The sequence below is a fragment of the Natrix helvetica genome, assembly GCF_964273705.1.
Source record: "Natrix helvetica genome assembly, chromosome: 1".
NCBI classification, from domain to species: Eukaryota; Metazoa; Chordata; class Lepidosauria; order Squamata; family Natricidae; genus Natrix; species Natrix helvetica.
Window position 1 is genome coordinate 35,395,614 of NC_138548.1, and position 144,179 is coordinate 35,539,792.

At 40.0% G+C, this 144,179-nt stretch overlaps 1 protein-coding gene across 3 annotated transcripts; it reads left to right on the plus strand.

The window, feature by feature from the left end:
- The first annotated feature begins 7,949 nt into the window (after positions 1–7,949).
- JAG2 (jagged canonical Notch ligand 2) lies at positions 7,950–108,822 on the plus strand. 3 transcript variants are annotated; one of them, XM_081969842.1, is made up of 26 exons: positions 7,950–8,268; positions 9,066–9,386; positions 64,546–64,600; positions 66,561–66,815; positions 68,736–68,796; positions 72,134–72,264; positions 72,622–72,741; positions 74,001–74,114; positions 74,939–75,052; positions 76,113–76,226; positions 76,646–76,692; positions 77,505–77,678; positions 79,633–79,783; positions 80,569–80,733; positions 82,509–82,622; positions 83,643–83,756; positions 84,332–84,445; positions 85,663–85,779; positions 87,247–87,274; positions 88,459–88,544; positions 92,556–92,669; positions 94,860–94,975; positions 96,916–97,164; positions 102,490–102,621; positions 105,172–105,331; positions 106,475–108,822. In XM_081969842.1, exons 1-26 carry the CDS (start codon positions 8,188–8,190, stop codon positions 106,954–106,956), a joined length of 3,729 nt encoding a protein of 1,242 aa, XP_081825968.1. In that variant the 5' UTR covers positions 7,950–8,187; the 3' UTR covers positions 106,957–108,822. The 3 variants fall into 3 exon arrangements, with proteins under 3 accessions (XP_081825968.1, XP_081825969.1, XP_081825970.1); XM_081969843.1 differs by lacking the exon at positions 76,113–76,226; XM_081969844.1 differs by lacking the exons at positions 7,950–8,268; positions 9,066–9,386 and adding an exon at positions 10,784–10,847.
- The last annotated feature ends 35,357 nt before the right edge of the window (positions 108,823–144,179 follow it).

The window sequence follows — 144,179 nt, forward strand, 5'->3', positions numbered from 1 at the left end:
GGCCACTTAGTCTGCCCTCGTTTACTTTTAGAAAAGGTGTGCCATCACAGATGGGTTTTTGATTGCAGCAGGATACAAATATGTTTAAATAAATAAATGAAGGGGGAGACCAACATAACTTCATACAATGGCCAAAACAACCGCAGTTGCCTGCCAGAAATTTGTTTTGTTTGTTTTGTTTTATTGGATTTATATGCCATCAAATCATTTTAACTTCTAGTGACCACATAGTCTCTATGACAACCTAGCCCTAAGCTGGTCTGATCTTCCATCACCACTAATCTCTGTAAATGAGTCCACCTTGCTACTAGTCAACCTCTTGTTTTCTTTCTTTTCTTTTCTTTTTTTTAAACAAAATTGTATTGGTTTTTAAGAAAAATAGACAAGGAAAGGGGTAGTGGAATAAGTTACAAATTTTGGCAGTTACAATATGCAGGAGGTGGTCCCTCCCCCCGTACTCATACATTTCATTTATTAATACATTAGATTATTACAAGTCAATGGTATTCTGTCAGCATATAAACTTTTATCTTCAAATAATTTCAATCACTTTACATCAAACAGATTTTCTTGTTCATTTTTGTGATCTGAGTTTTCTCGATGTTGCCCCTTCTCCCCCCGCCAGCAGAGCTCCGGCCCCTCCCGTGTCCTGTGTGTCTGGTGTAGTATCATCAGGTTTATCTAGGAGGGCTTTATTTTTTTCCATAAAGGCCTGAGCCTCTATGGTTGTGTTGATTCTAACTCTTGTGTCCTCCCAGAAAATTAGCATACCTTCAGGCATCAGCCATCTGAACCACACCCCTTTCTGGTATAATTTCTTCGCTAATAACGAATAGTTTTTTCTTCTCTCTCTCACTTTCTTAGGGATCTGTTTCAGAATGGTTACTTCTCTATCCTGGTATTTTAATGCTTGCCCCCTTTGTGCACTCAGAATCTCATCTCTTGTAGTTTTTCTAAAGAATTTAATGTCTACCTCCCTTGGTCTTGCATTTTGTGTCCAAAGGAGGATTTCAGTTTAGCCATTTGTGTCTCAAGTGAAACTCTGGGTTGATTTGTTCAATGATCCATTTGTTTGCTTGCTTGGCTGTCCTAGATATTCTCAGGAATCTTCTCCAAAACCAAAATTCAAAAACACCAGAAATACTTGGCTCTAAATGTATATGTCCTGAATAAGTAGAATTAAAGAGGAACCATCCATTGGCTAATCAGGTAGATGACGAAGGGCTGACTTATCTACACACATTCAGAATCCATTGATAAAAGAAGATAGAAGATGGAAGAAGGGGAGGAAAGGGGAGATAGGGGAGCAAGGAGAAAGAAAGAGAGATAGAAAGTCCTGAAAGGATATTTGCTTACTAGCCTATTCTTTTATAGTTGCTTCTTTACATACATTGGATTTAGGGACAATCTGAACAGAAATATTATGACACAATAATTTGTTTTCATCCTGGATCTATATGTTTGATGACAAAGCTGTCCAATATTTTCAGTAAAGCAGTTATCCATGATTATGCATCTATCTTAAGTTATAGTCAATAACTAATCAAGGAATCATATATGCTTAATTTTTCTCTCTTTATTCTCTCCTGCATTCACCTAGTGATCTAAGGTTGCACTACTCCTTTGAACAATCACTGCAGTAATGATACTGAAAAAAGTATGCAACAAAGACGATGAGAGGTTAAATGCTATGAAGAACAGTTAAACCTAAAGAACACAAGACTAAAAGGAAAATATACGGTAATTGAAATTCTGTCACAGGAGGAAATATGTGGATTTATTCTCAATAATGCCAACAGCAGAGCAAAAAACAATAGATAGAAACTTTATCAAGAGATCCAAACTTGAAATAAGCTATGAAGCTAGCTGTTTCCTGAAACTGTGGATGCTTTAATATTGGAGGTTTTCAAACAAAGGTTGTTCAGACATTTACTCTTGAGAGGTCTGAAGATGGCTGTCTTGGCCAGGGGATGGAACTAGAAGACCTCCAAGGTCCCTTCCAAGCCTATGATTCTATGGTCTCTAATGAAAAAGGCAAGATGCAGAAAGATATATGTCCCATATCTGTTACAAGAAGAAAGAGGGTATTAATGCTAGCAACCCACAGCATACTGTATATTTGCAGTCATGAACATATAGTCATACACATCTTCCAGGAAGCTATTTGTTTTCTGTCAGTTAACTGTGCTGAATGTGTAGATAATGGACCCACATAAACCCAACGAATGAAAAAGGAATAGCATGAATTTCTTGCCACAAAGCTTCTTTTGACATGAGGTTCACCGGACATGGCCAGTGGACTACTCACTGATATATTATTTCTCCATGTGAACTATACTGCAAAGAGAAAACAGTCAACATTAACTGTTATCACCAGTTTTTGTTTTCTTTTTACTCACTCAAATATTTCCCAATGGCCATAGTACAATATCTAATTATAGCCTTCTTCTAGACCACAGGTATAATGCAGCAAGTGGCTGTGAAACAATGACCATTCCATTGTTCAAAGTCTTGCATCAATGTCCATAGCATTTCCAATTACAGGAAATCTCTTCGGTATGTAGAATAAGGGAAATCAAGATTCAGAATGTTTCCCAGGTCCCTAGAGGCATTCAGAGCCTTCTATTTTGATAGGGTGGCAGTGAGGAACTGAACCTGCCAAAGTCAATAGTAAGAAGACCATGATCTCCCACCATAAATGTTAGTTCTGTGTGAGGTTGAGGACTAGAATTCCTTCACCACAATTAGTTACCTGGGATGGTGTCTATCCCCACTCTAGTAGCATGCAGGCCAGCAGGTATGCAGCCCACCTCCAGGCCATTTATTATACATACTACATTTATTGAACTTCTACAATCTGTTCAACTTCTCACTAGCTAGTATTACACAGGAAACTCAACTTGATAAAAACTGTTGCGGTATTCTACACATAACAGCCTCAGTTCTGAATAAAGATTTTGAGCTCTAATAGGCTTTTGAACTGACCCAGAGGTTTATGAAGTATCCAATGGCATCAATGCTTGATATGCTATTTCTGGGCATATGCCAGCTAAAGCTCCTATATGAGTGGTATTTGACCTGTTGGCATCTACAAATGAGATGACAGGTCCTTAGAGAAGAGGGATGACCATGAATGATAACACCTCCAATCCCCCCCCCCACCAGCCATGGATGGCATAGATGCTGGGGAATCCATTCCATCCTGGCACAAGAAGAGGCAACGCAATGGTAGGATAGACAAGTATTGTACACTCCTTAGCTAAGATTTTATTAAAGGGCATAAGGTTGTAGTTGTAGGAACAAATGATACGTGTGTTCAGGAATTTCTGTGACATTCTTTGCTATTTGGGAAGGCTGAAAAGTAAGCTGGGCCTGGAAGATGAGGAATAAGTGTTGTAGGTAGGCAGTATTTGGAAGGCATGAACTCCTGGCTGTCTGGTAGTTGCATGAATGAAGGGATAAAGTAGGTTTTTTTTAAAAAAAAAACACCTTTCTGCTCAATAGTAAAGATGTAGTTAATTAACTAGCAAAGACATTTTCTAAAAACACACCATCATTTCAAAGTATTGACCGCCTCCCAATTAGTCACAGGAGCAGATAATATAGCAATACTGATCATAATACAGCTTGTTATGTTAGAGAAACTAAATCATTGATTTGGTTTACAAGCTACACTACATGCAATATGTGAATGTAGCCATTGTGATTTCTAAACCATTCTAACCCATTGTTTATTGCTGTAAGCCCAGCTATTTTGTCTTGTGATCTGGTTTCTCATACCTCTTTTGCCTTTTACTTAATTAGCAAACCATGGTTTAAAGTATGTCTTTAGTGAACTCAGATTCTAGCTCTCCTCTTGCCTTTCCCCAACCCACTTTGATAGGGAAGGTTCCTAGACTCCAAAGTGAGGATCAGCAACTATGCAAGTAGGCCCATCACAGTTTGAAGATAAAAGACAGGAGACATAAGGAGTAATGGGACAGATGAAGTGCAGCAGAAGCAGCTGAGCTGGGGTGAGCAGCTGGCCAGCTGGCTCCCATTTAGCAGCTGCTCTTGTGTCAGCTGAAGGAGGTACTGTAGCTCAGCTATATGCTGACCATGAATAGCAGAAGAGTGGTGTGCCGGTTGGCAGCTGAGGAATCAGGCTGGATTTCTGAAAAGGGGAGCAGGGGGCTTGCTTTATGAAATGTTTCCAAGCACAGCAGGGTGATTACAGACCATTCATTGACTTCTTGGTTATTTGTTCCCAACAAGCTTCTCTAATAGAGCAGTAGGGTGAAAGGGTTAATGATAAAGGGATATTTTTTTAGGCTTACAGGCTGCTGAATACACCATGTAACTATGTGGATGCCCAAGCAGCTGACATCAATCAACTCCGATACCTTCAGCACTCACAGAACAGCTGGAAAAGAATGGCTGGTTTGCTACAGGTGATTTACAGTTTAAGATTGGGCTGCATTTTTTTAAGGTTGGTTTTTTATTGCATTTATTATTTTTATAAATAACTTAAGCAGTGAACATACCTAATACTCTTTCCTCCCTCTATTTTCCCCACAACAACATCCTTGTGAGGTAAGATGGGCTGAGAGAGAGAGAGAGAGAGAGAGGGAGGGAGGGAGGGAGGGAGAGAGAGAGAGAGAGAGGGGGGGGGGGACTGGCTCAAAGCCACCCAGCTGACTTTCATGGCTAAGGCAGGATGAGAATTCAGTGTCCTGGTTTCTAGCCACTAGACCAAATTGGGGTTGTTGGAAGAAATGTCCTTCTGGGTTCAGTTCCAAGTGGGGAAAAAGACACTGGAAATATGGAGGCTGCTTGGAAAGATGGTTTAATGGTGGACAGGATCACATGACTTGAGCTCCAGAACAGAAAAGGTGAGCAAATGCTTCCAGATGTTGGGTGAAGAACAAAAAGAGATAGAAAGTCCCTGGTTTTATATCCTCTCTGGGCTTGGAACTTGAGCTTGTATTCTGATTGGTTGTCAGACTCCCATGGGGCCATGCAGGAGCAACTCTGTAGGCTGTGTTTTGAGTCCAAGTTTGGTTTAGCATTGCTTCTTCCCAGGTGTCCTGTGGTGAGATGGCTAATACTATCATGCCTTAATTCCATCACCCTGGAGCTGAAGGGGGATCTTTGTTATGTAGAATAGACTGGCTCAGGTATTTTAATGGCCCATTGACAAAGGTGGGGGCTATTAAGAGTGAGTCTGTTTCCTGCTTAAAAACATGTTTCTCCATTTCTGATCCAGGGAAATATAATATTCTGCCTTTTCAATATTTCCCAGGATATTTCATTTTTCTAGGAGAGGGGTGGGTTTTAACTTCCTACAGGGTCATGCAGGTGGTTAGTTTATGGCAACTACATTGGGGTTTACCTAGTAAAGCATGAATTAGTGCAATTTGGGAATCCAGTCAGCCTTGTAACAATATAAATTTCCATACAACAACAAAAAGCTGAAACAAAAAGTATCAAGAATTTATCAACATAGTTTGGGAAGGCTTAAGATTTATAGCAATGCATGTTATCCCCGTCTTTCCTCCAATGTCAAGAGAATTGAGCACCCAATGGTCAGTCAGAGGAACTATTAACATATTAAGGTTAAAGAAAAATGATAGGGAAGGAGGTGGGGAAAGCAGTACAGGGAATAAGGTGACTGAAAATTTACTAGCTCATAGAGCCTTTACAATGATGCCCTCCAGCTGTATTAAACAAACTCTCATAACCCCCAGCCAACACAACTAATGGTATTTTAAAGGATACCATTGTTAGCTGGCTGGCACTCTGAACATTTCTGTTAAGATGAGATAATGTGCTATTTTTGGGTAGATCTCATTTTTCACATCAATTTAACATGGAGCATCTGTTTTATTGGTTGAGTTTATGTACTGCTCCAAGTCAAAACTGAAGAAGTATATTAAGCATTTATGTGAAAAAGTGCCTTAAGCATCAGCCCAAACATTATTCGTTTAGATTTGTAAAAGCTAAATCATAGTCTATCTAGCTAAAACTAGCTAATCAGAAGTCTGGTTCACACAAATCAGTTTATAAACCACTAATCTTGATAGGCTGGGTTTATACAACATACTGGATTAAATTATGATTAAATGGCTTGTAGACAACAGTCATTACCCTAGTAGCAATTTATAACATGTTCTAGAGTCATCCAACCATTATTGTTAAATAATTAAAATAATTTGTAGCAATGAAGACAGGCATATGGTTCAGTGATAGTTGTGTAATACAATGAAGAAACTTTAAGGCCCATAATGGAAATGGCCATTGTGGGACTTGGTTTTGATTTTACTTGTTAAATTGTCTTATTCTGGTGCCTCCCAAATAGGTTCAGATTGGGAAACTGGAATTGGAGTCCAAAAACATATGGAAGATGCTACTTGGACAAGGCTTTTATAGAGTGCATTCAGTAAATGGAATTTCATTTCATCTCCATCTGACAACAGTAACTGAATCATTAGCTGATTTTTTTTATTGCTCCGTTAGCCACAAATTCAACGGGTCCTACATGAAGAGGAACTTGAAAAGCATCCAGAAGCTTCAATTGGTTCAAAATGCAGGCGGCCTTGAACTCATGTCTCATCTTTCCTGAGAGAGCTGCATTGGCTGCCAGTTTGCCAGGTCCAATTCAAGGAGCTGGTTGCCACCTTTAAAGCCCTACGTGGCTTATACTACAACAAAGCAAACCATTTATGGCTCTACATAATTTTTGAACCAATCTTGAGCTCTGCAGAGAAAGAATCAAGGCTAGAACAATAATAATCTTCATGAAATGGTCGGACTGAAATGGTCACATGCTAAGAACCAAAACTTGCAGGTTTAGCAACCTGCTAAAATGTGCTAGGCTAAAATGGTATTGGTTAGTTTCTGGTTGTGTTGTACAAATTCAACCAGTGTGGTTTATGATTTTGTCTATTTCAGAATGGCTTCCATAAATCATAGCCTAGTATGTTGAACAAAAAGTCTCTCATTGGCATTTATTCATTATTCCTCCTGGAAGATAAAACAGATTTAACTCACTCAATCTGGTACCTACTATAGATGAAGGGTTAAAATTCTCAGATGTACCCCCAGCTAACATGGACATTAATGGAGACTTGTAATTTAGGAATACTGCATTCCATTATTTTGGTCCCTGCTCCCACAATTAGCTGAAAACAAACATGCATTCTCCTTATCTATGGAACATTTATCCACAAATGAGCATCCCAAAACTTCTTTTACGGGCCTTTATGTTTCCGTTCCAAGCGCTAGTAGTAAACTGAGCATATCCCCCCTCCCCCCCGATTCCTTTGGATACTATAGGATCGAAGAATGGGGCATGGTTTCCGGGATGAGGGAAATCGTAAAAGCACTCAAAATTAGATTAAATTCAGAGAAATTTATCTTGGGAGTAAACGCGCACAGACAGGTACAACTGTAAACAGCCATCCCAAGGCATACCACGCTTGCTGAGCACAAGAGATACCACTCCTTTACTGGCAGCGAAGCGAAGTCTAGCACACGTTACGGGGCAAGAAGGCACACGTCCCTTCCTACCCCCACAGCGCCGCGCACGTACTGGGCAGGGCCTTGCCCACGCGCAACAGACCGCTTGCGCAACTCCCCGCCGCAGGGCCCTCGCCGGGCGGGAGATAAATGACAGGTTGGAAAAACCTCCGACGGCTGCGCACGCTCCGGCGTTTTTTCATTTCGCTTCTCTCCCCCCACCCGCCCTTGAAGGAGTCGCGTGGCCACACCCGTCCGCTGCTGCTCTGGGCCCTTCCCCCTCATTAATATGAAGGCAGAGGCGCTGCTGACTAATGGGCGATGAAGCTGTCACTCTGGCACCTACTTGTTGGGTGTTCGCACAGCAGAGGCGCACAGAGGAGCGAGCGGAGTTGCGAGGGACGGCCGCTGCTGCTGCATGCAGACCGTTCCCTTTTCTGTAGCGGAGTGCTCTCATCTAGGTGGATCCCGGCTGCCGAGCGCTGGCTTGCGCCTCCGCGGGTCCCAGGCTGTTAGGCTAAGCATCGGGGGAGGGGGCGATTAAGGCTCGGGAGAGCTTTCAGCTTGTACCCGGCGGAGAGCCTTCCTGCCCTTCTTGCCGCCGATGCGCCGAGCAGCGGCTGGTCGATGGCTTGTCGAGTCCTTGCCTGTCTTCCCTGATCCAAAGGCGTTCGGCTCGCAGCAGCAGGCATGCTGGATTGTGGCGGGCGGCACTGGGCTCTTTTTGCTGCGGCGCTCAGGCTGTGGCTGCTCCTAACTTTATGGACGCAGGTAAAAGAACCGCCTGCGTTTTCGGCAGATTTGGCTTGCGGTGGTGGTGGTGATTGTTCCAAAGGGAAGAGCGGGGAAGGGTAGCTTTGGGCGGAAAAAGATCGGGGACGACTTTTGTGCGGTTTGTTTTACCTTGCCACTTAAACCCAGTGATGACATTGGAGTACCTTGAGGCTCCTTCCTTTTGAAAGGGGGGGGGGGAGATATACATTCTGTTTTGTGAAACTAACAAAAAAAGAAACCCGATTTTGTTTCGGGGGAGGTTGAAAATCTTTACGGCTCTCCTGATGTCTATCTTGCAAGCTCCTTTAACAACTCGAGGCTTCCAATGTGTATGTATGTTTGCTTTGGAAGAAACGCGGAGGCAAACTTGCATTGCACGTTTGCGCGGAACAACCCTCGGCGTTGTTTTTAATCCATTTCCCAAACGCGTTGATATAAAAAGCAATAACACGGTTTGCATGGCTTCCAGTTACTTTTAAACGTGGAGAGTTCCTATTCGGCTGGCATCAAAATAATTTCGAAGTGCCTATTTGAGCTGCCAATGGAGCGTTCTGCAGGTCTTTTGCGCGGCTTGCAACCAGCCTTCCTATTCCTGCGATAAGCCGGAATTGCGGCACTGTTTCCTCTCTCCGATGCCCCTTTGAATAGTGCGTATAGTTTTAATAGTTTTTATCAGAAGGCTACTTTGTCGTTGGGAACTCTGGAGTGGCCGCTTGGAAATCTCCATGCACTCCCCCCCCCCCCCCCGACACTACAGTTAATGAGGTTCTCCCTTTTTGCTTCTTTATTTTTAGGTCTCCCAGTCCACGGGCTATTTCGAGCTGCAGATTAACTCGGTAAAGAATGTAAACGGCGAATTGTCGAATGGGGAATGTTGTGATGGCACGAAACCTCCAACGAACGTGGACTGTACTCGGGATGAGTGTGATACTTACGTGAAAGTATGTCTGAAGGAATACCAGGCTAAAATCACGCCTATTGGGACATGCAGCTACGGCTCCGGATCTACTCCTGTTCTTGGTGGAAATACTTTTTATCTGAACAGCCGAAATTTTCATCAGGGTAAAAACCACGACATGGGGAGGATTGTTATCCCTTTTCAGTTTGCTTGGCCGGTAAGTTTCATTTTCCCCCCTCGTTCCTGGTCTGTTTCTCAATAAGCAACCGTGGTTCTGCAGCTGTGTTTTGTAAGTAGCTGCTAAATGGGCCGTCTTGTCGCCGCTTTTGACTCTTTGTGGGTAACAGCAGAATTGTAACTTGAGTTGGGTTTTTCTTACGCCCTTTCTGGTTTGTGGAGGATAGTGTGTCTAACGGGTGCCTTTCTTTTCCTTCCTGCTCTTCCCCAGCACGCGGAAGGGGGGGGGGGAGAGAGAAGGCAACCAAGTTGAGGTTGGAAAAAGAGCAGTATTGCAATCTCCCCTTTCATGATAAAACTGCAAGTTTCCCCTCTAATACCCACGAAACCCAGCCACGCACGCTTTGTATTGCGGATGTGTGGGAACCTCGCGCGAATTTGTGTGGCGCGGGGTATTGAAGCTTTAATTTCCACGAGCCAGTGGATGGGGACAATAAAACTCTACATGTGAAAGAAGGGATTACTTTGAAAAAAATGGAAAACGGCGCACCTAGAGGCATCTTGTAGGGGCGTGTCTACACTTGGTGGGAGCAGCTGCCAGGAGTGGCGGGGGGAGGGGAGAAGTAGAAGCCCGGTGTGTGATAGCGTCTCTTAGCATGTCCAGGTGCGAGTAGTTGACCTCTGCGTCAAACCTGTTTGTTATTGCTTTGGATTCCCCCTCTAGAGGAAGATCTTTACGGCTTGCATATTCTCGGATTCTCCATCTTTTTTCTCCGGCGAAAAGTGCTGCTTGCCCAACCCAATGTTAAAATACATTTGTATTACATACACCTCCAATTTCCTGAACACTTCTTGGATTTGCAAAAAGCGTCTTTCCAGCAGAGGGCGCGTGTAGCTAGTTTTCCGCGTGGCTGCGCCTCCGGGGTTTATTTTATTTTATTTTAATTTATTTTACCTTTTTTTTTAAAAAAAGAAATACTTAACGTGTATCACAGGGCGTGTTGCGCAAAAGAAGGGAATTGTGCCGGCGGGGCGTGGAAGGAGGCGGTGGCTGCCGCCGCTGCAAAGCAAGCAGCTGCTCTTAGCCCCGAGCTACGGGAAAGCGCGGGGCGCGTGCTGCTGCTCGCGAAAGGCGCGAGCGACTTGGCTCCTGGGACTAGACCTGGCGGGTAGGGAGGAGGCGTGGCGAGAATACTCACCCGCCTGGCGCGCGCTTCAACAGCGACCGTTGGATTTAAGAGCGTTTAAGGGCGAAGCGCCTCGCTGCTGTTTCTTTCGTCGTCTCGGGCTTAATGGGGGAGGGAACAGCTGGAAAGCCGCTCCTGGTTTTTCATAGCATTCCTCTTTCTCTTCTTCGTGGTTTTTATTTTATTTTATTCCAACTCTCCTCACTGTTAGGAAATCCGTAATTTCTCCAGACGATTTTTAATTTATACCAGAATTCGATGCGTGGTATAAAGTCTGTTAGGTACATGTGAAGTGGTACATTTACTGCAAAGGGGTAGGTGACCAAGAGCTCAAGAGAGGAAGAATTTATAATTTGTTTAGGAATTCATTTCTCACTTCAAATTCTAGTTTTATAAAAAAAAAGTTTTTCCATCCCCTTTCTTCCTCTTCCATTTTTTTCTCGTTTTCTATTTATTATGACAAATAAGTGACTGGCTTATTCACTTGTTAAGCTGAGTGATGGCTTTAAAATTCACTCCTGACTTTCATTATGATAGGATGGAGTAGTAGTACAAGTTACTCATTCTTAAAACCATGGTTCCAAACCACAGTGGCTGGACTTATTAAAACATACATATTACACTTAACACATATTTAAAAAGATTTATGTTGAGCTGAAGAATGATTTGGGCTTGCAGTGTATGTATAGAAAGCACATACTTCAAACTGATTTTGATATAATCTCAATGGGTAGAATATAAAACTACCAGTGTGGAGTTGTCCTTGTGAGTTTTTACAGCACTTCCAAAGCATGCAGATCAAATGTGCAACAACTGTAGGATCATATTTTCACCCCCAGAGCAGCTGCATGTGATTTCTGCTCATGAGTGCTTGTATGAGAGTAAATAATGTACTTTAATCTTTGGCTGTTTACCACAGTATGTCTAGATATATGATTGTTTGCAAAACAGAATACAGTATTATATGTACCACAGGGAACAAATGGGAAGAGATGGGAGAGCCTTAGAGTGCTTAACAAAAAGAGTCTTCACAAAAGAATTAGGTTGGTTAACAAAAGGTAAACTGATGGAATGGATTTCTCTAAAAGGAAAATATATTTCCTAAATTCAGGTGCTGAATTCTACCAATACAGCCGGTGTATAAGAATATTTGTCAATTGTACTTTTTAAATAGTTTCTATTGGTGTGTAGGAATGGTTATAGTCTTGAAATAATAGATAGCAATAGAAGACAAAACAAAGATTCTATAGAGCGTACCAAATACAATACAATCCACCTGTTTTTAGTTTTAAATGGAGTTTGTTTAGCAAGTTGCAGTGCCTTGTGATGGTCACTTTGATAGCTGACTGTACTTCCATAGCTTGCATTCACTGTTGAATCTATTTTGTTACTATTAGAAGCTAGCAATTCATATTTTCATAGTTGTCTTCTTAAAGGTTACTGTACATGATATAATCAAAACTATTCCATTCTTAAAATATTTCCTTGCAAGATCCTTTTCATTGCATTTATTAGGAAAAGATTATAAATGCAAAATTTGTGGGAGATGTCTTGGTAAGATTTTCTTTATGATGGAAGTTTTTCAGGATTAAATTGGAACAGTAAAACTCTGCTTTGAGTATACTCTGTATGGAATATAGTTGTATAATTGTTGTGAATAATTCTTCATTGATGAGATACCTTACATTCTATCCATACAAATTGTTACGAATTTTAGAAAGCTGTTTCTTGGTCTAAAGGCTGAGCAGTTTTTATTGGCAACTGGTGATTTTTGCTACCTGAAAGTAGTTGCTAATACTAAATATTTTGGTTTTTAATGAATGGGTCTATTTTTAGCTCACTTAGATATTTAAGGTCTAAATATTATACATTATACATGTTTAATTGAGGGAATAGAGACTAGTCAGTCATTGCTCAGTATATTCTTTTGCCTTTATACAGATTTGGATGCCAAAACAGTCCTCCGACTAAATTGGCTTAGTTTTTAGTCACATTTTGAAAAGGTCGTATTTTATCTTTAGCAGTTAATTTTGACTAAAGCACTTCATGTATGCTTTAATGATAATATATGCTGTAATCTTTTTCGCTTCAAGAGCTGACTAAGCATCTTTTCAACCTGTTGACTTTGCATTATTAATGCTTTGTTTAAATCATTGTGCAAGTGTTTGAAGTTGGGAAAAAGTCAACTTTAATAAGCTGAAGTAATGAGACTAGGATCTATAAATGTTTCTCCTGGCTTTATCACATTTCAAAAAGGTTCTTTAAATTAATAGCAAGATGATCTAAAACAATATTTCAGGTTTTCACATGTAATCTTTTTAGTTTTTAAATATTCCCATGTGATAGATTATAAGGGGCTAACAAACAACTATTGAGTTCCTTATTCCTAAATATATATATTTGTAACTGTTCTTAAATAACAGCTAGGAACAGTTATTCAAGAATGAAAATAAAAATATTTCATTCTTAATTGCCATAATATATATCATTACTTACAGAAGAGTGTGGCAAAGAGTCTTTATAGGATTCTTTGAAATTACTCTTCAAAAATAATGGTACAGCAGACCATATCTGATGACTGGGGGTATGCTAGTAATGGTATAAGATGCTTTAATGATATACTTGCCTGAAGGGTAACAGATATGTTTTAACAAAACCATATTACTCAAGCCACACTACCATAGGATAAACAGTCTGCAAATTGTCAAATTAACTTGAGGAAAGGCAGTGGAAATGAAAACGTGAATCTTTCACTGTGCAGAGTAAAATGGGAAAATGCTTCCCATAGTACTGAAGATAAGACTTTTCTATGCAACTACCCACAACTTTTCTTGATAAAATATTACAAATTATTGTCTTTTATGATGATTAACATGTCTAACCTTATATTTGTTTTCCTACACTGATGAGTAATAAAATGTAAATGGGCTATTCATCTTTTGTATGCATAATATTGCAACTAAGAAAATGGGTCAGACACAGCATTGTTATCTTCTTGGGATTATTCAGTTAAGTATTTATCTTCAATTATATCATGTCTGTAGTTTTAATTCTCGCCTTATTTAAGAATGTCTGACTAGACTTAAATTCCTCACTTAAGGCGATGCTGAGTTTTTATCAACTAACAGTATTTTTACATGAGTGAACATTTACATTTGTTAGGATATGCGTAGAATGCAGTAGAGATCTGTCCTGTAATGTAATTTACCATAGTTTTTTTACACTTGTTTAAATTGCTGTAAAACTTTAAATTGCTGTCAAAATCACAATTATTTTGATAGATGGGTGATTATTTATTTATTTATTTATTTATTTATTTATTTATTCTTCGCACTTCTAGACCGCCCCCTCTCCCAAAGAGGACTCGGTTTATATAAATTTGTTAAATAAAATAAATCAAGCATTTTCTTGAAATCTGTAGGACACTGGAGGGAGTTTACTATCACAGCTGTGTATGAAGGAGTTACATTTTTTTGTTTTGGTGTGTCATATCGTGTTTCCCCGAAAATATGACATGTCCTGCTAATAAGCCCAGGCCTGGTTTTTGCCTGGTTTTTGAGGTGCGTGTAAATATATGCCCTCCCCGAAAATAAGCCCTAATGAAAGGGTGCCATGGCAAGTACAGGAGGAAGCCCCTCCCTTCCCTGGTCACCTCAGCGCTTCTTGGCTCAGTTGAGCCGATCCGGCTGCCATTCAAAAGCTTTTGCGGGTGCTGCTCAGGCCATGGCATCCAGCAAGTGCGGCTGCTTTTGCCATCGATTACGGCCACAAAAGCAGCAGGAGGCCAAGTGATGCACCCCATGTGCCTTGCACCGGCTTTCCAAAGGGTACTGTAGCAGCAGTTATCCACAATTTTTTTATCATTATTTCGTCCCGACCCACATGGCCCAGTGAGCCACGTGGATCAGGACAAAATAAGGGTTAAAAAATTGTGGATAGCTGCTGCTACAGTACCCTTTGGAAAGCCGTCTTGAGTCTCCTGCTGCAAAAGTGGCTGCGCCCAAGACTGCTTTTGGGAGAGGAGGCAAAGGGGAAGCAATCAGCTTCATCTCGCCCTTGCTCTCAGCCCCCCCCCTTTCAGCTGAGCTCAAGCAGACAAGTGGCCCGCAGGGTTTCAGGAGCAAATTTGAGGCTGACAGAAGTCAGGGCAGGGGAGAATGCCCAGTGTGGCCCCAGCGCTCTTCTTTCCTTGGAAACGGAATCTTGGGAGTGGGAAACGGCATTCCCAGGAAGGGTGGGTATGTCGGTATGTGTATAAAAAACACAAAGCGAGGGAGCCAGCAGCCGTGGATTAAGGAGCTTTGTGAAACGTTACGCCTACACGCAAAGTTTGGCAAGGAAGGGAGAAGAGATACTTCCCTCTCTTGGCAGTGTTTTGCTTGAAAATATTTGAGAATCAGCCAAAGAGAAGGAAGAATGAGACCTGCGAGGAGATGCTGCCGACACTGCTGCCTGCAGAGACACAAACAGAGCTAAGTTCATTGAAGACTTCTCTGGCCAGCCCATAAGACTATCTGAAGGGGGAGAGGGAAGAGATTTCCTGCACATTGGCAGCGGCATCATCTCACAAGGCTTCTTCTGACATCCCCAGTTGTATGGATTTCCATGCCTTCCTTTACAGGATGTTGCTTCGCACCTGAGACATCGGGAGAAGCCCAGTGAGGAGATGCCACTGCCAATGTGCAGGAAATCTCCCCCCCCCCCCGGTGATCATCCTTTCAAAACGTAGTGGCTGGAGGTGGCGTTTGCATCGGGTTGGGCTTTCTTTGCAAGGCGGACAATCTGGAGAGCAAGCGATTTAGGAAGCCTGAGCTGGCATGGGTCCGTTTCTCCAGTGAAGCATCTGTTTCATTCCCAGGGGTGAAGGTTTCACCCTTCGTCATCTCTGCCCTGGCTTGGAAGCTGCAGAGGAAGCCTGCTATGGCCGGGGAGGGGAGGGAGAAGTGACAGCAAGAGGAGCCACATCTCGCTCCACACCTCTCGCTTCTCCCCCACCCCATCTGCCACCCATCTCGCTAAAAAGATGGTGGGGAAGGGAAACAGCCTGGATTCTGTTAGCATTGGGGCGGGGTGGGAGGAGTTGGGCTGCGAGACATGCGTCCTACCCGAGACTTGCAGCTCTGTCGTGTTCCTTGCTGTTTTGTCCAGGGAAGTTGAACTCGCGAGATTTTTTTTTTACAGGGTTCTTCCCTGGACAAAACAATGAAAAGCACGACGGAGCTGCAAGTCTTGGGAGGACGCGTGTCTCACAGCCCAACTCCTCCCACCCTGCCCCAATGCTAACATAATCCAGGCTGCTTCCCTTCCCCACCGTCTCTTTAGCGAGAGGGATGGCAGGTGGGGTGGAGGAGAAGTGAGAGGTGTGGAGCGAGACGTGACTTCTCTTGTTGTCTCTTCTCCCCCCTTTGCTGGGCATGGCAGGCTTCCTCTGCAGCTTCCAAGCTGGGGCAGAGAGGAGGCAAAACGCTCACGCCTGGGGATGAATCAGACGCTTCACTGGAGAAACTGCCCCACGCCAATCCAGGCTTCCTAACTCTTACACTCCCCAGATTGTTACCCTCGCAAAGAAAGCCCAACCTGACGCAGGGTGGTGACAGGACACATCAGAGCAGTGCCGGCCAGCTGCTCGGCCGGTGCAAATAAGACCCCCACCCCCGATAATAAGACCAAGGCCATATTTCGTGGGTCAAAATAAAATAAGACCCTGTCTTATTTTCGGGGAAACACGGTAATAGACTGTATGTAATGCTTTTAGTAAGGTAGGAATAACAACTAGGATAGAAAGAATTATGATGTTCGATGTTTGAGAAGACAGTTAAGGATAGTATGGACAACCAAAAAAATCAAATGGATTATTGAAGAAATTAATTCAGAATTTTTACTTGAGGCATACATGACCACATTCAAATTTTTCTACTTTGGACACACTATGGAAGGAAAACAGAGAAGAAGACAATCTACAGCAAGATGGATGGACTCAGTTAAAACAATGATGGGTGCATGATTGAAATACATGAATCAGATGATGTACAAATTGGAATGGAGAAAATATGTGGTTAAAAAAGGGTAGCACCAACTTGATAGCACATTTTCAACTTTCTAGACTAATGATAACTTCAGCACTTTTACTCCAACTGTGATAATGTTGCTGTAGTTTTGGAAGAAAGAATATTTTAACCTGTATTTTGCGGATTATTTTTCAGCCATTTTTAGAGAAATAAAATCTGATCAAATTGCTACTCAGTACAAATTATTGACAAATTTGGTTTTGTCCATGGTGGTACAACTGGAATTAGAATTTGGATTTGTACTACTAAACCAATTATATGCAACCAGCTTTGTATATGAAAATGAAAGATTGTTAGTGTTTTCAGAGTGTTCTGTTTTATTAATAAAAAGACTGTAAGAAGAATATTAATGTATTAAACTATTGTATTGGGCCATGATTCAAATGCAATTAAAACAACTTATTATTTACATAGGTTTAATTACTGTACTTGATTGCCTATTTTCAAATGATAATTTTGCTCAGACTTCGCCTTCCCATGTTTTTTTAAAAAGTTTATTTTTTATTATGGCAAATTCAAGTTTCAATTCTGCATAGGGTAAATCTAAAGTAAACTAATAGAATCTATTGGAATAAAATGGGTAAAAAACATATTGGAAAGTGGTCAGGATGGTGAACAATTACAAAGATGAATATATATTTAAGCAACATTTGTAAAACATTGGTCCTATTAAGACATTAATTTGCAATGAAAGATGGGTGTATGTTGTGTGAAGTTTAACTATCTCAAAGCAAAATAGTATTTTTAAAAATATACCAATTAGGTTAACTTCCAGATAAACTAAACATTAATCAGAAGCCATTCCAGAGCATATCGGAATGTGTCTGAAACTACTTCACAACATATGGCAATGAGTTCTGTACATTTGCACTCATAGGAGATAGCTCAACTCAACCTCTCAAAATTGTATCTGTCACTACTCATGATTAAAGAGTATGTTAGATTTGTTTGGTTACATTGAAGGACTCTTATTTTGCTCAAAAACTGGCTCTTAATTAAAATAGTAAATCTAAGGCTGCTGTTCAGGAACTAAACATACCAACCAAAAACCTAAGGAATCATGAAGTCAGGCAAGAGAGAGGATTTGTGAGTCGGGTTAAGATTTGGTTAGTTGTCTAGCTTATAAATGATGTCTTCAAAACAGATTTGCTTTAAAGACTATTATTTCATATGAATTAACAAAATAACCTCTTATAAGGACTGTCTTGTATCCTTGTAAAGTTTTGATAACCAAAAAATTAAGGCCCTTTAGTAAGTGGAAGTGATTACTTGATCCAAATATCAAGTTGCTAAGCCTAACTCTACAGATATTATAGGAATACCTGTAATATATTTTTAAGACTTAAAAAGTATAGAGTATTGTAATCAAACTAATTTGTTAAAATGACTTTTATTTCAAATTGAGTTAATGAAACTTGCAGCAAAATTGAAGCAATACTAATACTATTAATAGTATTTCATTGTATTAATACTATTTTTCCTCTTAGAACTTTTAAGTTACACATTTGATGTAAGAATTCAGCTGATAATATGGAAGTTTTAAGATAGAATTGATAAGTTTGTCTTTTAGTATCAATCTTCAAAAGTAAAGGAACAAACTGTCATGAAATATGCCACAGACTGTCACTTCATATAGCAACGATGAAGGCTCTGGGAAAGATATTCAAATGTCATGTTGTGACTGTACCAACAAAAATCAGAATCGCAGAATCATGGTATTAACTGTGGAACTCTATGGAAGTGACACTTGGACTTTGAAAAAGCAGAATTGGAAGTGTGTTGATGCCTTTGAACTTTGGTGTTGGAGAAACTCCTGAGAATACTATACACAGCCAAGAAAACAAACAGATCGTTAAACAAATCCACCCAGAGCTCTCACTCTGGGGAAAAAATGACCTGGCTCAAATTATCCTACTTTGGACACATGCAAAATGAATAAGGTAGAAGGAAAAAGAAGAGGACAACCATCAAAAACATAGTTCGCTTTAGTTATAGTGGTGAAGAATCTATCATTGGAAGAATTGAAGGATCAGGTTAGGGGAGATTGACATGAAGAAAACTACAGTATGTTGCTACAAGAAGTTGAAAACAATGGCACAGAATAATGGAAAACCTGGTTCTGATTGCCTACTTCACTCTCTGTTTGAAGAAAGGTGTGTTATCCAATAGATGTTTTTGTAAATGAAAGGAAGCTAGAGGTTGGTTATGTACTGATTCCCTTTTCTATTCCCATTCATTCTAGCATGGATTCTGTAAAAGAGTAGGGAAAGTGGCAATGTTCTATTGATATCTACAGAACATTCAATTTAATTAAAAGATATTGTGTTTAAGAAATCAGTATAAATTATAATGGTTGGGATTATTTTTTAAATTATATGTAATCTTGGATTTTGATGTGTTCTACATTATGTTTATGTTCATTCATAGGCTACTTTGCCTAATTTAGGTATGTGCTTGTACACTTACTTCTTTGCCATTATAAGCAAGATCATGTCTTAATGTAGGGGTCCCCAACCCCCGGGCCATAGCCTCTATCGGGTCATGATCTATTTGGAATTAGGCCGCGCAAGTGACTAGCCAGATCTGTGTGCATGTGTTAATATTTTTTAATGTGATACGTTAATACTTTTTTGACATAAAATATTGCTTACATCTCTTGATCACCAGTCATTAGAGCTTTTTTTTCTTCCTAGGTTATATATATATATATATATATATATATATATATATATATATATATATATATATATATATATATATATATATATATATATATATATATATATATATATATATATATATATATATATATATATATATATATATATGGCTGAATTATCGCTACTTTTTAAAGTTTTTTTTTTTTTAGTTTTATATTGAATTTTTCATTCAACAACTCAATTAGGTTTACATAATATTCTCCTCTCCAGCAATAACTCTATGGGGTAGAATGGACTAAGAGAAAGTGACGGGCGCTTAAAGTTACATGATGCTTCAAGTTGCACAATATTGGTTTTTTACATGTAGAGGACTATAAACTGATGTACCTGTTGAGTTGCAGCAATAAAAGGCTACTATACTATTTCTTAGCATTGAATGATCATATATTCATATACATTTACTGTATTTGCATTTACACCCAAACTAACTATTGATAATTCAGTAACATAATACATTTTGGTTCTACTTTGAAATTTTGATAGCTTCTTCATGCAGGACACTGACATTGAAAGCATACTTGTGATACTTAAAATACTACTATAGAAGTAAGTACTGATTGAAACACAAAAAAGGGAATATCTGTAACAATCTAGCATTTGATATATTAGTTTGCAGGATGAGGGAACTTAGCATTTTGAGTCCATAATTCACCATATAAAAAGTTATGTATGTATGAATATGTGTGTCACAGAAGACTGATAAAAATTGCAAATTTAGGTTTGCTTGATTAGGTTGCTAAGAAACTGAAGTCTCTGGAGGAAGTGGATATTGTCTAGCTAGAAACATAAAATTTTGCTCTCCAAATGCTTTTCTTTAGATCAATTTCATGTGTAAGAAAGAGATAATTTTGAACATTCTTAAGTAGTTTTAAATATCAACAGTAAATACAAAATTGTAGTCAAGTTCAGATACTGCATTACTTCATGATTTTTTAAATTATAAACAAACCATAAATGGCTGGGTGATCCAACACAGGAAACCACAAAATATGTTTTATAAACCAAAATACTGGAAGCATACTAAACAAAAACCAAAGAAACCACATCAGTAGTTGTATAGTTTTTGAATCTAATTCTTCCTTTTTACAGGTCCTAAAGCCTTTTGATATTTTGAACCCCCCTCTTATTTATTACAATTACATGCAGTGAATCCACATGAACACACAGCAGTTAAAATAGTAACGTATATCAACCATTCTGTTTACCATAAATTTTAACATATACTGCCCTGTTAATTTCCAATTTGTGTATTAAAATGCTAAAAAAACAGTCATTACTAAAATCCCTATCAAAATACATATAAATACATCAGGATGCCTACTAAAGGCTCTTTGGAATAATTCTGTCTTCATTGCTTTCTTATAGATTTCCCCTGGGGGGGGGGATCTAATGTGTAAAGGAAGACTTTCCACAAATTGGTACCATTATAGAAAGGCATTACCTCCTCACCTCAGCTCTTTAATCTCTGGAAAATGCCAGACATTTAAGAACCTGTCCCTATTTGATTGCAATACATGGGTCTGAAAAAAATGGGTCCTGGAGAGATGTTGATTCCAAGTCACATGGATCTTTTTACATCTTGAAGGCGTATAAATGTAATGCTCATTTATAACTGGAGATCCACAACTGGTGCCCTTGCCAGAGCTGAATGAAAACCCCTTGACCAGTTTCCACCTCCTTTGAACAAGAACCATAAAACCAGTAGGATCCCCAAATTACTGTTGCAGCTTTCTGAAGAATAGTGTCTTCTGCTCAAGAAACAAAATGTGGAATTTAATTCCTCATTGGACTGGAGGTAATCACATCTTTCTTGAGTTTAATTACAGCTTGTTTAATTCTATCTAGATCTTAATAGCCTCTAGGCACTAGGGCAAAATTTCCAATATCACCTGTATGCCCTGAGGTGGTAAGCATGCTGATGATTCTCATTCAAATGAACAGATGAGTTTTTCCAGCAACTTAGTGTTAATCAACAAGGGAGATATATTAAGCCCTATGGCATTCAATAAATTTATAGCCACAAGGTCCTATAACCACTGACTGAAACTGCCCCCTAAGGGCTATTGTAATGCATTTCCTTCATTCATTCTTGTAAGCAGTTAAGAGCAATATCAAGGTTAGTGATATTCAGGGTGGATTTGATTTGAATTGACTTGATTTAAATCATTAGTAAAAAGACTTGATTTAAATCAACTCGATTTAAATCATAATTTTTAAAGAGCAACTGTCATCTCTGTCCCTTAGCGGCTCCTCCTCTGACCCACTGTTGACTCACTGACAGTCCCATTCACTTTAGTAGGATGGCTGATGATGTGGCAGTGACACAACAAGGTGAGGGACATGATGGGTTGCAGGTGAGTGGATGCCTGCTAACAGACACTGACATGATGAATCTGAAATGACAGGTGCTCTTTAAATGCAATAACTCATTCTTGCTGGTAGTTAGAATCGAATAATAATATTTGCAAACAAAACAATCATCTATCTAGCCAATTGGTTAACTACTAGCTTCCAATCAACATTCTATTTCCATTTCACCAATCCAAATCTAATCTATTGGTAACTGAGATGCAACTCTCCTTACTGATTGAAAAGTTGAAAAGTTGCCTGGAAAAATAATAGCAATCAATTCATAAGTTCTTAAACAATTGCCTAATCACAATGTTTGGATCACTTGTAACAGTCAGCTTCTTTGTCATATTCCATTCATATGGAAAGCAAACTTGGAGGAATTCAAGATAAGATCAATACCCCAAGTTTTTCAGAAATGTGGATGATTTCCCCTTCCTGTTGGAAGTTTTCAAATAGGGGATATTAAGGATACTTTGTATTTTTACCTTGAGAAGGGAGATGGATGACTCATAAAGTGCTTCCCAATTCAGTGCTTCTTACTCAATGGATAGCACAAAACACTTGAATTATGCCAAAGCTATGCTGGTTGATTTGAAATACAAAAAAGAATATGGTCAGGCTTTGGAGGTTCCAAAGCATTTGATATCTGTACATAACACATCTTATTTACCACATCTGTAAACAGAAGTGGTACACGGGCAAGTTTAATGGACTGAGTGTCAGATGTAAAAGATCAAGTTCATACTTGAAAGTCCAACTAATGTATTGCTAATCATGCCTATGCATAGAAATCTTCCCAACTAAGAAGATTGGACCTGATCTTTCACACCTGACAGGGATGTGCTTAACCTTATAGGTGGTGATGAATTATTTAATTTGTTTATACAATACTTGTAAGGTTGGAAGTTACTTCTGTCAAGCATGGGAAAATCAGGGAAGTTCAGGCAGTTCAAATGAATACAAAGGTTTACTGCAAGCTTATGCTCTCTACAAGAATCTGAACTACTAGCAGTTAAAGCAAAGAGGCAGTAGATGGAGATCAAGGTGAGTTGGACTTAGATCTCTTGTGGGATCTAAGGGACTTGAGACTGATGACGCATTTGAGCCCTTCCTCATCTCCTACAACTTCTTTATATATTTATTTTCTTTTTCTCTTGCACTTTTTCTTATTTCTTTCCATCTTTGAGTTTAGTTATATTAGTTCTTATTAGTGTAATTAAAATACATTTTGTGGTCCTAAGGTCAAAGGAAAAGGAGTGAGAATTTGTTTTAATAATTCCCACTGAGTTTTCTTCTGCCATACAAAGGCACATTCAAAATGGTTTAAAAGTATTTGGTGTTGCTATCTTTCAACACTCAAAGCAAACATTTTTTTCACTGCTGCCAGATAGCAAAGTCCTTACACTTTAGTGTGCCAAGATCACTCCATTCTCTCAGAAAGTGGAGATGAGATCTGTTGGAAGACTGCTAGCAAGCAGTAACATGAAAGGGATTCAGCTTTTCTTCACCTAGACCAGCGATGGCGAACCTTTTTTGGCTCGCGTGCCACAAGTGGGGGGAGTGCAGGGGGGTCGTGTGCAGGCGTGCCACACCCATAATTCAATGTGAGACCCCCCAGTGCACATGCGCGCACTACAGCCACTCCCCCCCCCCCATTTTTACATGCTTTTTTCGCTCTCTCCAGGCTCCAGAGGCTTTATAGGAGCCTGGGGAGGGCGAAAAGAGCCTACCCCCCCCCCCCGGAGGCCCTCCGGAGTCTTCAGGGATCGTTCGGAGGTTTCCCTGAAGCCTTCGGAATGCTTAAAACGACCCTCCGAGCAAACCGGAAGGTCGTTTTAACCGTTCCGAAGGCTTCAGGGAAGCCTCCGGACGGTCTCTGAAGCCTCCGGAGGGCCTCCGGGGGCGCGGGGAGGCTCTTTTCGCCCTTCCCAGGCTCCTATAAAGCCTCTGGAGCCTGGAGAGGGCAAAAAAATGGCTTTTAAAAATGGTGAACTCAGCTGGCCAGCGCATGCATGCGCGCTGGCTAGCTGACAGGGCAGTGGCTCGTGTGCCCTGACAAATGGCTCCGCGTGCCACCTGTGGCACGCGTGCCATAGGTTCGCCATCACTGACCTAGACCATGGGTGTCCAAACTTTTTGCAAGAGGGGCCAGATTTGATGAGGTGAAAATGTGTGGGGCCAACCATTCAGCCTAACATTCTTTGAACCATTAACATTAATGTGTGGTGAAGGAAAAAAACGTCAGCTGGCGGGGCTGAGTAATAGGCTGAGCCGGTGGGGAGAAGAGGCTGCTGGCTGCTCGAAATTTGAAAATGGGCCGCAATTGGCCCCTGGGCCGGACATTGGACATTCCTGGCTTAGACTTTATCATTCTAAATCAGACGTAATTGGAGTAATATTGCATATAGGACTAATCTATTGCAATTACATTACAGTATTTTTCAGGAGTATAAGATGCTCAGAGTATAAGATGCACCTTAATTTTGGGAGAGGAAAATAGGGGGGGGGGATTCTGCCTCCCAGATATTCATGTGGCTAGCATCCTTACCCTGGTCAGCTTCAGCACATTAGCTCACTAGTTGTGAGCATGCATGTATCAACCTTGTTGGGACTGATATGCAGCTTGAAAAGCACAGCTGATCATCAGAGGGAGCTCCAGTGAGTAAAAGTGGCGAAGTGCTGAAGTGGTAAGACAAGGCAGCAGCTGTTCAATTTTGGGCTCCACCCCTCGTGTTTTCAGCCTCCAAACACTACTTTTGAGACCCATACAAGGCTGCGGGGATCACCAAAGCAGATTGCCCCCAAACGCTGCCTGAAAACGCAACGTGCAGAGGCCAAAAACGGGGTGTGCGGAGGCCTAAAATTGGATGTGCAGAGGCCAAAATCACGATGCAAGGAGTCTGCGATCAGCGGCGATGTGCTCTGGCGATCCCCGCAGCCTTGAACGGATCTCATGGAGCATTCAGAGGCTGAAAATGTGAGACACAGAGGCCAAAAATACAAGCCACAGAGAGGGCGATGGTCTGTGGCAATCCCTGCAGTCTGTAATAGGACTAAAACACGATGGAGGCTGAAGGATGGGGGTGGGTGGGTGGGCAGGGCTACATTCGGAGTATAAGACGCACCCAAATTTTCACCCTCTTTTAGGGGGGAAAATGTGCAACTTCTACTCCAAAAAATACGGTAATTTGAAACTAAATTATTCAAGCTCCAGTAAAGTCAGTGGGTTCCCACATACATATAGGGCAAACATGAATTATATTCAACTAAAGCATGTACTTTGAATTCTCTACAGACTTCCCCATCTCCACAAAAAACACTAATATGCTTAACATGAATTAAACCTAGAGGGACAGGGTGGGAAGAGCAACTGAATCTTTTCACCTACTTCACTTTCCAAGTTGTCACTCTCCCCAAAGCTTAGCAACATACGAAACATTCTACAGAGGCAGTATTGAATGAAGATAAATATTCTTTTTAAAAGGTACAATGTATTATCCATGCAATATTGCCTTGCAGCATATGCATATACCTCTCAATTTGAATCTGTTTCTCTTACAAACTTATTCCCCTTCTTAATTCCTTTTGAACTTCTCAGCAGTATCCCATATCACCAGAGTGGATTAAAATTAATGATTTTAAAAAATATATCAAAAAATTGGATTTTTAAAAATTTAAATCAGATTTTTTAAAATCAAATTTATTTTAATAAAATGCTTTTGAAGTAAAAATCTATCTAAAGATACATCAATAATTTAGTTTATTCATCAGGAAATGGAGCTTAGTTATGTAGCATGAGGCTTTATATTCTACAGTATTTACATTTTTGGTAAACTCATTCAATGACTCCAAGCTCTGCAAGCTAAATAGGAAACCTTCATTTATTGCTTCTTGTCTACCAGTCTGTCTGGGAAATTACTGCTGTTTTTGAAAATCTACTTTGAGGAAGTTAGCATTCATGTGGGTACACCTAATAGATGATATATTTGTATTGTACTATATTCTGCAAACAGATAATGGCAATTGTTGATTTACATTCAGTAAACATAAAGAAGACTAGAACACTGACTTGTCAAGCTTCAGTTTGCATTTACTTTTCACATGTAGTCTGGTGTGAGATTCAAATATGTTTAAAGCATCAAACATTGTTAATTTGAGCTTTTTTCTTTAAAAAAAGGTATGCTTGCATTCTATATATGATTTTGTGATATTTTAAATAATATCTAGGGTGATTATTAAATTAAGTCAGATAATGATAACGATAGGGCATTTAATAGCTATTGTGTTGTTTATAACAACAATAAACGCAGGATATAGATTAAATAAATAGTGGAAGCAAGGACAGTTTGCAGAAATAGAATGGTATAGAGAAGTATGGGAACATACCTATATAAAAGAAAAATATCACTCATGCATCATCACAAAATCTCCAGAACAATAAAGCCTACAAACTTGAAATTTGGCACGTATGTTCTGCTTGGCTTCTAGGTGCTCGCTAAGAAAGGATTTTTCAAAATGACCATCAAATTATTTCTTACATCTTTATTAAAATGCTCTGATGCTAAGAAGTTAGACATTCTACTCCCCCTCCCCACCTGAAAAGAACTCTTTTCCAACTGCCACTTGGGTGTGGCCAGTGAGTGACTCATCTGGCCTGTGGACTGGGAGTTTAGACCAGGGGTGAGTTCCTACCGGTATGGTACGGTTCGGCCGAATAGATGAAAGGGAGAGAAGGGGATAAGATAGGAGAGATTTCTGTGGGGCAAACCTGAGGGAGAGAAGGGGAAAGGAGAGGATCAATGGGGCCAACCTGAGGGAGAGAAAGGGATAAGATAAGAGAGGCCTCTTTGGGGCCAGCCTGAGGGAGAGAAGGGGAGAGGAGAGGCAAATCGTAACTACACATTAATGTTCAAGCTTTAACTGTCAATTCATCAAACCCAATCACATAGTTTCGTAGCAAAGCACGGGTATCCAGCTACTAGTATTGATATAAACTAAGCTTTAGCTTACTCCTTTTCTTGGTTTTTGTAACTTGTCTCCAGTTTCTTTAGCTTACTGTTTCTTCCTTTTGTGCGCCCAAACAACTTCATAAAACCCCCAAAAGGTTAAGATGATGGCACCCATTTTTCTTCCAGCAATCTATTTAGAAACAAAACAGCAAAACCAACAACCTTATTTACAAACAAAACAGGAAAAAGTCAGTCTCCTAATTTCTAGGCCAGCACCTTAATCACTACTACAAACTTTCTGTCTTATAAAATCATTTTATAAAATATAAACATCTTAATGGCTTTTTAAATCAGTCATTACGAGAAATCTCATAGAGAAATATAGGTTAATTTAAGTAAATTTAAAAACAAAAGTCATTCTCTTTGAACATTTCATCATAGCATGTCTTCCATCCTTGAGTTAACAAAAATTCTGGGATAGCTGAAGGTTGGGTCTGCTGAAGTAGGCTTGAGTTGGCTAGATGCAATTTTTATTGGTATTTTATCAATGCAGCTATCTTTAGAAGAGATGAACAATGGGCGTTAAATCAAAACAAATCAGATTTATAATTAGTCCTGCAGTCAAAATTCCTGATGATAGGATGCTTGTTCAGATATAGAAAAATGTAGGTTATCAAGGCCATTATTTAACTGATGGAAAGCTCTTTAATCTTTGTATTATAAGCTCTTTGGCAATTGTAATCAAAAACAGTATTTATTTCCTTTGTCCTTTTGTTGGTTTCTACACTATTGGTATGTAATTAAAATGAACATAAATATTGACAAAAAGAGAATCACTATGGTACATGATCATATGTGTTTGAATGTTTTGTTTCTAAACATATCACAAAAATTTCATCTTGAAAATCAAGGGTATTTGACATACATGAAATAACTTGATTAATTGCAATTTTAAACTGAATTAAAATGTAGACTACACATGCCAAAGTAATTATCCATTGAAGTTATGTACCGCCTTATATGATTGAAAATCTTTTAGCAAAATCTAATAATTTCAACTAATATATAGCTGAAGATTAACAAATATTAAATAGAGAGCATTTTGAAATAATTAAAACTGTAGGACAATGACTAAATGTAAAACTACTTTTAGCTGAAGGTGTTCCATTCTCCTTTTGGCAAATTATACAGTCATGTGAAAAAGTACACTACATGTAAAGTTTGTTTTTTAATATATGTGGAAATGCCAATATTTTATATTCATCCAAACAATATATAAAAGTAAAGGTAATATACATCCTTGGCATTAATATCTAGTATTGCTCCTTTTGACAAAAAGAACCTTAAGTTGATATTTTTTATAGCTGCCTACCAATTTCTGATAGTAACAGGGAGGAATTTTTCCCCACTCCTTTATGTAGATTTTTTTCGGCTGTGCAATGTTTGAGGGGTTTCTTGAATACACAGTCTATCCATTCCTTAGTGGATTTAATGGCATGCAAAGAGACATTGTCATGTAAGGTCTGCTTTTGGGTGAGTTTGTCTTCCGACAGGTGGTCTCACATTATCCTCGAGTACTCCCTGAAATAATGTGCTCTGGATAGATGAGACAAAGATAAGAGTTATCTGGCCACAGCACCAGAAGACATGTATTCAATGTGGATTCTTATGATATTGAGCTTCCCAGGCTCTGATGTAGCAATGCATCCTCAAGCCATTACATTCCACCACCATGCTTTACAGTTGGTATTAGATTCTCCTGGTAATATCGTGTTTCCCCAAATATAAGACAGGGTCTTATTTTCTTTTGACTGTCAAATTAAGTGCTTGGTTTTATTTTTGGGGAAGTCTTATTTTTGAGGTGCAGGAGGTGGTGAGCGTGTTGCAAATATTTGGGGGGAGGGCTTATTTTGGGGGAAGGGCTTATTTTAGTATATGCGCTCAAAAGCCCAATTGGGCTTATCCGGGGAGGTCTTACTTTCAGGGAAACGGTATGTTTTCTTTGTCAAACATGTCTTATGGTACTGTGGCTAGATAACGCTTATCTTTGTCTCATATATCTAGAGCATATTGTTCATTTTTTGCCTAGATATTATAAGCAAACTTTGATCTTTCTTGATGTTCTTTTTGGACAGCTAAGGTTTTCATACCTTCAATTTAGGAGTAATTTGTATAGATTCTTTCTAATGGTAAACTCATACATTTTGACATCAGTAGTGGTGAGATCTATCTATAGATCAGCGATGGCGAACCTTTTTTGACTCGCGTGCCACAAGTGGGGGGAGCGCGGGGGGGTCGTGTGCGGGCATGCCGCACCCATAGTGCAATGCGCCATCCCCCAGTGCGCATGCGCGGACAACACGCACCCCCCCATTTTTACATGCTTTTTTCGCCCTCCCCAGGCTCCAGAGGCTTTATAGGAGCCTGGGGAGGGCGAAAAGAGCCTCCCCGCCCCCCCTGGAGGCCCTCCGGAGGCTTCAGGGACCGTCCGGAGGCTTCCCTGACGCCTTTGGACCACTTAAAACCACCCTCCGAGCAAACCAGAAGTGACTTCCGGGTTGTTTTAAGCGCTCCCAAGGCGTCAGGGAAGCCTCCGGACGGTCCCTGAAGCCTTCGGAGCGGTTAAAACAACCCTCCGAGCAACCTAGAAGTGACTTCCGGTTTGCTCGGAGGGTCGTTTTAACCGCTCCGAAGGCGTCAGGGAAGCCTCCGGACGGTCCCTGAAGCCTTCGGAACGCTTAAAACGACCCTCCGAGTAACCCGGAAGTCACTTCCGGTTTGCTCGGAGGGTGGTTTTAAGCGTTCCGAAGGCTTCAGGGAAGCCTCCGGACGATCCCTGAAGCCTCCGGGGGGGGAGGCTCTTTTCGCCCTCCCCAGGCTCCTATAAAGCCTCTGGAACCTGGGGAAGGTGAAAAATAGCTTTTAAAAAGGTGAACTCAGCTGGCCAGCACACGCATGCGCGCTGGCCAGCTAACAGGGCAGCGCCTTGCGTTCCCTGACAAATGGCTCCGCGTGCCACTTTTGGTACGCGTGCCATAGGTTCGCCATCACTGCTATAGATTATGTGATGAAATTCTGGTTTTCTAGAGACTTCTTCTTCCATCTTTCATTTTGCTCTCTGGTGGAACTTGCAGGAATGTCCAGACCTGTAGAAGTTGTAGTTGTTTGAAATCATGTCTACTTGTAGATGATTTTCCAGAGAATGAAAAGATTTGTGTACAATTGTTGGACATCTGGTACCTTTATTAAGATCTCAGAGAGCTCTTTTGATCTAGGCTTCATGCTGTGACACACTTCAAAAATAAAGTTTAAATCAAGCTATAAATGTGAGAGATTTTCATCTTGCAGCTTTGTAAAATTCTTTCAGGATTTCAAGCAGGCTCTGATTTCAGGGGAATAGGTAGTCCTGGTTTAGCAATCATGTTTGAGATGATGTTGGTTGATTCGCTTAGATAAGAAGGGAAGGGAAATAATATTTGCATTCATTGGAAAAAAAGGATGTGGTGCTGGCAGCTAAACAGGGAGTGTATTCCTCATTGTGTGTCTGCTTACTTTCTTATGATCCTTTCTACTCCAGTCTCTGTGCTCTATGATGGTTGGGTAGGTAGGGTCAGACATAGGAGAGATTGCCTAGAGAGATTGCTTGCTTATGTAAGCAATCTTATAACTATGCAAGGGGGGGAGAGAGACTGTAATGATTGTAATAGCAATTATGACTGCAGAGGTCACACATGAGATTGTGTTGCATTGCTTAGCAACAGAAATTCCAGTCCAAGTTACCATTATGTGACAATCACATGTATATCTGTTACCTGTATATCCCCTTTAAAGTGTAATACCACCTTAATGTGTTTTAAATGGGTTGCAGTCCTATTGATATATACTGTAATCACTAAGAGAAGTGTCCATTTCTGAGCTATCTAAGTTGTGCACTGACAATAAAGAATTGTAATTACTAATAGGGGTAACCCTTGACTTATAACCACAATTATGGCTGGAAAAATTATCATTAAGCAGTATGGTCATTTATTGAGACATCACATAACTATTTACGACCTTCCTTGCCATCTTCTCCATGACTTTGACTACTGGGAGTCAGGTGGGAGGATCACAAATAGGGATTCTGTACTGATGTACATACATCTTGGTTGCCAAGTGCCTGTCACATGTAACCAGCATGCTGGGGCTAGCAAGGACTGTAGGATAAAGCTTGTGTACAGAAAGAGGTTGCTCTTGAGTTTTTCACTATTTAGGGATGATATTCTTATTTAAGTGCATTAGCCTTATGAATGTGAAAATAAGCTTGAAAAGTAATTTAAGCAAATAAAGAGAGGCGATAAGAGAGCAGCATTTTTAAATAAAACACTTTTAATTTGCATATTATTATATAGTTCTTTCATTGACAGGTTTGACAAAGTATTTGAATTGTAACAGATTTTCTCATACAGATTTAATGGGATTTTATGTTCAGTGTAGAATCTGAATATGGTTGACCCCTAAATACTTTAAATATATATATAGGGTGGGAAATACAGATTGGCTTTATGTACATTTCTACTTTTTCTTTTAATCAATCATACAGAGAAATAACAGAGTTTAGATTTTGGGGGAAGAAGAATAAGAAAACAACCCCCATCTTGTAAAATCTGAACTAATTACTTGGGCATGTTGACCCATTTAGTACTTAGCTATTTGTGCTGTATTGTAGCAATCTGGTTTGATTCCTTGATTTTATGTCCATATTTCCTAGGAGGTGCTAAAAGAACAATGGTAATATTTTTGTGCTATGCGTAAAATTTAAGGCTGTTTTTGGCACTCAGTTCATATTACTCGATTTACGATGGGTGATGGGTTTTCCATCACAAAGCGATGCATTTGTTAAGTGAGTTGTACCTGATTTTTGTTACCATCATTAAGCAAATCACATAGTTGTTAAGCTAATACAGCTTTCCCCATTGACTGAAGCCCCCTGAGAAGATTGTTAATTGCATTCATATGGCCACAGGATGCTGCAACCATTATGGGTACATGCCAAGTGACCAAATTTTGGTCATTTGACCACAGGGATGCTATGGCGATCATAAGTGTGAGGAGCAATCATAAATCACCTTTTTCAGTAAATTTGAATGATTGTTAAATGGTGGTAAGTCATCGACTGACTTAGTTGCTATGCTATGTTTCTGAACTTAAACTGATGCTTTTCTATATAGGGCCCATGAAGATTTCAAGAATCATAGATGCCAAACTAGGCCTTCTCATAGATACCACAAGAAAAGGAATCTTCTTATTTTTAAACATCAATGCTATTAATTCAGTTGTTAAAGAATTAAGTACAGTTTGAATACAAATCTGTTAAAAGAGCAATATCAGTTGACTTTTTTCTTGCTATGACATCTCTTTTACATGTAGACTTGAATAATGCTTTCAAGTCTACATGTAGGGTCATATGCAAAATGCCTTCAAATAATTGATGCAAGCATCTCAAAACCATTTTTATTAATACTTGAAATGCATTGAACATCAGATTGACACAAACAAAAGTTGGAGAAAAAAGCATACGTTTTATTTACCCTATAATTTTTACCTATAATTTACCTATAATTTCCCTAAAATCTCCCTAAGGCCTAACTTTTTAAGCTATTTTATCTGCTTTCTTAAAAGAGGGTGTCTTTTAGCAGAAAAATATTAAGAACCTAGCTTAGCTGCAAGAAATGAATTTAGCTATTTTCTTTTTTAGGAAGAATTGTTTGCATTTTTCCTGTGGTCATGATTAGATAATGTATGAAAGGAAAATTCTACTGAAAGTGTGTGTGTGTGTATGTGTGTAAACAGTTACTTTGTTTTGATATTATACATATTTGCTCTTCAACTGATTTTAGTTTGCTTGGTTCCCTGATAATTCTCAGTTTAAAATAATGTGAATTCTTATGGTTACTATATTTGGAACCTTCAAGGATGAAGTTTGAATGAAAATACAAACAAAAGTTTAGATATACCACCCTTTCACTGCTCCTTGGTAAATTTTCTACAGAATTCTGGAATATTCTATATTAGGACCATTCTTTCTTGAATTGCTTAACTTTCATTTAGGACATAAATGATATTTTTATGCTATTAAGAGGATCTCTCCTCCCTTACTGGTTTACATCATAGAAGCTTTGTGCATTCCCTGCTGTAAAATCATTTTTTGTGGCAGCTGATAACTTTCATTGCTAATATATTAATGATTAAATCAACAACATACCAGTCTTACCACCCAGATTTGCTTAATAACATAGACTTTTGTTTTTGTAAAGGAGTGTTGGTCCTACCTGACACACTGCTTCTCATAGGGAAGGGATCCAGGAATGGGTGTTGCTCTGCCCTTCTGCGTGGAGACTGAGCCTGTCATCTTTTTGGCAACTTCTCCTTTGGTGGGAAACCACCCCATTTTCCAGTGGAATCGAGGGAAGGGTTACACATGGGTTTTGTCACATGGAGTGGCAGGTCCATAGAGTGAGGTCCATAGAGTGAGGGAAACTTCTTTAATACTCCTCCTTTCCCATTGGCTCCCAGGTTCCTCTCAGTCTTTTGGTCCAAGCACTGCTCTGGCTCTCAGGTAGGAAATCATTAAAATCTCAATAATTTGACTGTGTAATTTGATTGATTGGATATTCTCTAAATTCTAAATTATATCAGCTGCGGCCCAAGGGACAGTCCTTTCTGCCTCGCGCAGATTGGGAGAGCCCCATGGGGCATTTCCCTCCCTCTCTGCGGGCCAGGAGCCCTGCTCATATCCCCGGACCAGCGGGGGTGACGGGCTTCGAAGCGGAGCTTGCTGAGCCAATTTGAACAAATATTTAAAGTGAGGCGACTCTTTCTGGCGCTGACAACAGAAGCACACGAAGATTCAGCGCTTCGCTGTCCACTTCAATTACAATGCTGCCCATTGCTGCGCCGTCTCAGCTTCAAAGGGACCGCGGCGCTTAAAGACAAACCGCAGTGTTTTTATCTCAAGCCGCAGCCGTTGGGCACTTGAGCGAACGAAAGCGAGCCGCAGCGCTTTAAAACTCAAGCCGCGGACGCCCTAACCATCTCGAAGCACGATCTGAGGCTCCGGTGGCCATTTTGGAGGTGCCACGTGTTGCAGGCCGCAAACAACCGCTGGGTCTCCAGTTGCCTGCATTGCAGACACAGTTCGGGGCCAGCAGGTCATCAACTGAGAAATAAATACAGCTTCCGCAGGCTCGGGGACCAGTGGAACCTACAGAGGCCTTGAATCTGAACACGTGAGTGGGGCGATGGCAAGATCCGACCCTCCTCAGGCCTCCATAGAGGCCTCTATGCAAGGCAGGGATGACCAACCTGATAGGCCCAGAACCAGGGCCACAGCATTGAAGCCCTTGGCGGCCCAACGCCCTTCCAGGGTGGCTACAAGGGACAAATTGAGGAGACAGAAGGCCCTGGAGAAGACCATTGCCATGGCGGAAAGGCAGGCTCAGACCAGTAGGTCCAGATCCCCAATCAGGCCCTCATCCAACCATTCAGGCTCTCCTCCTAGAGGCTTCAGCCCCTCCTCTCCTTCAGTTTCCCCTTCCAGATCACATAGGCATTCCAGGCAGGGAGTGTCACCTTCCCCTCCTCTCTCCCCTGAGCCAGTTAGGGGGGAGGATGCAGCTCCTTTGGAGGGACCCTCTAGGGTTTACCATTCCTCAATGAGATTAGCCCCACAGGATCCAGGCCCCTTACAGGAAGATCTAGAAGACCTAGGTCTTCTGCCTGAAAGCATCAAAAGGCTCATATCTGCAGCCATCTCACGAGGCATTGCCCAGAGAGACAGGGTGCCTCACTCTGGCAGAGCCCCAGGTACTCACAGACTACAGCATCCCAGGGCTACGTCCCCCTCCATGGTCAGTGAAGGTTCCTTCCTGGGGGAAGACAACCACTATGACATGGGTTTCTCAGAGGATGAGGATTCTGTTCCTCCTGATCCTCCCTCCTCTACGTTCTGTTTCCACCAGCAATGTTTAAAACTTTTGCATAAGGCCAGGAAGACCACTAAGATAGGGACTAGAGACCCTACGGTCCCTCAACCTAGGGATCCCGATATGGTTATGTTTTCTAATACCGCAATAAACAAGTAAGAGATTCCTGCTCCCCTCTGTTCTTGGAGGTAGTAAAGAACCAGTGGGCCCATCCTTCCAACTTTTCCAACCCGGGCAGCAGTGATCGCCGCTTCTACAATGTAGAACAGGCTTTTGCTCAGGCCCTGCAATTACCAGCTACTGATACCCCAATAGCAGCGCTGGTGATCTCCTCCCCAGTAGTCTCTGGGGATGTAGCTGATAAAATGAAGCCGGAGGACAAATGGGCGGAACTTGCCTTAGGTAAAAACTTTAATCCCTCCACCTGGGCAGTCAAATCGGTGGCGGCGGCGGCTTCTTACTTTAACCGCACAATAGTTATGTCGCTCGCCAACTCCAGGATCGCATCCCGATCCAGGATGAGTGCCTCCATCAGGACATAACAAAGATCATAGCTACTTCCCAATTTTCAGCTGACGCAACTCTGGACGCGGTAAAATTTGCCTCCAGTGGTCTGGCCACGTTGGTCACCTCCCGTCGCTTACTGTGGCTCCGCAGTTGGCAGATGGACAATAAGGCCAAGTGGAACTTGGTGGCGGCCCCCTACGCAGGCCCCAACCTTTTTGGGGAGGCCCTGGGTCCCATCTTGATTGAAAATAAAAATAAAGTACTCCCATCCAACGCCAAAAAGTCAGATTCCCGTCCTAATCCATGTGGTAGACCCTTGTATAGGGCTCCCAAGCACGACCACCAGCAGAGATGCAACTCCTTTAGATCAGACAGTTTCCATGCTCGTCCTTTCAGGACCGTAACAGGTACCAAGGCCAGTCCAGGCGGCCCTTTTGTGGGGGGAGGGGCAGCCATCCCTTCCGCAGGGGGAAATGACTCGAACCCGAGTCTTCCCATAGGCGGCCGTCTAGCATTCTATGCGGATCAGTGGGACAAGATCACCACAAACACCTGGGTCAGAGCCACCATCCAGCACGGCCTGAGGTTGGAGTTCCTCTCCATCCCCCTGAAGCTCTTCAGATCATTCCCTCCCTCTCGGAATCCGGAGCACCGCTGCCTTATGGATCTCGCTATAAAACACCTTCTCGAGATCTGGGCGGTGGAGGCAGTTCCATCTATGGAACGCAGGGTGGGCCACTACTCCAACCTGTTTGTGGCCCCGAAGAGCTTGGGGGGCTGGAAGGCAATTCTGGACCTCAAGCGCCTGAACCAATTCCTAGTTTACAGGCGCTTCAAAATGTCCTCCCTCAAATCCATCCTCTAGGGCATTCGTCAGGGGGATTATTTGGCCTCGGTAGACCTAACACAGACCTACCTCCACATTCCGATTCTGCCAGCACATCGCAGGTATCTAAGGTTCTTTCACGGAGACCTTCACTATCAGTACCGAGCCCTTCCCTTCGGCCTGGCCTCGGCTCCTCGTACTTTCACAAAGGTCCTGGCGGCATTGGCGGCTCACCTGTGCTTGGTGCCGGTGAGACTCCAATGCTACCTAGACGACGTCTTAGTTCAGGCGGGATCCTTTCCCCAGCATTATCCAAACTTCGACTCACCATTCAGTGCCTTCAGTCCCTGGGGTTCTCCGTCAACTTCTCCAAAAGTCACCTCTCCCCATCCACACGAATCCTACACCTAGGGACAGTCATAGATTCTGTGACAGGGATAGTCCAGCTCTCCCCGGACCGCCTTGCCAGCCTCCATCAACTGGCAACCACAGTTTGCAGAAGTCAGTCAGTTTCCATCCTGACCTTGTCTCACTTGGCAAGATGGTCTGATGCATTGGGATAGTTCCCTGGGCCCGCCTTCATCTACGTGCCCTCCAGTGGACTCTGATTCCCTTCCAGAAAAGGAAGATGAGCAATTCCCTCCGAACCCTCCGCTTCCCAGCAGAAGTCCGGACGTCCCTATAGTGGTGGCTCTCACCGGCCCTGCGGCAGGGCTGCACATTCTGGGAGCCGGACAGAGTGATTGTAACAACAGATGCAAGTCTGTTCGGTTGGGGGGGGGGGCTTGATGGACTCCAAACTGGCACAGGGTCATTGGACTGCCTCAGATCTCCGCCACAACATCAATTGGCTGGAGTTGAAGGCAGCTCGCCTGGCCCTCCGGCATTTCAAGGACCTTGTGAAGGGACGACATGTGCTGCTCCTGACAGACAATGTCGCCATGAAGGCCCACATAAACCGTCGGGGGTATGCACTCCCGAGCCCTCTGGCTAGAGGCCCTGAAAATCGGCTCATGGGCGGAGAGGCACTTGTCATCACTGGTGTTGGAGCACATATCAGGAGAGACCAACCATCAGGTGGACTGACTAAGCTGGGCGACTCTCGACAATGGCGAGTGGCAATTTCTTCCCAAGTTATTCCAGAAGATATGCCTGAGATTCGGCACCCTGCAAGTGGACTTGTTTGCCACTCCAGCCAACTCGCACCTACCAAGGTTCTTCTCCCGATTCCAGAACCGAACCGCGGAGGGCACGGACGCCCTCAGGAGCAAATGGCCTCCGGCACTCCTTTATGCCTTCCCTCCCATTCCCCTCATCCCGGGGACCATCAGGAAGGTAGTGACAGGGCTCACGTCATCTTGCTAGCCCCCTATTGGCCCAGAAGACCATGGTTTGCGGACCTGGTACAGCTTTCAGTTTCCCAGCCATGGAGGATTCCTCAGGAGGAGATCGTCTTGTGCCAGGGGGTCCTGATCCACTCAGAGCCCAGTGGCTCCACTTGACTGCCTGGCACTTGAGCGGCATCTCCTGAGGAAGGCTAACCTATCCTCCAAAGTCATAGAAACCATTGAGGCCTCTAGGTGTCCGTCGACCACCCGGATCTATAATTCCACCTGGTCGGCGTTTGTCAGGTGGTGTACCCCACTAGGTCTCCATCCCACCAGGCCACGGTAGCTAACATCCTAGAGTTCCTGCAGAAGGGATTAGATGGCGGCCTGTCCCATAACACCCTGCGCCGCCAGGTGGCTGCGTTGTCCACCATCCTGGGGAGGGGGGGAGGTTCCCACACCCTCTCCCATTTTCCCCTAATCAAACGATTTCTAAAGGGAGTGGCAAATCTCAGGCTCCCTCCTATTCACAGGTTCCCGACCTGGGATCTTCCCCTGGTCCTCAAGGCCCTAACAAGAGCTCTGTTTGAGCCTCTCCGAATGGTCCACCTTCGCTTACTATCCCTTAAGGTGGCATTCCTAGTGGCAGTCACGTCGGCCAGACGTATTTCGGAGCTGGGCCCCCTCTCGTTCAGGGACGATCTCTGTCTGTTTCATCAAGATAGGGTGGTCCTTCACGTGGATCCCACCTTTCTCCCAAAAGTGAACACCCCGTTACACAGGGTGCAGGAAAGGGAACGTCTCTGGCACCGTTTGGATGTCTGCCACGCTTTGCGCATCTACCTCAGGCAGATGGCGGGTGTGCACAGATCAGAGGCCATCTTCGTTTCCTTTCAACCGGGCTCTCTAGGAGCCAAGGTATCCTCGGCCACTATCGGCAGGTGGCTGCGACAGGCCATAGTGATGGCCTACGAGGCAACTGACCAGGCTCCCCCCGCAGGAATCATGGCCCATTCGACCCGAATCGCCGCTACTACTGCGGCGTGGGCCACTAAGGCCCCATTCAAAGACATTTGTCGGGCGGCCGCTTGGTAGTCTCCGACCCCTTTCATCCGTCACTACCATTTGGATGCGTTTGCCTCTGCGGATGCGTCCTTCGGTCGTAGGGTCCTACAGTGGATGGTAGCTAACTCTCCCCCTAGGCCCTAGTTCCCCTCCCTGGGACTAAGCTTGGGTATGTCCCATGCATAACCCCTCCCTCGATTCCACTGGAAAAATTATTTTGGTCTTACCTGAACGTGTCTTTTCAGTGGAAGAGAGAGAGGGGTTACAACCCGCCCTAGTTAGTATAGGTTAGGGCCAAGGGGAGGGCCGGGAGGTTCCCGGGGCTTCTTGTGTTATCTTACAGGTGCAGTCCTTGACATCGAGGAAACTGGGAGCCAATGGGAAAGGAGGAGTATTAAAGAGGTTTCCTTCAGTCTGTGGACCAATCAGGCTGTGACAAAATCCATGCGTAACCCCACCCTCTCTTCCACTGAAAAGGCACGTTCAGGTAACACCAACGTTCTTTTTCAATGAAGGTGTAACAATGACAAGGCTTGTGACTTGTGAAAATATTAACCTCCTGGACTGTGAACCAGTCGGTCTCTTAAGGTGGGGCTGGATCTTCTTCCCTACGAGAAGCAGCATATCAGGTAGGACCAATATTCCTTCTCCATAGCGGGAAGGGAAGAGGATCCAGGAATAGGACTTATCAAAGCCTTCCAATCTTACGGGTGAACCGCAGTCTGGTCCAAAGTCTCTTGATCCACGTGGACTCTCTGGAGGACTCTCCTGCCAAAGGCCACCTCGGTTGAAGCGAATGTGTCTAATTTGTAATTGCAGATAAAGGGAGATGGAGAGGCCCAAGTTGCTGCTCTGCAGATGATCTCTATAGAAACCTGTGTGGCTCACATTGTCATGGCCACGCTTCTGGTCAAATGGGCCATGATATGTCTAGGCACGGGAAGGTATTGCGCTTCGTAGGCCCTGGCGATCAGCACTCGAGTCCATCATCCCTCCATCATCAGGGTGACCCTGGTACCCAAGGAGGAAGACTGAAAGGAGACAAAAAGTGACTCCGTACTCCAGAAGGAGGCAGTCCACTTAATGTAAATATGGAGAGTCCTCCCAACATCCAAGGTGTGCTACTTCTTTTCCCAGACATGAGTAGGCCCTAGGCAGAAATGTGGCAGAATCAACTCCTGGGCCCTGGAGAACAAGAATTCACCTTGAGGACGAAGGAGGGATCCAAGAGTAATACCACTCTATCCGGATGGAATATGCAGAGGTACTCCCTCACCCAAAGGGCCGCCAACTCCGAGGTCCTTATGGCTTTTGTGATGGCAACCAGGAATGCCACCAAGCAGGAGAGGAAGCATAAGGAGACCGATCTCAGTGGTGCGAAGGGACTCTCAGTGAGTGCATTTAACACCTTTGACAGGTCCCAAGTTGAATACCTGTGAACCACAGGAGGCTTTAAGTTGGTTGTGCCCTTTAGAAATCTGCAGATGGTGGGATGCTGTGAAAATGAGCCCAGGGTTCCATATGACAAAACTGAAGAAAGAGCAGCTACCTGTCTGTGGACTGTATTAGGAGTCAATCCCTTGTCCGGACCATCCTGGAGGAATTCCAGGACTTGACTGATGGCTACTGAGTAGGGGTCAATGTCTGTGCTAGAGCACCAGCGGCAAAGGGCTGTCCAGGTAGCGTTGTATATTGTGTCGATGGAAGGCCTCCAGGAGGCCTGAATTGTCCGTACCACCTTGGAGAAGTTGTCCCAACTCAAGACTCCCCACTCAAACACCTAGCAGTCAACTGGAGCCACTGAGGGTCTGGGTGAACCAGTGCCCCCTGGCTGAGGGAGATCTTGTCCTGAGGGATCCTCCAGGGTCGAACCACCAACAGAGCTATGAAATTGGTGAACCATGGTCTCCTGGGCCAATGAGGGGCAATAAGCCTTCTCCTTCAGTACTTTCCTGATTACCCCAGGGATCAGTGGAAGGGATGGAAAGGTATACAGCAGTCCCTGTGGCCATGGACTTTGAAGGGCGTCGATCATTTCTGCCCCCAATATTGGGAACCTGGAGAAAAATCTGGGAAGCTGCTTGTTGTCTGGGGTGGCAAATAGGTCCAGGACTGGAGGACCGAAGTGTTCTGTCAGTTCCTGGAATATGGCTGGGTGCAGGCGCCACTTTGATTGGTCCACTGTGGCCCTGCTGAGTCAGTCTGCTTTCACGTTGCTCACCCCTGAAATGTGTTCTGCCCTTAGGGACAGAAGATATTTCTCCACCCAGAGGCCTAGTAAATCTGCCTCTTGCTGTCCTGACACAGAGTTCTTGAATTTCTTCAGTGCCAGGTGTTCCGTTCTCAACTCTAGCCAATTGATGTTGTGGCTCAGATCTGCTTGTGTCCACTGATCCTGGGCCATCAACGCCTGGAAGTAAGCTCTCCAGCCGAACAATCTGACATCTGTTGTGATGATCAGACAAACGGGAGTTCGGAATACACATCGCCTGGTGATCGCCAGGGACGTCCCCCATGTTAAGGATTGCAGCACCTTGGGCGACACTTGAACTCTGGCCAGTGAATGGCTCCTGTCTGCTCATTGGTAAGGGAGGAGGAACCATTGGAGTGACCTGAAGTATAAGTGAACACATGGGACAACAGATGTGCAGGACACCATCTTGCCCAAGAGCTGAGAGAGGAGCACCAGAGACATTGAGCGCTCAGTATGATGTGACATGTCATTGTCTTTATACTTAGCTGTCTTTTCGGAGAGAGGAATACCTCGCCTCTTACCATGTCTATGACTGCTCCCAGATGTAGCAGACGGTTGATTGGAGTCAGGTGGCTCTTCTCTATGTTGACCGAGAAGCCGTTTTCCTGAAGAACCTGGATCATGAAGTGTAGATCCTCCTTCTCTTGAGCCTCTGTGGTGGACTGTACCAAGATGTTGTCCAGGTAGCACTGGACCCGAACAGGCAGTGTTTGGAGATGGGCCACCAAGGCCACTAACAGCTTCTTGAAGGTCCTGAGCAGTGACGACAGGCCGAATGGCATGGCCCTGTATTGGTAGTGCCGACCTGCATAGTGAAATCTGAGAAACTGCTGGTGAGCAGGCAAGATTGGTATGTGGAGGTATGCCTTTATCAGGTCTAATGAGGTTAGGAAGTTGCCCTCCCTGATGCACTCCAGGATTGACTGGAGGGAGTGCACCTTGAACAGCTTGTATATAACGTACTGATTGAGGCGCTTCTTGAGATCCAGAATAGACCACCATCCCCCTAAGTTCTTGGGAACCAGAAAAAGGATGGAATAAAACCCTGCCCCCGTTGGTCCTCAGGAACATGTTGAATGGCCTGAATATCCAGAAGGTGCTGGATAGCTGACTACATCAGGCCCCTTTTGGCTGGGTCTCGTGATTTGGGGCAGGAAATAAAGAAACTCGGGGGAATAGATTGAAATTCCAGAGTCTGATTGTGTCTTGAACCCAGGAGTCCGACGTGGTGTTCTCCCTGATGTGCAAAGAATTGGAGGTGACCACCAATGGGTGGGTCGCACGTACAGTCAGGGGGAGCGGCAATAAGGATGGCTTCCTGCCCCTCAAAAGGGCCGTTTGCCCTGAGATGTTGGATGGTTCCTAAAACCAGATCTGTCCGACTGTCTGTCCTGCCTGTTGTTAAAGGGCCTTTGGGACTGATCTGTCTGACTGTCTGTCCTGCCTGTTGTTAAAGGGCCTTTGGGACTGATGGAAGGCAAATCAAGTCTCTTAGGGATGAAAGAACTGCCTCCTAAAATAAAATCTTTTTTATGGCAGTTGATAATTAAAAACTGAATCATATTTGTCAAGTATAGTGATGCTTAAAATTGGTGAAGTCTTTGGAATTTTCAATATTTCTGCATAAATATGGCTTAAAATGTGATCTGTTCTCTACAAAGTTCTAAAGCTTGTGATAAAGAAAACCCAATTAAACATACTATGAGTTAAAAACATACTTGTTCATTCATTTATTGAGCTGGTCCTCAGTTAACAGCTGTAATTGGGAGTAGCATCTTCATTGTTAAGTGTCATGGTCATTAAGTGAAACATCACATGGTTGCACTGGACTCACAACATAGGTTTCGCTTTAATTAATCAAATTATAAGCAGTCATTAAATGCAGCATGACATAATCATGATTTGAGACTTACTGCCAGGTTTTCTATTGACTTTGCTCATAGAAAGCTGACTGTGAAGCTCACAAATGGTGAGCTCAACTTTTTCAATGGCATAGAGCAGTCGCTAAAGCAGGGTATAGTTAACAAAGGACTACCTATATTTGTATGTGGCAAAAAATATGTGAATTTTTGTTTACAGTAACTGGTTGCTGGGCATCGACTGCACCTAAACATTTCTGGTAACTGTTGACTGATAAGTGCTGATTAGCACTACATATTGTCTTCAAGGAATTTCAGCCCATTCCTCTTGACAGAACAGCTTCAGCTCCTTGCATGAGCTGTCCACTTTAGGCCCTTCCACAAGAGTTTTACAGGAATTAAGTAGGAAGGACTGAGTGAACAACTGAACCAATCCACCCAGGGGTGGGTTCCTTAAATGAGGATAAACTTAATATGAATACCCCTGGTTCTAGTTTACCATCTTTAATATCTCCATATTTTAAAATCTGGTAATCAACAATCCATGATCTATACGATAAGTTTGCATATAGAATTATGACTCTTTATTATGCTTGATTCTCTGTTGGTGTTAAGTGGACATTATTATCTTAGGTTTCCAGAAAACGTTTGATAAAGTCTAATCAAAGACTTCTTAGCCAGTTTAACAGCAATGGAATAAAAGGACAAGATCCCCTTCTTGAAAAGAAACTGGCTAAAGAATAGAAAATAAAGTGTAGAAATAAATGAACATTTTTCCAGTAGAGTGGAGGGAGGGGTCACTGAAGGGTTATTACAGCCTGATTGGTCCATTTGACTGAGAGAAAACTTCTTAGCCTTCGGCTTCTCCCGTTGGCTCCCAGTTTCCTCTCAGTCAAGAAGGTCCAAAGACTTAATTTTGGTTCCCAGAGTGATTGTGAGTACAAAATTCGAGAATTATTCGGTCAATTGGATATTCTAAATCTAAACTAAAGTACTAAAATAAAACAGGAGCTGTGCCCAATAGGACAGACTATCGCGGTCCCAAATAGGCAGGGAGAGCAGCGCGGAGCGAAGCTCTTTCCATCATACTCCCTGCGGGCTTTTTTTCCCCCCGACTGATTCCTGGTGACTCGGGCGTGCCGGGGGGCTTACAGCTCACTGATCCTTCCCCAAGACGAACTGCTTGCCTTAAAGCCGCAGCGCCGGCGGCCTTTTGCCGCGCGTGAAGACCGGCAGCCACTAAACGCGACCGCGCCGCCTCTACCGGGTCGGCGGTGCCCGCGGCGGCGGCGCGCAAACGAGACCGGAGCGCCAGCGGCTCTTGCCGGGCGTGAAGACCGGCGGAAATCGTCCACGAGCCGCGATCTCCTGTTTTTTAAAGCGGCAAGCCTAACAAACTGCTGGGGAGGCGAGCGGCAGGCTCGCGCGCCATTTTAAATGGCCGCTTGAGGAGAAGAAACCGGCGGCCATTTTGGACACGTGTCGGGCCTAGCGCTCCAGACTACCGAGCTCCCACCAACATTCAAGGCCCAGGCTGAGCGTTTCCCACCAGCGAGAGGCTTCTGGCTGCGGCTACCCTGCACTCCTATTACATCAAAGCACGTGAGTGGGGCGATGGCAGCGAGATCCGAGGCCGCTCAAACTGCGGCTCCCCAGGCCCAAGAAGATAAATCAGGCCCCACTGCCCCGGCCAGGCCTCGTGTTTCTAGGCCCTCTGCGGAGGATCGGCCCTCTAGAGCCCTACAAAGGGACGAGCTTAGGCGTTCCAAGGCGATTGAAAAGGCCATTGAGAGGGCAGAGAAGAAGAAGGCCAGGGATCCCAGACCTAGATCTAGATCCCCCAGACCTGAGGCTCCTTGTCATTCCCCTTCTGTCAATAGGGGGTTCAGCCCTTCTTCTCCCTCTTCCTCTTCATCCAGATCAGTTAGGGGTGAAGGACGGGGGGGCTTCTCCCTCTCCCCCAACTTCCCCTGGGACAGGGGGTTTGGATGGAAATGACCCATTAGAGGGCCCCTCTACAGGCTCCTCCCGCGGTAGGAGGTCTTACAGGGATTCGATTCCCCATGACTATGATTCTGAGTGGGACGAGGAGGATCTAGAACACCTCCCTGAGAATCTTAAAAGATTAATATCTGCAGCCATTTCCAAGGGAATAGCTCAAAGGGACAGACCCCCCCGCCATAGTAGGATTACTCCTTTCAGCAGGGCCAGGTCTAGAACCTCTTCTCCTTCCCTCATGAGCGAGGTCTCCTCTAGGGAGGAGGCCCGTCGTCAGGACGACTGGGGTTTCTCTGAGGAAGAGGATGCGGCCACTGATCAGCCCACCTCTTCCAACTTATTCATCCAGGCCATGTTTAAGCCCCTACTGAAGAAGGCTAGGAGAACCACCAAGGTGGGCACAGGGGACCCCACAGTGCCCCCGCCCAGGGATCCGGATATGGTGATGTTCTCAAACACGGCCACTAATAAAGAGGAGATCCCTGCTCCTCCACTGTTCTTGGAGGTAGCCACCAGTCAGTGGGCTAGACCTTCAAATTTTTCCCCACCTGGCAGCAATGACAGGCGGGCTTATAACATGGAAAAGGCCTTCCTACAGGCCATTCAACTTCCGGCCATAGATCAACCGATAGCTGCCCTGGTCTCGTCTTCCCCTGTGGTCTCGGGGGATGCCGCAGATAAGCTTAAACCAGAGGATAAAAGGGCGGAGCTAACCTTGCGGAAAAATTACAAGGCTTCCGCATGGGCAATGCGGGCGGCGGCCGCCGCCTCGTATTTTAATCGCACAACCGTTATGTGGCTCCGCCAACTCCAGGATCGTATCCCGATCCAGGATGATCGCATCCATCAGGATTTAACTAAGATTATGGCGGCCTGCCAGTATTCGGCCGACGCAACCCTGGATGCGATGCGATTCGGCTCCAGCGCCTTAGCTACCTCTGTGGCGGCACGCCGGCTTCTTTGGCTTAGAAATTGGCAGATCGATAATAAAGCCAAATGGGATTTAATAGCTGCCCCCTTTGCGGGTCCCAATCTGTTTGGGTCTGCTCTAGACCCGATCTTGGTGGAGAATAAAGACAAGAAAAAGGTGATGCCCACCTCCACCAAGAAGGCCGAAACACGTAGTCATCCGTATCACAGGCCTTCCTTCAGGACTTATGACAGGGACCAGGAGCCCCGTTTCCAGCAGTACAGACAGGACAGACAGTACAACAGGCAGGGTTTTCAGGACCGCCACAGGTACCAGTCCCAATCCAAACGGCCCTTTCGCGGGGGGGCGGCCGCCCCTTCCGCAGAGGGAAATGACTCAAACCCGAGTCATCCCATAGGCGGCCGTCTGACTCTGTATGCGGACAAGTGGGACCAGATCACATCAGACGGGTGGGTCCGAGCGACCATTCGCCACGGCCTCAGACTGGAATTCCTCTCCTACCCTCCGAGACGCTTCAGATCTTTCCCCCCATCCAGGGATCCGGAACGTCGTCGTCTCATGGACCTCGCCGTCTCGCACCTTCTGGAAATCAGAGCGGTGGAGGTCGTTCCGGAACCGGAGAGGGGGCGGGGCTACTATTCAAATCTCTTTGTAGTCCCGAAGACCTCGGGGGGTTGGAGAGCAATCCTAGACCTGAAGCGCCTGAATCAATATCTAGTTTACAGGCGCTTCAAGATGGCCTCCTTAAAGTCAATTCTGCAGGGCATCCGGAAGGGGGATTTCATGGCCTCGGTAGATCTGACGGAGGCCTATTTTCATATCCCCATTCTCCGGGCTCACCGTCAATTCCTGAGATTCTCCCACAAAGGCCAGCATTATCAGTACCGGGCCCTTCCATTCGGCCTGGCCTCGGCCCCTCGGACATTCACCAAGGTCCTGGCGGCCCTGGCTGCATACCTCAGATCCATCCCGGTCAGGCTCCAGTGTTACCTGGACGACGTCCTAGTGCAGGCAGGGTCCCTCCCCAGGGCCAAAGCAGACCTCCAGCTGACCATCCAATGGCTCCAGACACTAGGTTTCTCCGTAAACTTCCCCAAGAGTCATCTATCCCCATCCAGACAGATTCTGCATCTAGGGACAGTAATAGATTCCGAGGCAGGGAGGGTTCGCCTGTCCCCAGACCGCCTGACCAGTCTGACGCAATTGATCGCGTCCATCAGGACAAAAAGGTCCGTTTCCACCCTGACCTTATCCCGACTCCTGGGGAAGATGGTATCCTGTATAGGGATAGTCCCCTGGGCCCATCTACATCTGCGTCCCCTCCAGTGGGCCTTGATACCAGCCCAAAGGAGAATGTTGAGCAACTCTCTACGACCGCTTCGCTTAACGCCAGAAGTGAGATGCTCGTTCAGGTGGTGGATGTCCCCAGCATTGCGACGGGGGGCCTCTATTTGGGAGCCGGAGAGAGTACAAGTCACGACGGACGCGAGCCTTTACGGCTGGGGGGCCGTGATGGGGTCCGACATGGCCCAGGGACGTTGGACTGCCTCGGACCTCAGACACAATATAAATTGGCTCGAACTGAAGGCGGCGAGACTGGCCCTCAGGACTTTCCACCACCAGCTGCAGGGGCGACACGTCCTCCTGCTTACGGACAATGTAGCGACGAAAGCTCATGTCAACCGGCAAGGGGGGACTCACTCCCGAGCCCTGTGGCGGGAGGCGCAGACATTAGGCCTATGGGCGGAGAGACATTTGGCCTCCATTACGGCGGAACACATTTCGGGGGAGTCCAACCACCAGGCAGACTGGTTGAGCCGGGCGACTCTGGACAACGGCGAGTGGCAGCTGGACCCAGAGTTGTTTCGGAAGATTTGCCTCAAATTCGGCAAACCCCTTGTAGACCTGTTTGCCTCCCCCGGCAACGCACAGCTGCCGAGGTTTTTCACCAGATTCAAGACTCCAGCAGCAGAAGGAGCGGATGCTCTCAGAACTCAGTGGCCTCCGGGTCTCCTCTACGCCTTCCCCCCCCTTCCCCTCATTCCCAGAACCATTCGGAAGGTAGTCACAGAGAGGGCTTATGTCATCCTACTAGCCCCGTATTGGCCGAGAAGACCGTGGTTCGCGGACCTGGTCCAGCTCTCGGTCACAGATCCCTGGAGGATTCCACCAGAGGAGGTAGTCCTGTGTCAGGGGGTCTTAGTTCACCCAGAGCCGCAGTGGTTGCATCTGACCGCGTGGCTCTTGAAAGGGGATTACTGAGGGGGAGGAAGTTGTCATCAGGGGTCATAGCTACCTTGGAGGCAGCTAGGAGACCGTCCACAATTAGAATCTATAACGCCACCTGGTCGGCATTCGCGAAGTGGTGTAGCCCCAGGGGGGTGGATCCAGCTAGGGCCACGGTTCCGGACGTTTTAGAGTTTCTCCAAAAAGGATTACAGGACGGGTTGTCCCATAATACACTTAGGAGACAGGTAGCGGCCCTTTCTACTATATTGGGAGGAGAGGGCTCAGCTACCCTCTCTCATTCCCCTCTGGTGAAGAGGTTTCTTAAAGGGGCGGCCAACATCCGCCCACCTCCCGTTCATAGGTTCCCTACCTGGGATCTTACCCTCGTCCTGAAGGCACTGATGGGTTCTCCCTTTGAGCCGCTCAGATCGGTTCACATGCGTCTCCTCTCGTTGAAGGTTGTATTTTTAGTGGCCATTACATCGGCCAGGCGTATTTCTGAATTGGGGGCCCTTTCGGTACGAAGTGACCTTTGTACGATTCACCAGGACAGGGTGGTTTTGCGCCTGGATCCTTCGTTCATCCCGAAGGTTAACACCCTGTTTCATAGGGCCCAGGAAATTGTCCTCCCGAATTTCTGTCCCAATCCAACAAGGGAGAGAGAACAGGCGTGGCATCGGTTGGATGTACGCAGGGCCCTCCGTATTTATTTAAAACGGACGGAGGGCATTCGTAGGTCCGAGGCATTGTTTGTCTCGTTTCACCCGAGCTCCTTAGGTAAAAAGGTCTCGTCTTCAACTATTGGGAGGTGGATCAGGTTGGCCATTGTCGAGGCCTCGGGTAAGTCCCCCCCTTCGGGGATCACGGCTCATTCCACTCGCAGTGCGGCCTCCTCAGCGGCCTGGGCCACAAGGGCACCTTTTGAGGACATCTGTCGCGCGGCCACCTGGGCTTCCCCTACTCCTTTCATAAAACACTACCGCCTGGACTCTTATGCCTCGGCTGAGGCGTCCTTTGGGCGGAGGGTTCTCCAGCGGGTGGTGGCCGATCCTCCACCTGGGACCCAGTCTCCCCTCCCTGGGACGTAGCGTGGGTATGTCCCTTCAGTGACCCCTCCCTCCACTCTACTGGAAAAAGAACGTTGGTCTTACCTGAACGTTTTTTTCGGGAGAGTGGAGGGAGGGGTCACTTTCCCGCCCTAGACAGATAGACAGGGTCCGGGAGGGGTAGGATCGGGTGGCCCTGGGCGGCTTTCCCTTGTCTTCTTACATCATGCAGACGCTGACCTTGACATCGCGGAAACTGGGAGCCAACGGGAGAAGCCGAAGGCTAAGAAGTTTTCTCTCAGTCAAATGGACCAATCAGGCTGTAATAACCCTTCAGTGACCCCTCCCTCCACTCTCCCGAAAAAAACGTTCAGGTAAGACCAACGTTCTTTCTCACAATGAAGAGATGCACCAGGTTAGGGCCTCCAGGGATTTGTCAGTTGTTAAGTGAATTTCGTGATTAATTGAATCTGGCTTCCTCCATTGACTTTTTCAGACATCGGCTGGGAAGTTTGCAAATGATTATGACCCCAGAATGCTGCATCCATTGTAAATACATGCTAGTTGCCACATTACTCTGGGGATTATGTAGTAAATATGAGGATCAATTGTAAGTCACTTTTTCAGTGACGCAACTTCAAATGAATGGTTGTTAGTCCAGAACTACTTGTATATTCAGATAGAAGCCGCCTGGTTACATACCTGCATAGCTTCTGTTCAGACCAGTATTAAAAATTGAGCAGAAAAACTGTAAAAGGAAAGATGTTTTGCAAAAGTATTTTTTTCCAGGCAGAAATAAATTTGTCATCAATAGTCAGATGAACCAATGATTCACCCCAAAAGGATAACTTCAGCCAATTCTTTAGATAACAGTTTTTTATTTTGAATGTTTCAAAGGAAAATTTTAATTGTACCAAAAGATCATCCTTTGGGGCAGAGCTAGAGATTTGCAATAGAATTCTGCTGTTTCAAGGCCTCCAACTATTTTTATGGTATTATTTTTGCTAGTCTCAAAAGAGTATAGTCCCTGTGTTCTGAAGATGTAATGTTTTACCTTCAGGGTTGATGGAAGAAATATTCAACAGCATTCATTATGTGGAATGCTGTTGTTATATGTTCTGATCCTGTTAGTATGTCAGCAGCACATGCCTTGTTCCATTGTCCGCTTTGTGGTATGTCGTCGTGTGCTGAGATTCCGGTTTTTCTCCTATATGAATTGATCTGAAAATGGAATTTGCTTGCTTCTTATTTGCAAATTTCTCAGCAGAAATATCCAAAAATGTGCTGATGTTTGTTCAATCATTATTGTCATCAGAGGTTTTGAGCTACTGTACATGAGGCATTTTCCAAAAGAGCTCTGTCATTAGTGGTGGCCTTAGCCCATAGGAATTAAGTAATTCATTTGTCTTTCTATTTGTTTTAACATATTATCATAATGTTCTATTTTTCATTTGGGCTTCAACTGTAAATTAGTTAGTGATAATATGATTGGCAGGAAACCATCACCAACATTGGAATTTGGACTCATTTTTATTTTCAATTGCCAATACCCACTCCTCAGTTCTCACAAAAAAGTAATTAGGATGCAAGCGTACACAACAGATACAAGTGTATACTTTATAGGAGCATGCTCAGAACTTTTTAGTTCCAATGCTAAAATGGGATGGATGCCTGTATCCTGTTGTAGATCAACACTCTTAGCATCCAGTTTATAAACGCCCTCCAGTTTTGAATAATCTTCATTTGTCTTACAAATATTTGAAACTGTTTGCTATTGCAGAGGTACAGCATTGCCATGAGTCTTTACCAGTGGTGGGTTCCTAACCAGTTTACTACCGGTTTGCTGAGGGTGTTTGGCGCATGCGCTGCTCGCTTCGCTCCTTCCCAATCTTCTCGTAGTTCCCTTGTATTCCAGGAGCTCTGAAAGATTTGGTTCTGAGATACACCTGCCAGCTTCTTCTAAACCCTGAGATGTAATCCATCTGGTCCTGGCAATTTGTACTTGTCAGAATGGATGGGTGTTTTCTTACCATATTCTTGCCTATTTTGACTTGCATTCTTACTCCATCTTCTACAGTGATGCTTTTGATAGGCTGGATTATTATTTTCTTCCTTTTGTGTGAAGACAGATTAATTAGATTAATGCTAAATTAAGCCCATTGTTGCTCTGCAATTAGGCCCTAGTGAAACGTTTATATACAATCAGTGTGACATATCTGTTAATGAAAAGTAGCCATCTGACCCAATATTTTGGCCTGTATAAATGATTTCCAAATGGCTAGTATTATGGATAGTATCTGCCCTTAGTTTGAATACAGTGATACAAGGTAGAATACCTTCCTTACTGTATCCTACTTACCCATTAAAGGAACTAAACACCTGGACTAATAATTTAAGCTTCAGGGAGAGTTTGTAAAGACCAGAAAACATAAAATTAATGACATTAAAATATTCTATTGTTTTAGAAGTCAAATAATATATATGCTTCCTTGGAAGGGAGTTTATATAAATATACCTTTTAATTAAAAATAATTTGCTCTGTGAAGTGTTATATTGTTTTATATAAGCAGTGAAGTTTTATTTAAGAAAACAAATAAGAAATGGGTAGACAACATGTGACCTTCAAGAGATTTTTTTGCAGTCCTCAATTTTTGTGCCTTTCTTTACAGCAAGTAAAATAATTGCATTGGACCCTAAAGGTTTGACATTTAGAAACAACAACTACTCCAATCCATCCTTTTGAATGGCATTTCATCATTATTACCATCCACAGTTCTTATCTTCTGGAAATATTTATTTAGAAAGAAAATGGCTTCTAGCTGGAAATTGGCTAAGTCCCTGTGATTCACACATGGGTTATGCAATTACACCAAGCCCATTCAGAACTTCTTGTTTGGCTGCCCTGTAGTATAAGCCATACAACTAAACAGCTCTTACTAAACTATAACATAGATAGGTTTTTGTTAAGCGGTCACCATTATTCTTGTTTTCAAGCCAAATTTGGGAGCATGCTCTCCAAAAAACTATAATGCCATTATAACTACCTCGTCATCTAAGCTTCCTACTATATCTGGTGGTTCTTCATCTTTTGGGGAGAGTGATAAAAGATTTTTTTATCCGCAGGGAGTCTTCAAATTTCTGTTGTGTCATTATTGGCACAAGAGACATGCCTCACCTAGTTCCAACCAGGAGCATGATGCAGGCCTTGTTACCTCCAACAGACTCATTAGTCATTGTCTTGCTAATGAAACGGTAGTTTACTTATATTCTACAAGACAAATAACAAAGGTTTGGGCAGAAGCCAAGAGAACTTGGAGAGAGGCAGTTAATAAATTAAGAAGAGGGAAAAGAAAGGGAGAGAACAGTATGTAGACAATGGAAATTATTGGCTCCTGTAACAAAATGAACAATCAATAAAATATAATACAATAGCAGGTTGGAAGGGACTTTGGAGGTCTTCTAGTCCAACCCCTGCATAGGCAGGAAACCCTATACCGTTTCAGACAAATGGCTATCCAACATCTTCTTAAAGACTTCCAGTGTTGGAGCATTCACAACTTCTGGAGGCAAGTCTGAAAGCATTACATTCTGTCTAAACAGTCAAACAATTTGCATATTATCTTTTCATGAAATGCTATTGTTAATTTTTTATTGTTTATAAACAGCTGCTCTTTGGAGTAAATGAAAGACAACCTACTGCCCACCCCCACAATAAAATACCATGCTCTCAGGAAAAAAGTTAATAACGCAAAAGGGAACATGAGGTTAAGAATGGTTGCATCTTATTACTTTAGGATAGTAAATTTATCAATAATATTTATCTCCAAGCAAACTTATGCTACTTCTGACAAAACAATTATTTATTCAGTTCTTTGAAAAGGACAAATGTGCAGAAGAAGGCCTCAGGCAGCTGTGCTGGCTTCAAACTAGGTCTCTTATAACCAAGTCCTTCTGAAATGAAGAAGGCCTGACTGGGGCATGAATAGAGACCATCTCCAGGGTATAGGAACAGCCTTGACAGCATGTGCAAAAGGTGGCATGAAGAAGGCCCAAGCTGGTACAGCAGTGACATTTGATGGTGGTGGCAGGGGCAGCTGACGGCAGCTGTTAGACAGACATAAATGCAGGTAAGCCTGAATTTTGTTTATGCGATAGCAAGAATGATGTAAGAACCAGAACTTCAAGGACAATTCATAAGTCCCTTCATTCAATATCATACCATAATTTCAAACAATCACTGAACAAAATGGATGTTAAGCAAGGACTGCCTGCATTGTTTTTTCCTTCAGTCTTTTCTTTTGTAACTTAAATATTTCCATCCCTTTCCTCTGAGCTTAATTTCCAAATGCTTTATCGGGGAGATGGTTCTCTTCTAAATGCAGCTTCTCCATGTAACTTTTAAAATTCAGTGCCCAGTGCTGGGCTGGTACTTAAAGAGCAGTCTAATGTAGTGGAGAATACAATGGTCAGAATTTTGTCATTTACTGTGAATTACAGTTCCAGCATCAAAAGAATGATAGCTAACTACTTTTAAACATTCAGCCATCCAATAAACATTGAATGTTTTTCTATTGTTGTTGTTCTTGTTAAATTAATTCAGTATTTTAAGGAATAAAAAAACATATCTAACATTGCTTGGAACTTGAAGCCATTGGTTGGACAAAATAGGATACTGTTAATTCTCCTGTGTGCTGCTTAGAGAATCCAAGCGTGGGTTCAATTTCTGTCTATCTGCCTAGTAACATGTTTTTTTTTTAAGAGTTTTGGCCACGCCTCCTTAGTTTGACTGCTTTCAGTTTTTCAATTCAGTCAAGCCCATAAGGTGTGACTATATTCTCCCCTCAAATCAACTGAGCAGAAAAACAGAACTCTTCATCTTGTCTTCTCCAAGCAGCTCATTCCATCTGCTGTTTGGGTTTTTGGGAGGGCGTGTAGCTGCTTTGCAGCTGGCTGAGAGCCTCTCCTCCAATTTAACAGCTCCTCAACATTGGGGCCTGCTCTCACATCTTCAGCCCTCAGATCTGATGGAGGTATGAAGGTGGAAGACAAGAAGGCCTTGGCCTGGGCAATCAAGATGGCTACCTTGGCTTCATTTTTTAATAGGGCTACTTTCCTCTGGCTTTGCCAATCTCTAGTCAAAATTCCTCCTGAGGATATAGGCTCTGCCAAGATATAAACAAGCTGGCAGCGTTGACAGAGTATTTTCAGGAGGAATTTGCAGGATGAACCAGGATTGGGTATTGTCATGTCCAATTGGCCTTGAGACAGAGTTAAATTGAAGCCACGCCTCTGTGCTCCTTGCTTCTGGCCCCAGTTTCACTCTGTCTGGCCTAAGAGAGACTGTTGCTTTTGGCTCCTCCATATCCAAAATCCAATCCAGACCCATCCTGCTTCAAATTCCTCCCTACATTCTCTCACCTGCTCCCCTCTGTCTCCCTGAAGTCTTCCCTGGGTGTGGCCACCGGTAAGAGACCTGCATTTTTGTGAGGGGGCTGTTGTTGAGGCCGGACGCCATTATGGCAGTCAGTTTGGCCTCGTGTTATTGCCGCTTCGCTGGGGATGAGACAGAGGCTTTGGTGGAGCCTCACAGCCAATTTGTTTGCCTCAGGGGCATCTTTTACACCAGTGGCGGGCTCCAGCGAGCCCTGGAATTCATCTGGATCAGCGCGGGACGCTAGGAGAAGCGCGGAGAGCCGCGTGGCACTGCCAGCACCAGCAGCAGCCAGAAAAGCCTTGAAAGGGGCTGAAAAGGTCTACCTGCAGCTTCTTTAACCTCGTGGAGGCCATGAGTGCATTGGATTGACTTGTGAAACTGGGGCCAGAAGCAAGGAACACAGATGTGGCTTCAATTTAATTCTATCTCGAGGCCAATTGGACATGACAATACCCAATCCTGGCTCATCCTGCGACCCTCCTAAAACAACAGTTCAGGTAAGACCAACTGTTCTTCTGCGAACACCACTCTCAGTGCAGCCAAGTTCACGTCACGGGCCTTAGCAGTTAATATTACTTCAAGAAGGCACATGTAGCTCCGTCACTGGCAGGCGGACATGAGGTCGAAATAGCATTTCGCCTCTGCCCCCTTTAAAGGGGACAACTTATTCGATGAGGCCCTTGACCCAGTACTGGTTGAGACCAAGGATAAGAAGAAGGTCTTACCATTTAGTCAACAATGGCCAGACCACAAGGTCTCGTCCTATTCCCGCAGACAGCCCTTTTGACCCGCTGAATCTGGATTCCCTGCCCCCCCCCCCCCAGTTTCAGTGACCTTACTCCCAGGGAACAGACAGATATCAGGACAAAAGATCCTTTAGGGACAGGGCAGACAGCCTTTCCGTGGGGCTCGAACCACACTCTTCTGAAGAGCCAAGTGACTCCCACCCCAATCTTCCCATTGGTGGTCGTTTACAAGCTTTCCGCCCTATGGCAGACAGCCTTTCCATGGGGCTCGAACCACACCCTTCTGAAGAGCCAAGTGACTCCCATCCCAATCTTCCCATTGATGGTCGTTTACAAGCTTTCCTCAGTCAGTGGGAAGACACCACCACGCATGCTTGGGTGCTACAGAAAGTGAGAATTTCTGTCCCCCCCCCCCCCCCACGTCATTTTCTGAGCTGTCCCACGCCCAGAGATCCTACCAAGAGGGAGCGCACGGAGACTGAGATCCACCACCTATTGGACACCAGGGTGAATGAACAAGTCCCAACAGGTCAGGAAGATCTAGGATTTTATTTGATACTCTTCCTTGTGCCAAAGAGCTCCGGGGGGTGGGGGTGGCTGGAGAGCCATCTTAGACCTCAAGCGACTCAACACCCATATAGTGTAGAAACACTTCAAAATGCAGTCTCTACAAGCTATCTTGGGTTGCATTCAGGAGGGAGATTTCCTAACATCTATAGATCTCAAGGAGGCCTACCTGCATGTCCCCATACGCCCATCCCACAGAAGGTTCCTGAGGTTTCACTATACAGGGTTCCACTTCCAGTACAGGGCCCTACCATTTGGCCTGTCATCGGCCCCCAGGACCTTCACCAAGCTACTGGCAGCAGCAGTCGCAGCACACCTCAGGTGTCGGCCGGTGCACATGCAATGTTACCTGGGTGACATCCTCATCCAGTTGTCCACCCTGCAGGTGCAGTGGGATCTCGCACCATCTTGCAGAAGCATGGATTCTCTGTGAACATGGAGAAGAGTTATCTGGTCTCCAGCACCTGACTTCTACGCTTGGGGGCAATAATCGACACAATGTCTTGGACAGTATTGCTGTCCCAGGACCGGCAATCCAGCATACGGGTGATGTGGCCATTATCTGATCTCAGCAACAGATGCTGCTGATATTTCTCTCCCACTTGTTGGGAAAGATGATCTCCTGTATATCAGTCATCCCATGGGCAAGGGTAGCTCCTGTTGCCAAGTCAAAGATCCAGCAGAAGCAACTCCAACATCAAGGTATGAGTACCCCTGAGAGTACGTTGGTCGCTCCTCTGGTGGACTTCCCCTGCCATAGAGAGGGATTGCCTATTCAAGGAGCATAACCGCAACTTCAGATGCCAGTCTGTTCGGCTGGGGCCCGTATCTCCAGTCCCAGATATCACAAGGTCAACGGTCAGAGAAGAAGCTGGAGAACAGCATCAACTGGCTGGAGCTCATGGCCGCCCATTTGGCCCTTCATCGATTTCAGGACCCGGTAGCCAGCCAACATATTCTCCTGCTCACGGACAGCCTGGCCACCAAGGCCCACATGACCCACCAAGGGGCCACCCACTACAAATCCTTGATGCAGGAATCAGAGAAACTAGGGCTTTGGGCGGAGGCCCATCTTTTCTCCATTTGTGCGGAACATATTTCGGGAGCGACCAATACCCATGTGGACTGGCTGAGCAGAGCCACCGTGGACCAATCGCAATGGCGCCTGCATCTGGATCTCTTTCATCATCTATCCAAAAGATTCAGCCAGCCAAGAGTGGACCTGTTCACCCAACTGGGAAATGCCCATCTCCCGAGATTTTTCTCCAGGTTCTAGACACAGGGAGCAAAAGAATAGATGCTCTCTGCAGCCCTTGGCCTTTTGTATGCCTTCCCTCCCCTCGTCCCCATCCCAAAGGTAATCAGGAAGGCTCTCACCGAGACACCGGAAGTCCTTCTGGTTGCTCCCTACTGGCACAGGCATTCATGGTTTGCAGACTTGATCAGTCTATCTGTCTCCCGTCCATGGAGCATACCACAGAACAGGATCTCTCTCATCCAGGGGACACTGGTCCATCCCGAGCCTCAGTGGTTCCAGCTGACCATCTGGCACTTGTGAGCGATATCCTAAGAAGGTGCAACTTCTCCGGAGGTGTTATCCAGACTTGTGAGGCGAGACTCCATGAACTGTATTTACAACATCTTTCAAAACCTGGCAGCGTCCTGGACCACATTCTGCTGGTAGTGTTTCACCAATCTCATTGACCCTATTTCATCTTCGATTCCTCAGGTACTTGAATAATTGCAGCACGGACTCAACAAGGGGCTCGCCCCCAACACCTCCCGAGACAGGTGGCTGCTTTGCCCACCTGATCCTGAGAACTGACTCCAAGCAACCCCTTTTGCAACATCCCCGTTTTCTGCGGGGTGCGGCAAATCTGAGACCACCAGTGATTCATCGATATCCCACATGGGATCTTTCCATTGTTATACAAGCTCTCATCGATTCACCATTCGAACCTTTGAAAACATTTAAAGTTTTCTGACTTCTGACATTTAAAGTCGCCTTCCTTATGGCTGTCACCTCCACAAGGAGAATCTCCGAGCTGGCAGCTCTCTCCGTTTGGGAAAACCTGTGCATCATGCGACCGGACAGGGTCATCCTCAAACTAGACCCATCCTTCATTCCTAAAGTGAACTCCCGTTTTCACAAGTCACAGGAGGTCATATTACCAGATTTTTGTCCCAGCACCAACCACCCCACCAAAAAAGGCACAAATTGGACGTCAAAAGGGCAAAAGGGTTCGCCTGGTGCGCCAATTGCGCCCCCTATTGGACCGGGACGCCCTACGCACAGTCACCCATGCGCTGGTGACGTCTCGCCTGGACTACTGTAACGCTCTCTACATGGGGCTTCCCTTGAAATGCACTCGGAGACTGCAGTTGGTCCAGAATGCGGCCGCGCGGGTGATTATGGGGAGTACTAAGTACTCCCATGTGACACCTCTCCTGCGCGAGCTGCACTGGCTTCCTGTGGTCTATTGAGTGCGTTTCAAGGTCTTGATTACGATCTTTAAAGTGCTCCATGGCTCAGGACCTAGTTACCTGCGGGATCGTATTCTGCCCCATACATCCCTACGACCCATCCGCTCGCACAGAGAGGGACTTCTCCAGGTGCCGTCCACCAGACAGTGCCATGGGCGGCGCCTAGGAGCAGAGCCTTCTCTGTGGCGGGCCCAGCCCTGTGGAATGACCTTCCCCGGATATTAGGACCACTACTGACCTCCGCTCCTTCCGTGTTAAGCTCAAGACCCACCTTTTCCAAATAGCTGGCCTGGCTCAACCATAACTTCGTAACGCTCCTGATGGTTTTTTTAATTTAGTAATTTTATTTAAGGGGATTTTAACTTGTGTTTTTAATTGTCTTTCACTTATAAGTCAACTCTCCTCCATGCACATATGTATATGTCTCTGTTCTTTTTGTATATATGTTTGTCTTATGTGTATTTTTATCCATTTTGATTGTACGCCGCCCCCAGTCCTTCGGGAGAGGGTTGCGGCTAATCAAATAAAATTATTATTATTATTATTATTATTATTATTATTATTATTATTATTATTATTATTATTATTATTATTATTAATTCACTGTTACATTAAAAGGACGTCGTCCTTCTGACACAATCATTCTTTGTCTCCTTTCAGCCCACTTCCATGGGCAAGAAAGTGTCTCCTTTGTCTTTTTCTTTCACAAGTTTCTTGTATATTACCCAGTTATACCTTTGTTGGTTTTTAAAAATTCTATGCTAATAAATTGACTTAATATTTGGCTTACTGTAGCTGCTTACATAGAAGGAACATGGTGGTCAGAAAGGTTTGACAGTTCAAATCCCTAGTGTCGCATAACAGAGTGATCTCCCGTTTCTTGTCCTAGCTTCTGCCAACCTAGCAGTTTGAAAGCATGTAAAAAATGCAAGTAGAAAAATAGTAACCACCTTTGATGGGAAGGTAACAGCATTCCGTGTGCCTTTGGCATTTAGTCATGCTAGCCACATGACCACAGAGACGTATTCGGACAGTGCTGGATCTTCAGCTTTGAAATGGAAATGAGCATCGCCCCCTAGAATCAGGTACGACTAGCACATATGTACGAGGGGAACCTTTACTTTTTAGCTGCTTACATGAAAAGACGGATAAAGATTAAAAATTGTAAGCAAAGGAATACATTAGAAGAGAATATTTGTAGCTCAGGGTTGAATTTGTGGGTCCTTGATTCTCTCTGAACTAACCCTAATTCTAACCCTGTTGAAAATATGTTTAAGTATGTCCATGTATTGTGAAGTTGAGTTTTTTTCATCATGTCTCCCAATTGCTAGTTTGTTCATGGATGCACTTTGCTAATTTTCTCTCTCTTCTATATAGTGGCTGTTGAATGCTTACACTCTACTTTGTAGAAGATTCCTGGTTTTTTTTCTTCTTTTGGGGGTTGCTGGGTCTTTTCGTTTACTTGGGATGTTTTGGAGACTTTAGTTGGTTTGTGTGCTATGGTGATCCCATCCCATAGTCTGTTGGTGGTTTCTGAATACTTTTGATTAATGGTAGTGTTGTCCTTTTCACAGCTTGTGTTGGTTGTGCTGTGTTGGGTTCAGTGGTTAGGCATTTTTGGAGAAGTTGTATGGATATCCATTTTGGTGGAAAATGTTGTATAGATGCTCTTTTCCCTTTTTCTACTATTCAGGGTTACTGCAGTGTGTTTGTGCTCTCTAAATTGTGTTCTTACACAGCTTATCTTGTAGGAAGTTGGGTTGTTACCTTGCTAGTGGATCACATGGTTGGTGTGGATGATTTTATGATAAACTTGTGTTTCTAATTGTCACTACTGCCTCTGCTGTTGAGGACATCCAGGAAGGATTATCATATTAGCTGTTTTCTTTTACCCTAGTAAATTTTATTCCTTTGAAGTTGTTGATAGTTTCGTATCTGTTCTGTAGTTGGTCCTTTTTTATTATGACAAAAGTGTCATATACACACTTTGGATCTATACTTTGGGTTGTATGTAGATATTAAGAGTCTTGTCGATTCCAGGCATTGCATTATAGTCTCAATAACAAGAACACATGAATGCAATTGTCTTGATCCAATACAAATAGCAATAGCATTTAGACTTATAAACCTCTTCACAGTGCTTTACAGCCTTCTCTAAGTAGTTTACAGAGTCAGCAGATTGCCCCCAATAATCTAAGTCAATCTTGAGCCAGTCAGGATTGAACTCCTGGAAAGAACAATGAGTTAGCCTTTAGTACTGATTCTAACTACTGCGCCATCACGGTTCTTGAAATACAATTCAAGACTCATCCTTGATTTTCTTAGTTGGATGCCTTTTAAAGAGAATGACAGAGTTATTACTTTATCTTTCAGTGACTTCTGAAACTTTTGAACGTGTTTTGTTTTTCACTGAATTAAGTCTAAAATTATTATTTAGTGATTCAGTTCAAACCTGCAGTTTCCAGATTCTTAATAATTATGTTTCAAACTCTATAATTGTGTGCCATCCCAATAGTAATAGCATTTGAAGTACTTGGAAGAATACTAATTCTAATATATCAGAGCCTATTCAATCTCAATTTACCTATCTAGCGTGAAAGGTTCACACACACACACACACACACACACACACAATCCTCAGCTGGTATACCTTTTGAGGCCATACATAGACTGTGTGGTACTGCAGAATTTGAGAGTTACTGTTCTAAACTTTAATATTCTCACTATTCTTTTTTCAAAGATTTCATTATTTCCATCCAAGTGTACTGTACAACTTTTTAAATATTTCCAATGTTGCTGTTCTTCTTTTATATATATTTGTTACATAGTTCATTTCACATTCATTTTCTCTGTATGACCAAATAACCTCACAGTTGTATTCCTCATTCATTTTGTATTCAGTCCACATTCAGTCAGCACCTCAGTCATTTTTGATCCTCTCCTTTTTTATCACTCATATTTCTTAAGTTTCCCCTTCCCACTGCTTTCAACTATAGTTGGCTCCCTTGATCCCATTGTGGATTAAAATGTGCATTTGGTCTTGCTATGTCTACTTGGGAAGAAAGTTGTCTTCACATAATATTATTCATTTGTTTGCTTTAATGCACAGAAATGAAAAAAAAAGTGTTGTAATATATGTGAAAGACTCCATTTTAAACACAATATTGAACCTTGATCGTATAGTAATAGCGATCAGTCTTTCCATTGTTTCAATAGAGAGTCAGTTGAAGAGCAGAGTCAACAAAGATAAAACCATAAAGTTGGAAGTGAGCTTACACATCATCTAATCCAACCTCTGATCAGTACTGCATCTATTAGAGAAACTCTGGCAGATGACCATCCAGATGCTCTTTGAAGACTTCTAGGGAAGAACTCACCATATCATGTAAGCCTGTTATGGACTGACAACACATACAGTCTGGAATTTTCCTCTGATATGTAAACCTCTTCTTAAAAACATCCAGTGATCGAGCACCCGCAACTTCTGAAGACAAGCTGTTCCACTGATTAATTGTTTGAAATCGGGAAATTTCTCCTTATTTCTAGGTTGGCCCTCCTTGATTAGATTTCTGCCATTGCTTCTTGTTTTGCCTTCATGTGCTTTGGAGAATATGTTGATTGCCTCTTGTTCGTGGCAGCACCTTAGATATTGGAACACTGCTATCATGTCTCCCCTAGTTCTTCTTTTCATTAAACTAGACATACCAAAACATATGAAGAACGGTTGCAGGAACTGGGTATGTTTAGCTTAAGAGAAAGAAGGACTAGGGGAGACATGATAGCATTATTCCAATATCTCAGAGGTTGCCACAAAGAAGAGGGAGTCAAACTATTCTCCAAAGCACCTGAGGGTAGAACAAGAAGCAATGGGTGGAAACTAATCAAGGAGAGAAGCAATTTAGAACTGAGGAGGAATTTCCTGACAGTGAGAACAATTAATCAGTGGAACAGCTTGCCTCCAGAAGTTGTGAATGCCCCAACACTGGAAGTCTTTAAGAAGATGTTGGATAGCTATTTGTCTGAAACGGTATAGGGTTTCCTGCCTAGGCAGGGGGTTGGACTAGAAGACCTCCAAGGTCCCTTCCAACTCTACTATTGTATTGTATTGTATTATTGTAAGTTCCTGCAGCTGTTCTTCACATGTTTTAGTCTCCAGTCCCCTAATCACCTTTGTTGCTCTTCTTTGTTCTCTTTCTAGAATCACAACATCTTTTTTTATATTGTGGCAACAAAAACTGGGTGCAATATTCCAAGTGTGATCTTACTGAATTTTAAAAGTCATGCTAACTCTTCCTGTGATCTTGATTCTATCCCTCTGTTAATACACCCTAGGACTGTGTTAGATTTTTGGTTGCTGCAGCACACTGCTGACTCATATTTAAGAGATTACTAGGATTCCAAGATTCATTTCACAATTACTACTGCCATCTATTATCTACCGTGCATTCTGTTTTTCTTCCCTAAGGTAGATCCTTACTTTTATCACCACTGAATTTCAATTTGTTGGATAGGGTCATGTTCAAGTCTGTCAAGATCGTTCTGGATCTTGAATCTATCTTATGGGGGGTAGACTATTCCTACAGCTTGGTATTATCTGCAAATGTGCTACTGCAAGCTAGTAGTAATTTTTCAGCTAGTGCGTTAGCTTTCCCTCCCAATTTCATAATATCTGCAACCTTTATAAGTATCCTTTTATCCATCATTGATAAAAATATTCAATGGCATGGAGCCTAGACATAGTCAGTACCCAGTAGCAGCACACAAATCCCTCCAAGTGTATTTGGAAACTTTAATCAGCACTCTTTCAGTACAGTTGTTCTGTCAACTATGAGTCTTCATTATCATTGAAAGAGTGACATCCAGAGGAGGAGGAACTGAGAAAAATGGGACTTGCATACAAGGATTCAGAAGAATGAATTTTGATTAATTTGCCCAAGGGAATGTAGCGTGGATGTAATGACTACATATTCATTAGGAGAGACATGTGCAGGAATCATGGGAGCTTCTACAAAGAGCATTCTAGAGCATAACATGTAACTGTCAGCAAGCTATAACCTATTTCTATTTCCATGTGCATTCAAAACGCCTCATTTTACACCAGATGATTTCCAGTTCATACTTTCTGACCTCCACTTTTCTGTATTAGTTTCTCAAATACACATTATTCATTCATTTGTGATTTCAATTTAATCTCTTATATCTTAGGTCAGAATATTCCATCCTCTGTAGTCATCAGATGATCTCATAGACACTGACTTTGAGTGCCCAGCTTGGTCAGTTGGGACTTTTTCTCTTTGCCACAAAGCAATCAAAATTAGTTTTATCCCATGTCTGTTCAGGTCATTTCATACAAACTAGGATCTTTTAATTGGAGATTATTTTTAGCCAACAAAAAAATTGAAGGTAGACTATGGCAAACTTTAATCTTTTATTTCTCTAATTTCAAAACAGGAAAAAAAAAGGATTTTTAGACTTGAGCCTACCCCAATTTACTTGTCATCTCATTGACTTTTGACAACATTTTCCTTTAAAGTATATATTCTACTATATATTCTAACGAGTATGTAGTGGTTTTATTTTTTCTGTGGTGGTTTTTTCCTGCGGTGTGTTTTTATTTTTTTTCTGTGGTGGTTTTTTTTTTCTTATATTCCTGGACAATTTTCTCCTCTTAAGTCATCAACATTGTAGACAAATTAGAATAATGAAGAGTTTATATTTGAGTTTGAAAAACTTTAAATGAGTTATGTTCCTGTGGGATTACTTCTCCAAACAGAAATGGTGCCCTCATACACACCATTGAAAGTGCAAGGAGTTTGCTACTGTATTGTAATTCCAATTAAGAAGAATAAAATACTTGAGACAGGCAGAATTGGCTTTATTTGCTTTGTGGTTATTATTCAGATAGCAGCTGCTTTTAACAATCTTTTTAATATTTATCACCCAGAATTGCTAATGATTTGGGGGATCTAAATTATAAATACAACAATCAATCAATAAAGCTAGAAAAATGTTATTGTTTCCCTCCCTCAGCCTCAGAACTGAAAATTCCTTTCTCCTATGTTGGTGGAGACAGCATCCATGCATGGGTTATCCTCATGTGCCATCCAATAGAACTGAGTCTGCAAAGTTTAAGTCCCGCCTCTTCCTTTTTCATGAATAAGAGGGAGGTGTTCTAGTATTTTCCAGATTATTTCTTCCAAAACATTGTTGAAGCTTGAACAATCCTAAAATATCTGGTTAGGTGTAGATTATATATGGAAAACATTGAGAACTTACCTACTCTTGTAAAGCCTCCTTTCTACAGTCTAACATTTTGTTTAACCTAGAATTGCTTTACAGTTATTTTAAAATTTAAAATTACATTTATAATTATTTATTTAAAAAAACAATTATACAAGTACAATCTTAGGAAAATTTTCTTAATTAGTACCTTTGATAGTAATGATTGGAATTTTGAATAGCAAGTATTATCTGCCACCAGATATTTCTTGACTAAGTCTTTTAAATTTGCTTTGCAACAGGTCAGATCACTGCATAAATGAATTAAATCTTTCTGGAAGAAACAAGCTGTTGGTTTGGAATACATGATGCTAATGTTAAATTTGATTCATGTTGTATGTCACTTTCACAGGATTCCGATATAGATTTAGTCTCTCCAATAACTGATTTGTATGCTTTGTTTCAGAGGTCATTCACATTAATAATAGAAGCCTGGGACTGGGATAATGAAACAAAAGCTGGTGAGTATATTCTTAAAGAATTTGAACTCTCAGAGCTGACAGTTATGAGGAAATAGACATTTTGTAGGAAACATTTTGAATTTACAACTTGGCAGATAAAACAGAAAAAAATGTTTATATATTCCTTCTGTACACCAAATATTAAATTGGGGATATTAGTTAATATGAGGATTAAGAGACATAATCAGTCTAACCTGTATTTTGTATTCTCAGAGATATATACAGATAGATTCTGAAATATGCAAAAAGTATATGAAAAATATATACTCAACAGTAATTCTGGTAGTACTCTTCTGAGCTGTTTTAACTTCTGATATCACATCTGAATCATTATTCTATAGCAGTGATGGCAAACCTTTTTTGGCTGCCGTGCCAAAAGCGGAGGTAGCACATGGGGTTTGTGAACCAGCCACCCCCAGTGCGCGCGCATGCGTGTGGTCAGTGACACCTCCCTGCTTTTGCCACATTTTTTTGCCTTCCCCAGGCTCCAGAAACTTTCTAGGAGCTGGGGAGGCAGAGGGCAAAAAACAGACCTACGGGGAACCCGCAAGTTTGGGAAAGGTGATTTCCGGTTTGTCCTTAGAGCTGATTTTCAACCTCCGGAGCCTTCAGGGGGCTTCCCTAAAGGCTCTGGAGGTCAAAAATCGGCTCTACGGGGAACCTGGAAGTCATTTCCGGTTTGCTCATAGGGCCAGTTTTTGCCCTCCAAAGCCTTCAAAGAAGCCTCCTGAAGGCTCCAGAGGTCGAAAATCGGCTCTGAAAACCGGAAGTCATCCCTGAAGGCTCCAGGGAGTGAAAAACAGCCCTATGAGCAATCTGGAAGTGACTTTCAGTTTGTCCGTAGGTCTCCAGAAGGGCGAAAAATGGTCGAGAACAGAAGTCTATTCTCGAACTTCCTGTTTGCCTGTATGGCCGGTTTTTCGCGCTTTGGAGGCTTCGGGGAAGCCTTCGGAGGACGAAAAACGGCCTCAAAAGAACATGATTGCTGGCTAGCTGACAGGGCAACACCTCTCATGCCCTGACAAATGGCTCCGCCATAGGTTCACCATCACAGCTCTATAGTAATAGAGTTATTATAATATTTGACCTTCTTTATCTTTTATATATATTTATAAAGGCACCTGTAAGCTTCCATATACTGTTCATAGTATTTTTGGGTAATGATTTCGTTTAGTATCTTAGATATTTAAAGACAGAAATATGCTAACTTGTCTTTGAATAAAAAAATCTAAATACATTTCTTCCCAGGAAATAAAAAATATAATAGCTGACATCAGGGATCTCAAACTCAAAAGAATAGTACAATACGCCAAATAAATCTCTGGAAGCTTTGAGGTAACTTGAAGGAGCATTGAGGAAACTTGAGGAAATATTTCATAATGTAGTAGAGATCTTTTTTCACAAGATTCCCCCTCCCCCAGGCCTTTACATTGCTAATTTCTGTATATGAAGCAATGGGAATTCAATGCAAGTACTGAACTCTATAGTATTTTGTTTTAAACCCCAACATAAATTGTACAATCTTCCCAATTTATTGAAAAATATGGGATGAAAGGCAAAACACTAGTGCGATGAGAAGATTGAACCACACTTTTACCCTTCTGTATTGAAGGGTATGCAGGAATCTTGTACTGTATTTCATTTGCCACTGGTTACTTCTTTATTTATTTGTTTTTCGTGTGTGACCTTTTTCTTTTCTGAAAATAGGAATCCCTTTCTAACCAGCAGCAGCTTCCCTGCACCCTTAACAACATGATTTCCTTCATTCTTAAGAATGATTTGCTTTCTAAAACAAGTAGAAACCTTGAAAGGCTTTACTGTACATTCTTAAATGGATGTGCTAATTAACATTTTCTGGACTTCTGGCCACATTTTGTCATTTTGCAACTATATTGCTCTCCTTTGCTAACATACTCTATATTAAAATGTTTATTTAAATTCTTCATCTTTGCATTTTTAGATGAAAAATTATTAATTGACAGAGTATCATCTGCTGGTATGATCAACCCAGAGGATAGATGGACAACACTACAGTTGAATGGCCATGTTGCTCATTTTGAAGCACAAATAAGAGTGAAGTGTGATGAAAACTATTATGGACCACAGTGCAATAAATTTTGTGGCCCGCGTGATGACTTTGTGGGCCATTACACATGTGACCAAAATGGAAATAAGGCTTGTATGGAAGGCTGGATAGGTGATGAATGTAAACAAGGTACTGTATTTCTCATGTTTATTATGCAACAGTTATATTGGAATTGTGATGTGTTTTTATGGCAAAGAGGAGAATTTTGACTACTCCCCAAGCCTATTTTTGTAGTTATTAAATACACTTGTAATACTAACTATCCATTTTAAGTGGCACTATTTACTTTCTTTTATTTATACACACATGTATGTTACCCCCCCCCCCCCCATCCCAGAGTAGATGTATTAAGCCTTTGGCATTCATAACTGATAACAAAGTTCATATAATCAAGCCATCTACTGCAGCATTTGAAGATCAACATAAATAAATAGTTGTTCTTCTCCAGCATAGAATATCAGTGCACTATTATTAACCCAGTACTTTATGTTAGTGCCATATCTGAATTAGGCAGGACCTTTAATCCATATGTTGTCTATTCCAATTAACGCGTGGCTCTTAAGTTTTGGAGTCCTTTCTAAATAGAAAACTAAATCGGTCACCACGATGTAGAAAAGATGTGGAGACTCTAGAAAGAGTGCAGAGAAGAACAACAAAGATGATTAGGGGACTGGAGACTAAAACATATGAAGAAGAGTTGCAGGAACTGGGTATGTCTAGTTTAATGAAAAGAAGGAGTAGGGGAGACATTATAGTAGTGTTCCAATATCTCAGGGGTTGCCACAAAGAAGAGGGAGTCAAACTATTCTCCAAGGCACCTGAGGGTAGAACAATGGGTGGAAACTAATCAAGGAGAGAAGCAACTTAGAACTGGGGAGAAATTTCCTGACAGAACAATTAATCAGTGGAACAGCTTGCCTCCAGAATTGTGAATGCCCAACACTGGAAGTCTTTAAGAAGATGTTGGATAGCCATTTGTCTGAAACAGTATAGGGTTTCCTACCTAGGCAGGGGGTTGGACTAGAAGACCTCCAAGGTCCCTTCCAACTCTGCTATTGTAAAAAAGACAGGAGCTGAACTTTATAACTTCTGCAAGCAAAATAATGTCCATCATTGAATTATGCCGCCTCTAAAATAGCTAATATGATTTTGTTTATTAGCAATACTGTATTGAAACAGCAAGTCTTTAAAAAGCACATGAATCACAAAATGTTTTAACCATAGAAGCTCTTGAACCAACTTCAGTGAAGCTCATTATTTATTAAAATGTTTTTTATTCTACATTTCTTTTGAAATATTCAAGAATATACATTGTTTACCATAATCGGCAAGCTATAATGACCACTATTCACAGAACTTATATTTCTGTGGTTTACCTGTGATTTGCTTTCTTATCCAGATAAACTCAAGTATTACCCGTCTTTCAAGTATATTAAGAAATTAGACTATTCTAGAAACTGCTTTTGAAAATAGTGAGCTTGTGTTTTGAAAGCTGACCATAGTGCAATTGTTTTATTTGTCTATAGTGCACAGTTAAAACACTATGAAGATATTGAATACCCATTTGTCTGCAACGGTATAGGATCTCCTGCTTGACGGGAGGTTGGACTAGAAGACCTCCAAGGTCTCTTCCAACTGTGTTATTCTATTTTGTTCTGTTCGTCATTTTAGAGAACTTAATCTGCATCCATTCCAAAATTAGAATGTTGGCAGAGCATCTGAGATATTATATTTATATCTTGTAAGAATAGCCTTTGGACAGGATACTTTTATAATGCTTTATGTTTCCTCTTTGTATCTTTTTGTGTTTCCTGAAATAGATATTTTTAGACAGGAAAAATCACAAAAAAACTATTTGGTTTTTTGTATACAGGAGGTTATGGATGTGATCATTGTGATTGATAGTTTTAGCTAAAACTTCCACTTTTTCTTAAAACTATCCTTCGAGGGGGGGGGATCAGTGCATAAAATGGTAGTATCATTTAATTACAGTAATCACTTTTTCTAAAGAGTTAGTTCTAACTGATGATTAATTCTTTCTTTTCATAGCTGTATGTAAGCAAGGATGTAATTTAATCCGTGGAGGATGCAGTGTACCTGGGGAGTGCAAGTAAGCTTGCTTATTTACTTACTTACTCTGAGTGGCATAGAACTCCCCAATATGTAATTCAGATTCAAATCATGCAATGTTAAAAAATAACTAGAAACATTCCTATGGAATCAGGAATAAAAACATTAACAATTTTGAAGAATCCAATCTCATGACTGAAAGACAATTATAGCAAACCAGCTTCCCTGGCTTGATAGAACAACCAAAGTTTTCACCAGTTTCCTACAAACCAGAGGGGAGGGGCAAATTACACAATTGGGCAGAAGGTGCTGCTTCATAGGAGTGGGATGGCAACTTAAAAGGAGTACTTCTTTTGCTCTTAAGATAACAATTTCTAATTGAGGGAAATACAACAAGCCTACCCAACTTGATCTTAACAGGCAGGGCAAAGGTGGTCCCTTAGACATGCAAACCCTGTAGATATCTTTAAGGATATATCTAAGGACTTTGCAGCCATTCTGCGAATTGCATCTGGAAGCTAACTATCAACAGGTACAGTTCTTAGACTAGAATTCTTATGTGGATATTTTGAGATGAACCTATTACTAACTGAGTGGCTTCATTTTAGTTCAGCTGTAACTTCCACATTCTTTGGAAGTTTAGCCCCATGTCAAGTGCATTACAACAGCCAAATCAATAGGTAACAGGCTTACAGTGAACAATGATGGTTGTTCCAACAGAATTTACTATGCATATAAGATGGAGCTTGCAAATACCCTCTTGACCTGCTCTCCCTAAACTGCAAACCAGCACTTCCTGAGACAGTAGAACTCTGCTTAGAGTTAATAATGGAACCTCATGGAAAACATCTTCCTTGGATTGAGTCTCTACCTGATCCCATCCAGACCCAGACAACCTCCCAGTGCCTGAGCAATATTTCAAAAGCATCAACTACTCAATGAGGGGTCAAAATACAACATTAAATATCATCTGTCTACCGATGTAATGTTACCCCATGCTACTGGAGAATCTCACTAATGTCATTTAGATGCTGAATTAAAAGTGGGAGAGCATCAAGCCCTGCAGGACTCTCCATTAAGAAGTCTACAATTTAATCTCCTTCACCAGCCCCAACCCAGAATTGTGACTTCAGGAAGGGGGAGAAATATTATAATTCAGTTGGCCATTGTAACCTTTGAAGATGGTTCAGAAGGCTATTGCGTTCTATGGCACTGAAAACTACTTCCTCCAAGATTCTCCATAATTGCAGATCAGGGGTTTTTTCCCCATAATTTTCTCCCAATGGGAGGGTTGGAGATTACAATTGTCCAGCATATCTTGATCAAATGGTAGATTCTGGGGAGAGGACTCACTATCACCTCTTTCAAAAAGGGGGAATACTACTCTCGGTATGAAGTTTATGCCGATATGTATTAGATTATAGAACACTTCCTAGATTTCTGCAGGAACCATGTAAATGTATAAAGAACTATTTTTTTGGATTCCACATCATGTAGATTATAAAGATAGTTCATATTGCACTATATATATATATCTCAAGAGAGAGAAGATTCATTTCTTGTTCATTCTCAATTCAGTTTTCATTCAAGGACCTCACATTTATTTGACAAGCTAGATAAAAAGCAGTTGACAAAAGCTTTTAGTTTTTTAATCACCTTATAATATCAAGTAGCAAAGCTATTGAGTTAAAAATAAAAATATGCAAGAAAAGATAGCTTATGCTAGTGATTCCTCTGAAGTAGGTTTGTAACTCGAGATGCAAACAAAAAAGATCAAAATATTGAGATTACTTGGAAATATTTAGTTTTTAGCTCTAGGTGTATTAATTTGCTTGCTTTATATATGTAAATGAAACACTGCACTTGAATACAAGAGTGAGAACAAAGTTGCTCATAAGTTCTCACCAGTAGTGATGTAGGGTTTCCTGCCTAAGCAGGGGATTCGACTAGAAGACCTCCAAGGTCCCTTCCAACTCTGTTATTCCTATTCTGTTCTATTCGTTTTCTCCGTTGCTCTAAGTTTTATTTCATTTTATTTTATCTGAAGACTGCCCTAAATGCTCTATTTGAGCAAACAGATGGTATGTAACACTATTTGAATTTGTATAATTGGCAACAATGTCTATATTTGAAAATATAAAAATATGTGCCCAGTTTATTGCTATTGCTTGCAATACAATTTTGAAAAGTATCATCATTTGAAAAATAGAAACAATCTCTAAAATTCAGAGATTTGTCTAGCAATTGAGCATCTTCCCCACAAAATTACTAAATGCCCATAAAAATGCATATAAACAATGGTTTGGCAGTTGAGTTAGATAACAGAAGGAGATCCAGTTTCCTTAGCTATGGAGACTCACTAAGTTACTTTGGGCCAATCCTTTTTTCTCAATCCAACCTACCTCACAAGATTATTACTTAGGAGGAAAATAAGTGAATTGTATATACTGCTTTGGAACAAAATGAACAGAATGTAAATCAAACTTATATGGACAGGTAGATCATTTGAATGTCAGTAAAAACACAGTAAGTGTGCTTCTAGTGCTTAAAAATACTGTTTCCTGGTTAATCTAAATGCCTCCAGTCTGATATAAAATAATGTATTCTTATTATCAGCTATATATTACTTTCACTGTGTATATAGCTTTGGAACCAATACTATAAAAATGATACAAATTAGTTAATAATTTATAGTTTTATATATTTTATTGGTGGTGTTTCCTATAGTTTTATATTTTCTAACATTGTAAGCCACCCAGAGATAACGTGTAGTAAGATAGGCAGCCAGCAAATTTAATAAATAAATAATATAATTGACAGTGGACATCATGAATATCTTACCTGTGGGAGGACTTTCAAAGATCAGAAATTGAGAGGGAAATAAGTTGCATTCAGCATTGAAAATGTTTTAGGGCAATCTCTTAGCCGCAGATTAAAACAATGGAACATTCACAAGTATTTTAAAATAATCAAGATGATAAAGTATAGATGGTTTTAAAAAAATAATTTGTACTTAGTACTCGAAGGAAACCTAAACATTGGTAAGCAAAAGTTAGCTTCTGATGAATGCTGAAATTATAAATCAGGCAGGCTGTCAGCAACCCAGAATATTTTTAATTTATATAAGAAGGGCCATTGATACAAAAAAAAACACCCCTTTGTAGTTTTATAACTTCTCACTGACATATGTCATTATGTCAGGTATAGTAAGAGATATGCCTGTTTTTAAGATTATGGCAATCCATGGTGGCTGGATGCTTCGTTGTTGTTAAAGACTGCTTATAGAAAACGATTGAATGCAAATTTGCAGCTTAAAATTGTATGAGCATTGTAGCTAATCAATATATTGCTAACGTTTAATATGCTTTTATGTCTAGGTGTAATTATGGTTGGCAGGGGCAATTCTGCGATGAGTGTGTCCCCTACCCAGGCTGTGCTCATGGGAGTTGCAACATCCCATGGGAATGCAAATGTGAAACCAACTGGGGCGGCCTGCTCTGCAACAAAGGTATTGCACTTCTATTTGTAATAAATATTTTAAAACTTCAAGATTAACAAAAATCTAGTAGCACTTGTTTATGTAAAGATGTTTACTTAAGAGCATTCAGCAGAATATTGTTTGTGTCAGGTAACTTTCCTGTAACATGTAGTTCTGTAGCTTGATGGATTTTTCTATATTTGCCAACATAAATGTCACAAAAATAATAGTATATGCAATCTCTTACATGAAAACAGATGCATTAAAGAAAATATAGATATGGATATATGTATGTTAGAGCTACAAAAGTATTTTAACATTATATTTGAAAAGACTGTATGAAATTTTGTATCTTATTTATTATTTTAATTCTTCCTTTCTGTCTAGATTTAAACTATTGTGGAAATCATCATCCATGTGTGAATGGTGGAACCTGCATGAATACAGAACCAGATGAATATAGCTGTGCTTGCCAAGATGGTTACTCAGGAAAGAACTGTGAAATTGGTACATAAAGTTAATAATACATTTTCTACTCCAGAAATTTTATTAATTAGTGACAGTCTTGGAAAAATGTGGAATGTATGACTTATTCCTTTTCCCTGTCTGCATTAGGAATAAATGAATTTCTGTTCTCTTCATTGTCTTTTATCAAAAGATCTATGCTTCAAAAATTTATAGATAACAGCTTATACTTGCAAGCTAAAATTAGCTTTTTACAAATGACATTTATGTCTTAGATAATCCTGCAAACTGTACAAAATAATGATGGGAAATACACTAAAGCTATAATAGAGAAATGTTGGAAAATATCTTCATCTTAACAATATATACATTATGAAAACAATAGGAAAATAATTATTGTTTATTATTAAACGTCTATGCCATCCATCTCGCCAAGGCAATTCTAGGCAGCTTACAGTTGTATAATTAAAATCCTATATAAAACCTTAAAACAATACAAACCACACATATAATTCAGTTGAAATTCAATTAACCAAGATCAGAAGAAGGGAGCAAAGTACGTGGAGGGGGAGTAGTAGAGGGTCTGTCTAATCAATTAACCACTTCCAAGATGCCACATTGGGGCTCCAGGCCAGCTGACAGAGCCAGGTCTTCATGCTCTTTCAGAAGGCCAGAAGATAAAGATCTCACCTTGGGAGGGGCAGGATGTCTTTTATCAAAGACAGGAACCATGGCAGAAAAGGTTCTTATCCTGAACCTCACCAGCCAAAATTTCTTTACTAATGGGGTCTGCAGCATACCTTTTCTGCTAGTGCGGGTGGGCTGGGCTAATCCCAATGGAATGATGCAGTTTCTCAGATATCCTGGAGCTGTGCCAGAAAGGCTTTAAAAGTGATAACCAACACCTTGAATTGGATCCGGAAGCAAACTGGCGATCTACAAAATATTCATGAACATACACAAAATTTTTAAGCAGTTCTGTTGACTATGTCAATGATTAAGAAAAAAGAGAGGTAGAAAAACAAGAAACGAGAGAGAAAATGAAATTGGCAGATATGGGATCACACTAAACCAGGGGTGTCAAACTGGTGACCCACAGGCCAGATGTGTCACGCACAAGCCATGCCCACCCTAGCTCCACGAATGGGAAACCTCATGAAACGTCACGTGATGGCAATGTGATGCAGCGAGTTTAACACTTGTGTCCTAAATGTATACAATTTAATGGTGACTTTTCTTATAGAAAAACTATAAATAGGGTTTCAGCCTGGATTTAAAAGCTATTATTTTTTTCCTTTTAGCTGAGCATGCTTGTGTTTCAAATCCTTGTGCTAATGGCGGAATTTGCCATGAAATTTCATCCGGGTTTAAATGTCAGTGTCCTAAAGGATGGAGTGGACCAACATGTGCAATTGGTAGGTACTGACTAAGTTATATTTGTACCTTGCTGATGAAAAACTCATTTTGGTGTTCAAAAATTTCTTGCAACTCAATTGCCATTCCCTTAGAGATATCTTGAAGGAAGTGCCTGTTTCTGCAATTCACACAACTCACCCCTTTGTCATCCTTATCCATATCATTTTCTTTTTGATTTTTATAATTAAAACTAACTAAAATTCCACCCAGAAATATGTCTTAAAATTATTATGGTATGTGGCTATAATACAGTGCTTAAGAATGTTAGCAAGAGAGAAAGAATGAGAGATAAGTCATTTTAGGATTGACAGGAAGGATCCTCATCAGTTATTTACTAGAAAATACTGTAATTCTCAACCTGTAGCCTTTTTCTGAATTAGTTAATTTCTTTTCCCAATGGCAGTATGAAGTTGCATTATACAGTCCTTCACAAAATTCTAAATATGCCCATAAATTTAAAACGTTTGGATGCAACTTCTTTTTTTAAGAAAAATGTGTGTAATAAAATAGTTTGTCAGAAAATGAGTAGCAATGATGAAGGGGAGAACCACAATAGATGAGACAAAGATGCAAAATGTGTGGAACTCCTCACATGGATGAACAGGCCAGTATTTTTCCTTTTCTTATTTGATTGAGATTTTTTTTAAACTATGTTAACCCTGTTTTAGGATTTGAACATCTTTATTTTTATTTTACTTTATTGCCAGTTTTGACAATTGTAGACAGTTCTGGAATGACATGTCGAATTAAATTAGTATCTTTCTTTGCTTGAAAGATACTTTATAATTCTAAAGCTATCTCAAACAACTGTTTCCCTCCCCAGATATTGATGAATGTGTATCTAACCCTTGTGCTAGTGGTGGTACTTGTGTCGATCGCATTAATGGGTTTGAATGTATATGTCCACAGCAGTGGATTGGGGCAACCTGCCATCTTGGTAAGTCTTAACATTTAAAAGTATCTCACATTATTACTTCAAAAAGATTTTAAAAGATTTTTTACAGTCATCTTTGCTGAATTATTATTTAGCTACTGCTCATATCACTTTGTGAAACCGGTTGTAAAATGTTACTATCTTTTGAATGCAGGAGTCATATATTATACTATATTTAATCAAAATCCATCTCTAGCATTCTTGCCTGCTATAGGGAGGCAAAATAACAGTGGCAAAATAACAATGGCTAGATTAGGCGTGTGTAAATGTTTAAGCTACTGTGTTTCACTGCAGAAAGGTTTTTGTTCCTGCTTCCTGGCCATTCAGTTTTCCTTATTGCTTCATTTGCTTGACTCATTTCATGATTGTGGTATGTGCATGCTGCAGGATTAATCAGAAACATGGAGCTTTCTGTACAGATGTTTGGGCAGATTCTTTTTGAATGCATAGGTCAGGCTAGAGTTAAGAAAAGAACCCTACAATTTTTGTTTTGCCAGGGAAATAGGCTATGGCATTAGAGGAGAATCAGGTCAGTGAGAGCACTGATCTTTATGCCTCAGATATTATAATCAATTTTCTGTTGAGCTAGCAATTGAATAGTTGTATAAGAGGTAGAATAGAGGCGGATATCTAACCTTTCTTTTAAAAAGCTGGATAGCCATACATTATCCCCTGTGTCCACATTTGTTGGCTCTTCTGCATATAACCCACAATTAAGTTGTTAGTTGAAAAATTCCTAATGCAGCTGCCAGAAGGGTGATGTGGTATGTGGTGTGGTTTGGTTTGGTTTGATTTGGTTTGGTTTGGTATTTGAAAAGATTGGAAGTAACCTGTTCAGATAATTTTTATTACAGCTATTTTCCTGGATTGTATTTAAACAGTCACTGAGGCTTTCCTAGGGCAAAGAATGCAGCATGCATATTGCAAATATCAGCAAACAGTATCAAAGTAGCGAAAGAAATTTAGCTGATATTTGGAAAGCATGGAAGCTTTGCTTTGGTGCAAGGGCAGTCTCTTTCTGGGTTTGTTCTTCACTCTCTGCTTTTCTTCTCTTCTTTCACAGATGCTAATGAGTGTGAAGGGAAAACCTGTCTTAATGCTCATTCTTGCAAAAATCTTATTGGTGGATATTATTGTGACTGCATTCCAGGATGGAAAGGAGTAAATTGTCACATCAGTCAGTATTTAATATTTAGTGTATACCCTTGACCCTAAGGGTCTCTTATTTATAGACTAAAAGCAGACAATCTTAAATTAATGCTTATGTTTCATTTCCAAACCTAACCTTTCTACAAGTCTTTACGGTTACACTTTTTATCACATACTTCCTTGCATCTAAAGCCTTAGCTTTTGAATTGTGGAATGAACTAACTGAAAGTTTCTGAGAAATTACTCACATGGGACAATTTGTTTTAAACATTGCTTGACTTTGTGATTTGGGCTCTTTCAAATTTGCATTACTTATAAAAATTTTATTTCCTTTCCTCTGGAAAACATCAGTTTGGATATTTGAAATCAACAGATATCATTAATTACGCTTCAGTCTGTTTCCATTATTTTTCCATTATTTTAATGATTTTCCTATTTTATCCATAGATGTTAATTATTGTCATGACCAGTGCCAAAATGGAGGGACTTGCAAGGTAATTTTGTGTTATTTTATGATTTTTTGAGCAACCTTTTAAATTTAACATTTATCAGCAGGATCATAATTGGACCTTGACAGCATTTGTCTTAACCTCACCCTTTTAATTCTTTATAACTTTGTAGACAAATAACACTGTAACAATTGTTGCAATTGTTCATTTATGGACAATACAGTACAAAGTTCAAGATTCAAATGGATAGCTGGCAGCCATTCAAGAATATACTTTCAGTAATGTATATAGGTAGTGCTTGAATTGTGACAGTAATTGGGACCTGAATTTCCATCACTAAGTGACATCACAGTCTCTATTGATGTTGATAACTGAATCCCATCAGTTATTGGGAGAGGACCATCCAGTTGCAATCATGTCTCAGCAGTGGGCACTGCAGTAGGACACAGGTTGCAAGTGCCTTCATTCAGCACCATCATAGTTGCTGAACAAATATTTGTTAAACAAGGGCTATCTGCATCAGATAGACAGCCATATAGTCATATAGTCATATAAATAAATAAATTCATCCAGTAAAATCAAGGAGATAAAAGGATACATTAAATCCAAGTTTTTGATAATATGGACTAGGTATACCAAAAGCAGTAGTGTGGGATACTGTCTGACTCTTAATTGCCCCTTTCTGTAAATAAAAGGATTATTTACATTTTGACAATTACATTATCCTCAAAATCTAAATAAGACTACAAGGAAGAGTTCTGAAGTACTTCAGAAAAGATTTATTGAGGGTAAAATAAAACATTTTCTAGTATCTTCTGGAAATGATTATAATTTTTTTTTTCAATTTGTCCATGCAGGATGAAGTGAATGGCTATCATTGCATATGCCCTCCTGCTTTCATAGGCAAGAACTGTGAAAAAAAAATTGATGACTGCATGAACAACCCATGTCAGAATGCAGGTCACTGTATTAACCTCATCAATGGATTCCATTGTCTTTGCCCTCATGGCTTCTCAGGAGAATTCTGTGAGGTGAAGGATACTTTAAACTTGTTAGAATGCTTGGATGGTCTAAATTCTAGGGAAACTTGAATGTTTGTTGTTATGGATGAATGGAACAAACAGATCTGTAGAAGAGGGCACCTTCATTTTTAGAGACCAGTTTTTTCAAGTATGCCGAAATAACTGATTGGTATCAATCAGATTGGAAGACTTTGTCCCATATAGCTAAGGTTGATCCCAGTTCCCACATCTTTTAGTGAAAAAAAACTATCTCCCTTATCTGACTATTTAACTGTTTTAATGCTGTAATATAGTTCTGTTGTGCTTTTATGTGTTTGATTAACAGGTAACATTTGGGGAAAAGCTTAATGCAAATAGTTGCTTCTTTAAAACATTTGTAGTTGACATAAAGAACTATATTAAGATTACAGTTCCTTATAATAAGTGTAATTTAATATTTTTTGTAGTTACAGGATTTTTAAAAATTTGCCACCTTCATCAAATCACCTACAAGACACTTTAATTATACCCTTAATGCAATTAAACAAACTTGCTTCTCATGTTAAAGACAAGCCATAAGTAATATATTTCCACCCCAAAGCTTGATTAACTGTCAATTGAGTGAAAGTGCTTGTCCAGCTCTCATCATCAAAATAAATTTCAAATTTAAATCTGTTTGGCAGAGTAATTAAAATGGTTAGCTTGGAAATCAAATATTTTCAAAGAAGAATCACCCCCTATAATAATCTCTACACCTTTCTCATTCACAGAATCCCAAAGCAGTTTGAAAACAATTGTTTCTGCAAAAAATAATCCTAGCAGTTCTTTTGAGGAAACAGATTGAAAAGCAATCAAGTTACTCTTCTCCTTGGAAAACATGCTAGCTGCTGCATAAGCAATAGGATGCAAATAAATTTCTGCAAATGGTCCCACAAACTCCACAGAACTACAGATTTTATAAAAACAAATTAGCTTTGTAGTGGTTTCAAATGCATAGCAGTTGAGCCATACATAAATTAACTCAGTACCAAATAAAACTTAAGAGATGTATTTTACCTGAAATTCTATAAAAAGACTTTCAGTTAAGAATTAGGCTCTATGTATCTACGTTTTAGAATTTAGACTTAGTTTGATGCATAGAAAAAAGCAGGTGTATTAGAGATTGTATGATAGAGAAATAGATTACCGTATTTTTCGGAGTATAAGACACACCTTTTTTCCCTCAAAAAAGTGGGTGAAAATCTGGGTGCGTCTTATACATTGAATACAATATTTTTTGCCTCCTGAAACCCCATGCCCTTCACCAAAATGGCTGTGTAGAGCCTTTAGTAGGCTTATAGAGTGCTCCTGGGGGCTGGGAAAGACACAACTGAGTGGAAAACGAGCCATTTTTTGCTCAATTTTCCCCCAGCCCTAGGAGCATTCTATAAGCTTCCTAAAGGCTATGCACGACCGTTGACAAAAAATGGGCCCGTTTTTGCAAAACATGGGCCGTTTTTGGGAGGTCTGCAGAGTGCAAAAACTTGTTTTTTTTTTTAATTTGCCCCTCAAAATCTTGGTGTGTCTTATACTCCAGTGCATCTTATACTATGAAAAATGCGGTAATAACATTAATTATTGAACTGAAATTCTTAGCAGAGTAATGCATTCAGCCAGTGTGCTTTAATGATTAATAAACTGGATTAGGATTGGAAAGATACAGATTCAAGACTGCCTTTAGCCATGGAAATTCACTCCCTCATACTCTGCCAAACTTAATTCACATGTTTATTGTGCCAATACAATGAAGGGAGATCCCCATTTAAGTCACTTTGAGCTCCAGATGTCATCTAAAGGTTGAATACTTGACATAAATTAGAATTTAATATTAGTGACATACCACTTCTCTCACTTTTTTAAGCCCATAACTAATCTATAAAAATGAGAGTAACTATCTTGTGGAATATTGTTACACAACTAACAATGCGGTTTAAATCTTTTGTAGATCGATATAGATCTCTGTAAGCCCAACCCTTGCCAAAATGGAGCACAGTGTTATGATCTGAGAGAAGACTATTATTGTGCTTGCTCTGATGATTACGATGGGAAGAACTGCTCTCACCTCAAGGATCACTGTAAAAATAACTCTTGTAAAGGTACTGTCTGTCCTGCGAAATAATAATAGGATTCTTTCAGAGAAAAATGATGTTCAGTGATTTTTCTTAATTGGTATTACAGATTTTAACAATATGAAGGACAAACTTACAAGCATGTAAATTTGATTTTTTTTAAAAAAAAAAATCAATGCAGTAAGAAAGGAAAACAACAAGCCTCAGTCCTTCCATAGAAAGTAAATATATGGAGATGAACATGAATTATTTTACTTATCCACAGAGGATCTGTTAGTCATTTTTTTCTTAGATAAAACTGACATCATCTTCTTATACGCTTGTTCTTACCTTGTTTGCATTATCAAACTTGCTTCCCAGCAGTAGATTAAATTCTGTTTTGAGTGTCAGTGAAACAGACAGTAGAAGTGGATCACATTTTTTATCTTTCTATAGCCTCTTTTTGTCTCTCCAAATCTGATTCAGAGAACTGGGAACTATTTTGAGCAGATTTAAAAGATCATACAGAGATAAAATTCTAATACAGTTTAAAGTTCTTTCATATGATAATTGTTAGCCAATTAGTATTTTATAAGACCATTATATGTCATATACTAAGTACTAGCAAGTAATATTTAGAATGTATCCACTTCCTAATCCATGCAATGTTGTGTCATAAAGAGAAGTTTTGGTTGGTTTTCTGCTAAATATTAGTGCAACTTAAATATGAAGACTAAATGAAATATTTTGTGCCAGAATTAAGAAACCACAGGTTTATGGAGGCCTTCTATCCTAGAGGGTAGCTTATATGCATAATTTTCTCTTATTCTTAGTAATAGACAGCTGTACAATAGAAGTCTTCACAAATGCTACTCAGAATGGCATTCGTTTAATCTCATCCAGTGTATGTGGGCCTCATGGACGCTGCATCAGTCAACCAAGAGGAAATTTTACTTGTGCCTGCGAAAAGGGCTTTACTGGAGCGTACTGTCATGAAAGTATGTAAAATATATATGTATATTATTAAAAACAAGGCTCACGTATTTGGGCTTAATTTATAAAACATGATTTCTTAACTGTTTAAAGTGATTCCATAGGTACATAATAAGATTTAGAGATCTAAGTTAATTGAAGACTTAGACTTTATTATTTGCACTTATAGACCGCCCCCTCTCCCAGAAGGGACTCGAGTTTGATCATGAGTGACTATTTCTATGAGTAGTAGCCATTTGCTCTCAATAGGGTGATGGGCAGGTGTCTTTGCAGAAACAGCTGCTCTGTTGTACAAATACTAAATTATAGTATTCATTGGTGAACTGTTTAAGGATCTATTGTATAATGACTAGATTGTTGCTGTTTGCCAAATTTACAAGTTTTACAAATTTACTCTTTCTCTTTCTCAGTGATATCAAGATTTTGTTCAAAAAATGTCAAAGAAACCATGGTCGCCTGGGCGAAAAATTTCAGTTACAATGTGGAATTGGCTAAGTGGGAAAAACTTTGGATACTTAATCAGAAACTAACATTGGCTACGGCATATAAAGAACATCTTTATAAGATGTTCTACAGATGGCATCTCCCCCCAGCATGGCTTTCCAAAATGTTCACAAATCTGGCCCCAAACTGTTGGAAGTTTAAAAAAACACCAGGCACTTTCTATCATATGTGGTGGACGTGCAATGAGGCAAAAAATATTGGAAAATGATTCAATCATGGTTAGAATAAATGCTGGGAGAACAAATTATGTTTACACCAGAAACTTTTCTCCTAGGCATAATACCGGAGGGGTTTAAGAAAGATACACTTTATCTAATTATACATATACTAACTGCAGCGCGCATAACCTATGCACAGTATTGGAAAAAAGAAAATACACCATCAGAGCTTGATATAATCAGAAAAGTGTTGGCCTGTGCAGAAGCAGATAGGAACTTAAAAATAAAGGGGAGATCAGAATATTTTGAAGTATGGAACAGATTTTATGATTGGTATAAGACAAGATGACAAGACTGGAACAAATGTATATATTGTGATTGGACAGAAGGATAGACAATGTATTAAGTAGATTAATTGTTAATGATTGAAACTAGCTGTACATAATGTGAATGCATGGTCACTCCGACTCCGCGGTATTGCATTGTTTTAAATGTAAAAATAATAAAAATATATTTTTAAAAAAGATTTTGTTCAAAAAAAGCACTTTGTAGTGAAATGTACATTGCATGGATAAAGATGTACAGGCACACAAAATTGTAGATCTATACTACTCAGTATATAAGGTCTCCAGTGTTTATGAATGAATCAGGATCTTTAGATTGATTTTTGCCAAGAATTTCCAGCTTGTCTTAGCTTTACAGCAGCAATGATAAAATCACTGCTGAGTGAAGAGAGCTCAGAGAGAAAATAAGAAAGAGAGCAGTCTGGTTTCCTGGCCCACAACCTGCCATTTTACACTTGGCCACATTTGATAAAATTAAGTTTTGTAGTAAAACCTTTAAGAGACATAAATGGCATTTATAATTGTGATTCGTGTTCTGCAACAAACTTGACATTTTTTAGATTATGAAAACCCCCACAAAGTAATAAAAACTTCACAAAGCAAGAGCCCACTCAGATAACATCTTAAATGTAGCTAAATTTTAGACTGTTTAAATAAACACTTGTTAACATGGTAGCTTTTTGAACAAAAAAAAATAGTAATCACATCCGACTTATTTCACTGGAGTAGAACAAACAGATAGTAATCTAGTAATTCTGTACTATTATATTTTAGATATTGATGACTGTCTTGAGAAACCCTGCAAGAATGGTGGAACCTGCATCGATGAAGTCAATGACTTCAGATGCTTCTGTCGGAATGGCTGGGAAGGAAAATTGTGTGACATTAGTGAGTATAGCTAAATATTAATATGTTTAAGTTAGCCATTGAAATATTTTTATCACTTGTAGTTTTTAGGGATAGTGAAAAAAGAAATTTGGGTTTCTATTCTTAATTCTCAATCACATGTCAAGATACATTATAACTAGTTTAGTTTATATTTAAAAATTCAGAAGAATAGAACTGGGGGAAGAAATACAAAGAATGATTTAAAGACTATAAAAATTAGATAAGTGTGCATTTTTAAGAAGAAAAATCATCCCTCTATTATTCTATCATAATAAATATATGATATATATGATGATACTAACCATGTATCAACATATTTTAAAAAACATTTATTAAAGTTAAAGATCATTAAAAGTCAACCAGAATTAAAAGAATCATCAAAATTGACAATAATTTCTAGTTAATCTGAGACAGTCAATATTATCTTGAAAAGCAATCAGACAGAATTTTATATTTTAAAATCTCAGGTTAAGAAAATCTTGAATTTTGGATGGTTATAATGTTCTTGTTTTGATCAGTTTGTGACTAATATACATGTCTCAAATCAACAATTCTCAAAATACAAATTTCAAATAAATTTTGCATCAGTAATAATGATAGCATTTTGTTGCGAATCTTCATTCAGTCTTTTCTATAATAAGTGATTTATTTTGTGAGATAGGCTTTTGTTGGATAGAGCGGTTGGCCTTGAATTGCCATATGGATAGTGGAGACTTGAAACTGGTGCTTTTGCTCTCATCCAGTACCTTTATACTAATTCTCTACCGAGTTAAGTAATAAAATATTTCAGTTTGGTTTTGACTTAATATATTGTACAAACCCAGCAGTTGTTGTTCGTTGATTGCAATTTAATTAACAGAATTTGCATCAGAGAGACCCATATTAATTTATTCAAAGTTATCCAGGGATATATAATATTTAAATCCAGATTAATGACACTAGATTAATGAATTGTTGTTTGTTTATAATGATTCTTCTTTTCACAGACATTTTTTGTTCAATTCTTTATTCATTTCACAGATTTTAATGACTGCTCACCAAATCCATGTCACAACGGGGGCCAGTGCATTGATTTAGAGAATGACTTCTATTGTGCATGCAAAAATGGCTGGAAGGGGAAAACATGTCATTCAAGTAAGTGGATGGTTTACTGCTTAAAATATTCAAAAGTTGAAAAGAAAACTCTTTAAGAATTGCAAAAAAAAAATGTAATGAAAAAAGAAAGTAAGATTAAGTCTAACAACTGAAACGATCTGGATATAGGGAAGAGTATAATAAAATAACAAATTATAAATTATACTTTATCTGGTAACCATTTAAAATTAATATTTATAAAATGCCATTTGAAATTTTCACAGATTATTTTTTTTAGAAAGGGCAATGCAGCAATATAGTGCCTCACATCAGGTAAAACAAAATGGTGCTTCATATGAGGTAGGAGCACTTGAATAGCACCTCTCTGCAGCTCCTTAAAACAGCTTCACGCTTTCCTGGGATTATGCAGCTGCCCTCCTTAGTTGCAAAATTATCCTAAGAGAGGTGTTCTTGTCTTTCAATGTGAAGCACTGCACACCTGAAATAGAAAGTAAGTTGAATTATAATAGGTAGTGTATATAATCCCATGTAACCAAGAATATCCCTACCTTCTATAACAATGAATTATATAGTGTATTTGATAGGCTGCTTTAATTTGCTTTTGTGATATTTAGGTAAATATCAGTGTGATGCAAATACTTGTACAAATGGAGGAACATGTTACGATGATGGTGACACTTTTCGATGCTCTTGTCCTCCAGAATGGAAAGGAAGCACTTGCAATATTGGTAAGTGCTTTATCTACTTACATTGTCTCTAAATCGAGAGAATGACTTGGCTGAGAAGCTAATATAAGTAGTCTATTTCTTCCTTCTTCAAAAATAGGGTCTAGCAGTTTTTTAAAAAGAAAACGCTATACACACGCACATACACATACATGTTCTGTGGAAGCTAAAAATAACCATTCTGCATGATGGAGCTCCATCTCTGTCACAATATTGTCTTTCCCTTCTGTGTAAATGCATCTCTTTGGCAATAAAAAAAATCCCCCTTACATTTTACATTAACAGCATGGGAGCTATGTTGAAATAATGACAATGTGAATAAAGTTACCTCAGTATACTGTAGATAGGCAGAAATAATGGTCAAGTTACTAGTTGATAAACTTGGCAAAATTAAATATTTTGAATAGTTTAGAATATTGGTTCTGAAATATTTTGCTCTTGGGATCCGTCTTTATTCTTAAAAATGATTGAAGACCCAAAGAGCTTTAGTTTATGTGCATTATATCCATCAATATTTATTGGGTTATAAATTAAAACTAAGAAAATTTAAAGTATTTATTTATTTATTTGACTTCCCGGAGCTCCTGGAAGCTAGCAATCCTATTTGAAGGATTGCTAGCTTTAGATAATATGCTGGAAGTTTGCTTTGTAAGATTGAAAAACTGAAATCTTATCAAAAATCCCATCTATGGTGCTAACAAGGACTTTGATCAAACTCTTGACTCCCATTGAAAGGAGTCTGCCTGGCTGGTTTGATAATAGCTGTTAAACAAAATATAAATGATTTTTGATAGAAGCTTGGTGTGGCATCTGATGTTGTACTTGGATTATTTGCTAATTATTTTTTAAGTACTGTGCTAATCCGCTTCACAATCTAGATCAGCGGTAGTCAACCTGGTCCCTACCGCCCACTAGTGGGCGTTCCAGCTTTCATGGTTGGCGGTATGGATTTTGTCCAATACTGAAGCACTTTCCTTTTTAAAATGTAATTGATTTCCCTACTTTATAAATCACCATTACTGTGGAACCGGTGGGCGGTTAGAAAATTTTACTACTAACAGAGATACAAAAGTGGGCGGTAGGTATAAAAAGGTTGACTACCCCTGGTCTAGATTAAAATGATTCTAATGATGTAGATTTTTATTTGGCATGTCAGTTAGTATTATGAATGAAAGTCCCTATGGTTAGAAAAAAACCTTTTTAAAAAACTTCTATTACAGCTAAAAACAGCAGCTGTATTCCTAATCCTTGTTTGAATGGTGGAACTTGTGTTGGCAGTGGAGATTCCTTTTCTTGCATTTGTAAAGAAGGTTGGGAAGGACGCACATGTACCCAGAGTAAGTGCAATTATTGTTTGTATTAATATGATGTCCTTAGCCTTGTAGCATACCCAAGATAATTTATTATGATAGATGCTTAAGAGTGGACTTTTGTACTAAATGTTTTTTACATATTGAATTAAACATTTTATCAAAAAATAGTAGTTGAATATTATAGCATTTTACTAGCATTCTGATACATAGTACTGAGTTTCTTAGGTGTGGTTGAGCTTCAGTTTTTGATTCAAGACAAAACTTGCTTAAAATTTTACATTTGATCGAAATCATCTCATTTTTACATTGAAAATATTTGAATAAACTCTGTTTTGATTATGTTTCTTTGTGCTATAAAGTATGAACAGTGATGATTGTTAGCATTATTCAATGTAAACAGTAGATAAGAGAGAGTTGACTTCTTTATGAATTGCATTGTCCTGTGGTTCTTCATTGTGGCATAACATTTTGTTATGCTAATTGGTGCAAGGGTAAAGGTTTAAAAGTACCATCATCTCTGCTAGTTATTTATTGAATAGCAACACAGAGAATATCCCTACATTAATGGTGTGAATAGTCTGATGTACATTTAGATCTGCTTCCCATGTCAACGCTTTCTCATTTTGTCATACCTCATCATTTCTGTCTACTATGTTAATTAGACATGCTGGGAAGGGGCTCATAAGAAAAGAACCCCAGTTGAGGAATAACTGCTTTAAAACCCCTAGAAGTCATCTCAATAGCTTTGTGGCCAGTGTTCTAAGATCAAAAACAAACTTGGATTTCTTGCATGTACTGTATCTATAAAGTAGTGCTGGAAAATCTATTTTTAAATAGATCATTATTTTTATTATCATTATTTAATAATAATATTAAAATGTTTATGGTCTCACTTTGTTTAACTTCTATAACTATTTTTCCTAAATTCTGATACTTGGCCAACTAGAGGCAAAGAATGAGGCTTGGGAAGAAATATGTTTTACACTAGCTCATACAGTATATTGGCCTGAGAGTGAGCAGATCCAGGTTCAAGAACCTCTTCAACTATGAAACTAACTTTGAACCAGTAACAAACTCCCAAGTCAACAAACTTCACCTCTTGTGATGAAGAGACAATCCACTTAGACCTCCCAGAAAAAAAATGGAATATAAATTTAGCAGACAAGGGTTTAACTCCCATCATCCACTTTCAAGTTCCAATATGAAAAAGAGTTTCCTGTTTACATTTTTAACAATTCATTAGGGTTATTTCACCAGAACACTTTCTTGTAGCTTTAGAATTGATACTACTGTGACTACATATAAAAACAAATTGGGCTATATGTATAAAGTTACCATTACTATTGTATGTTGTTGGGGGAAGTTTTTGTACATACTGTAGAGAAACTTTGTATATGCACAAAAATTAGATGGAATAGCTCAGATATGGTCTACATTGAATACTGTTTATATATTTCAGATGAGTAATTATTTCACTTTTTTCTTTTTTAGATATTAATGATTGCAATCCACACCCATGGTGAGTATTCAGTGATAATTCTTCTTAAAAATACCCTAATACAGCAATAAAAATAAATGATCTTGATTCAAAATCTTCTCATCGATCTTAAGCAATTGTGCTGGGTTTACCAAATGCACTTCTCTATACTTATTTACTAACTGATTTCTACTCCTAAGTAATCTGTTGTATCAGATTGGTAGCTGCAAAGTTTTTGTGTAGGCAAATTAGCTCAAAAGACAATTACTTGAATAATCCAATTTAAAATAGAATTATTTAGATTTAGTTATTTGATATCCATATTTAGAGTAGGAGAGCAAATAGATAAAAGGTAACTTGTTCATATCTTGGGAATATGACCCCTTGAAAATTGGGTTTGACTATGCTTCTTTCCCCAGTCGCTTAACCTTTCTGTTGATTAGGAAATCTTTAAGGGACTCTTCATTCCAGATTTTAATTATCAGATTATTTTAGTATTTTTGAGAAAATACTTCTTAATTGCATCTTCATTATCAGAGTTCCCCAGTGTCCCCTTCATGGGTTAGTACTCTTGATTGTGTGCCATTGTCAATTCTTGGCAACCACAAAATGAACAGTTTTTAAAGGGCTTTCTCATGCCTATCTCAGTTCCTTGAGGTTGCCAGAATTTAGGAAATTGTGCAACTTAATATAATTGCATTCAAAATGTCCTGTTTCTTAAGTCATACAATTCTAAAACTTCACATCCTTCTTTGAAGTAAAATCTAAACAATGTGACTGAATTAGTTACCTTTGAATTATATAGTCACATTGCTAAAATGTCTTTTACATTTGAAATAATAAAAAATGTGTATTCCTATAAAATGTATGTAGTTACCCATTTTAATAGAATTTGGGGAGTTTAAATCAAGTTTGTTATTACCCATTATTAAAATTCTTTACGTGCTGCTTCTATTAATAGAAGTCATTTTCTCAGTGTGATTTAAGATTCAGTTAACTAAACTTAAATTAACAAATTAAGAAAACAGAAATGTTTTATTAAATAAGCATACATTATAAATTAGCTACACCACTTGAATTTTGCCATGTTGACTAAGTAATACAGTGATTATGGATGGAAATAAATTTAAATTTCAGCACATTATTTTATACAAGAACTAATGTTCTCTCAGCTTGAAAAACTGTTGACAGCCTTCATTGCGATGATAGATTTATCATTTTTACAGTTACAATGGAGGCATCTGTGTTGATGGTGTGAATTGGTTTCGCTGTGAATGTGCACCTGGGTTTGCTGGTCCTGACTGCAGAATCAGTAAGTATCTGTACAGGAAAAGGAGTGAAAAATTCACACTGTTGTCATGTCTTATCCTCACCTAGGTATTGGGTAAATTTTAGTCAGCTATACCTCAAATAATGAAGCAGAAACTAATTGAATTATTCATTGATGCTGATGTTTGTCTTACAAAAATGGTGCTCTCTCTGTTATTAGATAGAATCCTTTTATAAATAACCTTTTATAAATTATAATATATATTTTATAAATTGAATTATAAATAACGTGGTTTAAATTGTATTTAAATTATCTGCTACTTCCAAACAAATGTATTATACTAGTATATTCTGTATTCAACTCAACTTAAGGATGTCCTGTAGTATATTTGTTTATTATTACTGTATATTTCTCTATATATTTCTTCCTTATGATATTTATGATTTATACATGGGTTATGAACCTCTGCAGAGACCATTCAGAATATTCCAGAACCAAGATGGTAGGAACTTTGTCCTGTCCTTTATTTAAATTCTATTTCTTTTAAATTATTTTTCAGTGATGGCTAGTTCCATTTGTTATTTGCAGTTCAAATCTTTCCATTTTAATTTTTTTACTAATTACAATTTTCTCTCCGTTGTCATTTCTGTGTTTATATTGGGATACACACCTCTTAAAATGTTTCTCCCTTGTTTTGGGACTACGAGCTTTGAATGCTGCTTTATTTCAAATACAAGGAGTTCAGGGACAGATTCCCTTCACTGAATAAGCACACTTTGTCTCTCTTATGTTTAGAACAATCACCCTAGAAAGCCCTGACACATATGTCCAAAGCTTCTCACCTACTCACCATATTTTGTTCTCTCAGCCAAGGTGCTTTTCTCCAGCTAGCCTTACTAAGGTCTTGAGAAGCCCTGATCTTTTAGTATTACACCAATTGTGAATTATTACTTTAAATTGCTGCACTGTATTTTACACCAAGTATGACTATTAGCACATCATTTGACTTGTGATTTCTTGCCAGCATAGTATATTAACAAAAGAAGAGAATATATGTAGCTCAGGTTTGAATTATGGAATCCTTGGTGCTCTGTTGCAGACATTTCATTATCTGACTAGATGTCTATGGAGATTCTCAGTCATCCAGGTCATGGTTGTCCCTAGGGTGCTCTTCAAAAGGCAACTGGACTTACCTGAATTTGTCTTGAAAATGTTTCAATTTTGATCCAAGAACTGAAGAAGCTTCTTGGATGAGCAGCAAAGTGTTTTCAAGGAAAAAAACAAAGTACACTTGACTTTTGAACAGCACCTTTGGGATTACTTAAGTAGGTAACACCTTCAGTGCTAGAAGGGAGTGGGGTTTTTTATCTTGTTTTTATACAATAGCTTTCCTTGTCAACATTGATGGGGGTATTGTTTTCTCCTTGGCAGTTTCTTTTTGCTTGCTTGTTAGCCTGAATTGGTTGTTTCTTGATTAGGGTATTGTTTACTGCATGATTTTTTGTGTGGTTGTTAATCCTTGTTATCTGGTGTTGATTTGCTGGTGAGGAGGTATCTGGTCTTTTTGTTTTAATTTTAGTGGGTTTTTAAAAATTTGACTTATTTGTATTTTACATTTCTGAGCTGCCCATCTCCCACAAAGAGGGGCTGTGGGTGGTGCACAATAAAGCATCAAAATATAAAACATATATAAATTAAAATGTTAGGTTTTTTAAAAAAAATTGATTAAATGTTATACATTTTTTTCAAGACGTTAAAAAATAATTGCACCCTATTAAATTTAGTAAGGCATAGGGAGAGCTCTTAATGGCACCAACAAACTTCACAACTGTGTACTCCTTTGGGATCCCCACTCAAGGTAGCAGATCCATGATTTACAGCAGAGTTCCCCAACCTTTTTGGGTCGGAGGCAGAGGAACAGGCGCCTTTACGCGCATATGCAAGTGCGAGTGGGGGGAACGTGTGCTCATTGGCCAGCCACTCACGCGGCTGGGTGGTCAACCACCCGCGGCCCACAGCTTGGGAACATCTGATTTACAGGATCTGCAACACCAAGTGATGTAGAATTTTGAGTTCTAAGAAGTTCTAGATGACTAGGTGGTAGCATCAGGTAAAGCCAATGTTAGGTTCAAGCCTGCATCTGGTGAATATCATTCATTAATCTTATTTGTGAGCTTATCAGAATACGTCTTTTAGCGGAGCAGTTCAAGTATATAGCTCATAGAGTCTTTTGCTCTCCTTGAAGTAATTAATTACCGGTAAGTACTCTGATAAGTATGAATCAGGGACACCATTATAAAAGAATAGTTGCTTAGAAATAATGGATTCTTTATTGTTATTTACGAATACAAATAATGCATCCTAGTTGGTGTCAGTTGGTATCACAATTATTTCACCTTCAGATCTCTCGTTTCGGAACGGAAGAGGAAATAGTGGGCAGAATATCTTAGAGCAGAGATGAATAACAATAATTTGCCTGGAAATCATGTTTCCTCCTACCTTGTCAGGGAGTAACATGAATGTGGCCAGTAACATAATAAATTGGAGTGGGCAGTGCTAATAATTTTGAATCCCTTTCTTTTTTTAGACTGGAGAGGTTGCCTCTTAACCTATCCCCAACAAACATGTTTTACTTTTGTTTTAAACTTAAGCTTTCTAAGGCATAAGTTTTGTCCCAAATCAGACAAAACTAAGTTCTAAGATTTTTAGTCTCATTTACTCTAGACTTCCTGAGGCACAAATGGTAGACTGTATTTGGAGATATCTAGGTCAAGGTTTGCTAACTCTGCTAAAAGGCACAGACATAAATCTTAATTCCAAATGGATCCAAGTTCTATGTATTCTATAGCTATGCATTCACAAATGACCAGCCTCCCTGACTATAGTTACAGTTTGATCCATTTGGAGAGATATTACGTTTTGAACAGAATGCTCTTTTTCTGGAATGCTGAGCAATACTACTGCATTATATAAGAATTGCTGGCAAACTGTTTTTATTTGTGTTTGAACAAAAAGTCTCTGAGCTTTCTTTACAGCTGAAAATAATTCTGACTTTTCTTAATTAGCTTTTTAAGTCCCAGAGTCTGAGTAAATATTGCTCACTCGAGATAATACGGATAATTTATAAATTTATATATTCCATTATTTAGACATAATTAAGAGCAGTTAGCTTTTAAGCACAGCAAGAATGAGTGTAGTTGCATTCAAAAACTGAATAGGGAATTAGAGAAGTTTTTTAAGAGTTTGAAATTAATTAAGATTAGGAAAAAATTCAATGAGAAACTGATGCTAAAAAGTGCCTAGGCAAGTGGAGCTGAATAAAAAAATGAGAGATTTTATAAAATTTATACTTAGAAGCAACGTGTGTGGGCACACAGCATTCTAAGCAATATATACAAATTTTGAAATAGCGTATGTACAGATTTCTGAAAGTTTAATGATTGGTAAATACTGTTTTATCTCTCTCTCTCCCGTTAATTGTCTTTTTTTTTTTTTTTTTTTTGTATCTAAAAGTACTGGTTTCAAAAGAAAGCAGGTTAGGTTCTCAGAGATTCCTTCTTTGCCACAATTGAAACCCTACTGATTTTCTTACAGAGGTTGGATTTTCTCTATTTAGAAATAGAAATAGTTGGCTTCCATGTGGAGGAGATGGTTAACTAAGTAAAACCCACTTTCATATTTTCTGCTTTAGTAAGATAGTCTCAAAGAAAATGGATGCTTGCTGTAATTTACCTGAGAAAGAAAGTTTGTAATGGTGAAAGAGGATAAATGATGGGAGGAAAAATATATAAAGAAAGAGGCATTTTAAAAAAATAAAGGTTTCCTAGTTTCAGATCTCTATATATAGAGGATTGTGGCATCCATCATCTTCAGACACTATAACTAATGGTCATGCGTCTCAATCTAATTCAATGCATCTCAAAGCCATAATTTGGGGAAATGGCTACTAATACAATATCTGAATAAATTCTAGTAAACGTTGCTAACATCAGTAGCCACTCATGCATTGAGCACTTGTTTTTTCTAAATCCCTTGAATTTTCCTTTTCTTTAGATATTGATGAATGCCAATCCTCTCCTTGTGCATATGGTGCTACTTGCATTGATGAAATAAATGGTTACAGGTGTACTTGTCCTGCTGGACGAGCTGGAACAAGATGCCAAGAAGGTAATTTAAAGCTGTAAACTAAAGTAAGAAATTAGATATTGAAGTTAACAACTTGCATATCAGTGATTGCCAGACACGATCTCCCTCCTATCACAGAGGTCGCAGGAAGCCCCTTTACAGGGGAGGGCAGAGGAATTTGGGGAATATCTGCAGGACAAAATCGCTCAGATCCGGAGCGAATGGGTCCCCTTCAGTGATCGTGAGGAGACACCGGAGGCGAGTCTTGAGGTGCCTATCTGGGAGGAGTTTGACTCTGTTGCCGCCGAGGATATGGACAGGCTACGCGGGCGACTGCGGGCCACCACATGTTTATTGGACCCGTGTCCCTCCTGGCTTGTACTGGCAACCTGGGAGGTTACATGTGACTGGCTCCTGGGTCTGGTGAACGCCTCGCTGGAGGAGGGGTTCCTGCCAGCCGCCTTGAAAGAGGCGGTGGTGAGGCCCCTACTTAAGAGGCCTTCCCTAGACCCAGTTGAGTTAGCCAATTATCGTCCTGTCTCCAACCTTCCCTTCTTAGCGAAGGTTGTCGAGAGTGTGGTGGCGCAGCAGTTCCCTCGACACCTGGAGGAAATTACTTATCTAGACCCGCGCCAGTCCGGTTTCCGACCGGGTCACAGCACAGAGACGGCTTTGGTCGCGTTGGTGGATGATCTCTGGAGGGCGAAAGATGGGGGCTGTTCCTCCATCTTAGTCCTGTTAGACCTCTCAGCGGCTTTCGATACCATCGACCATGGTATCCTGTTGCGTCGTCTGGAGGGGATGGGGGTGAGGGGCACCGTTTTGCGGTGGTTCTCCTCCTTCCTCTCCGGTCGGACGCAATGTGTGTTGGCGGGAGAGCAGAGATCGACCCTGAGGCCGCTCACGTGTGGAGTGCCACAGGGGTCGGTCCTCTCCCCTCTCCTGTTCAACACATACATGAAACCGCTGGGCGAGATCATTCGAGGATTCGGGGTTGAGTGCCATCTGTATGCAGATGACACTCAGTTATACATTTCTACCCCGAACCACCCCAACGAAGCCGTCGAGGTGATGTCCCGGTGTCTGGAAGCCGTGCGGGTCTGGATGGGCGACAACAGACTCAAACTCAACCCTTCCAAGACGGAGTGGCTGTGGCTACCGGCGCCCCGTTTTAGCCAATGTGTTCCTTCTCTGGCCATTGGGGGGGAACAACTGCCCCCGGTGGATAGGGTACGCAATTTGGGCGTCCTCCTAGATTCCCGGCTGTCACTAGATGATCATGTGACGGCCGTGGCTAGGAGGGCATTCCATCAGGTTCGCCTGATGCGCCAATTGCATCCCTTACTGGAGCGGGACGCCCTTTGCACAGTCACTCATGCCCTAGTGACTTCTCGCCTTGATTACTGTAACGCTCTCTACATGGGGCTCCCCTTGAGATGCACCCGAAGGCTCCAGCTGGTCCAGAATGCAGCCGCGCGGGTTATTATGGGGAGTACTAAGTACTCCCATGTAACACCTTTCCTGCGCGAGCTGCACTGGCTATCTGTGGCCTTTCGGGTGCGTTTCAAGGTGTTGATCGTCATCTTCAAAGCGCTCCATGGCTCGGGACCTAGTTATTTGCGGGATCGCATTCTACCCCATACATCCCTGCGACCAATCCGCTCTCACAGAGAGGGCCTCCTCCGGGTACCATCCGCTAAACAGTGCGGGCGGGCGGTGCCTAGGAGTAGGGCCTTCTCTGTGATGGGCCCAACCCTCTGGAACGACCTCCCCCCCGATATTAGAACCACCTCTGATCTCCGCTCCTTCCGCAAGAAACTCAAGACCCACCTGTTTCGAGTAGCTGGTCTGGCCTAATTACAATTATAATCGTAACTGTATTTAACATCTATTCAAACCTTCCTGGATGGCTTTTTAAATTTTATATTGGGGTTTTAACGGGTTTTTAAATTGTTCTTAATATTTAAATTGGTTTTGGGATTTTATATACAGACCGTGTGTGTGAGTTGTTTTTGTTCTATGTCTTATGTCTTATGTTATTTTTTGTTGTTTTGATTATGAATGGTCTGTACACCGCCCCGAGTCCCTACGGGGAGAGGGGGCGGTCTATAAATTAAATAAACTATAAACTATAACTATAAACGATCTGCAAACTTGAACTTGACATTTTCTTCCTAGGTTAAATTTCCCCGTTCTTAAATTGCTGCCTTTCCTTCCCTTTTTTCTTCTTAGTTATAGGTTCTGGAAAATCTTGCTGGTTTAAAGGAAAGTCCTTTCCTCACAGGAGTAGATGGGATCAAGAATGCAACAGTTGCCATTGTCTGGATGGCCACATTGATTGTACCAAGGTAAATTTGCAGTGGTTTCTTCTCCCACTTCAAACAATGACAAATGAATGTATTGATCTTTATGGCAACCTTCCTCTGAATGTTTTTAGAGTGAGAACACTTCCAATGCCCAGAGACTTGTGGCTAGGGCTGATGAAACAATACTTTAAAACTCAGATCTTAAATTCATGGCTCTTGGACCCCATAGTGCAAGCCTCTAAATCATATTCTGTCACCAGCAACATTGTTTAGGAAAAAGTAAGCTATATGGGGCATGCATCTCCTACAAGGACTATTGGAAAAGAATGATAAACTGTGGTACTTCTTGCCTGTCGATTTCAGTGGGTGTTACAAGTAAAATGGGAGCAAACTAGATGGACACAGACAAAAAAGAATTTCAGCTTGCCACCCAAACAGCAAAAATATGTGACTGCTAGAAGTATAGCAGCAGCTTACTTGGCACTGTGGATCCTCCCTCAAGATGAGATGAAATGGTTTTGCACCTAAACAGGGTTAGTAGAAGGATTGCTACATTCCTAAGATTACATCAAGGTGCCATCATAGCTAGGGCTGGGCAGGCAAATAAGGAAGAGTGGGCTGCAGCCCTACTTCAGATGTGAGAATAAGAATATGCCCTATCTGGGTGTAGAACCACACTTTTGTCCCATCTGTTTGGGTCCTGAGATCATAATATTGTAGTACTAGTAATTGTAAATGGGCAAATTGGACATACAAGTAGTCCTATTTTGTATTATTAAAAGTTTTAAAGAGAACATAAAAACTAATGCAAACTAATACAAGAGAGAGAGAGAGAGAGATAGAAGAGGGAAGGAAGGACTTTCCAATTTCCTTTGTAGCAAATATAATAATGCCTACAGTTATCTCTGTGATTACAAAAAATACCACATCTATCTTTTTCTAACCATCAAATTCACTAGTCATAACTGCATTTCTTAGTTTCCTGAAAAAAAGTCTATAAGGGGGTTCCAGTCACCCATAAATATAGACACTATGTTTTCTCTGATAGAAGAAGTCAGTCTAGCCATCTCTGCAAGTTCCATCATTTTCTCTAACCATTCCTTTATTGTGGGTAATGTAAGATCTTTCTACTTTTGAGCATATAGTAATCTCTCTATAGTTGTCATATATAAAAACAAAATTCCAAGGATTTTTTTCTAGCTGTCCATTGATCACAAAGAATAGCCTCTAGTTTAATATACAGGTAGTCCTCGTTTAACAACTATTCATTCAGCAATCATTCAAAGTTACAATGGCACTGAACAAGTGGTACTTGTGACCAGCTATCCCAGCAACCCTGCAATCTTGATTGTATTCGGACACTTGGCAACTGTCTCCCACTTATGAAAATTGCAACATTCCTGCAGTCACATGACCATCATTTTAAACTTTCCCTGCAAGCTTCCCACAAGCAATGGGGAAACCAGCAGGCAAAGTTGCAGGTGACTCTGGCAAGTCACTTGCACTCTCCCCCAACTGGCAGAAGTCACCTCCAGCAGTGCCTTGCCATCTACCTACACACTCTCCCTTCTACAGCCCCACTGTACTAATGCCACACTGATCACCCACACATCTTCCCTTCCCAGCAGCAGCCAGCCCCGCCACACTCACCCTGCATTTTTCAGCCACCCACACACAGTCATTTGCCCAGCAGCACACCATACTTCATCAACCACTCGTGCAACCTCCTGCCCAGTAGCAGCTACCCCAACTGTGTTGGGGCCACATGTCACCGGCCTACTTGTGCACCATTTCAATTCCAGTTACCATTATTAACTGAGGACTACATGTAGATAAGAAACAAGAAAGAGGTATTGCGAGTATAACCCTAGGAAAACTTGCTTGAATGACATGAACAGACAGTGATAGGAATTAATTGTAAATCTCCTTTAGTGTTTCCTTTTATAGTCCATTGAAATCAATAGGTCTGTATTAAATTCTAGGTATGGTGTGGAAGGAAATCTTGTTTGCTTACCAAACATGGGGACCGTTCTAGTTACCAATGTCCTAGAGACCAAGAATGCCAAGAAAATGCATACATCAAATGTTTCCAACCACCTTGCATTGACTGGGGAGAATGCAGTGAATCAGAACCTCTACCTGTCAACATCAAGTGCTTCCCTAATTCGGGCCACTTGGACAACAGCTGTGCAAGAATTACTCTGATTTTTAACAGAGATAAAGTACCCCAGGTAAGACATTTAAGTTTTGTTTAAATTTTGCTAATGTTTCAGACATCCTACTGTTTTGTAATTGATCACGTTGCTAGCAAAACTCCAATTGTTATTAACTGGTATGTAGCACTTTTACCATTTCTGTTTTTTGTCCTCTGCTTTGAAGGCAGTGAGAGAGAAAGTTTTATTTTATTTTGAAGTCTGTTGGTATTGTGTACTGATCTTTTTCTTAGGAAAATATTCCTGTCTGGTTATGTGGAGTGTTAATAAAGAGCAGCTATCTTGTATAAAATCATTTTTTATAATTGTGAAAGATTCCATGTGTCTTATTTAAGATTGCCACCAGCTTTTGATATAAAAAATTAGGTAGATGTGTGGAAAAATAGTAAAATATTATTATAATCAGTTCCAAGTTTGCTTCTGCTACAAGTATTGAGTAAATTATTTATATATTCTTCCTGGAATATATTGGGACTTCAAAATTTCCAAAAGTCTATTGGGGATGACCTTACTTGCACATCTTTTTCAGAATTTTCCTATTATTTGGTCTTTTGTGGAATGAGCTTTTTGGCAGGATGGGTTCTATTTGGTCAGCTGGTGTAGCTTCCTTGTGCTACCATTCCATCTGTATCACTTGGAAAGGAAATGCAACAATTTTGGAAGCAGGCCCAATTTTACAAAGATTTTGGATCCTACCCCCATCACACTTAATTTGTTCTGATCTTCACATTTTCCCATTCATGCCCACCATGGTCAATTAGTACATTTTGGGTGGAATATCAATTGGTTTCTTAATAATTGAATTCTTCTTAGAGGAATTTCTTGTGATACTCAAGAGAGTAGAGGACAACACTCTGTGACTGGTACATTTCTTTCTCTGCATTTCTTGAAAATATTTTCTTTGTTGAAGAATTGGAATCCTTAAATGGAAAAAATAATATAAATGAGAATTCAGGTATTTTTTTATACATACCTATTTTGATCCATTTAATCAACATCCTGATTGATTCTGTAAAAATGGAAACAACTTCCTGACTATCTTCTTATGCTATTTTTAATGTGCCTAAACATTGATAAAATGTCTTCCCACAATCTTTTCTCCAAATGTAACATTCTAAATTCCTTCAACTTGCCCTTAAAGTATAATGACATGTCTCTCACCATCCTCTGAATGTGTACTGACCCATCAGTATACCGGAAATGCAGTACCCTGAATTGTACATAGTATTCTGGGTTTGATCTCAACAAACTAGAATAGAAGAGAATAAGATGTTTTATGTTTTATGAATAAGATTCTTTTATGTATCTTTGATATACCATATTTTTCGGAGTATAAGATGCACCCTTTTCCCTCAAAAAAGAGGGTGAAAATCTTGGTGCGTCTTGTACACTGAATACAGCATTTTTGGCCTCCTGAAACTCCGCCCCTTCACCAAAATGGCTGTGCACAGCCTTTCTGAGGCTTGTACAGTGTTCCTGGGGGCTGGGGAAGGCAGAAAGTTTTGCCCAGCCCCAGGAGAACTCTATAAGCCGCCTAAAGGCTATGCATGCCCTTTTTTTGACAAAAAAGGACCATTTTTGGGAGGTCTGCAGAGTGCAAAACCTTTTTTTTTTTAAATTTGCCTCTTCAAAATCTTGGTGCGTCTTATACTCCAGTGAATCTTATACTCTAAAAGTATGGTAGTCTTTCTTCTAATGCAGCCTAAAACTCTCATTACTTGACCCACACCCAAGTGTTTTTTCCATTTTCAAGTCATGAATCCCTCATCTTATACGTATTCTATATTTTTCTCCCTAATACTTAATATTCCTCAAAGCCGTGATGTCACTTTTGACATGCTGGAAGTGTTGCCTTTTCTGTGCTCACATGGATGAGTAAGAAGAATGTGTAACTGGTAGATCTAATGTGCTCCTCTGCATTTTGGATTTGGGCACCTGGAGGATAGTATATGTGTCAGAAGGAATCATCAGGAATTTTTTTTTTTTTGAACAAAGTTTTATTGGTTTTTTTTAATTTTAACAAAGGGAAAAGGTACGGGAAAAGTTACAAATTTTGGCAGCTGCGAAATACGGTAGATGTACACCCCCTCCAAACTCATAGTATACATTTGCATAAAATTCAATATTAAGTAATAACATAATAACATATAGTCAGTGTGGTAAATTCAATTGGTAATTTCGATCAATTTATATCAGATGACTTTTCTTACTCATTTGTGTGATCTGAGCTTTCTTGTTGTCGCCCCATCTCCCCCCGCTGGCAGAGCTCCGGCCCCTCCCGTGTCTTGTATGTCTGTTGGAGGATCATCTGGTTTTTCTAGGAGCAGTTTATTTTTTTCCATAAAGGCCTGCGCCTCTATGGGTGTATTAATCCTAACTCTTGTCTCCTCCCAGAATATTAACATCCCTTCAGGCATCAACCATCTAAACCACACCCCCTTCTGGTATAATTTATTCGCCAATTGCGAATATTGTTTTCTTTTTCCCCTCACTTTCTTGGGGATCTGTTTCAGAATGGTTATCTCCTTATCTTTATATGTCAAGGCTTGCCCCCTTTGTGTATTCAGGATTTCATCTCTTGTGCTCTTCCTAAGAAATTTAACGTGTACCTCCCTGGGAACATTGTGTGTTCTGGCATAAACTGAGTTTACTCTATAAGCCAGGTCTATTTCCCACCCCATCTGTTGTTTCTCCTTCTGGATATACTCAGCCAAAATGTTTGTCATGATGTCCCTTATGTTTTCATCATCTGTCTCCGTCACGTTCTGGAATCTAAGATAAAAAGACATTCTCTCAAACTCTATTTTCATTTGTTGGGTGTCAAGTTCTTTGTTTCCCCTTTGCACACCCTCTATCCCTCCCTTCATCTCAGCCGCCCCGTCTTCCAAAAGATCCAGTCTCTGTGAGTTCTTATTAATTTTATCCTGGTTCTCTTTAATTTCTTCTTTCATCTCCTTCAATTGTCTCTTTATTTCCTCTTGTCCCTGTAGAATTTGTTGAAACATTTGATGAAACTCCAGGTCCGTAGATTTAGGTTGCTTGAAGGCTGTTAACGTAGATTGTGTGCTTGGACTGGAGGTTGCAGATGTTGGGGCTGAGGCAGCAAAGCCTGGCTTTCCAGGAGGTGGTCTTTTAGATGCCATTGTTTATAAAGTAAAGAGTCCAGTCAGTATAAAGAAGGATCAGTCAGAAGGATAGAACAGCCAGAAGAGTCCAGGAGACAGAGAGTCCAAGCAGAGGGGAATTTTCTAATCACCCTGGCAGATGAGCAAAAGTTTTCCACTCCAAGGAGTTCAAAGGCAAACAGTCCACAAGAGAGTTATCCAAGTAACACGGAGACAAAGACCGGAAGCCTGAAGTTTGAAAGGTGGAGTCAAGTTTCACATTTCATAAAGACAACGGAAGTGTGCCATCTTGCCCTGCCAGCTTCGGGTCTCGAGGCAACAAATAAAGTTTTCAAAGTTCAAAAAGTCCCAAAGCTTCCAGATCTCATTATTTTGTAGGTTTAAGTCCAAAAATCCACTTAATTAGGATGTGGCATCTTTGGTTTGGCTCTCCCCCACCTCCTTCCCTTCCCTTGGGGCTGAGAGCTTGTTTCCAGCCACTTATCCGAGGGGGGGGGAAATCCCCCTCCCCTCCAGCCGCACCTCTTTAAGTCAAACCGAAAAAGAGGTTTGCACAACTGACAAGTTTTTAAATTGGTAATAGGAGTGAAGAGAGTCTACGCCTCACCGCTCCGCCGCCGCATCCTTCAGTTTTCTTTTCTTTTCCGAACAGCTTCTTAGCGAAGACGCCCACGCGTCCTCCGATCTGCTCCCCGGTGCCTTGGGCGAGGCGGGGGACCTCCCGCTGGCCGCCGCCAATGCAGGGATCCCCCGCGGTGCCGCCCCTCCGGCAGGACGCCTCTGCGGGGCACCCTGTGCCCCCCAAGAAGTGGGGAAGCCCACCGGGGAGCCGGAGCGAGCAACTAGTTGCCCGTCGCCGTCAGCCGCCGGAACCGGAAGTCCATCAGGAATTATTTTATTCTTCTTGGTGATAAACTATGTCCACTTGAATTAGATGACAAAATCCTAGCTTTTGTAGCTTGTTCTTGTTTTTAAAAGTGTCTTCAAAGGATAGAGGTTGAAATTGGTTACCAAACTAGGAATTTACTCTGTTTCATATTAATTTTCTTTGTGATAGCAACTTTGCCAGCTATCTTCATTCTTACCCTTTGTTGAAATTGTAGATTTCATATTACTCTGCTGTCTTTTAGAAGTTTATTAGAAGTAATGGCATTCACACTACTATTCAACTGAGCCCAACATTTATGTTAAGTGAGAAATTTGTTAAGTAAATTTGCTCCATTTTACTTTTCTCTCCATATTTGTTAAGTGAATAGGCAGTTAAGTGAATCACTGCAGTGAAAATTAGTAACATGGTTGTTAAGTGAATCTGGCTTTCCCATTGACTTTGCTTGTCACAAGGTCGCAAAAGGGGATCACATGACTCATATGACACTGCACCCATCATAAATGTGAGTCAGTTGTCAAGCATTCAAATGTAAATCATATGACCATGGGATGCTGCAACGGTCATAAGTGTGAAAAATGGTCATAAGTCACATTTTTCAGTGCTGTTGTATCTCTGAATGGTCACTAAATGAACTGTTGTAAGTTGAGGACTACCCATATTATTTGGAAAGTATTTATCTTAAGGGAATTAATTATAATGATTATGCTTTGCCTCCAGTTCACCAAACTTTACTTTCAGAATCTCCATCATCCACACTTCTTTATTTATGATTTGATCTGGTCTGATTTGATTTTTATCCCACCTTTATTAACAAGATCTATTAATACAATGGTCAACACAATACTCCTCCTTCCTTTTTACCCTACAACAACCCTGTGAGAGAAAGTGACTAGCTCAAAGTCACCCAGCCAATTTTCTAGATTAGAACTCACCATCTCCTGCCTTCTTGGCCAGCATCTTTAAGCACTAATGTTTTGTTTTCTGGGAGAAGGAAAAAGGGTACATCTTTTGCAGATGACTACCAGAATCTCATTTCTGGCCACTATCTCCTCTTTTTGCTTTAGACATAGGGGAAAAAAGAATACATTTGTCAAAATGTCATGCACTATCTCCTTGCATATCTCCAGTCAAGTATATAGCAATCCAGTGAGATTGCTGAATATGAGAATAGTGTTTCTAATATTACTTATACAGATTGTAACTTAAGAACTTTCCATATATTGTTAAGTTATAACACGGTTTTCCTTTTTGTTTAATAGTTTAAATTTTCTATAAAATAAATATGCACTTTAATGTTTATTTCCCATTGTTACATTTTTTTTCTCTTAGGGCACTACTGTTGAAAATGTATGCTCTGAAATAAGATATTTACCAGCAACTAGATCTGTTTCTAGTGAAAAAATATTGTTAGTGTTGTGTGACCTATCCTACTCCATAGAGAATGCAGTGGAAGTCGCTGTTGTAAGTATTACATTTTTGTTAAGTTTAAATGAATGTCCTTTCTGGGTAATGCCAGGCTGTATTTTGCTTAGTAGATATAGTAAGAACTACCCAAGATTTGGATAATGAGCTGATTATTATTGAGAACTGGCTTATTATGAGTGAATCTGTCCAAGAAAAGGGCAGAATGTTGAACAAAGAAAGAACATAAGTGTTGATCTGATCCAGAAGAAGAGCGGGGTTTGTCTCTTTCTTCAGTGAAAGAGAAAAAATCCCTACAGGTCCATATAAAATGAATGTTCATTCATTCAGTTATTGAAGACAGATGTGTGACTTATGCAAATGGAAATGGAGTGTGATTCAGTTTAAGAGATGAAGGAAAATGCAGAGAATGTGTGGGTGTTAGATTTATTTTCAGCATGACTATTTGCTATTTTTAATTATTTGTCACCTGTTTTTAACTAATTTTGGTGCTAACCTGCTTGATATACCTTTGTTCAAGGCCAAAAGATAAAATAAAAGTATTTTTAGCATTTATAAAAATTATTCTAGATTTCACCATAGGATGATCGGGCATATATAGTTAAGTAGACATGGGGAGATCTATTGTAATTTGGAATAGTCTCTAAGCAACCGGTCACAAGTCGAGGACTACCTGTAATAGATAGAATTCGATATCAAAATTGGAATAATAAAATGATACAAAGAAGTTAGTATATCAAAACGTGGTCCTTTCATGGCTAAGACAATGGAAATGCAAGGTTCTTATAATATCATAGAGTACTCATAAACACCTAGATGTATCTCTGCTAAACTATATTTCTACTTACTCCTTGACCAATACGGAAGGAGTTTGATTTGCTTTTAATTAATGAATTACAATGGCAGACTGACCTTTCCACTGTTTTACTCTTAAAATTAGGTTAGTCAGTGTACAAGACTAGAAAGGGGCGATTCACTTCCTTTCCAAAAAGTATCTACTGAAAAAAAACAGAAGCCATGCCATTTGTCCACATTCATCCCATCTCTTCCCTTTTTAGAGAAAATTGTTCCTAGGATGGTTGTGCTGCAGCTTCAGAGCACAATCTTGAGGAAGTGGATTATCTAGACCTCTTTCAGGTTTCAGCCCCTAGTGTGGGACTGCATTAATCATGCTGATGGATGATCTCTGGAGAAGCACTGCACATAGTCACTCATGCTTTGGTCATCTCCCATATGAATTACTGCAGTGTGATCTACATGGAGATGTCCTTGAAGAACATCCAAGAGTTGGAGTTGGTCCAGAATTCAGCAGCATAAGCAATCAGCGATATAAATATGGCCATGTTATATTTTCACTTTGCAAACAGCATTGGCTTCTAGTAGGCTTCTTAGTGCAATTTAGAGTGCTGGTTGCCATCTATAAAGCGTTCATGGTATACAGCTGTTTTCTGCCTTTTTCCCGTTGTCTCTGCCTGTCCCAAATCTGCCAGGAGGGATATGTTCCAGGCCCTATTGATAAGATAATAGCATTGTATACAACTCATGAAGCACATTTTTTTTCTGTTGAGCCAGCCCTGTGAGACACCTTAGGACATGATATTAGGCTTTGACCCTATTAGCCATTTTGAAAGCTGTTGAGCCCTAGCAATTTTTTCAGACATGGGGGTTGGTAAGCTAATTGAGCCTAGTTGGATTGGTTGTTGGTTTTCTCAGTTATATATTGTCTGTCCTTTTCTTTTGCTGTTTTTTTATTTCATTTATTGTGCCTTTTAAAATTCTGTTAACTGACCAGAATAACATTTGCAAGATGGCAGCTATATAAATCAGATTTATCTGGTCTGGCTGAACTAAAGTGCCTTGAATACGAGAAAGATAATAAGATGAGTTCAGCCTGGAAACTAAGAAAAGTGATTTGAAGGGACTGAATATTGCTTGATGACATTGTTTTGGCTGAATAATTTTGATTGATCATTCTTGGCTAAGTTGCCCAACTCAACTATGGTTGCATTAGATTATACCATTAATGCAACTATCTAGCTAGATAATACATCAAAAACTTTTAAATGTTAATTCAGTTTAGTTGCTGTAAATAATAAGAAATCTTCAATATGTAAGCAGTTGAGTCAACTGGATTGAGGAGTCAATTAGGCTACTATAGAAATGGAAGGAAGGAAGGAATATGACTATTAGTATAAGAATATACTTAAGTATAATATTATAAGAATTATATCAGTATAATAGTTTTATATTATAACTGCCCACCTAGCAGTTTGAAAGAATACTTGATTAATAAATACTTCTTTGTTAGGAAGGTAACAGCCTTTGGTGTATAGCTATGCTGGCCACATGACTCTGAAAATGTCTTCAGACAACATTGACTCCTTTGACCAAACAACTGAAATAAGCATCGTGCCCAAAGTCAGACATGACTGGAGAAGGGAAACATTTACCTTTTATCTTATTTTCATATTGGCTTGAAACCAATCTTCATGCCACAGCAGTCAACTGGAATTCTCAAGTTCCCCATCATGAATCTCAATAAATTAGATACTTTAAAATATAAGTTTCCTGTTTGTCTTTTCTTCCTAGTCTTTCATCTTGCATCAGGACGAGACGGATAATAGTCTCATACAGAATGCTGCCAATACTATAGTAAATGCAATTACAAGACGGCAAAACAGCACAGTTATGCTTGCAGTAACAGAAGTCAAAATAGAGACCATAGTAGTTGGGAATTCTTCTTCATCAGGTAAGATGAAATATGCATTTGAGACAGAATGCCAATCTCAGAATATACTGATTTCATAGTATAGGTACTACTTCTTTAGCTACTGTTTGCAGTTACAGTGGTAATGAAAAAGTAATTTTATGACTAAGCCTTGCATTTACAACCTTTGCAGGTCAGTAAGGCAAAGGAAAATTGAAGTAAGATTGTAAGCATAATCATGGTTTCACTTAGCAATCCCTTCCCTTAATTGTCAGTCTTTGTTTTTTTTTTTAAAAAAACACCAAAGTAATTTGCATAGAATGTAAAATAGAAATTGACTATTGTATGTCATTTTTGTTTGAACATGTTTTAAGCACTGAGGTTTGGTTTTGATTTTTTTTAATGTTCTATAGTAGCGATGCTTAAATTAAAAATTTAAGTAAAAATTATATCTTTCCTTTTTTTATTGAAATGCGTTTACCCATATTCCTTCTATACTTGCCCATAGAAAGAAGGAACCAATTATAAATAGGAAATTGTGTAAGTACTAAAATAAATGCCTTTTCCACACGTCTATCCAGATAACTTTCCACCTTAAATTTACTGGTTGTGTTATGTTGTGGAACCCCAAATCATGACTATTTCATTCAAGTTCTGCAAGGAGCAATGACAGGAATAACATTCCAACCACTCTTCTTGGGGGGAAAAGAGAGTTGGTTCAAAAAACAATCCCAGTATTTTACATTGAAAGACTGTTCTTCTATGTCCAAATGTGTTTAAAATCACTGTGTCATAAATGACTGGCACAGGTATTTCAAATGACAAACAAATTAGATACATAGTTATAATACAGATTTCCATTTTTTAAATAACATCTTGACTATTAAGAAGTTCTATGTGCTCATCTACTTTATACTGTATTTCCTCGGATAATGATAGATAGATATTTTGTGACTGTTGATAAATTGAAGGAGACATTTAATGCCATCTCAAAGCAGCCCTTATTAAAAATTCAATTTAAATATGATAGTTGCTTCCTGTGTCCTGACTCATTAGTTTTGCAAAACAATTCATTGATTGCATGGCTCACTTCAAATGGTGTTTATTCTGCCTTTTGGATATTTCATTTGCACTCCATATAGTTTCAGGATTCCCTTTCTAAGTTGTGTTTGCTTTGCTTTCTAGATTATCTGGTTCCAATCCTCTGTGTAGTTTTTAGTATTGTATGGATAACCTGCATAATAATTTGTGTGTGGTGGACACGAAAGAGAAGAAAAGAGAGAGAAAGAAACCGCCCATCCAGTGAAGAGGCTACAAATAATCAGTGGGCACCTCTAAACCCTATTTGGAATCCTATAGATAGACCTTACAGTCATAAAGGCATTCATTATGAACAGAAAAATTTTATATCTCCTCAAAAAAGAACTTACGATGGAGTAGAGGAGTACACAGAGTATGAGGAAGAGGAGGAAGAGGAGGAAGAAGAGAAAGAGGTTATGGAAATGGACAAATTCCTCTCTCAAAAACTCTCTAAACCTTTGACAACAAAGGTAGCAATGGACTCATTAGAGAATAGTCCTGTTAAGAACGTGCTTCAGACAACCAAAATGGACAACAGATCTGTAAAAAATGTGAACACAAAAAATCTTGAAGGTGGAAGAGACTAAATCTGTGTTTGGACCATGACTACATTGCTTACGTTTAAAAAAAAAATGGAGAAATTGGCATCTCCTTTGTGCATAAAGGACTTAACTGTCTGAAGTCAAATATTCATAGTTACTTTATTTTGAATAAAAAAAATTAAAATAATAAATAAAAACTTTATTTTGTTTCTTTTAACCTTGTATAAATTATTCAATGACTGTCAGATGATAGAGTAATCTTTGATAGTTGCTATTTTTGTAAATTTTACTTAGAATACACTTGTAAGGCAGAGGAGAGAAGTTTGTATTTTCAATTCGAAAGGTTTATCACAGAAAGCTTAACACTGTGTACAAAATGGAGGGGAATTTTTTTTTTTTTTACTTGTTACAACAGTGGCTTGGAATCCTCCTGGTTGAGGAAGTTGCTGAACTTAAGGAAGAAAACATGAAGTGTTCTTGTTAATATTTACTAAAAACTTCTCTCTATACTTCTACAAGTTTGTCCCCTTGAAAAAAAGATTGCCTTATTCTGTGAACAGAAGAAAATCTATAGAGATCTTTCAAACTGTGATTGGTTAGAATAAGTGGCCTTTTTAATTTAATATGTCAATTTGGTTTAATTACCTTAGAAATGCAGTATTGAAGCACATACCAAGTGCCTTGAAATATCATCTTTCTGTCTCAATAGCAACTGTCAAAGACTGCCATGCCCATCTAAGTTTACCGCAAGGAGATATTTGGTTCTCTCAGACTGATAACAGTTTATTTTCAGATTGTGCAAGTGCATTTTTGTAAATATGTATATATTTAAATGAATCACTTCTGTATATTTGAGTTAATAACTTAAAAAATATTTTTGATCTTTTTAAATGTCATTCCTTTTTAATTTATGTCGCAGAAAGGGAAGTTTTATGGCAGTTTCTAAAAAAAGATACAAAAACCTTATTTTGGTATTATGTTCATATTAGAAAATGATGTTACTATAATTAATGTTGGGAAACTGTTGGTCACTTTTTGTACTTTTTTTCAATGTATCGCAACCATTTCACATGTAAATAGATCCAAGGTGTTTCCTCGCATCTCAAGAACACAGAGAGTAAGTATCCTGTACAGCATAAAGATGACAGGGCAATATTCTTTTTCTTGTGAATGTCTCTATTACATGTGGTATTGCTTTTTTGCATTTTTTTAAATACAGGCCTAATGAAGGGAACAATATTCTTCTCATTTCTTGTTTGTTATGCTTATTCATGCTGAAAACATGTTGGCAAATATGCTGGATCATCTAGGTGTGCAGCAGAAACCTGCCAATTATCAATTAGCTCTGGGATTCTTTCCTTTATCCCTGATAACTAGTGTTTCTTGGAGTTAGATGGGGTGATGCCACTGAACTGAGTTTCCTGCCTCTCTGTCATTCATTAGCTGCTACTTGTGGAGGCAGGTAAACCCACAGCCGAGCAGCATCATGTCATGTGTTTGGGGTCGCTAGATGCATGTGGAGAGAATAGAGGCCTGCTCTTCTCAGCTTTACGTTGGTTGTAACATCTGGTTCCATCTTACGCGATGGAAAATCTCAGGAGAAATCGTTATTCTTAATAGAAGGCTTATGCATCATTTGTGGGGTTCTTTTTTTAAAAAAGGCTTTATTATTTTAAAAAAGAAGAGCTATACCTTTATTTTAATAAACTGATAAAACCCTATGTTAAGTGGGTTATCCTGTAATTGCAAAGGAAACAAATATTTCAATGTCTTGGCCATTTTGGAACCACTTTTTATACATGAACGCAGGAATTGCTTTGCAGAAACTTCTGTGCAGTACATTTTGTTTGACATGTTCTTCTGTAGTTTTCAGATGAAAACTATTTATTAAAGCATTTTATAACAATGTCAGTAGTTGAAATTTTTGCCCCGACTCTGTACTTAAGTGTTCAGAATGGTTTGGAATCTCTGAATCACCCCATCTTTCTACTCCCATGGCTGCAGTGTCCTTTCCCTATGCAACTCTCAAAATTCAGTTTTGTTGCTATTGTAATTTTATTTTGTATTGCAATACTGCTGTCTTCCAAAGCCTAATAAAACTATTTCCCTCATTTTATATATATAACATTTGAAACAGTGCTTTTCAAATGTCTTCCTTGTCACCTGTGGTATTTTGGAAGGACAAGGGGAGAAACTGGAGGAGTCTGAGCCTTCATGTCAAATATAAATAAGTTGTTCCTTGAATGCAGAGCAAAGAAATTTTAGTAATCTGGATGGAATCAGAACTTAAAAACAAAGAAAACTTTTTTAGTTCAGAATTTTCCCAACAATTGTACCTTATTCCCCAGAATCATAAACTCCTGTTGTTGATCCATCTTCCCCCCCCCCTCCAAAAAAATCTAGTCCAAATTGTTTTCCAGTTAGGTATAGTAAGTCCATTCCCCAATCAACTTAGGTACATTGTATTCCTTTTGGCCTTTTGTTGTTCTCTGTGTATGTTTATGTACTTTCATCAACCAGATTAATTAACCCTCAGGAGAGCAATGGGTTTCAGTACTATTAATGAATCTTTGAAAACCTTTCTGCGTTGATTAGAAGGATTCTTATGTATTGTAGGCCTTTCCCTGGTTTTAATATTCCTGAAACTTCACTTCCTTGGGTGGATGCAGGTTTGCTGTGAAGCCATCACCAGGTTTAAAGATAGATCCTATCAAAAACTGAGTGAATAGTATTTCAGAATAACACAGTTTCTATTCTGAATAGTATTTCAGAATAACATCGTTTTTCAGTGCCCCAAATCTGCTAGTTTCTTCACTTCCAGATTAGTACTGCCGAGCCATGTCCATATTCACAAATAAATTGCACAACATCATGTTTTCTTAGAACCCAAAGAATTACCCCATAGACATCTACCATTTGGATCCACTCAGCTATCCCTCCCCTCCTTACCTGACACCTGTTCCTCTTGTGTGCAATATAATACCTTTTTAAAAAAGCTCATTTATTAATCAAATTGGTATGGCTGCCTACCTCACAAAAAGTTATTCAGGGTGGCATACAGCAATCTTATATAAACAGTATAAAAAATAAAATCAGTATTAGAAGATAAATATTCAAAGTAAAATACACAGGCAAATAAAATGAAGGTATCTGCCTCAGCAATGAAAACATCTGGACATGTGTCCAGTTGCTGGGAGCCCCTAGGCCTGGTGGCATAATTGGTCTTGGCCTTCAAGAATGTCAAAAGAGATGGAATTAATTCATGGAGAAGAATGTTCCATAAGGCACCATGCTAGAGAAGGCCCGTTGCCTGGAACTCACCAAATGTACATCTCTAGCTGATGGTATGCACAACTACTATTCTAGAAGCACACAACTACCTGTGCCATTACATTCTGAAGCTCTTCAAGGGCAACTCCATGTGGAGAATATTACACTAGACCAAATTGAAGGTAATTAGGGCATGCATGATGGTGAGTATGACCTGCTGATCCAAGAATGTGTGCAACGGGCACACAAGTGTACAAAGACCCTCCTAGCCATGACTGAGCAGGAGATGTGCTCCCCCGACTGCCTACCAGGTCTATGGCAATGCCACTTCAGCACAAAAAAATGGCATAGTTTTGGAAACGAGTGAGCTTGAAAACCCGGAGCTACTTAGTCTTGCAAGGATTCAGCTGAAGCATGTTGTTTCCCATCCAGACCCTCACAGCCTCCAAACACCAGGATAAGACATTCACATTTAACACTTACTTAGTTGCAATTATTTTCTGCTTCTCTAAGTTGATAGGATTTGTAGTGTTTAGGACTATGATGGCAAGCCAATGGCTCGTGTGCCCGAAGTGGCACATGGAGCCATGTCGCCTGGCACGTGCGGCGTTGCCCATTCCTTCTCCGGGTTTCTGGCGTGCATGCATACGCAATGATCAGCTGGCCTTTGTGCGTACTGCAGTGCCGGAAACTGGAAGAGCTGGTCTTCCATTTTCCAGCGTCAGCATGCACCTCGGCCAGCTGATTGTTGTGTGCGCATGTGTGCCAGTAACAGGAAGACTAGCATGTGTGCCAGAAACCAGGAGTTCATTTTCTGGCCCACGAATGCTGCCCGGGCAGCTCCTCTTCTGGGTTTGCGCGCTCCCTTTTCGGCACTCGGTGCCTAAAAGGTTCGCCATCACTGGTATAGGATGAAAGGTCATGTAGCCAGCAGGATTTCTTAAACTATTGGGGGGATGGACTTTACCTCAGAACTCGAGCATATCTTTTAAACTTTCTGCTTAATCAGATCAAGTGTTTCACAGGCCTTAGTGGGCTAAATTGCAATGCAAAGCAAAGCAGCCTTCCATGTTCCTTGCTCCTTTGATATGATAGGTTATTTCGTGATCCTTTAACTGTGAAGTGGAATCTGGGATATCATTGCTAAATGAAAGCTTCCTTTTCTTGAATTTTGAACACAATAGATCTTGATGATATCTTTTTCACCTTCTTTTGGTATTTTAAAACAAGTTTGAGCAAGACCAAGTTTAGGGTGAAATCTAGCCAGGAATGCTATATTGAAGAGCTTACAAGACCAGGAGGAACAGGATTACTAGAAGAGCAAATATCCAAAATGAGGAATGCTGACAAAACTATTATTCTCCTGCAGTCTATCTTGAGATTGGATCTCTCCTACTGCTGCTATTACTATCATTCCCCCCCCCCCAAAAAAAAACCCCACCAACCAACAGTGATTATAAATATATTTTAAAATGTACCTCATTGTTTTTAAAACCATTTCAATATCTGGATAATTTGCTTATTGCATACAGAAATAACTGAATAAAGCTTTTGCTTTAAAACAATTTATTTGTTCAACTTAATTGTAGTCAGTTATTTAAGAAACAATCATAACTTATCACAGGAGAGCCATAGTAGAAGTCCCTTATTTTGGTCATTAAGCAACGAAATTTACATTTGATGCATTAAAAGGAGGCTAGAGTTAATGTTCTATTAAATTTAGGGATTTGGGAACTAAAATTAAATTGTTTACATATATATTGTTCTGCCAGTTTACTGAAAGTTGTTCTTAGCAAAATACAAGCGATCAAATTCCAACTGGAGCATACTTTTTTTAAAGGAGTAATGGAGGGTGACACATCAATCAGAAATATTTGAGAAGTTGCATCCAAAGTCCCACCAATTTATCTTGGAATAAAGCACACTGGAATCTATTTACAGAAATGTACATGTAGAATCCAAATACATGAATTGGCATAATGTATAGGATGGCTATACCACAGAAAATGCATTGTATCTTGTACCTTACTCAAGAAGCAACCAAACATCAGAAATATGAAGTTTTTCATAGTTTAAACTACTGCCTAAATCACTACAATCTTCCCCATGATCACTTTAATCTGCTTTCTGAAGAGGGGTGTACAATCCTAAAGGGATGTACAATGTGCCTTTTCAGATTATGTGGATCAATTCAAACCCCATAATTTCCTTAAGAAAAGAGGGATGATACGTTTATACAGAAACTAAAATTTTATGCGATCCTTGTGATTATACCCTTTTAGTAGTTAAAAATCTGATAAACTTTACAATAACTTAATAGCTAGTCTTCCACTTAGCTTAAAAGAACTTTAATTGGCTAGGAAAACTGGAAGCAATTTTATTTACATTTGTTTGTACTGGCCATTGAACAAATACATACATAAATTTATAAATAAATAAATAACCTATATCATTTAACATTTGAATGAGAAGGGATTGCTTATAGTTGACTTGGAACCTGCATCCAATTTCCCAAGGCCACCCATAAGCCAATTTGAGTCAGATTTACAATGTTCTTCAAACAGACCAAAAAACAATGACATCTTCTCCTGCGCTAACATCTGGCTATCACCTGTATTTTGCCAAATCTCTTTCTTTTAATAGCTTAATAGTTCTGCTTTTGGAAGAGCAGTCTTGATTTAGCAGAGACAACTAAGTGCAAGGGTATATTTGATCAGAAATTGACATTGACTGTTGTCTAAATTTAGGAAGGGAAGCTCAGAGATACTGACTCTTGTGGCAGATCTGCTTAGTTTTAATGGCACCTATGGTGGCATTCAGTGCACTTTATCTCCTTGTGGGTCTCATCATACACAGATGCACTTTAGATGTGTTTCAGCCTCTGGAGAGTTTCATCTCTTCAGCATCACTTGGCTAAAGGGCTGAAGTGAAGGTTCTTCACAGTCACATAGGGCAAACAAGCAACTTTTCATGATGTAAAAATAACATCTGCGTACCTGGATGATCTACAGTCAAGGCAGCCTGAGAATAGCTTCTCACCAATTTCTGCAACACTTTTCAGCTAGTATATTAGGGACACAGCCCATTTCACCAAGTTGCTCATTCTCAGAATGTAAATTATTAGGGAAGTAACTAACTCCATTCATGCAACAAGAAAGACAGTAGCTTAACTAAAGCTTATACAATTATCTATGATAATAGAGTTACACAACATAATCAACGCCAAACATGTTACTTTATAACCTAGTATGCTTATAAATCAGCCAAAGAATATTTAATTTTCTTCTTGGGTTTCCTGTAATATCGCTTTGTCCACTTAAGAACATAAAAAGAGAGCCAATTGGATCTAGTGATTAAGGCACCAGGCTAGAAACCAGGAGACTGTGAGTTCTAGTCCTGCCTTAGGCATGAAAGCTGGCTGAGTGACTTTGGGCCAGTCACTTTCTTTCAGCACAACTCATCTCACAAGGTTGTTGTAGAGAAAATTGTGAGGAAGAGGTATTATGTATATTTGCCGCCTTGAGTTATTTATAAAAATAATAAAGGTGGGATAAAAGATCTTTTAAAAACAAATTACCTAGAGAATATTTGAAAGTTCACTGTCTTTAAAGTTTTTCTTTGAGGTTGTGTATTAATAAATCAGTTAACAACCCAATAGATCTCTAATTGTATTATATAAACCTTAATTTTTCAAAGGAAAACTGGGTAAATGTTCTTTTTAGATTTTATAATTTAAACAATAAAGAAGACTTATTTCTATGAAGACTCTCAGTCATCTAGGCCATGGTCATCTCAAAGGTGCTTTTTCAATAGGCAACTGGACTGTGTTGTTTTGAAGAAGAAGAAGAAGAAGAAGAAGAAGAAGAAGAAGAAGAAGAAGAAGAAGAAGAAGAAGAAGAAGAAGAAGAAGAAGAAGAAGAAGAAGAAGAAGAAGAAGAAGAAGAAGTAGTAGTAGTAGTAGTAGTAGTAGTAGTAGTAGTAGTGGTAGTAGTTGTTTTGCTTCTCATCCAAGAAGCTTCATCAGTTTTGACTGGATGGTGGAGGAGATAAAAAGATTCCTTCCACACACTTCATCAAAACTGATGAAGCTTCTTGGATGAGAAGCGAAATGTCTTATTCTTCTTCCCCAAGTAAAAAAAAACACAGTCCAGCTTTTTCTATTGAAAATGCACCTTTGAGACATGCTCTTATTTCAAAAAACTTTAGTGAAATACTTAGATTTGACATAATACCTTGCTTTATCTTTAAAAGCTAACAGCCTCATATACAAAAATGGAAAGTTCAAAAAAAATCCTAGAAATCAGTAGTCGCATACTTCCATGTTGCCAGGAAAACAACATTATTGTATATATGAAACATAAGGACTCATATCTGATACAATCATTATCTTTTATCATTAAACAATCAATAGTTCCATATCTTAAAAATTCACTATTAAACTTCTATGCTTCCCATTTTGCCGATTATATTTTGTACAATTTATGTTGTGTACTTCATGTTTATAAAGCATTTTCTTTTCTTTATTTATTTCTTATTTTTTGGTCTTCATGTTGAATATTTATTTATTTTATTTATAAAATGTATTGGCTCTCCATCTTACCACCATAATGATAAAAACTATACATAAAACATATATAAATTAATACCTTAATAGCCAAACTTAAAATAATGGAACTCTGTGTGCAGTGCTTCTGATTTTAACGCCAAAACATAAAGCATAGAAAAATGCAGCTGTTTTAATGATCTGAAGTGTTCTGTATGCACTCCCACATGTTCCAAATAATCTTTTGGAGACTGACTCTAAAGCACAGCTTTAATAAATAAGGTTATTTGTGCATCTTGATGTCTTTTTTTCTTTTAGGAAAATTTCTAATATGGTGTTTCTCTGCCTACGGTGAGGGGGGGGTATTTTTATATTTTTAATGCTTATCTTTTGAAATTAAAGTATTTATTAACTCTAAAAGTTATTTACAAAATGCATATTAAGATGCTACATAATTAGGAATGCACGTAACCAGACACTTTATGGATTTGTAGTTAGAAATGCACCAGGTGTAGCAATAATTACATGTTTTGTCTTCAGTATCTATATTCCTCAACTGGAAGGTCTTTTCTAGGTAAGAATTATGGAAGATGAATATGAGGTCACCACGTTAAGGAAGTTATGCTAGTTATTGGAGGTATTTTCCAAATGAAAAGAAGACCAAGAAGTTACAAATGGAATTGATAGTTGGCTGAATGGTATAAATGTTGATCAAGACAAATAGTATTTAGTATTTGGAAATTTTATATTTCCAATGGAATTTATAAACTAATTCAACATTGGCAAACATCTCTATTTGTTAAGTTTAAGCAATCAGCTCAGCGAGGCATGTTGCAGTGAAATCTCTGCTAGTTTGGCATACATAGACAATGTTTAAGAAATGAGTTACAAAACAAGGTTATAGAAGTCTGTGTTCAATTTCCCTGCAAAGCCATTACCACTAAGCTTTTAAAGATCTTGGGAGGCTCGTCTGTTTTAGCTATAAACTGTTCTTCATCTATTATTCATTAGTGCTGATGGAGGAGGAGCAGCACCCGGGAAGGAGAGCGCGGGGGTGGACAGGGAGTGAAGAGAGCATATGGCTTTCAGGCAGGAGAACAAAGGGAACTGTGGCTTTGGACTCCTCAGGTAGAATCCACCTTGCATTACTACATTTGGTGGCTCAGTTCTGCAGATATTCTCACCACAAACTGAGAATACTTCAGAGAGATCAATACACTCTATTATGCTCTAATATATTTATTCCAGATTTTGTTCTTTCACTCGTCCCTCCCCTCCCCCTCATACACACACACTCCAACACATATGCACACAAACACCTTTGTACCTAGGGCAGACATCTTGGCTGAATTTTTTTAAACCCATATTTATGCTTTAAGATTAAAAAAAAGATAACATTGTCGTCTGCTTACTCTATGTTGTGTCTGATCATAGGGCTCTTCCTCAGTTTTCCTTCTTTGTCATGTACAATATAGGAGGGAGATGGGAGGCTAGAAACATGAAATATAAAGAGAGAGAGAGATGGAAATTGTCATATTCTTATTATTTGCCCTTTTTACATCCAAAAACTATGAAAGATCAAGATGTTCTCTTCAATTTAAAAGGGTAGGATTAAACTTACGACTGCATAATTGATCGAAAAAATGGTTCTGTTGCCACAATGCATTAAACAGGCCAGTGAGAAAAGAGTTAGTGAGTTGTAAAGCAATCCAATCAAGTATCTCTGAAGGATTACATGTTGTCCCCAAAAGACACCATTTCACCAACAGTGTGTCCAGAATTTGTGTGGAGGGGAGGTGACAAAAGTCAAGATGATGTCTGCTATCAAATAACCAAAGCTCTAATTTAATAAGCATTGTGGATGACATGTTGACTTTTTTGTGTGTGCATACATTCATATTTCCATGGGAATGTCCCTGTTCACCTGACCAACAGAGAACTTTGCCAGCAGTCTTCTAGCACAATTACTTCCTCAGGATAAGAGGCAAGGTTCAGAATTCCTAAAATAGCAACTTTTGACCTAGTTAGTAAAGCTAAAAGCCGCCAAAGGAGATTTGAAATGTTTGAAGATTCATTGCATTTAAAGATGTTGTGAGAAGAGGCCAATAAGGGAAATAATAAGGCATTCAGAAACTTTCAGATTTATTTTCAATTGGTAAATATTAACTATGCAGCATAAAAAATTATAAAGTCATTATCCAAACAAAAATCTGTGTTTCTATATAGCTGCTATGCTATTGATTAGAAACAGATGGAATTCTGTGGAAGAAAGAATATAAATTGGGGGGAAATTTGATCTGTGTGAAACAATGTGTGATCTGGATATAAAATATCATTTTTTCCTGTAGTAAATGCTCATGTAGAGAGCTTCCAAAACTTCTGTTGTCATTAACATTAGATATAGATGTTAGCAGTACACCCTTGAAGCAACTGGTTACTTCATATTTCCTCATGTTGGATAAAGCTGAATGGTAAACTAGAGATAATATCAAGTCTATTAATTAAATGAATGTTTATTGTATTTGAGCATATGTTCAAATTGCAGTCATGACAAACAACTACAGCATCTTGCAGGGCAGAAGTTCAATTTGTTTTTCTGCCATAATCTATGATGGAATGTAATATGTAGGTGGATTCCCCAAAGGGAGGGAGTGCATTCCAGAAAAGTAAGAGGCAACTTAGTCCTGTTGTTTTGTGTGAAAGAGGGTTAACGGCAGCCCCACCCTAATAGTTTACAGAGTATATTCTTGATACAGATAGCAGGGTCCTTAGTTTACCAAGATTTTGTCTATAGGTTTGCAAACAATGATGAACTCAACTTGAGAGAATCACTATGTGTCATCCTTGGTTTGGGGCCTGATATAATCTCAACCCAAGCCTTTCTAAAACCATAATTGCCATTTTATTAGTGTTGAGCAAATTCACTTGCACATTTTTATGGCAGTTCTCTTTCAGTTTAGTAAAGTTTTGACTTTCTTAAGTCAAACGTGATGCTTTCACATGTATTTACTTTTTATTTATTTTATTTATTTATTTCGTCAAGCATGAATTAGATAACAGATATAAGTATAAACATGATTATGAATACATGAAATAAATATGAATACAAGGGAATATTAGGACAGAGACGCTTGTGCGCTTATGATGCCCCTTAAAGACCTCTTAAGAATGACAATAGGTAGTCTAAGGTTAAAGTTTTGGGGGTTTGGGGAAGAAACCACAGTGTCGGGTAATGCATTCCAGGCATTGACAACTCTGTTACTGAAGTTGTATTTTCTGCAATCAAGTAATCACAAGATAGCCAAGGGGTGTAGCTTTGAATGTCCTATTTTCATTTATATGCATCTCTCCAATGGCCTTCAACCTCCCTGGTTTCCCCTTCTTCAGTTAAATTGCAAAATTAACAATGTTGGGGAAACCTTCCAACTGGCCTTGCCATCATTAAGAAGGTGTCCTTGAACAATTATTGAAGAATTCTGAAGAAATGTGGAGAAATTGCCCGTCACATTTCTCTGACCACAAATTGAATAGAAAATTCTGAAAGGCCAAATGTGTTCCAGTAAACACCAGTAAACAGGAAAAAGAAGTGCTATAGGTACCAAACTATATTAGTTAAAATGAGAAGATAAAACTGGAGATAATCCACCTTCTGCCATGGAAACTCATTGAGAGATTTAGGGACAGTCGCTCTCTCTCAGATCAATCTACCTCACTGGGAAATTTTGGGGGGGACAAAAAGGACAAAAACCTCATGAATTCCTGAGAAAAGGCAGCATAGACATTTAATGCATAAAAACACAATAAATATTCTATCACATTTTTATTGTAGAAATACCCAGTTGTGTTTACCAAACACCATCACATACTCAATTTCAGAGACCTTTGAATTCCAAAATTTAATCCTTCCTCATCAATGGAGCTGCTGTAGACAAATTGTGATTGCATTGTTGAAATATGGTGGCATGATTTCTCTTGCTGGAAGAGTCATGAATTATAATATAAATCCCAAAATAGGATTCACAGTTATTCAAAAAAGCAAATTCGCCCCCCACAAACTCAGAAATTTTCATTCCTATTCACACCTATGCAGTGATCCTACCCATTTCCCATCACGTTGCCTGGTTTTAGATAGACAGAGATAAATGATGAGGACAGATGATAGTGAAAAAGAAGGAAGTGGGAGGGAAGGAAGGGAGGACGTGGCGGGTGGGAGAACGAGGCAAAGGAGGAGGGAAGGAGGTATGCGGACATACACATGTATGTGTGTATAGAAACACAGAGATACACACAGAGAAAAAAGAAATAGCTGACAACTTTTGCGAGGTACAGCAACAGTGTGGCTGAAGGTGTTTGCAATTAGGTCGAGTTAACAATGGACACAGTTTATATTGAATTGTATGATCTGTTGCCAAGATCAACCAGGAGAAAGGAGCTGGAAGGAACACTGAAGTATGTGGTAGTAGAGATACCCTACAGCGTACCCTGTTCTGTGTCTAAGTTTGCCTTGGAACTATTAAAGGCATTATAAATTAAAACATTAAAAAAAGAAACCTAGAAGGCAACGGAAAGGAATCCATATTTCCTTTTCTTTTTTTCAGGCATCTGAAATTCTTGCTTGCCTTGTAGTTCATGAAAAAGTCACTCAATGGATTTTTGTGTCCTCTATGTAAAGCAAATGGTTAAGATGGGATCAAGCACAAAAGCACAAAACACAAGTAGAGTTTCTGCAATTATGTTCTTTGGCTCAGTCTCCCTGGAGTTGATGTATAATGGGTTTAATTCTCTGGAGTGATTTCATTGTGGCACTTATTCTGATCTTGCATCGTGATGTGGAATGAAGAGGGAGGCAAGCAGACAAATGGTCTGAGCCTTACATCTTCCATGCTCTAATCACTTCCTGTACTTTGGAGATTAGCCCATTTCTGGAACCCACTTGATGAATCCAGGGGTGGATTGGATTCGGTTAGATTATGATGTTTGCTGCCTTTTCAGCTTTGAAAATCTACTACCGCAGATAAAAGTAACAAAAAAAAGCAAGCCAAATTAGGGGAAGAGATGGAGATGCTGATTCAGAATCTCCTATTTACTTCCCCAATAGATTTGCCAAGAAAACTGATGAGTTGTTAAGACAGCTAATACTGATGAATACTAATACTGGTAATATGAATCAGTGGAACTGTGAAATTGACTAGACTGTTTTGCATGTTCGGATAGGTGAAAACAAGGTAATACAGTGAATTTGCTTTATGCACAGTCACCTCAGACACATATTAAGTTGTTGCCATGACAATTAACACATTCCTTCTGGAATAATTTCAACATTTTGGTTTTTAATATCTTATTTTGGACAAACTCTGAAAGCAAGTTCAAGGCATATTTTCTAAAACACACACACACACACACACACACACACACACACACATTCTTGGTAGCTGAAGCCACACTTCATTTAAAAGCATTTTTGTTTCTGTTCTGCCTGTTGAGCTCTTTTTCAAAAATTAAATTTCGAGAATTTGTTTTTTATTTAAACTAAAATAAAAGCTCTAAGCTTACTGCATATTTAACTCATTTTAATTCAAATGTGCTTTTGAAGAGTGCTGCTATGTAAAAACAAGAAGAATCAGTTCTTCAATATATCAATAGTAGAACTTATTACTATTCAGTGTACCTAAGTATTTGTCCCTGCATTAAGAAACAGAGAGAATTCAAGGAAACAATAGCTGTGTTTACCAACTATGCTTTAACCATGTCATTGTTAACAACACTGGCTATATGCATACAACTAACAAGCAAAACCAAATTACATTTTGACTTAGCATTATGGTTTCTTTTACATGACATATGAAGTCATGTTCTGTTTATAAACCATAGTTTAGTGTTTAATGCATTGTAGAAGGACAGAAGCCTTGTAATAGGCCTATTAAATTAACCAGGGTGCGCTGCAGGAGAGCACTAGTCATTTTCCTAGAAATACAGCCAGTTAGCAGGCTCTCCACCAATGTCACTAGATCTCCATACCAGATAGCAAAGCCATGTCTTCAAGTTCTTCTGGTAGGCCAACAAGGTTGGGGCCAATCTCACTCTGAGGTGGGTTCTGAGATAGAAACGGTTCTCCTCCGGAGTCCTGCCAAATGACATTTATTTGTAGATAGGACCTGCAAATACCCTTTCAACTGGATCTGTAGAAGGAGAAAGATGTATTGAATATGTTCCTTGCCTTGGGTTGTTTATAAAAAATAATAAAGACAGGATACAAATAATAAATAAATAAATAAATAAATAAATAAATAAATAAATAAATAAATAAATAAATAAATAAATAAATAAATAAATAAATAAAAAGTGACTGCACCTGAAGCTTCCACATGCTCTTCAAAGACATCTTCATGTAGACATTGCAATAATCCATATGGGAGGTGCCCAGGCTGTGAGTGATTGAACATAGAACTTTCTGATCAAGGAAGGGTACAATGGGTACAACAGATACACAACTCAAAGTTGCATAAATGCCCTACAAGCGATAACTCTCATTTGCTATTCGGTTACGTGTCATGAGTTCAGAAGGAATTGCTCCAGATTGTGCATTGAGTTTGCTGGGGTAGTGCCATCATCTAAAGATGGTAAATTCCTGGAGTCTGGTGACTCCAAAACCCAAAACCACTTGCCAGGGTTGAATTGAGATTCATTGTTCACTATTCAAACCCCTCCTGGGCAGGGGGTTGGAGTAGAAGACTTCCAAAGTAGCTTTCACCCTGTTGAGTCTATGAACCTATGATCCTCTTCAATTTTTCCTACTGTACCAATGTACCCACTGTAAGCAGTGGCTCCTGAAAACATTTCTAAATATGAGCAGGTTGACTGCAATCAATGTATCTGATACCATTTCTGGTTTGGCTTTGAGCACATTCAAAAATAGAGCTGCAGATTGATTGAATTTGCTGCATCAGAATTTCTTCATGACCATTTGTTAATCTCCTATTCTCTCACTGACTTTGTTATGTCCATAAGACTTGAATCTCAAATGAGCGACGGACATGTTGTCCGCCCTGCGCTTTCTTGGTGGGCTCCCCTCGGCTTGGGGGGGGCACAGGGTGCCTTGAAGGGGCACCCTGCCTTAGGGGCTGCTCGCTGGGGGTCCCCTGGATTGACGGCAGCCACGGGGGGGTCCCTGGCATTGCCCCAGGAGCCGAGAAGCGAGAGGGGGTGCGCAACGGAGCTCTTACGCTCCCGCGCGCTTTCGTTTCGAGGCAGCTGGATGGTCGACAATCTGAAGACTACAGCTGAAGAGCGGTGAGATGGGAATCCTCCCCAATTCTCCCTTTGATATTTAAATGAAAGAACATCAGCTTTTTAAAAGACTTTCAATCTTCTCCTGGGAAGTGTGATTGGAGGGAGGGGGATTTCCCCCCCCTTGGAAAAGCGGCTTTGGATTTATCTCCTCTCTCTCAGAGGAGAGAGAGAGTTTTAAAAGGTATCACACTCGTTATAAGCAATGGCAAAATGACTCTCTTAATGCAATTGTGAAAGAAAAGTAATGATCTGACTCCTTTAAAAACTTTGAAAACTTTTGACTTGTTGCTTCCTGACCTCCGGTGCCGGCGAGGCAAGATGGCATACTTCCTCCGTCTTTATGCTCTTTGAAATTAGACTTCCCCTATGAAAATTGCTGGCATTGTACTTTTGCCTCCGTGACTCTCAGAAACATCTCTTGCTACATAGTATCTTGGATCTGGAATAACTGACTTAATTGACTGGATTTGAACTATATAAAAGGTCTCTATTCTTATCTGGACTGTCTGCCTCGTGGTCTCTTTTGGTTGTGCTTTTCCACAGTCGCTATTTCTCTGTATGGACATAGATATCTCTTGAGTGTTTTGTTTTACGATGGCTCCGAAGAAACCACCACCTGGGAAACCAGGTTCTGTTCCAGCATCTTCAACATCCAGCCCAATTGGTCAACAGTCACTAATATCGTTTCTACAATCTAAAGCCCCTGAAGAGGAATCAATAACTCACCAGCTGCTTCAAAAGATTTTAAAAGGGCAGGATGAACTGAAAAATCAACAGAGAGAGATGAATGAACAACTCAGAGAAAATCAAAACCAAACTGCACAAAACAAGCAAAGACTAGACGTTCTGGAGGAGGGGACAACTGAGATGAGGGGGGAGGTGAGGGTGGTCCAGAGAGGAAATTTAGAACTTGAGAACCACATGATAAAAATGGAATTTGAAAGGATGTCTTTTTTCCTTAGATTTCAAAACGTAATTGAGACTGACAATGAAGACTTGAAGGAGATCATGACAACAATGTTAGCTGAATATATTAAAAAAGGCAAACAGCAGCTAGGATGGGATATTGACTTGGTTTATAGAGTTAATCAGCTTATGCTAGAACAAACAATGTTCCAAGAGAGGTTCATATTAAATTTCTTAGAAAGGCTACAAGAGATGAGATTCTGGGGGCACAAAGGGGGCAAACATTAAAATACAAGGACAAAGAGATTGCCATCCTGAAACAAATCCCGAAGAAAGTAAGAGATAAGAGGAAAAAATATTCACTATTAGCAAAAAAATTATTTGATAACGGATTTTGGTTTCGGTGGCTATTGCCAGAAGGTATGTTGATTTTCTGGGAGGGCGGCAGAGTTAGAATTAACACAATTATGGAGGCGGAGGCCTTCATGGAAAAAAACAAAACTCTCCTAGACAAAGCGAAAGACAATACACAAGATATGAAGGAGGGAGGGGCCGAGGCTTTGCTGGCAGGCGGGGGGGGGAGGCAACAATGAGAAGACTCAGATCACAAAAGTAAGTTAGAAAAACATTACAATTGCTGATACAATGAATCTTTTTGTTAGATGCAAAGTAAATGATTGAATTTATTGAAAGATACAATGTAAAAATAAGCTGTCAAGATTTAGTTAAGCAATAACATTTTGTTTATCATTTTGTAAAGGTTATGAGACTTGGGGGGAATACCATTTCCTGCACGATGTAGCTGTCAAAATTTGTACCCATACCCACTACCCCTTTCCTTAACATTTTGTAAAACCAATAAAAAACTTTTTTTTTAAAAAAAAAGGTAAAAAGAAAATACTTGAATCTCAAATGTTGCACTATTACATAGGAAATTCTCAGAGCTGTAGAAGTGAAAGAAAATAAATTTAAAATACCAAGAAAAAGTTAATTAAAGACATCAGCCACCATTCCCGAGGCCATTTTTTTCTCATCAAATCCTGGGAAATCACCTTCACAAGTCCTTTCTAGCTCATTCCTAGAGAAAAGCATCAGGCTGCTTTTGGGAGAAATCCCAGAGTCTGGATTCTGAGCAGGAGCTTAGAAGCTCAGCTTTTTTCTCTTAGTCTGACTGTATCAGCAGAAAGAAAGAGGGAGGAGAAATTCCAGAATTTGGTTTTTTTTTTAATTCCTCTTCTCCATTTCGAGCATTCGAGACCGTGAGCATTTGATGTATCAAAACCAATAACATCTCTTCATACAAAGATTTTAGGCATGGCATTTAGCATCCCAAAGAAGGAACAGCTACCCTGGCTAGGCCAGACTGAGCATGTTTGCCAGCAAGGAAAGCTGTGAAAAGGTGGCCTTCCTTGGTCTAGACGGTCTCCAAATGTGTTGGATTATAACTCCCATAAACCCAATTTGCCTCAGATGTCAGGCCTGGAAGCTATCTTTTGCCTTTTTGATTCAGGCCTACCACACTTTCTACTGTTAAGTACAGTAGATTATACAGAGTTAGGCAATGTGTAGCCATAATAACATTCTTTCTATGAAAGTCAAGGTCACTTTTGTCCCTACACCTGAACGGATATGTATGGGAGGAATCTTCCTTCATGGCAATGAAGGATTGGGCCATGTGATAGACTTGTAGGTGTTGGGGGCAGGGTCCTGAACTTTCAACTGGGTGGAAAAATCTGGAAGCTTTCAAATTTGGGTTTTCCCAGATGTGCCAACATGGCTCTTTTACTAAATTTGAACTTTATGGAACTTCTAGCCTTGGAGTGTTATTTATTTGAGGATGTTATTTGGAACCCTGACATTAGATGGGAGTATGTCTGAAGCCCCTATCTAGCAGGCATCTACTTGGGGAACAATTAATTAGAGAAATAAATCAAAGACAGGAGCAAATATGATTATTTTGTCCCAAAGGTGCTTTTTCAAGAGGCAACTGGACTTTCTGTTTTGAAGACATTTCACTTCTCATCAAAGAAGCTTCTTCAGCTCTAACTGGATGGTGGGAAATCAAAGGATTTTTACTCCTTGCAACAGCTGGTCATTTGCATTCTTTTAGCGAGTCGTCAAGACCACCTGGAGGTTTATCTGTGACATCAGGGTCACCTGAATAGTGCAAATGGATATGGAGCCTGGAGCCTTCTTGGAACTGTTGAAAGGACTGTGTGTAGACTGGAGATAGATGATGTTGTAACCCTCCCCCTCTGTTGATAGAGGGCTGTTCAATTTTGACATAAACCTCTTGGGTGAAAAGAAGAAAGAAAGAAGAAAAGAAGAAAGAAAAAAACAGGAAGTTCAAAGCACCTCTGCTACAACCATAACCTGTATGACTGAGAATCTCCATAGTCATATGATTCATTTCATCAGAATTAGCAAAGGCACCAAACAGACACATCTTTACACTGTGGATAATGTTGTAATTTTTCATACTTACTTACTTGAAATCCTTTTCCCACTACAGAGCTGAAGTCCCATTTACTCCTCCTTGAGTTGGTAGACAACAATGTCAGTATGAGATGTTATCTCCCTATTTTCAGTTCTTTCCCTCATTTTAATGCTTGACTTTCTTCTAAGAAATGATGACAAGCCCTAATAGATTTTATAAACCAGTGGAAGAAATTGGATGGGGATGGAATTAAAAAAGGGGGGGATGCTTTAATACCAATACTATTAATGGCAACTTAAGAATGCTTCACCCATGGTTGGGGCAAGAGAAAGTTAACATCATGAGGACATGTGGAGAATTTGCTATGACTTGTGGCATAGTTACGTGGAAGTGGACAATGCAGCCCAAAACTATATATAATACCAATCTGCATGCATCTCTCAGGATGTCTGCAAAATAGGGTCAAAAATTCAAAATGGCAACCACAACATGTGGTCAAAGGCACGTAAAAACAAGCAAAACTTTAATCCCACCATGTCATGGCCATTTTGATGTTTTTTAATCATACATGTGGACACCTGATTTATACATTCTCTGAATTTCTATTAACCAGTATGAGAATTCTGGACAAAGAAAGGTGCAGCCATAATTTGTCTCAGCTCAGTGCAATCTCTCTTGGTCTGTCTTCTCAAAAGGAGAAAAAAAGTTTGTTCTTCATTCACACATACATAGAGTATGCGTCATGAAAATGGGCAGAATATGGGAGGAGGAGCTGACGTCGCGATGACACGACGTGCGATCTTGGAGCTCCAAGATCGCAGTCAATACTTTTGCAGCTGGATGGTCCTTTTGGACCATCCCGAAGAGATGGTGACAGGGAAGAGTACATCCTGCTGATCTCAGGGACAACGCAAAGTCCCTGATTGATTCAGGAGAATCTCTTTTTGCTGGCGACAGAAGCGCAGCCATTGAAGCTGCTGAAGTTGGGAAAGCTCTGGAATAGGAGGAAAATGGTAAGAGAAAGTGTGTCCATCTGGTGAGGAAATCATATTATTATGAAAGAGACTACACCAAAAAAATTAAAGCTAAATTAAATTTGAAAACAGAAGATAATAAGTGGTGAAATTAAGCTGCATTAGACAGTGTATTATCCTTTTTAAAATTTTCTTTTACAGATGGAACTTTTGCAAATGTTTCCTATTCTTTAAATTGAATGGATTAGTTTTTTTTCTACTTTTTATATTCTTTTTTTTATACCTATGGATTAAAATCTTTTTCCTTATTTTTAAAATGGTGGATTGGATGGGGTTTTTTTTGCTCCATTTAAGAATTTTGTTTTCTTTAAGCCTGGAATATAAAGAAGATATAAAATGAATACAAAGAGGGCTGTAATAACAGAGGGAAAGGCAGTAACACAGCCACTTGGAGGCTGGAGGCTTGGAAGGCTTGGAAATATTGTTTTTTCTTTTTTCTCTTTGATCATTTGACTTTGCATTTCAAGATTCTTCAGCTTGTTTACAGAGAGTGATAGTGAGAAGAGCATGGGTTGTTTATACAGGTGCTCTCCGGGAGCTTTATTGGCAGCTGGAGTGGAGTGAAAACAAAGCCTTGTCTTGAAAGATTATAAATGAACTTGCTTTAAATTTAATAAAAAGTTTTGAATGCCATAGTGGCAGTGTTTACAAGTTGGAAGAATGGCGCATCATGAAAAAGAAACCTTAACATTGCAAAATATTATATTTGAAATTCAAAAATTATTAGAAGTAACAGAGAAAATGGAGAAGAGATTGAAGAACATAGATTGTAGAACAGTAAAATTTGATGGAAAAATTGAGGATTTTCATCTGTCGAGTGGGGCCTAAATTCAGCTGACCTGAACTATCGACTTCAAAAAATACTTCTTTTGAAAGGAACAGGTTGGTATTCTCCCTAATCTGCATATGTCTGTGCATGCCAGAGGAGGATATCTGGCAATAAAAACATGAAAGAGCCAGATTTTTTGTCTCTCTAGAACTCCCTCCCAAGAGACGGTCACAAGCCAAGACATGATAACATTGGACATTTTTTTTCAAAAGTTTTGCTTACTGAAAAACTTTTTGTGATTATGAGAGACCCCCTCAAACTGAAATATACAAATATAATTTCAGAATGACTGTAGGAATCTTGAGAAATAGGAAATTAACATTTAGTGATGATAATGTATTTCATACCATAATGTTTGAGGCATGCTGCATGAGTTCAACAGCTAAAATCTGAACAAAGAGATTGACTCCCAAGGGGACTAGTGTGGAACGTGGGGTGTTGGATTCCAAGATGACATTATAGGCACAGGGGGCTACACAAGCAAAGGGGTCTTAGATTTAGCAGATGCACCAAGATTCTATCTAAATTTGAGTAATTTCATTTCAATGAGCCGTGGCCTATTAGGTATCTCCAGTAAACACAGTATGAGCCTACCTTAGAAGAAAATCAGGAAGTTTGGCAGGTGCAGAAACAACTGCCCAACAGATGGGGCAGCTAACTGGGGTCTTCTAAAGATTTGCTGGATCCAATTCAAGATTGCACTATACAATCCTAAGTGGTTCACAACTTAGTATTGGAAAGACAGGGTCTTTCATTAGCACCTGCCAACAAAGGTCCTCTATGGAGAGATCCCCTTGGGGGATCCATGAGAAGTTACACACACACACACCACAAAGTATATGTATTATTTTGGGTATATATGTATATGTTCACACTGTATGAACTTTGAAAATAATTGAAATAATGTAAAACCCCTGAAAGCCCCAATTATGTTGTTTCCTAGGTGATTCAAGATTCTTGCTCTCTCTTTCTGTTATACCTCCAGAGAGCTTAAGATGAGGAAAAATGCCTGCAGTTTTGTAAAAGAAATATAAGATTTCTTTGTATTTAGTCACAGTTATGGGAAATATAAGAAATAGGTTTTCTGAAAGCAAGAATGCTAAACTGTTCATGACTAAGAGTTTCTGAACCTAAGAGGTGCAAACCAGGGGTTTCATTAAGCTATGGAATGGTAAGAGAAAGACGTACTGAGTGTAACATACTGTAGAAAAAGGCATACAATTTTATTCTGTTAGTGGACTATCATCCATTTATAACAGTTTCTATCTTAGTATATAATAAACATTCCTCATTAGCTGTAGCATATTGTGCATTCATGAAATTTCCTCAAAGCTCAAGCAAGGTAAGAGATAAAAACAGACTACAATGTTGTGCACTTATATTCCAAACAAGAGTTCCATTTCTCCTTGAATTGTATGCTAGTCTGGGTCAAAAAAATTAAGATGGAAGACATGACCATAATGTTAAAGCTCTACTTTTATGTGCACATTGCAACACACATAAAAAGGGGGCAGTGCTTAAAACACAGAATCATTTTCTTTATCTCCTCCTTGAGGCTGCCTCTACTGGGCCCACAATCCAAGAATCATAATCATAACATACCAAATTTAACTGTGGTGAAAAGAAGAAAGTATATATAATTGATGTAGCAATATCAGATGGACTGCTATAGAGAAAGGAAAAAAGAATATATATATCAACCCTACGCAGAATCCATCACCTCACATGTACAAAACTCACTCCACTTCATAGAAACAATAAAGAAACAAAACCTACAACCCAGCGACCTACTCATTAGCTTTGATGTCATATCCCTCTTCACCCAAGTGCCTATAAAAGAAGCCTTGACAGCCATCCAGAACAAACACAACCCCCCTAAACACATCCTGGACCTGACCAACCACTGCCTAACATACATCATCCATAATGGACAAAGATACAAACAGATAGTAGGAGCACCCATGGGATCACCCCTTTCACCCATCATCTCAAACTTGTACATGGAACATTTTGAAACTAACACCTTAGATAAATCTGAACACAAACCCAAACTCTGGCTTAGATATGTTGATGACACTTTCGTGATTTGGCCATACGGGAAAGAAAAACTGTACAACTTCCTCACACATCTCAACAGCCTACATCCCAAAATACAATTCACTATGGAAATAGAAGCAAACAACCAACCTCTCTTTCTGGACGTCCTAATCTACAAAAAACCCCAATGGCTCCCTAGGACACACCATCTACTGGAAAAAAACACACACCAACTGCTACTTAAATGCACAAATCCATCACCACCCTGCACAGATCAACTCTGTAGCCAAGACCCTCATCTCCAGAACTAAATGCCTAGCCGACAAAGACCACTTGAAAACTGAATTACACACTCTCACAAACGTATTAATCTCCAACGGATTCCAAAGAAAAACAATTACCAACCTAATCCAAAGGGAAAGTCCCCACAAGAACCGAGACACAGAACAGGACAACATCAGCCCCCTCCTCCATTACATCAAAGGCACCACAGATACAATCAGCAAATTCTCCACAAACACAATATCAAGACAGCCTTTAACACTGACCAAAAAATAGCCAACATCTTAAGAAACCCCAAAGACAAAATCCAGCTAGAAAACCAAGGAGTCTACGAAATACCATGCAAAATCTGCCCTGCAACATACATAGGACAAATGAACAGGAGAATAAATGCACGCATTGCAGAACACAAGAATGCAGTAAGAAAAAAGGGAAAAAACTTCCTCCCTTTTCCAGCACCTTAAAGATACAGGACATGAAATTAATTTTGAAGGAACCAAATTAATCTCCAAAACTGAACACTTCAACAAGAGAATAATTATGGAAGCTATTGAACTAGAGAAATACCCCCACAACATGAATAAATGTGATGATACTCCCGCCTATCAGACATCTGGAAACCAACCCTAGTCAACAAACGAGCCCCACCCACCACCCAGGCCGTTACAACACAAAACAACAACGGACACACAGCCAGCACCAATCTACCAATCATAATACAACCACACAACCAATCAATCCACTTACTGAAACAAAACCAGCACTACACACACACACACCAAGATGTACACACACACACACACACACACAAACACACACACAGTATATATATGAAAAAAAATTAAACTTTGATTTTGGATTTTAAGATTAGATAGATTTATTGTTATACAAATGGCTAGTTTATACTATTATGTAAAAGTAAAAAGTTGAGGTTTGATATTATTACTTTATTCTACTGCACCAAAGGAAGTTGGAAGTTTTCCCCACACTTTTCCCTTCCCTTTTCCCTTCCCTATTTTTCCTACCTTTTTTGTGTTTCTGTATCTTATAATATTAATGTACAAATAAACTACAATGTTTTTTTTAAAAAAAGAACTGGCAATTCTGATTTCACATTGCAGTGTTAATAATAATAATGAAGGAGGAGGAGGAGGAGGGGGAGGGGGAGGAAGAGGAGGACGGCGACTAGTGAAAAGACCAAACTATCCTACAATAAAGATCAAATGAAGAACAGAATGCAGGCATGGGAAGACGAAGCACTACATAGCCAATACATTAAAAAAAATAGTAGGGAAAGATAATAACAAGACCTGGCAATGGCTAAGAGAAAGAAAGTTAAAGAAGGAGACCAAGGGATTAATTCTGGCTGCATAAGACCAAGCCTTAAGGACAAATGTATACAAAGCCAGAATTGAGAAGACAGCAACAGACAGTAAGTGCTGCCTATGCAAAGAAGCTGAGGAAACAGTAGACCACCTGGTAAGCTGCTACAAGAGGATTGCACAGACCAACTACAAGCAGCAACATAACAAAGTAGCAGCAATGGTGCACTGGAAGATTTGCCTGCGAGCAAAAACTGTTGGAAACAAAATAGAGAAAGTCATAGAAAATGAAGAAGTTAAATTGCGAAGTTAAATAAATGATAAAAATTTAAAAAGTGCAAGAGATGATGGATAGAGACACAATACTTTTCAAAACAGGGATTGTATTAAAAATTAGGGGGGGAGTAGAAAGTTCAAATTGGAAAAATAGGATTATACATAGTGATATATAGCAAAATTTACTATAATTATAATGTGCATGTTAAGGTTAGAAGTTGGAAGACTATGATTATGTATATTGAATTGTATTATTATTGTTAGCATTGTGTAAAAAGTATATTGACCCAGACAATACACTGTCCACAAAATATGTATGGGAATTTACCTGCGGGACCGCATCTCACCTCATACATCTCTACAACCTATCCGCTCTCACAGAGCGGGTCTCCTCCAGGTGCCATCCGCCAAGCAGTGCCAGCGAGTGGCGCCTAGGAGTAGAGCCTTCTCTGTGATGGGCCCAACCCTCTGGAATGACCTCCCTCCCGATATTAGAACTACAAATGACCTCCGCTCCTTCCGACAGAAGCTCAAGACTCACCTGTTCCGACTGGCTGGCTTAGTCGATTGATAGTTTCATCTCTACCTCCTGGCAAACATTTTAAACATTTTATTGGGGAATTTTTTAAGGGAATTTTAATTTTATTTGTATTTTAATTAAGAACTGTACAGTATATTTCTTACCTCCTCCGTTTACGTCTATGTCTACGTCTACGTCTACGCTTCTGTCTATGTATTTGTATATGGTTTTAACATGACTGTACACCGCCCCGAGTCCTGCCAAGGAAAGGGTGCGGTCTAGAAATAAAATTTATTATTATTATTATTATTATTATTATTATTATTATTATTATTATTATTATTATTATTACAAGGAAAAATTACAAATAAAATATATATTTTTAAAAATTGCTCTGGGACTTTAGAATTCAAACAGACAGGCACCTGCCACATAACACCACAGATGTAACAATTTTCAATAAGAAAGTCAAAAAAGTATGAATAGTGGATGTGGCAGTGCCTGCAGACAGCCGAATAGAAGAGAAAGAATTGGAAAAGATAACAAAACACAAAGACCTACAAATAGAAATAGACTGTGACAAAGGCAAGCAAGGGTAGTACCACTAGTAATAGGTGCCTTGGGTGCAATTCAAAAACAACTGGAGCACCACTTGAAGACCATAGGCATTGACAAATTTGCCATCAGTCAATTGCAGAAGGTGGCTTTACTTGGAACAGCTTCCATCCTGCGACAATATCTGTAACACCATCAAACATCCAGATCTGCCTATTCCAGGTCCTTGGTAAGGACTCGATAGGTACACAAAAATGCCAAACCCAGTCTGAACATATGACTGACTGGGCAATGATCGATGATGGTGGTGGTGGTGGTGTAATAGAAAATGGAGAATCTAAAGTGCTTTGGGATTTTAGAATTGAAACAGATAAGCACCTGTCCATAATGTTCCATACTTAACAATTGTCAATTAAAAAAACAAAAAAGTCTGGATAGTGGGTATTGCACTACCTGGAAAGAGCAGAATACTGCTCTCTCTTCTATAAGAAAAAGAACTTGAGAAGATCACAAAATATAAAAACCTAGATAAAATAGAAATAGAACAAATGTGCCAAAAAACCAAACATGGTAAAGTTCCAGGAGAATAACACTGCTGTCATTGCATTCAGAAACTAGGTTTTTTAACATTTGGATTCCTGAGGCTCTGTCTTGTTTCTTTTAGGGTAAGACTCAAAATAGCCCTATTCTCATATTTCTGTCTCAACTGTAAAAGCCGCACATGACACCAAAACAAAGACCAAGAGGTTGTTAATGCATCTATACATCTCTCTAATGCTTAGAATTAGGTTCACATTCTCAGTCATAATTCACTATCACTTGTTTTCAGTTTATTTAATAAACTACAATTGGCTGAGTTCACATGTTGCACCAAGACAAAAAGGAGTGACAACACATTTTGATTTAACAAGATGTGCAGAGAATCTGATAAGACAAAGGACATGCTACAATAACACAAGGACAGACTTTCAGGTTGTTGGAATGCATGGATTCTCCGTACATTTAGGATAGGAAATTTATTTTGGATATCTGGACATTACAATAATGAGAGACACTTCCTGTAGAAGATAAGTTAAGTTTAAAAAGGGAAAGTGACCTCATAAATACTCAGGAAGAAATTATGTATTTAGAAATGGCAGATCCTCAATTAACTGTCCTCTAAAGCAGGTCTCCCCAACCAGCTACATAAGACTAATGAAGTACTGTATTTTTCAGAGTATAAGGTGCACCAGAGTATCAGACGCACCAAGATTTTGAACAGGCAATTTTTTTAAAAAAAGCTTTTGCACTCTGCAGACCTCCCAAAAACAGCCCGCTTTTCACAAAAACAGCCCCATATTTGTCAAAAAAAGACATGCATATCCTTTAGGAGGCTTGTAGAGTGCTCCTGGGGGTTGGGGGGAGAATGAGCAAAAACCTGCCCGTTTTTGCTCATTTTTGCCATCCCCAGCCCCCAGGAGCACTCTACAAGCCTCCTAAAGGTTATGCACGACCATTTTTACAAAGGGTGCAGGGTTTCGGGAGGCAAAAAAATGCTGTATTCAGTGTATAAGACGCACCCAGTTTTCCACCCTCTTTTTTGAGGGAAAAAGGTGTGTCTTATACTCTGAAAAATACGGTATTTAAGGTGTTAGAATTAGAGTGGAATGTTCCAAGTTGAAACTCTACCTGAACATAGTCTAGGTGAGGTCTCTCAGATCAATCCACCTCACATGATTTTTTTGAATGTATAAAATTAGAAAAGATTCCCAAATAAGCCATATTGTGCTCTTAGAAATAATAACACATGTTTGTATTTCGCGTGGTGAGATTTGTAGTTGAATAAATCTAATAGACACAACGCATGGAAAAGCTAGATTCGCTCTATACCCATATTTATTGACATTCAAAAACACTAAATGATTAATTGAAGGTCACATCCCTTTCTGTAGAAGTGATCATGACCTCCCCCATCCCCATGGTGATGTGATTGTGAGCTAGTTGCTTGTCAATCTGTTTGCAATTAAACTGGTTGGCAAGTGCTCCATGTGACTGTCACTTGAAATCATCTCTGCTACCTTTCCCAGAAAGTCAATGGGATAGCCAGTAGAGAAGCTTGCCAAAAAATATCCCTAAAACATATATTCTCATTGTATCCATTGTTGAAACGAGTAAGTTTAATTTTAAACTTTCATGGAACATAGAAGTCATTCATAGATGTAATGGATGATCTTCAAAGAAGCAGTCACTATCAAATGTACCAAAGATGCCCTCTGCTGATGACCTGGTTTTATAGACATTGCAAGCATCATTTCTACATTCCTTGGAGTACTACAAAAAGTGAAATAGAGCAATAGCGAAAACAGGCCCTTGGTGACTATTTGCAATAGGGCTCATTGTTTCCTGCACTCCTACACTCCTACAATAGGATGCTCAAGAATGTCTATAAAATTTATCCAGTACTTTGTGAAGAATGCTACTGGTACATTTGTTTTCGGTTAGACATCTTTCTGTCATCTGACATTCTCTTTTATTGCCCATATAATTCCTGAACAAGTAGAACAAAAGTTTTGCTCTCTCTCCTTATGCTTTTCCTTGGGAATCACCTGAAGTGTGGGAAAGAGAAGGCATCCATCATCTCTTGGTCATCTCTTATCATATAACAGCAAAAAGACGCCATTCACTAAAATTCTCTTCTCCTTTAGGGTGAAAATATATATTTCATGAAATAGAATGACGATTGGGGGCAGCATTGTGGGAGGAGAAAGCAGGATAATTTTTCTGACTGACAGTAGGTGCAGCTTCCTGATTCTGGAGTCCCTATACTGGAGGGGGAAAGTCCAAAGTCTCTGTTTTCAAGGAATTTTGAACAATAATAAAAAATATCGCACCACTACAACCATCACCTGAGTCCTGAACTGGTGTAGTTTTTCTACCTTACAGTGGTCTGTCTCATCATGCATAACTTTAGCTGAGTAAGACAAGAAATGTGGTACGCTTGAGGCAACTTTGAATAGCACAACCTGGTCAAAGTTTCAACACTGAGCAGATTAGCAGCAGCTAAAAAGTTTGGCTCATGTGGCATGAACCAACAGGCTTGGAGAACCTCTCCTATGCAAGCTATTCCTCAAGACAATGCTGTGATTTTGGGTGGAGGTGTGCAGGCAAGCAAGCACAAGAGACAAGAGACAGCCAGTTGTTGCACTATAGACACAAACAACCCTGTTATGCCTTTTTTTGCAGTACCCTCTTGTTTATATAATACACCCTGAGCAACAAAGTAAGTTTGTGGTAAGCAAATGTAACAGCAGACAGTGCATACAAGATACGTCAAAAGAGAAAGAGAGAGAGAGAGAGATCCCAGACAGATTGTGATCTCAAGAAGAAAAATGAAATCTACCACTAAATATTTCAGAACATCCCTTAGGTGTAGAATATACTAAAAAAAGAGATGATTCAGAAATAGGGATAAGATGGTTGAAGAATATAAAGCTGGAGAGAATGAATACTTTTCACCATGCTTTCCAACTTCATGTTTTCCGTCAACAGATTATATTGCTGGTTCCCAGCTTTCTGCTCGTCCCTATCCCAACTTGTTCTACAGTAATTTATGAGGATCATACACATATGCCAAACAATTGGGGGACGGAAGAAGAAACTAAAACAGGCTAAAGAAGTATCATGGCAGTCCTTCCAATTTGCTACCACTTCTGTCCTAGCTCCCAACCCCTAAGAAACATCATTTTTTCAGGGTTCACAATTGGACAAAATGGGCTTTTTAGACTGGAAAATGTATGTAGATCAGAATTACTTGCCAGCCCACACAAAAAAAAAACAGGAAAGCAATAACTGATTCTGCTGGAATCCTGGAAGGGGGTAAGCAAAGAGAGGCCACACTTAAATAATTATCAAAGCCACTATAGACAGAAAACTGGCTTACATGCCTCCAGAAAGGGCTAATTTGTGCCTCCAAGCCAGAGCAGTGAAACTAGGTAAAGAGGGGAGCCTTCCTGCTTTTATTTGGGGATAATGGAGTATTACCATTGCATACAGAGCTGGGCAAATGCTCATGATATCAAAGAAAATTTTTCAACATTTGAGCATCAGATGCCATGGTTCAGTGGCTGTTGTATGATGGGACAAAAGAGAGCACATGCTTCCAAGTACGTTCACAACAAGGTGTTTGACAAACACTGAAAAGAGGGGAAGGGCATGGGTTCCTGTTTGAGGGAACCAGAAATGGGTGGTATTATAGATATAGCACGTTTTTCTTGGGACGGCAATTTGCCTACCCTCACAAAAAAGGCTGCTGGGGTTTGCTCAAAATGGCTAGGGATACCTCCAATAGCAACATGTAAATTTGCAGGAATGTTTCTTATTCTCTTTAGTAACCCCCATCAACCCATCCCAGGATTCCTCCCTTATGGGACTACCTTTGCTTCTTTGTGGGCAGGTGGGCAAATTGCTGAGTTATCATTACGCTTCAGAGTACAGGTAATGCTTGTTTTATACTGGCCTGCTTTCCATTTTTATTTTTAAAAATTATACATTGTTAAATTAATTGAATAAGTAAAACAACGATACTCTATAAATTACTACCAAAGCTCCTGGACACAGGTGCCACAAGTAATTCTCACTTCCAAAACTTTTTTAAAAGGGAAAAACTCATGTCAAGAGCAGGGAGAGCTTGCAACAAATTATTGTTCATCACAAGACTGGTCCTTGAGGTCTGTCTGTTGTCATTCCCTGCATTTCTCATATTCAGACCTTGAGTGCTACTGCTTCTGTTGCCAAAACATATCCATGTTCAGCAGGCAACAAGCAGGCTTGAGACAAGCCTTCAGTTGGCTGAAGTGCATAGGAACACATAATGGAAAGCAAGAAAAAAGGAAGGAGATGAAAAATCTTGACATGGAAGAATGGGGAAAATAGATAAAAAAATGAGGCTGGAGCACAATAGATCCTGTAAAGCAGAGGCCAGTGATTTATGATTTTCTTGCAAATTCCACCATGTATTTATCTAAGCTATTCCTAGATCCCATTTCCTCCATGTGGCTCATGTGGATCTCAGGCTATCACTTAGCCAGGTCCAATTCCCATTCAAACCTACTTAACCCATGGTTGTGGCCTGCTCAGCTTCAAAACCTGCTGGGGATCTCCACAGCAAAGTTTGTTCCAATTCCTCAGGCTTCACTGTACCCCTCCCCCTTCTCCATCTCCATCACTCTCCCCCAGACCATCTTACACGAGGATTATGACATGCTTGTAATTTACTATAGTGGGAGACCTCCAAAGCAGAAACGCCATGGAAAGAATCCCAGAGTTTCCATCTGTTGGATTCCCAAATGACAGTAACCTGATTCCTTACAGAGAGGATACGATCTGTGTTATTACTGGGCTCAGAGATCAAGCTGCCTCAGCTTCTGGTAATGCATTATTAAGTGAGCTGGAAAGCAGAGCCAGTGCACTGAAAGGAAAAATGTCGTGCTCAGTTTTATTGAGGCCGCATATAACTGGTTCAGGAGCCATCTTGATAACCCAGCTGACTGGGCTCTTTCCTACAGAAAAAAAAGTTGAATCAAGGAGGTTTAAAGTAGTAATGCTGGCAGCGGGATCTTTCTTAAAGCATTTCAACCATTACCTTTGCCAGTGATTTGGCCCTATTCTACCCTTGCAGAATGAGTGACTGATAAAAGACACAAAGCTCTTTTGGTGGTTGCTTCTGTTACACATAGATCGAGGGTCTGGTATGGGAATGTTCTGCAGGATAGCAACAGAGCCAGAGCCTACAAAGAGTGTATAACCAAGACCAAATGCATAGCATTTGGCCAGCTTTAAACAGACATGAGGATGTGAGGGGTGGAGAGAGAATCACATGGAAAAACTGGTGGTGGGTGGTCACAAACTGAGGCGAGACAGATCGACAGCAAATACCATTTATTTCTAACAAGCAAATACGCTATAAGCGCAAAGAACTAGAAACTGGCAATGAACGAAAGTCTCCATCTGATAGCTCCTTAAATAGTCCTGCTGTCAGACGGATGACCAATCAGCTTCTAGCTCAGTTCCTGCCTAGAAAATGGACCAGGCAAGGAACCGAGGATGTAACAAGTAAACCCACCATCTTGCCAGGGTTATCACCATTGATGGTGCTGTCCATCTGACCTGGCAAGGCTAGAATTGTTACGCAGGTTTAGCAACCGTTTATTTGTCTTTTATCCTGCCCATTTAAACAAGTTGACTCCTGGTGATTGCCTTGACCAGGGGTGTCAAATTCGGGATGATACGTTCTTGTCACATGTTTATCACAAATTCCCCTCCCTTTGCTAAAACAGAGGTGGGTGTGGCCAGCACATGACGCATCCAGCCCGCGGGCTGTGAGTTTGACACCCCTGGCCTAGACAAATCCCAGCAGTTTAAAACTGCATCTAATCAGATAAACAACATATACTATTTTTCATGCAAATCTTTTTTTTGGGGGGGGGTCTTCCCTTTGGGAATACATTTTCTCTTTTTTAAATGTGATCACTCTGTAATTACATAACAAAGAGAACTCTGTCCACTTGTTCAATATCAGTCCTCAAGAGCTATAAAAATTGCAATCTCATCCAAGTGACATCACCTCAATAGTGTCTGAAGTGTGTGCATTTTCCATGGATCTTTTTCTATATTTGCACTGAGAAGTGTCCGATATTGAGGCTGGAATTAACAGCAACAGTTGACTGAAGGCAGAATCAGACTGGGGATGATTCTTTTCCTGCTCATGAGGTTAGTTAAAAAAAAAGCTAAACGTCTGTCTACAAATGCATAAATGACTTCATGTAAAAAGGAGCAGGGCTTTAATTTGACTTGTGGCTGCCATCCTGACTTTTCTAATATACACATGCGTGCTACAGACAATTGCAGACAGGGTTATATTGCATTGGGTGATGCTATGCAGATATTAGAAAATATTATTGCAGAAATGACTTAAAATGAGTTGTGGTTCAGAATGTTATGTGAACCAAGACAATTTGGATACATTTAGTAAAATACTGTATAGTAAACCATGAATCCCATGTGGTGCAAACACAATACACCATTTGAGAAATTAAGGCAGATTGCTAATAAGTGTTTACAGTACAAAAGGAGTCAGACCAAAAGTCAAATTTCTTAAATGCAAGGTGTAATCAGAGTGGGTAGTGTTAGAATAGAACACAATTAAAATCAGTGAATAGCAGAAGGAAAAGGCGTTTAAAACTTGGAACAATTCATAACAATGTTGCTTCAGAGCTAATATACAGCCAACTAAGCTCTTCCATGGAGCAAGTGCCAATGCAGCTGTGCTTCTTGAAGAGCCTTGGGCTTCTAACTTTGTGCGTTGGCTGCATTAAAACTGGATGGCAGTGAAGACTCAAATTTTGTATTCTTCCCTTCTGAGTGTAAGGGAGAAATGTTTAGATTGGGGATGTGGTGGAGAAGATAAGTAGCCTTGTCTCATCCTCAGCTACACGATCAGAACCAGAGACAGTATTGTCCCAACCATGACAGATAAATGTTGCTCAATCTGCCATCCAAATGTTAACTGCTGATGGGCTACTTCAGAATTCCTTCTGTCCCAACTTATGGTGTTTGATATGGTCTGCCTTTAAGCTGAGGACTATCATGTAGCAACCTCAGTGAATTTGCCATACTGTGGCTGTGCTGCTTGGGAATTCCAACAATTGCATTCCCAACACATCTGGAGGATGTCAGACTGGCAAAGGCTGACTTAGAAACTGGGAATGGATTGGAAAGGAATAAAGGCTTTACAGCCTCTCAGGTTGAGACAGTTGGTTAGCTGTGATGGAAAAGCACAATTGCAGTGTTTGATTGACTTGGTCAATCAAGAGCAAGTAAGTGATGAATATTGGTCCTCTTGCTCCATTTTATTTTCACAGCAATCCTACAAGAGACACAGCAAGTGGCCATGTCATCTAGTGATCTGTATGAAGCTCGGGTCTCTTATCCAACAAAAGCTGGTACCACTGTTCTGTTTGCAGGGCATGATACCCATTGGTGCATAGGTGCCTGCCTGGTGGGCCTTCCCTTTTCCCCATCTCCTTTGTGCTTCCATCCATTTCAAAGAAGAATTGGATGAGCAAGGGAGGGGTGCTTCTGCCACTTGCAGCTGTTTCTTTTATGGCAGGAGTGGGCAATTAATTTTCCCAAGGGGCAACATGAGCAATTGAATGGTCTAAACCTGATTCTGCTCAATATTAATTTTACTGCTTCATAAAAAGCATCAAATTATATGGTTTTGATTACTGCTACTAATAACAATCCATGTTACATCCTATTTACATTTGAATTCTACTTTCTGATCGACCATGTGTGGACTGGATGTAGCCCCGGGGTCATAAAAGGCCCAGTTCTGTTCCATAATGCATTTCTTGGGCAATCACTCTCTGCTCAGTGCTACCTCAGATCCAGTGGCAGATTAAGGCTTAATGTTGCCCTAAGCACTGACAAATCTTGGTGCCCCTTCCTTTGTACATACTGTACAAATCTTCATTGTTTTTTTGTTTTCTTTCTCAACTTTGTGGTGCCCCCTTTGGGCTTGATGCAGTGGTGGGTTCCGGATCCCGTTCCAACCGGTACAGTTGGAATGGGCCCGGCATCGCCCACATGGACGTGCGTGGCGCATGCATGCATTGTAGGTGCAAACGACGCTTCCGGAAGCTTCTGTGATGCTCCAGCAGCTGAGTGGAGTATTGTGCAGGTGCTGTATGCACCATGCGCCATGCGTGTGCACAGAAGTGCCGAAAGCTTTAAAACACAGTAAGGAGCTCAGGTGGGCCCTCTGGATCACTGTACCGGAACAGTATCCAGTGCTCCGGGCAGGCTCCGGTACACTTGTACCGGGGCGTACCGCCTGCAACCCACCACTGGCCTAGTACCCTAATACACCACTGCTCAGATCCTGAGATAATGTTTCTGCTACAGATACTGGTTAGCTGTACATTATCTAGAATTAAACCATTCTTTCTGTTTATTCTTACCTGCAGACAAGGCCACCCCCATGGCTTCAGCTGTAAATATTTCATTTTCTGTTCCTGGTAGAATGACAACGGGGGAAAGCTTTTGGTGAGAGATTCATAACTAGACAATGTTTGCATTTACTTAGGTATTTAAAACAAAAGTACCTTGATGAATGTATAAAATATCTGAATCCTGCAGCCCCTGTATTATAGTCAAAGAATAGATGGCAGTGTTAAGGTTTAAACAGTTGTTTATTTCCAAGCTTAATAACAAGGAGCATAGTAGCCATGGTAACAGTAACAGCCTATGCCTGTTCCTTCCTGTCATTTCAGTGAAAACGTTCAGACTCCTCTAATATCTCCTGCAGTGTTTTCTCCCAGATCCTACCAAGGGTTAATAAATGCACACAGCTCTGTCAAATCACAAATACTTTTTCATGGTGGAAAGACGGAGGGCCAGCTCGGATGCCATTCCTGTGATATCCCATGGCTTAACCAGCGCTCACTGAGGACAAGCCAATTCCGCAAAAGCATCAAGAGTTCTGCAGATTCTCATTTTCGAGACAGAATTGTTGATCTCATCATCTTGCCTGTTTGTTTGCTTTCTTAAGTTTGTAGTCTTTCCAGTAGTAAAGTTTATGTTGTGGAAAAAAGAGGGGGAAGGAAATATTCAGTACCAGTATTGTATTGAGGCTTCAGTCTCCATCTTCTGGCTTCTATTACGGAGGCACAAAATAAAGTAATAATCTAACCATGCATACAAATTAGTGTTTTTTTTTAAAAAAGAGTTACATTTGCTTTTACACAGTGTTAAGTCCTCGAGGCTACGACGCCATTGACTATCATTGCCGGCCCCTGATTGGTTGAGACGCGAGCAGCCAACTGGCGGGAGAATGCAGCCATTCTATTGGTTCAGCGTCTGACAGCTCTGGTATAAAAAGGGCTGTCATCTGTCAAATGTTGCTGTTTGCCGGGTCGAGATTTGCCTTACATTTTGCAGTGTTATACTGTTAATAAAGGTTGTGTTAGCTTCAACCTGCCTTGCCTCAGTTCCTGTCTGCCTCGTTCTCCCTACAGAACACACAGAATATGGAAAAGCCTTTAGAATGTTTTTTAAAGTTCTCCTTAAAAACCAATATAGTTAATGCATATACTTCAAGAAGTAATAGGCCAGGGGTCTTAGTGGCAATGTCCTTTCTCCAGCCAATGTTGAATCTAAGAAAAATGCACATGCATTCATAGCTCCTTCAAATGAGATCCAGAGTCTTTAAAAAAAACATGAAGTTCAATGAAGAGGAAGAGCTAATTAAGGCAAAGGGAGTTAGATTTAAGTTATCTTATTGGCAAATCATGACTTCTTTCGTGGACCTGAAATTAATTTAGCATCAAAGATTCGTGCAAATGGTTTCTTCTATACAAACTTACACCTGTTCAATGAATATACACCAACTGGGCAGAGTTTCCAAAGTGCCATGTTTAGATTTGGATTTCACATTTCTAAACTTCTTTTGGATATTACTTTCAATGTTTACTTTTTTTCCCCATGTGGTTTGGTTTTAGGCTTGCTGCTTGTGGCAGGGAAATCTACTCGTTATTATTTTCCTCTCACCTGACATGTAGACAGGTAGCACATGTACAATGGGCAGAGAGGGGTAGAAATGGCACAAGGGGAAATCCTGCAGACTTTGCTTCCTAGCTCCAGTTGTCACTGACTGAATTCTCCCAGCACTCCTTAGCTCCCATTTTCCTGTGGGCTCAGCAGCTATAAAGTTCTCCTGTCTGTTTCTTCAGTCTGCCAGCAGCATGCAGAAGTATTCAGAACTGACATGCAATGCTATTTAATATTTAATGCCTTTTACTAACCTCTGACTGATGAGAATTTGATATTTAACACCTACATGAAGAACAGGTACTCATAAAACCACCAGCAAACTACAAACTGGACATTAAAAATTGGTATTTCAAAAATAAAACATTACGTCTTGAAATATAATCTGAACATCAAAAGAATGGCCCTTTTTAAGGACCATGTCTGCATTGTCTAGTTCTTCAGCATGCACATAAGGATCGTTATTCCACTCCCATCTTCTGTCTGTCCTTCAGATGGAATGTTTGCTTTTGAATTGGCATGTCTTGTCCTCTGTAGGTATTGATTTACTAAAAGACTTTTTAAAAGATGAGTCTCAATGCCTCATCATTTATTAAACAGCTGCCCAGAGAACTTTGCTAGAAATTGCTGCTTTGGCTACTAAAAGGAGTCACCAGTTCCAAACTGTAAAGATTTTATAGTATCTGAATATATTTTATGGGAACAATTTTCAGTTTATTTATTTAATTACAATATTTTAAACTGCATGCTTGCAAGATCTAGATGGTGTACAATAATGCATGAATGTAAACCTAAAATAATAATGGTTGTTAAAAAAAACTATCACTAAACTATCATATTGCTAAACTGCCCAATGTTCATTTGTCATCTAAATCTAAATCTGTCATTTAAAAATATATGTTTTCACTGTCTTTCCAAACATACAGAATAAAGTCATACTACTGGGAGTAGTAATGTGGGGTCAACTATGGGAAAGTCTTCTCTTCTAGACTGTGACCCTACTATTCCTCATAGCAGTGGCTCTTAAACAATCCCTCTCTAGATAACCACACAGAACAGGCAGAATCATGTTTAATAAGGCAGGTCACCCTTGCATGCCAGATAGAACTATGTAGATGATAAAAACCAATTTGAAGCAGAAGGTATTGATAACTAGTACAGCAACTGTAAAATAGGTGTTATTCTGCAGTAGTCAGGTTTCACCTGGCAACAGCCTGGCTGCTGTGTTTTGCACCAACCAAAGGGCCAGATAATGCTTTGTTTGCAATTCTAAGCTACACTCCAAGAAAGTCTTGGTAAATGCCATGAGTAAAACATGACTCCAAAAATCACCAACACACACTCAAGAATAGAAGGATTTAAGAGACTGGTTTTTTTTTT

Coding starts and splice junctions, on each gene's coding strand:
- JAG2 (XM_081969842.1), top strand. CDS start 8,188: ATGCTGGATTGTGGCGGGCGGCACTGGGCTCTTTTTGCTGCGGCGCTC. Junction 8,269..9,065: donor TCCTAACTTTATGGACGCAG/GTAAAAGAACCG, acceptor CTTTATTTTTAG/GTCTCCCAGTCCACGGGCTA. Junction 72,265..72,621: donor CGGCCTGCTCTGCAACAAAG/GTATTGCACTTC, acceptor CTTTCTGTCTAG/ATTTAAACTATTGTGGAAAT.